The sequence below is a fragment of the Prionailurus bengalensis genome, chromosome X (assembly GCF_016509475.1).
Source record: "Prionailurus bengalensis isolate Pbe53 chromosome X, Fcat_Pben_1.1_paternal_pri, whole genome shotgun sequence".
In the NCBI taxonomy this organism is placed as follows: domain Eukaryota; kingdom Metazoa; phylum Chordata; class Mammalia; order Carnivora; family Felidae; genus Prionailurus; species Prionailurus bengalensis.
This window is the reverse complement of record NC_057361.1, coordinates 47,716,123-47,860,301: the sequence shown is the minus strand read 5'-3', so window position 1 is coordinate 47,860,301 and position 144,179 is coordinate 47,716,123. Positions and strand designations below refer to the sequence as shown.

Genomic DNA, 144,179 nt, shown 5'->3' with positions numbered 1-144,179 from the left:
AACTACAGGCCAATATCCCTGATGAATATGGATGCAAAAATTCTCAATAAGATACTAGCAAATCGAATTCAACAGCATATAAAAAGAATTATTCACCATGATCAAGTGGGATTCATTCCTGGGATGCAGGGCTGGTTCAACATTTGCAAATCAATCAATGTGATACATCACATTAATAAAAGAAAAGATAAGAACCATATGATCCTGTCAATCGATGCAGAAAAGGCCTTTGACAAAATCCAGCACCTTTTCTTAATAAAAACCCTTGAGAAAGTCGGGATAGAAGGAACATACTTAAACATCATAAAAGCCATTTATGAAAAGCCCACAGCTAACATCATCCTCAATGGGGAAAAACTGAGAGCTTTTTCCCTGAGATCAGGAACACGACAGGGATGCCCACTCTCACCGCTGTTGTTTAACATAGTGTTGGAAGTTCTAGCATCAGCAATCAGACAACAAAAGGAAATCAAAGGCATCAAAATTGGCAAAGATGAAGTCAAGCTTTCACTTTTTGCAGATGACATATTATACATGGAAAATCTGATAGACTCCACCAAAAGTCTGCTAGAACTGATACATGAATTCAGCAAAGTTGCAGGATACAAAATCAATGTACAGAAATCAGTTGCATTCTTATACACTAACAATGAAGCAACAGAAAGACAAATAAAGAAACTGATCCCATTCACAATTGCACCAAGAAGCATAAAATACCTAGGAATAAATCTAACCAAAGATGTAAAAGATCTGTATGCTGAAAACTATAGAAAGCTTATGAAGGTAATTGAAGAAGATATAAAGAAATGGAAAGACATTCCCTGCTCATGGATTGGAAGAATAAATATTGTCAAAATGTCAATACTACCCAAAGCTATCTACACATTCAATGCAATCCCAATCAAAATTGCACCAGCATTCTTCTCGAAACTAGAACAAGCAATCCTAAAATTCATATGGAACCACAAAAGGCCCCGAATAGCCAAAGGAATTTTGAAGAAGAAGACCAAAGCAGGAGGCATCACAATCCCAGACTTTAGCCTCTACTACAAAGCTGTAATCATCAAGACAGCATGGTATTGGCACTAAAACAGACACATAGACCAATGGAATAGAATAGAAACCCCAGAACTAGACCCACAAACGTATGGCCAACTCATCTTTGACAAAGCAGGAAAGAACATCCAATGGAAAAAAGACAGTCTCTTTAACAAATGGTGCTGGGAGAACTGGACAGCAACATGCAGAAGGTTGAAACTAGACCACTTTCTCACACCATTCACAAAAATAAACTCAAAATGGATAAAGGACCTGAATGTGAGACAGGAAACCATCAAAACCCTAGAGGAGAAAGCAGGAAAAGACCTCTCTGACCTCAGCCGTAGCAATCTCTTACTCGACACATCCCCAAAGGCAAGGGAATTAAAAGCAAAAGTGAATTACTGGGACCTTATGAAGATAAAAAGCTTCTGCACAGCAAAGGAAACAACCAACAAAACTAAAAGGCAACCAACAGAATGGGAAAAGATATTTGCAAATGACATATCGGACAAAGGGCTAGTATCCAAAATCTATAAAGAGCTCACCAAACTCCACACCCGAAAAACAAATAACCCAGTGAAGAAATGGGCAGAAAACATGAATAGACACTTCTCTAAAGAAGACATCTGGATGGCCAACAGGCACATGAAAAGATGCTCAACGTCGCTCCTCATCAGGGAAATACAAATCAAAACCACACTCAGGTATCACCTCACGCCAGTCAGAGTGGCCAAAATGAACAAATCAGGAGACTATAGATGCTGGAGAGGATGTGGACAAATGGGAACCCTCTTGCACTGTTGGTGGGAATGCAAATTGGTGCAGCTGCTCTGGAAAGCAGTGTGGAGGTTCCTCAGAAAATTAAAAATAGACCTACCCTATGACCCAGCAATAGCACTGCTAGGAATTTACCCAAGGGATACAGGAGTACTGATGCATAGGGGCACTTGTACCCCAATGTTTATAGCAGCACTCTCAACAATAGCCAAATTATGGAAAGAGCCTAAATGTCCACCAACTGATGAATGGATAAAGAAATTGTGGTTTATATACACAATGGAGTACTACATGGCAATGAGAAAGAACGAAATATGGCCTTTTGTAGCAACGTGGATGGAACTGGAGAGTGTGATGCTAAGTGAAATAAGCCATAGGGGCGCCTGGGTGGCGGTTAAGCATCGGTTAAGCGTCCGACTTCGGCCAGGTCACGATCTCGCGGTTTGGGAGTTCGAGCCCCGCGTCAGGCTCTGGGCTGATGGCTCACAGCCTTGAGCCTGTTTCCGATTCTGTGTCTCCCTCTCTCTCTGCCCCTCCCCCGTTCGTGCTCTGTCTCTCTCTGTCCCAAAAATAAATAAACGTTGAAAAAAAAAAAGCCATACAGAGAAAGACAGATACCATATGTTTTCACTCTTATGTGGATCCTGAGAAACTTAACAGAAACCCATAGAGGAGGGGAAGGAAAAAAAAAAGAGGTTAGAGTGGGAGAGAGCCAAAGCATAAGAGACTCTTAAAAACTGAGAACAAACTGAGGGTTGATGGGGGGTGCGAGGGAGGGGAGGGTGGGTGGTGGGTATTGAGGAGGGCACCTTTTGGGATGAGCACTGGGTGTTGTATGGAAACCAATTTCACAATAAATTTCATATATTGAAAAAAAAATAAAATAAATAAAAATAAAAATTAAAAAGAAACAATATCCATCTATATTTTTCCTATAAGAGACTCATTTTAGACCTGATGACACCTGCAGACTGAAAGTGAGTGCATGGGGGACCAAGATGGTGGAACAGCATGGAAGTTCTTGGCTTCTCTCATCTCATCCCTGAAGTGCAACTAGATCAACAACAAACCATTTTTGACAAGTAGGAAATTGATCTGAGGATTAAGACAACAATCTGCATAATGTGAGTCACAGAACTTGGCAGGTACATGTTATGGAGAAGTTACCTGGGGGATAGAGAAGCCAAAGAGGGTAGGGAGCTTTTGTGTGGAGAGAGGACAGAGTAAAGGGGGAGAGTGCAGCAATATCTGGAGAGTACAGGAAAAGCACTCACCATGAAAGTAGCTGGAGAGAAAGAGAAAGAGTGGAAACATTCACGGTGGACTAAACAAGAAATTTGTTCCCAAAAACCATTGACAGAGAGAAAGGATAGGGTTTCAATACCATTAGGACTCTATAAAGAGGGGAGTGCAGACTCGGAAATTCTGGAGCTAAATACCTGGTGGTACTTTGGTGGGGAGGAAGGGTGAATCCGAAGGAGCAGGCAGCAAAGTCCAAGGGGTCTTTGGGCCACATGGGAAGAAGCAGATCCCTTGCTTGGAGGGCATTTGGTAGAGGCTATATGGCCTCCCCACAGGCAAAGGTCTCAGCGGACCCTGGAGAACAGCCACATTTGCTGGTATTGGAACAAAGATGCCAGAGTCCAGTGAAACCTGGCACTGGCTGTGTTGTAATTTGCCATAATCTCTGAACCTTTGCCACTATGCAATTGCACAAACGTCTTCTGGGGCAAGCAGGCACCCAGCCACAATTTCTGCTGAACCTCTCTGAACCTCTGTCACAGTGTAATCACACATTCTCTAGGGGAAGCCAGCACTGGCCATTTCTCAGTGACACTTTCCCCCAGAGGGTTGGATAGTGTCCAAATTGCTGGGTTCTCAGAAGTAAGGAGTTTGGAAACAGAACCACATCTGAGATAAAATTGGGGAGAGAGGTGCCTCCTGGCAGGCTGATGGCTTGCACGTGGACAGTGTAGAAGTGGGCAGTGGACAGAAGCCCGAGACAAAGAAGGGGTGCTTGATTGCAGGTTGGTGATAGCTCAGAGTTCCTGTGCCAGAAACTAGGAAGCTCGGTGATGCCACTCTCACCTCTCCTGCACATGCACACACAACGTGCATGCATGCCACACCCATCCACCCCAGTAAGCTAAGCAGCGCTACCTAGTGGAGAACAGAGTTGTTACACCAAGGACCACCCAACTGCAACCTACAAACACATGCCCCAGAGTATCACCACAAGTCTCTCCACTTGCTTAGTGTACAGTCTATAGAGTGCTTCATAGTTTGAGATCTAGGGGAAACTGGATACTTCATTAGGATTTCATTCTCTTGCTGGTTCATCTATTCAATTTGTTTTCCTTTGTTTCAATTGTGTTTTCATTTTTGTTTTTTCTCTTTTTCTCCTTTCTTTTCTTTTTCATGGATACAGAGAAAGAATATTTTATTTCCCTTATTTTAAATTTTTTCTTTTTGTTGTATTTTTTTCTAATTTTTAAAATTCTATGTCACTTTCTTCATTTCATTTTACTCTATTTTACTGTATACTTTTTTAATTTTCAAATTTGTTCTTGTTTTTCTTTTTATTTTTCTTTCCCTTTTTCCTCTATTCCATCAAGCTTCTTTCAACAACCAGACAAAAACACACCTAGGATATAGCTTCTTTTACTTGATTTTTTGTGTTGTTTTTAATTTTTTAATATTTATTTTTTTAATTTTTATAATGTTTATTTATTTTTGAAAGAGAGAAAGATCAAGTGGTGAGGGGCAGAGAGACAGACACACACAGAATCCAAAACAGGCTCCAGGCTCTGAGCTGTCAGCACAGAGCCCATGTGGGGCCTGAACTCACAAACCGCAAGATCATGATCTGAGCCAAAGTCAGATCCTTAACCTACTGAGCCACCCAGGCACCCAATATTTGTTTTTCATTTTATTTTTTTAATTATCTTTCTTCCTCCAAAATGACAAAGCAAAGAAATTGACCCCAAAAGAAAGAACAGGAAGAAATGACAGCCAGGGGCCTAATCAACACAGTTATAAGCAAGATCTCTGAACTACAATTTGGAACCACGATAATAAACATACTAGTTGGGGTTGAAAATAGCATAAAATACCTTCCTGTGGAGATAAGAGAAATAAAATCTAGTCAGCACAAAATTAAAAATGCTCTAACCAAGATGCAATCTCCATGATGGCAATGATGGACAAAGCAGAGCAGGGAATCAGTGATATAAAAACAAAATAATGGAAAATAATGAAGCAGCAAAAAAGAGGAAAGCAAAGGCAAAAGGGCACAATACAAGACTTAGAGAACTGAGTAACTTATTAAAAAGGAATAAAGTCCGAATCATAGGAGTCCCAGAAGATAAAGAGAGAGAAAAGGGGGCAGAAGATTTATGTGAGCAAATTATAGTGGTAAACTTTCCTAATCTGAGGAAGAACACAGACATCAAAATCCATGAAGCACAGACCACTCCCATTAGATTCAACAATAACCGACCATCACCAAGGCATATCATAGACAAAGTCACAAAATACACAGACAAGGAAAGAATTATGAAAGCAGCAAGGGGAAAAAAAAAGTCCCTAACCTATAAGGGAAGACAGATCAGGTTCACAGCAGACCTATCCACAGAAACATAGCAAGCCAGAAACGAGTGGCAGGATATATTCAACATGCTGAATTGGAAAAATATGCAGCCAATAATTCTTTATCCAGCAAGGCTGTCAGTCAAAATAGTAGGAAACATAAAGAGTTTCCCAGACAAACAAAAGTTACAGAGTTTGTGACTGCTAAACCAACCCTGCAAGAAATTTTAAGAGGGACTCTCTGAGAGGAGAAAATATGAAACAAAATAAAAAAAGACCAAAAACAACAAAAGACTGAAAAGGACTAGAGAACACCACCAGAAACACCAACTCTACAGACAACACAATGTCAAAAACTTCATATCTTTCAGTACTTACTCTAAATGTCAATGGACTAACTGCTCCAATCAAAAGACATTGCATAACAGAATGGATAAGAAAACAAAATCCATCTATATGCTGTTCACAAGAGACCAATTTTAGATAAAGACACATTCAAATTGAAAGTAAAGGAATGGAATGGGGGGACGCCTGGGTGGCGCAGTCGGTTAAGCGTCCGACTTCAGCCAGGTCACGATCTCGTGGTCCGTGAGTTCGAGCCCCGCGTCAGGCTCTGGGCTGATGGCTCGGAGCCTGGGGCCTGTTTCCGATTCTGTGTCTCCCTCTCTCTCTGCCCCTCCCCCATTCATGCTCTGTCTCTCTCTGTCCCAAAAAATAAAATAAACGTTGAAAAAAAAATTTTTAATTTAAAAAAAAAAAAAAAGAAAGTAAAGGAATGGAGAACAATTGATCATGCTAATGGTCATCAAAAGAAAGCTGGAGTAGCCTTATTTATATCAGACAAACTAGGTTTTAAAATAAAGATTGCAACAAGAGATGAAGAAGGTCATTATATCATAATTAAGGTGTCCATCCACAAGCAGATCTAACAATTGTACACATTTATGCCCCCTACGTGAAACACCAAATATATAAATCAATGAATCACAAACATAAAGACACTCATTGATAATGATTCCATAAGAGTAGGGGACTTCAACACACCACTTACAACAATGGACAGATCATCTAAGCAAAAAATCAACAAGGAAACAATGTATTTGAATGACACACTGGATCAGATGGGCTAAACAGATATCTTCAGAACAGTTCTTCCTAAAGCAGCAGAATACACATTCTTCTCGAGTGCACACGGAACATTCTCCAGAATAGATCACATACTGAGACACAAATCAGCCCTCAACAAGTACAAGATGATCAAGATCATACCTTGCATATTTTCAGATGACAATGCTATGAAACCCCAAGAAAATATTTGGAAAGACCATGACTACTTGGATATGTAAGAACATTCTACTAAAGAATGAATGGTTAACCAAGAAATTAAAGAAGACATTTAAAAGTACATGGAACCAAATGAAAATGATAACACGACAGCCCAAAATCTCTGGGATGCAGCAAAGGGAGTCATAAGAGGGAAGTATATACCAATCTAGGCCTTCTTAAAGAAGGAAGAAATGTCTCAAATACACAACCTAACCTTACAACTTAAAGAGCTGGATAAAGAACAGCAAATAAAGCCTACCACCAGCAAAAGGGAAAAAATAAAGATTAGAGCAGAAATCAATGATATCAAAAAAAAAAAAAACCAGTAAGACATATCAATGAAACCAGGAGTTAGTTCGTTGAAAGAAGTAACAAAATTGATAAACCACTAGCCAGATCGATCAAAAAAAAAAAAAAAGGAAAGGACCTAAATAAATAAAATCATGAATGAAAAAGGAGACATCACAATCAATATTGCAGAAAAACAAACAATAATAAGAGAATATTATGAGCAATTATAGGCCAATAAAGTGGGAAATCTGGAAGAAATGGACAAATTACTAGAAATATATATAAACTACCAAAACTGAAATAGGAAGAAATAGAAAATTTGAACATACCCATAACCAGTAAAGAAATTGAATTAGTGGGACACCTGGGTGGCTCAGTCGGTTGAGCGTCCGACTTTGGCTCAGGTCATAATCTCGCAGTCTGTGAGTTCGAGCCCCGCGTTGGGCTCTGTGCTGACAGCTCAGGGCCCAGAGCCTGCTTCGGATTTTGTGTCTCCCTCTCTCCCTGCCCCTCCCCCACTCATGCTCTGTCTCTCTCTGTCAAAAATAAATAAACATTAAAAAATGTTTTAAAAAGAAATTGAATTAGTAATCAAAAATCTCCCAAAAAAACATGAAACTGAGGGGATGGAGAAATATCTACCATGCTAATGGACATCAAAAGAAAGCCAGAGTACCCATACTTATATCAGACAAACTACATTTTAAGTAAAAACTGTAACAAGAGATGAAGAGGGCATTATATCATAATGAAGGGATCTATCCATCAAGAAGAGTTGACCATTATAAGTATCCATGCCCCCAACGTGGAACACCAAAATATATAAATCAATTAATCACAAACTTAAGAAAACTTATTAAAAATAATACCATTATTGTAGGAGACTTTAGTACTCCACTTACAACAATGGGCAGATTATCCAAACAGAAAATCATGAGGAAATAATGGCTCTGAATGACACACTGGAACAAATGGACTTAACAGATGTATTCAGAACATTTCACCTAAAGCAGCAGAATACATATTCTTCTCAAGTGCACATGGAATATTCTCCAGAATAGATCCCACAGTGGGTCACAAATCAGCCCTCAACAGGTACAAAAAGATTGAGATCATCCCATGAACATTTTCAGATCACAACACTATGAAACTTGAAATCAACCACAACAAAAATTTTGGAAAGCCCTCAAATACATGAAGTATAAAGAAAGTCCTACTAAGGAATGAATGGGTTAACCAGGAAATTAAAGGAGAAATTTAAAAATATATGGAAACAGGGGCACCTGGGTGGCTCAGTCGGTTGAGTGTCCAACTTCGGCTCAGGTCATGATCTCGCAGTCTGTGAGTTCAAGCCCCACGTTGGGCTCTGTGCTGACAGCTCAGAGCCTGGAGCCTGTTTCAGATTCTGTGTCTCCCTCTCTCTCTGCCCCTCCCCCACTCATGCCCTGTCTCTCTCTCTCTCTCTCTCTGTCAAAAATAAATAAACATTAAAAAAAATTTAAAAAAATATATGGAAGCAAATGAAAATGAAAAAATGACAGTCCAAGCCCTTTGGGATGCAGTAAAGGCAGTCCTAAGCAGAAAGTACATTGCAATTCAGGCCAGCCTCAAGAAGCAAGAAAAGTCCCAAGTATACAACCTAACCTTACACCCAAAGAAGCTAGAAAAGGAGAAGCAAATAAAGCCCAAAGCCAGCAGCATAAGGTAAATGATAAAGATTAGAGCAGAAATAAATGATATAGAATTAAAAAAAAATAGTAGAACAGATCAATGAAACTAAGAGCTGGTTTTTTGAAAGAATAAACAAAATGGATAAAACCCTAGTCAGACTTTCCAAAAAGAAAATAGAGAAGACCCAAATAGATAAAATCACGAATGAAAGAGGAGAGATCACAACTAACACCACTGAAATACAATTATAAGAGAATACTCTGAAAAACTATATGGCAACAAACTGGACAATCTGGAATAAATGGACAAATTCGTAGATTCTCACATACTACCAAAACTCAAATGGGAAGAAATAGAAAATTTGAACAGACCCATAACCAGCAAAGAAATTGAATCAGCTATCAAAAATCTCCCAAGAAATAAGAGTCCTAGGCCAGATGGCTTCCCAGGGGAATTCTACCAGGCATTTAATAAAGAGTTAATAACTATTCTCTTCAAATTGTTCCAAAAAATATAAATGCAAGGAAAGCTTCCAAACTCATTCTATCAGCATTATGTAGATTCCCAAACCAGACAAAAACCCCCACTAAAAAGAAGACTTATAGCCCAATATCCCTGATGAACCTGGATGCAAAAATTCTCAACAAGATACTAGCAAATTGAATTCAACAGTACAGTAAAATAATTATTCACCATGATCAAGTGGCATTTATTCCTGGGCTGCAAGTGTGGTTCAGTATTCACAAATCAATCAATGTGAAACACCACATTAATAAAAGACAAGAACTGTATTATCCTCTCAATAGATGCAAAAAAAGCATCTGACAAAGTATAGCATCCATTCTTGATAAAAACCGTCAATAACCTGAATAGCCAAAGCAATTCTAAAAAAAAAAAAAAAAAAAAAAAAGATGGAGTCATCATGATTCCTGACTTCAAGCTTTATTACAAAGCTATGATCCACAAGACACTATAGTACAGGCCCAAAAGCAGACACATAAATCAATGGAACAGAATAGAAAACCCAGAAGTGGACCCATAACTATATGGTCAGCTAATAAATGTCCATCTACTGATTAATGGACAAAGAATATGTGGTGTGTATATATATCAAGACTATTACTCAGCCATCATAAAGAAGGAAATCTTTCTATTTGCAATGACATGGATGGAGCTAAAGTGTAATCAAAATAAGTCAGCCAGAGAAAGACAAATACAATAGGATTTCCCTCATATGTGGAATTTAAGAAACAAAACAGATGAACATATGGGAAGGGGAATGAAATAGAGAGGGAAACAAACCATAAGAGACTCTTAATGATAGAGAACCAACTGAGGGTTAATGGAGGGAGGAGGGTAGGGGATGAGCTACATGGGTGATGGGTATTAATGAGGGCACTTGTGGTGATGAATCACTGAATTGAACTCCTAAAACCAATATTGAACTGTATGTTAACTAACTAGAATTTAAATAAAAATTTGAAAGGAAAAAAATAAAAAAAAAACACAGAACACACTATAACCAAATTGCTCAAAAATAATAAAGAGAAAATCTAAAAATAACGAGATAAAAGCATTATGGTTAGAAGGAGGAAAATAAGGATGACATCAGATTTCTTATTGGAAACAATACACATCAGAAGGCAGTGAAACATTTTTATAGTACTGAAAGGAAAAACCTATTTATTTGAATTCTATACTGGGGAAAATTATCTTTCAAAGGCATAATAAAGAGTATTTGGACAAAGAAAAGCTGAATGAATTCACTTCCCAACAGACTTACAATACAAGAAATGTTAAAGGAAGTTCTTCAGACAGAAAGAAAATGATATCTTAAAAAAAATATGTAGCTACAGAAATGAAAAACACCGAAAATGGTAACTGCATGAGTAAGTATATAATCATATTTTATTATTTAAATTTCTTTAAAAGAGAATTTAAAACATAAAAATAACAATATGTAGGGTTTATAACATCTGTAAGAGTAAAACATATGACAATAGCATAAAAGGCAAGAGTGGTGAAATGGAAGTATGCTGATTTTACATTTTGTATTACATGTAAAATGACAAGAAATCACTTGCAGATACACTGGGATGAATTAAAGATATATACTATAAACTCTATGGCAACCACTAAAATAAAATAATTCATTACAACTAATAAACCAAGGAAGAAGAACAAATGGAATCATAGAAATAGCAATCTAAAAGGAAGAAGGGGGGGAAGTAGAACAAAGTATACATGGGACAAATAAAAAACAAATAGCTAGATGGTGGACTCAAACCTAAACATACCAACAACAATATTAAATGTAAATGGTCAAAACAATACCTAAAAGGTAGAAATCATCATATTGAATTTTAAAAACAAGAACCAACTATGTGCTGCCTATGAGAAGTGCACTTTTAATATAAACACACAAATAAGCAGAAAAGTAAAAGTATGAAAAAGATATACTATTCCAAAACTAGTCAAAAGAAGCTCAGTGGTTATATTTATATCAGACAAAATACATTTCAAGACAAAAAATATAAAGAAGTTTATTTCATAATGATAAACGGGTTAATTAGTCTAGAGGACATGACAATTTTAAATATTTATGCATTTAAAATAAGAGGTTCAACTGGGGCGCCTATATGGCTCAGTCAGTTGAGCATCCGACTTTGGCTCAGGTCATGATCTCATGGTTCATGGGTTCGAGCCCCACATCAGGCTCTGTGCTTTCAGCCTGCTTTAGATTCTGTGTCTCCTTCTCTCTCTGTCCCTCTCTTGCTCACACTGTCTGTCTCTCTCTCAAAAATAAACATTTTAAAAAAATGTAATAAAATAACAGGTTCAAAATACATGAAGCAAAAACTGATTGAACTGCAAGGAGTAACAGACAAGATCATATTTATGGCTAGAGACTTAAATACTCCCCTGTTAATAACTGACAAAACAAGCAGGCATAAAATCAGCAAGTACAGTAGACATAAGCAACACTATCAACCAACTTGACATGTTTTACATTTATAGAACACTCCATCCAACAGCAGAAAAATACATATTCTTCTTAAATACATACGAAACATTTTAGACATATAGACCATATTCTGGGCCATAAAACAACTTTTGACATGTTTTATAGTATTCAATCCATAGACTTTATGTTTCCTTATCACAATGAAATAAATTGAAATCAAGAACAGAAAGATCTCTGGAATCTGTCCAAATCTTTGGAAACTAAATAACATGCTTCTAAATAACTGAAAAATCATAAAAGAAATCAAAAGGGAAATTACAGAGTATTTTTAACTTAATGAAAATGAAAACAGAACATATAAGAATTTGTGGGATGCTGCTAAAGAAATATTTAGGAGAAAGTTTATAACACTAAATGTCTACATTAGAAAAGAATAAAGGTCTCAAATCAATAACCTCAGCTTCTTTCTTAATAAATTAGAAAATGAAGATCAAATTAAATCCAATGTAACCAAAACAAACAATATAGATTAAAGCAGAAACAAATGAACTAGAAAACAGAAAAACAATAAAGAAATCAATTAAGCCAAAATGTGGTTCTTTGAGATGATCAATAAAATTTATAAACTTCAGTCATCTGGGTGGCTCAGTCAGTTAAGCATCTAACTCTCGGTTTGGGCTCAGGTCATGATCTCAGGGTCATGAGATCAAGCCCTGCATCAGGCTCTGCACTGGGCATGGAGCCTGCTTAATATTCTCTCTCTCTACCTCTACTTATCATGCTTTCTCTCTCCCTCTCTCCCTAAAAAAAAATTGATAAACTTTTATCCAGCCTGATCCATAAAAAAAAGATACAAATTACCAATATCAGGAATGAGAAAGGTGACATATTGTTAGTCCTTTATTTTTTAGAATTGTTTTGGCAATATTCTAAGTTCGATTTCTGTATGGATTTTAGGATCAGCTTGACAATTTATACAAAAAGGATAATAAGAGACTGTTATTAACCAGGTCATGACAATAAATTTGACAAATAACATGAAATGAAGAAATGTCTTGAAAACAATTCAATCTTCATATAAGAATAAGTATAACCAGAATAGCCTTATATCTATTTTTAAAATTTTAAATTGTATTCTTAAACATTCTACAAAGAAGACTCTAAGACCAGACAGCATCACTGATCACTTCTAACAAACATTTAAAGAAGGAACGAAACCAATTGTACAAAAAATGTTCTCCAAAAATGAAGATGAGGAAACACTTTCCAATTCATTCTATGAGGCCAGCATTGTCCTGATACCAAAGACAAAGACATTAAGCAAAAGAACCCTTCAGACCAATATCTGTTATGAACATAGATACAAAAATTCTAACCAAAAATTTATCAAATTTCATTTGTGGCAGGCTGAATGATGCTCCCATCCCCCAAAGATATACAAGTACTAATTCCCAGAACCTTTGTACATGTTACTTTACATGGTGAGAGGGACTTCACATATGTCACAAAGTTAAGGATTTTGAGATGTGGAGATTATCCTAGGTTATCCTAATGCACTCAGTATAATCACAAGAGTTATTTATAAGTGGAAAACAAGAGGATCAGAGTCAGAGAGAGAAAATGTAAGGATGGAGGCAGAGGTCATAGAGGGAGAGAAGGTACTATATTTCTGCTTTGAAGATGGGGGAAGGGCAATGACCTGGGAATCAAAGAAGCCTTTAGAAGCTGGAAAGGCAAGAAAATGGATTTTCCACTAGAGTTAGGAGGGAGTATGGCCCTAATCACATTTTCATTTTGGCCCAATCAAAGCCACTTGGGACTTCCAACATTCATAGTTGTAAGTCACTAAGTCTGTAGTCATTTGTTACAAGAGAATTAGGAAACTAATAAATCACCCAGAAATATATTAAAAGGATAATACATCATGATAAAGTGGAATTTACTCACAGGAATGCAGACTTGGTTTCCCATTAGAAAATTAACCAATGTAACTCATTATAAAAGAAAAAGAAAAAATAAAAAACATGTGATTATCTCAGTAGATGTAGAAACACAGTTTGAGAAAATCCAACTTCCATTCCTGGAAAAAAAATTTGGCGCCTCATGCTGCTAAAGGGTAATTTTAAAAAGCTACAGCTAACATACATAATGGTTAAGGGCAAATGCTTCTCCTGTAATATTAGGAAAAATCCTGGGAAACCTACACTCACCCTTCTTATTCAACATAGAACTGGAAGTTCTACCCACCACAATAAGTCAAGAAAAGGAAACAGAGTTGTACAAATTAGAAATGAAGAAGTCAAATTGTCTTTATTCACAGTTGACATGATTGTTTATGTAGAAAGTCCAGGGGCACTGTGTGGCTCATTCAGTAGACTGCATGACTCTTGATTTCAGCTCAGGTCATGATCCCAGGGTGGTGGGATCAAGCCCTGTGTACAGCTCGGTCTTGAGCATGGACCTTGTGTGAGATCCTCTCTTCATCTCTCTAACTTTTATTTCTTTCTCTTTCTCTCTCTCTCCCTCTGCCCATCTCCCCTGCTCATATGTTCACTCTTTCTATCTCTACAAAAAAATATTATGGGGTGCCTGGGTGGCTGAGTAAGTTGAGTGTCCAACTCCCGATTTCAGCTCAGGTCATGATTCCAGGGTGATAGGATTGAGCCCCACACTAGACTCCATGCTCAGCACGAAGTATTCTTAAGGTTCTCTCTCCCTCTCCCCCTCTTCCACTCCCCCAATTGCTCTCTCTCTTTCTCTCTCTAAAAAATAAAAAAATAAATTGAAAAAGAAAGTCCAATAAAATCTACAAAAAGTTACTAGAACTAAGATTAGCACTGTTTCAATATATAATATCTATATACATAAATTAATTGTATTTATATATACTAGCAGTAAATGACTGAAAATTGAAATTTTTAAAATACCATTTATAATAGGCTTCAAAAATATGAAATATATTCAACAAAAAAATGTGATTAAAATCTAGGCACTTTTGTGTCTTGCATCCACGAAATACAGCCAGATCAACACTAAACCTTCCTGCACACCTAGAAAACTGATTTGAGGATTAACACAACAACCTGAACCACAGAACTGAACAAGTATGAGGCATGGAGAGGTGAACTGAGGGAGAGAAGCTGCGGAGGGCAGGGAGCTGTTTTTGTATGTGGAGAGAGATGGAGATGGGGGGAGAATACAGGAAAAGCACTCCCCCAAAAGCAGCTTGAGAGAAAGTGGAAAAGTGGAAACATCCACAGGGACTGAATGGAGAAAGGAAAAAGGAAAGGGTTTAAATTCCATTAAGACTCTATAAACAGGGGGAGCACAGAATCTGAAACTCCACAGTTCAATACCTGGTGGCACTCTGGTGGGAAGGGAGAAGCCCCAGGAGCAGAGTGAATTCCAGGGGTCTTCGGGCCACATGGGGAGAGGCAGTTTCACTGCTGTGAAGACATCTGGTAGAGGTTGCATGGCTCCACCAAAGGCAAAGGCCCCAGTGGAAAACAACCACACTTGCTGGTGCTGGAACAAGGTCACTGGGGGTGGAGCCTGCTGCCAGATGCATGTTGAGATTTGCCATTATCCCTGAAACACTGCTTCTACACAATCACATGAACATTTTCTGGGGCAGGTTGGCACCCAGCCACAGTCTCTGGGCATTGGCAGCAGCACAATCACAAACGTTCCTGGGTGTGGCCAGCACCTGGCCATTGTGCAGTGAGACCCTCCTGCAAAGGGGCAGAATGGGGAAAAGCAGCAGTCCCTCAGAAGTAAGGGATCAGAAAACACAGCCGCTTCTGAGATATCACTCAGGTGCTGCCTGGGGTTTGGTCACAGACAGTGTAAAAGCAGGTACTGGACAGAAGCCAGAGACAAAGGACAGATGCATGATTGCTGATCGGGGAGTACAGAGTTCCGATACTAGAGACTGGGTAGCTGGGTGATGCCATTTTCACCGCTCCCGCGCATGCGCATACACACCTACCAATGCCACAACAATCCACCCCAGTAACCTAAGCAGCTCCATCTAGTGGAGAACGGAGCCATTACACTAAGTCCCACCCAACTGGACCAACCTCGCTCTTCAGGAACATAAGTCTCTCCGCCTGCTTAGTTTACAGACTATAAAGCCCTTCATAGTTTGACTTCTAGGTGAAATAGAAGTAATTTCAATCATATTTCAGTCTGTTCGCTGGTCCATCAATTCAATTTTCTTTTTTTTCTCACGTTTATGTTTCTTTCATTTTTCTTGAATACAGAAAGAGAAAAAATTCACTTTTATTTTCAATTTGTATTAAAAATATTTTTAATTTTTTCTACTATATTTTTTACTTGTGTGTAAATTTTTTCAAATTCTATTTTACTTCCATCATTTCATTTTATTCTATTTCAGTGTATGCATTTTTTCAAATTTCAAATGATTCTATTTTTTTGTTCTTTCACCTTCTTTAATCTATGAAGCCCATTTCAACACCAAGAACAAAACCCACCTAGGATCTACCATCATCTATTTGATTATTTTGTGTGTGTTTGTTGTTTTTACCTTTTTAACTTATTTTTTTACTTTATTTTTTTAAATTTATTTTAACCTCATTAATCCCTTTTCTTCCTTCAAAATGATGAAACGAGGTACTCAACCCAAAAGAAAAAGCAGGAAGAAATGACAGCCAGGGACTTCAATAACACAGATACAAGCAAGATGTCTGAACCAGAATTTAGAATCATGATAATAAAAATACTAGCTGGAGTCAAAAATAGATAAGAATCCCTTTCTGCGGAGATAAAAGAAGTAAGAGCTAGCCGGGATGAAATAAAAAATGCTATAACTGAGCTGCAATCTCGAACGGATGCCACAGTGGCAAGGATGGATGAGGCATAACAGAGAATCAGCGATATAGAGGACTAAATTATGGAGAATTATGAAGCAGAAAAAATGAGGGAGACTAAGGCAAAAGAGCACAATTTAAGAATTAGAGAAATCAGTGGCTCATTAAAAAGGAACAACATCAGAATCATGGGGGTCCCAAGATGAAGAGAGAGAAAAGGGGGTAGAAGTGTTATGTGAGCAAATCATAGAAGAACTCTTTCCTAACCAGGGTAAAGACAGACATCAAAATCCAGGAAGCACAGAGGACTCCCATTAGATTCAAAAAAACCGACCAACAAGGCATATCATAGTCAAATTCACAAAATACTGAGGCAAAGCAAGAATCCTGAAAGCAGCAAGGGAAAAAAAGTCTTTAACTTACAAGGGTAGGTAGATAAGGTTTGCAGCAGACCTATCCACAGAAACTTGGCAGGCCAGAAAAGAGTGGCAGGATCTCTTCAACGTGCTTAATCGGAGAAATATGCAGCCAAGAATTCTTTACCTGGCAAGGCTATCATTTAAAATAGAAGGAGAGATTAAAAGTTTCCCAGACAAAAATTAAAGGAGTTAGTGACCACTAAACTAGCCCTGCAAGAAATTTTAAGAGGGACTCTCTGAGGGGAAAAAAGTTGAATAAATAAATAAATAAATAAATACCAAAAGCAGCAAAGACTAAAAAGGACCAGAGAATACCATCAGAAACTCCAACTCCACAAGCAATATAATGGCAATAAATTCATATCTTTCAGTACTCACTCTAAATGTCAATGGACTAATGCTAAACTCAAAAGACATAGGGTAACAGAGTGAATAAAAAAACAAGATCCATCTATATGCTGTTTACACAAGACACACTTTAGACCTAAAGACATCTTCAGACTGAAAGTATGGGGATGGAGAACCATCTATCATGCTAATGGTGAACAAAAGAAAGCTGGAGTAGCCATGCTTAGACAATCTAGACTTTAAAATAAAGACTAAGAAGACATGAAGGGAATTATATCATAATCAAGGGATCTATCCACCAAGAAGACCTAACAATTGTAAACATTTATGTTCCAAATGTGTAAGAACCCAAATATATAAATCAATTAATCACACACATAAAGAAACTCATTGATAATAATACCATAATAGTAGGGGACTTCAACACCCCACTTACAACAATGAACAGATCATCTAATCAGAAAATCAACAAGGAAACAATGGCTTTGAATGACACACTGGACCAGATGGACTTAACAGATATATTCAGAACATTTCATCCTAAAGCAGTAGAATATACATTCTTCTCCAGTTCACATGGAACATTCTCCAGAATAGACCACATACTGGTACACAAGTCAACCCTCAACAAGTACAAAAAGATCGAGGTCATACTGTGCATATTTTCAGACCACAATGCTATGAAACTCGAAACCAACCACAAGAAAAAATTTGGAAAGGTAACAAATACTTGGAGACTAACTAACATACTAAGAATGAATGGGCTAACCAAGAAGTTAAAGAGTAAATTAAATTAAAAATACATGGAAGCCAATGAAAATGATAACACCACAACCCAAAACCTCTGGGATGCAGCAAAGGTGGTCATAAGAGGGAAGTATACAGCAATCCAGGCCTTCCTAAAAAAGGAAGAAAGGTCTCAGGTACACAACCTAACCTTACACCTTAAAGATCTGGAAAAAGAACAGCAAATAAAACCCAAAACCAGCAGAAGACAGGAAATAATAAAGATTATAGCAGAAATTAATACTATTGAAACCAAAACCAGTAAAACAGATCAATGAAACCAGAAACTGGGTCTTTGAAAGAATTAACAAAATTGATAAACCACTAACCAGTTTGATCAAAAAGAAAAAGGAAAGTAAGCAAATAAAATCAAGAATGAAATAGGAGAGATCACAACCAACACAGCAGAAATACAAACAATAATAAAAGAATATTATGAGCAATTATACACCAATAAAGTGGGCAATCTGGAAGAAATGGACAAATTCCTAGAAACATATCCACTACCAAAATTGAAACAGGAAGAAATAGAAAATTTGAACAGACCCATAACCTGTAAAGAAATTGAATTAGTAATCAAAAATCTCCCAAAAAACAAGAGTCCAGGGCCAGATGGCATTCTAGGGGAATTCTACCAAACATTTAAGGAAAAGTTAATCCCTATTATCTTGAAGCTGTTCCGAAAAATAGAAATGGAACAAAACCTTCCAAACTCTTTCTATGAGGCCAGCATCACCTTGATTCCAAAACCAGAGACCCCACTAAAAAGGAGAACTATAGACCAATTTCCCTGATGAACATGGATGCAAAAATCCTCAACAAGATACTAACCAACCGGCTCCATCAATACATTAAAAAAATTATTCACCACGACCAAGTGGGATTTATACCTGTAATGCAGGCTGGTTCAGTATCCACAAAGCAATCAATGTGATTCATTACATTAATAAAATAAAGAACAAGAACCATATGATCCTCTCAATAGAAGCAAAGAAAGCACTTCACAAATACAACATCGTTTCTTGATAAAAACCCTCAAGAAAGTAGGGATAGAAGGAGCATAACTCAAGATCATAAAAGCCATACACAAAAGACCCAATGCTAATATCATCCTCAATGGGGAAAAACTTAAAGCTTTCTCCCTAAGGTCAGGAACAAGACAGGGATGTCCACTCTTGCCACTGTTATTCAACATACTATTGTAAGACTTAGCCTCAGCAATCAGACAACACAAAGAACTAAAAGGCATCCAAATCAGACAGGAGGATGTCAAACTTTTGCTCTTCGCAGATGACATGATACTCTATATGGAACACCCGAAAGATTCTACCAAAAAACTGCTAGAACTGATTCACAAATTCAGCAAAGTGGCAGGATATAAAATCAATGCACAAATTTGGTTGCATTCCTATACACCAACAATGAAGCAACAGAAAGAGAAATCAAGGAATTGATCCCATTTACAGTTGCACAAAAAACCATAAAATACCTAGGAATAAATCTAACCAGAGGTGAAAAATCTATACACTAAAAACTATAGAAAGCTAATGAAAGAAATTGAAGAAGACACACACAAAAAAAAAATGGAAAAAGATTCCATGCTCCTGGATAGGAAGAACAAATATTGTTAAAATGTCAATACCGGGGCGCCTGGGTGGCGCAGTCGGTTAAGCGTCCGACTTCAGCCAGGTCACGATCTCGCAGTCCGTGAGTTCGAGCCCCGCGTCAGGCTCTGGGCTGATGGCTCAGAGCCTGGAGCCTGTTTCCGATTCTGTGTCTCCCTCTCTCTCTGCCCCTCCCCCATTCATGCTCTGTCTCTCTCTGTCCCAAAAATAAATAAACGTTGAAAAAAAAAATTTTTTTTTAAAATGTCAATACCACCCAAAGCAATCTACATATTCAATGCAATCCCTATCAAAGTAACAATAGCATTCTTCACAGAGCTAGAAAAAACAATCCTAAAATTTGTATGGAACCAGAAAAGACCCCGAATAGCCATAGTAACCTTCAAAAAGAAAACCAAAGCAGGAGGCATCACAATCCTGGACTTCAAGCTGTATTACAAACTGTAATCACCAAGAAACTATGGTACTGGCACAAGAACAGACACTCAGATCAATGGAACAGAATAGAGAACCAGAAATGGACCCACAAACGTATGGTCAACTAATCTTTGACAAAGCAGGAAAAAATATTCAATGGAATAAAGACAAACTCTTCAGCAAATGGTGCTGGGAAAACTGGACAGTGACATGCAGAAAAATGAACCTGGACCACTTCTTATACCATACACAAAAATAAACTCAAAATTAAAGAAGACCTAAATGTAAAACAGGAAGCCATCAAAATCCTCGCAGAGAAAGCAGGCAAAAACCACTTTGACCTTGGACACAGCAACTTCTTACTCAACATATCTCCAGAGGCTAGGGAAACAAAAGCAAAAATAAACTATTGTCACCTTATCAAAATAAAAAACTTCTGCACAGTGAAGGAAACAATCAGCAAAACTAAAAGGCAACCAACGGAATGGGAGAAAATATTTGCAAACAACATATAAGATAAAGGGTTAGTATCCAAAATCTATAAAGAACTTGTCAAACTCAACACCCAAAAAACAAATAATCTAGTGAAGAAATGGGCAAACGACATGAATAGACACTTCTCCAAAGGAAGACATCCAGATGGCCTACCGACACATGAAAAAATGCTCAACATCACTCATCATCAGGGAAATACAAATCAAAACCACAATGAAATACCACCTCATATCTGACAGAATGGCTAACATTAACAACTCAGGCAACAACAGATGTTGGCGAGGATGCGGAGAAAGAGGATCCTTCCTAGAATTTATTTTCAGGAGAATTCTTCCATTTTGTCATTTTGGCTAGTTTTCTGTCCCTTATTTGTTTTAAAAGCTTGTTATGTGCCCTGAACCTGCGAGCACTCCTATATTAAAGAGGGGTCATACATTGTCCAGGGATGGCTCTTCAGGAGGTGTTTTTTGGAGACTGTTACTTGCTCTCTGTTGTTGTGACTTTGGTTATTTTATCTCCCTACTTGTAGTGATGTTTTGAACCCTCCACCAGGTATGCTTTGATTTGTTCATTGAAGTAGTCCTGGAAAGGAAAACAAACAGATAAACAAACAGAAAACAAAAACACACAAACACACAAATTAAAAACAAAAACATAAAACCAGAAACACCAACTACAAGTAAGCAACAGGGTGGAGGTGGTGCCGATGGATCAGGCCTTATCCCATACACAGGCAGAAATGACATGGGCGGGGAAAAGGAAAAAATAAACATTTACCAGGCAGAGAAACTATACAGCTCAATCTAGAGAGTGAGAAAGGAAAATAAAGAAGGGGGGGGGAATGAAAAGAAGACAAAGTTGCCCAGACAGAGAAACTGTACAGCTAAATTATCCCAGAGAGAGAGAAAGGAAAATAAATAAGGAAGTGTAGAACATGTATAAAGAGAATGGATTAAATATGTCTGCTTAAGCAGCCAACAACTAGTTGGCTAGAGTAACTAGACTAGATAAAGGAAGAGATAAGAAGGAGAAAAGGAAGGAAGAGTATATCTATATAATAAAAATTGTCTGAGAATTAAACCAGGCAATGCAACAGCACTGGTCTAAGGGAGGGCTGTTTGGTCTTCAGCATCAATCCCGCTCCAGTAGATATCAGTTACCAGGCGTGGAGGGGTGTGGTTTGGGGTAGGAGGGTCCCGCCTTCACTGTGGGCCCCGTTGTCTGATCCCTAAGGCCCCACCATGGTGGTGGTGGGGAGGAAAATGGCAACACCCCAGTCTCTCCTCTACAGACCTGGTGTCCCAAACCACACTGTTCGAGCTGTCCTCACTGTGCCGTGAGTGCAAACGAGGCAGTTTTTCCCACTCCGCTGACTCCCATGCCTTAGTACTTGGCTGGGATTCAAACTCTCACTCTGTGCACCCTGGTACTGGGTAAACACCACTCCACATAGCCCAATATGTGGTCTCTGGCTAGTGGATGCATGTAGGCTTTGTTCTGTCCCACAGAACTCCAGGGAGGGGAATGCTTTCCCCTACTGTGGACTGTGCCCCTCTCCTAGTCACCCAGCCTGGGGCTGGCTCCCCTCCTCCCCAGGTGCATGATCAGGGCAGCTGCCCCCAGTCTGGAGAAAGCCCCTCAGTTAGAGATTGATTCTTTCTCTGTCCCAGTCTGAGGTTTTTCTTTTGTCCAGATACAGTCCTATGCTTCCTCAGCCTCTCTTTCTCTTCCCTTTGTCTCTCTGTAGAAGGCAAGCCCTCCCCTCTGCAGAAGGGGATCCTTCCCCTCCATTCGTTTTATCTCTCCCAGATTGCAATCATTCACCTATGGCCCATCTGGTTGTCCTGGTGGGTCCCTGGAAGTGACTCTGTCTCTGTTCCTCCTGGACTCTTGGGGTTCAAAGTCCTTTGGCTTCAACATTTCTTTGTTTGACAGAAGAAGGAACTTTGGATTCCCTTAATTCTCTGCCATGTTTTTTGATATTTTATCAAGTTGGCCAATGCCTTGGGCAAATAGACCTCAAAATTCTCAATACATATAATGTGCCTGGGAATTTTCTGCTCTATGGTTAGAACTGGGAAGCATTGGGTGATAGTTCTATTTTTGATTTTTGTGGAACCACCTTACTGTTTTCCACAGTGGTTGCACCAATTTATAAACCTACTAACAGTGTGTGAGGATTTCCTTTTCTCTACATTCTTGGCTTTTCTCCACATTTCTCGAATAACTTTATTGTCATTTCTTGTCTTGATACTAGCCATTATGACAGATGTGAGATGTGATATCTCACAGTGTCTTTGATTTGCATTTCTCTGATGATTAGTGACATTGAGCATCTTTTCATGTGATTTATGGCCATCTGTATGTCTTCTTTGGAGAAATATCTATTGAGGTCCTCTGCCTAGAATTTATTATTATTAATTATTTAATCAATCAATTAAGTAATTAATTTTATTCTTTAAAAATTTACATCCAAGTTAGTTAGAATATAGTTGAACAATGATTTCAGGGGTAGATTCCTTCATGCCCCTTACCCATTTAGCCTATCCCCTCTCCCAAAACCCCTCTAGTAAACCTCTGTTTGTTTTCCATATTTAAGAGTCTCTTATGTTTTGTCTCCCTCCCTGTTTTTATATTATTTTTGCTTTGCTTCCCTTGTGTTCATCTGTTGTGTCTTAAAGTCCTCATGAGTGAAGTCATTTGATATTTGTCTTTCTCTGAATGACTAATTCCACTTAGCATAATACCTTCTAGTTCCATTCTTGAAGTTGCAAATGGCAAGATTTCATTCTTTTTGATTGCCGAGTAATACTCCATTGTATATATCCACCACAACTTCTTTATCCATTCATCCATCAATGGACATTGGGTCCTTTCCATACTTTGGCTATTATTGATAGTGCTGCTATTAACATTGGTATGCATATGCCCCTTCGAAACAGCATACCTGTATCCCTTGGATAAATACCTAGTAGTGCAATTGCTGGGTCATAGGGTAGTTCTATTTTTAATTTTTCGAGGAACCCCCATACTGTTTTCCAGAATGGCTTCACCAATTTGCATTCCCACCAGCAGTGCAAAAGAGATCCTCTTTCTCCGCATCCTCGCCAACATCTGTTGTTGCCTGAGTTGTTAATGTTAGCCATTCTGTCAGATATGAGGTGGTATTTCATTGTGGTTTTGATTTGTATTTCCCTGATGATGAGTGATGTTGAGCATTTTTTCATGTGTCGGTAGGCCATCTGGATGTCTTCCTTTGGAGAAGTGTCTATTCATGTCGTTTGCCCATTTCTTCACTAGATTATTTGTTTTTTGGGTGTTGAGTTTGACAAGTTCTTTATAGATTTTGGATACTAACCCTTTATCTTATATGTTGTTTGCAAATATTTTCTCCCATTCCGTTGGTTGCCTTTTAGTTTTGCTGATTGTTTCCTTCACTGTGCAGAAGTTTTTTATTTTGATAAGGTGACAATAGTTTATTTTTGCTTTTGTTTCCCTAGCCTCTGGAGATATGTTGAGTAAGAAGTTGCTGTGTCCAAGGTCAAAGTGGTTTTTGCCTGCTTTCTCTGCGAGGATTTTGATGGCTTCCTGTTTTACATTTAGGTCTTCTTTAATTTTGAGTTTATTTTTGTGTATGGTATAAGAAGTGGTCCAGGTTCATTTTTCTGCATGTCACTGTCCAGTTTTCCCAGCACCATTTGCTGAAGAGTTTGTCTTTATTCCATTGAATATTTTTTCCTGCTTTGTCAAAGATTAGTTGACCATACGTTTGTGGGTCCATTTCTGGTTCTCTATTCTGTTCCATTGATCTGAGTGTCTGTTCTTGTGCCAGTACCATAGTTTCTTGGTGATTACAGTTTGTAATACAGCTTGAAGTCCAGGATTGTGATGCCTCCTGCTTTGGTTTTCTTTTTGAAGGTTACTATGGCTATTCGGGGTCTTTTCTGGTTCCATACAAATTTTAGGATTGTTTTTTCTAGCTCTGTGAAGAATGCTATTGTTACTTTGATAGGGATTGCATTGAATATGTAGATTGCTTTGGGTGGTATTGACATTTTAACAATATTTGTTCTTCCTATCCAGGAGCATGGAATCTTTTTCCATTTTTTTGTGTGTGTGTGAATAATTCTTTTAATGTATTTTTGGATCTGGTTGGCTAGTATCTTGTTGAGGATTTTTTCATCCATGTTCATTCATCAGGGAAATTAGTCTGTAGTTCTCCTTTTTAAGTTGGGCCTTTCTCTGGTTTTGGAATCAAGATAATGCTGGCCTCATAGAATGAGTTTGGAAGTTTTCCTTTCATTTCTGTCTTTTCAACAGCTTCAAAAGAATAGGTGGTAACCCTTCTTTAAATGTTTGGTAGAATTCTCCTAGAAAACCATCCAGCCCAGGACTCTTGTTGGGACATTTTTGATTACTGATTCAATTTATTTACTGGCTATGGATCTGTTCAAATTTTCTATTTCTCCTTGTTTTGGTTTTGGTAGTTTATATGTTTCTAGGGATTTTTTCATTTCTTCCAGATTGCCCACTTTATTGGCATATAATTGTTCATAATATTCTGTCATTATTGTTTGTATTTCTGTGGTGTTGGTTGTGATCTCTCGTCTTTCATTTGTGATTTCACTTATTTGGTCCTTTCCTTTTTCTTTTTGATCAAACTGGCTAGGGGTTTATCAATTTTGTTAATTCTTTCAAAGAACCAGCTCCTGGTTTCCTTGATTTTTTTTCTACTTTTTTTTCCCTTAAATTTCAATGTCATTGATTTCTTCTCTAAACTTTATTACTTCCCTTCTTCTGCTGGCTTGGGGTTTTATTTGCTGTTCTTTTCCCAGCTCTTTAAGGTGTAAGGTTAGGTTGTGTATTTGAGACCTTTCTTCCTTTTTTAGGAAGGCCTGGATTGCTATATACTTCCCTCTTATGACTGCCTCTTTGCATCCCAGAGGTTTTGGGCTGTCGTGTTTTCATTTTAATTGGCTTCCATGTACTTTTTAATTTCCTCTTTAATTTCTTGGTTACCCATTCATTCTTTGGTAGGATGTTCTTTAATCTCCAAGATTAATGGTCTTTCCAAAATTTTTCTTGTGGTTGATATTGAGTTTCATAGCATTGTGATCTGAAAATATGCAAGGTATGATCTTGATCATTTTGTACTTGTTGAGGGCTGATTTGTGTCCCAGTATGTGATCTATTCTGGAGAATGTTCCATCTACACTTGAGAAGAATATGTATTCAGATGCTTTAGGATGAACTGTTCTGAATATTTCTGTTAAGTCCATCTAGTCAAGTTTGTCATTCAAAGCCATTGTTTCCTTATTGATTTCCTGCTTAGATAATCTGTCAGTTGCTCTACGTTGGGTGTTGAAGCCCCCTACTATTATGGTATCATTATCAATGGCTGTCTTTTGGTTTGTGATTCACTGACTTATATATTTGGTTATTTCATGTTGGGGGCATAAATATTTGTAATTGTTTGATCTTTTTGGTGGATACACCCCTTCATTGTGATATAATGCCCTTATTCATCGCTTGTTACAGTCTTTTTAAAAGGAATTACATTTATTTATGTATGTATGTATGTATTTATTTTCTTAATGTTTCTTCATTTTTGAGACAGAGCGCACAAGTGGGTGAGGGGCAGAGAGAGAGGGGGACAGAGGATCCTAAGTAGGCTCTGTGCTAATAGCATGTAGCCCAATGCAGGGCTCAAACTCACGAGTTGTAAGATCATGAACTGGGCTGATGTTGGATGCTTAACTGACTGAGTCGTCCAGGTGCCCCTCTTGTTACAGTGTTTATTTTAAAATCTTATTTGTCTGATATAAGTATGGCTACTCCAGCTTTCTTTTGATGGCCATTTGCATGATAGATGGTTCTCTACCCCCTTACTTTCAATCTGAAGGTGTCTCTAGGTCCCAAATGAGTCCTTTGTAAGTAGCATATGGATGGGTGTTGTTTTCTTACCCATTCCGATACCCTATGTCTTGTTTTTTTAATGTTTATTTGCTTTCGAGACAGAGAGATAGAGCGTGAGTGGGGGAGGGGCAGAGAGAGAGGGAGACACAGAACCTGAAACAGGCTCCAGGCTCTGAGCTGTCAGAATAGAGCCCAACGTGGGGCTCGAGCCCACAAACCGTGGGATCATGACCTGAGCCAAAGTTGGACGCTCAACTGAGTACCCCAGGCACCCCACCCTATGTCTTTTGATTGGAGCATTTAGTCCGTTGACATTTAGAGTGATTACTGAAAGATATGAATTTATTGCCATTGTGTCGTCTGTAGAATTCGTATTTCTGGTGGAGTTCTCTAGTCCTTTCTAGTCTTTGTTGTTTTTGGTCTTTTTTGTTTTGTTTTGTCTTTTCTCCACTCAAGGAGTCCCCCTTAAAATTTCTTGTAGGGCTGGTTTCGTGGTCGTGAACTCCTCTAGTTTTTGTTTATCTGGGAAACTCTTTATCCTTCCTTCTATTTTGACTGACAGCCTTGCAGGATAAAGAATTCTTGGCTGCATATTTCTCTGATTCAGCACGTTGGATATATCCTGCCACTCCTTTCTGGCCTGCCAAGTTTTTGTGGATAGGTCTACTGCAAACCTGATGTGTCTTCCCTTATAAGTTAGGGACTTTTTTTCCCTTGCTGCTTTCATAATTCTTTCCTTGTCTGTGTATTTTGTGAATTTGTCTATGATATGTTTTGGTGATGGTCAGTTTTTGTTGAATCTAATGGGAGTTGTCTGTGTTTCTTGGATTTTGATGTTTGTGTTCTTCCCCAGATTAGGAAAGTTTACCACTCTAATTTGCTCACATAAACCTTCTACTCCCTTTTCTCTCTCTTCATCTTCTGGGACTCCTATGATTCAGATGATATTTGTTTTTACTAAGTCACTGAGTTCTCATGGCATCCATTCAAGATTGTGTCTTGGTTAGAGCATTTTTAATTTTGTGCTGACTAGAATTTATTTCTTTTATCTCGAAAACAAGGGATTCTATGCTGTTTTCAACCCCACCTAGGATTCTTATCATGGTTCTAAATTTTAGTTCAGACATCTTGCTTATATCTGAGTTGATTAAGCCCTGGCTGTCATTTCTTCCTGTTATTTGGAGTGAATTTCATCATTTTGTTGTTTTGGAGGAAGAAAGTAATTAATAAAATAAAAAATAAAAAAAAAACAAATAAAGGGAGCTAGATCTTAAGTGTGTTTTGGTCTGCTTGTTGAAAGAAGCTTTATAGAATAGAGAAAAAAGGGAAAGAATAGAAAGAACAGAAAAAAAGATAAGAAGAAGTTTAAAAATTAAAAAAAAAGTATAATAAAATAGATGAATAGACCCAGTAATTATGATATAATGCCCTTCTTCATCTCTTGTTACAGGCTTTAGTTTAAAATCTAGTTTTTCTGATATAAGAATGGTTACTCCAGCTTTCTTTTGACTTCCAGTAGCATGGTAGATGATTCTCCATCCCCTCACTTTCAATCTGAAGGTGTCCTCAGGTCTAAAATGGGTCTCTTGTAGACAGCATATAGATGGGCCTTATTTTTTATCCATTCTGATACCCTATGTCTTTGATCGTAGCATTTAGACCATTTACATTCAGTGTTATTATTGAAAGATATGGATTTAGTGTCATTGTGTTATCTGTAGGTTTCATGCTTGTAATGATGTCTCTGGTCCTTTGTAATCTTTGCAACATTGCACTCACAGATTCCCCCTTAGTGTCTCTTGTAGGGCTGGTTTAGTGGTGATGAACTCCTTCAACTTTTGTTTGGGAAAACGTTTATCTCTCCTTCTATTCTGAATGACAGGCTTGCTGGATAAAGGATTCTTGGATGCATATTTTTCCTATTCAGCTCATTGAAAATTTCCTGCCAATCCTTTCTGGCCTGCCAAGTTTCAGTAGATAGGCCTGCTACCACTCTTATGTGTCTACCCTTGTAGCTTAAGACCCATTTGTCCCTAGCTGCTTTCATAATTCTCTTTGTATTTTACCAGTTTCCCAATGATATGTTGTGCAGAAGGTTGATTCCTGTTATGTCTGAAGGGTGTTCTCTGTTCCTCCTGGATTTCAATGTATGTTTCATTCCCCAGAATGGGGAAGTTCTCAGCTATGATTTGTTCAAGTACACCTTCCACCCAGTTCTCTCTCTCTTCTTCCTCAGGAATGCCTATGATATGGATATTATTACATTTTATTTAATCACTTAGTTCTCTAATTCTCCCCTCATGTTCTAGAATTTTTTTATCTTTTTCTCAACTTCATCTTTTTCCATAATTTTATCTTGTATTTCACTTATTCTCCCCTCTGCCTCTTCAATCCTTGATGTCACTGCATCTAGTTTGTTTTGCAGCTCATTTACAACATTTTTCAATTCATCATGACTACTTTTTAGTTCCTGATCTCTGTAGCAGTAGATTCTCTGCTGTCTTCTATGCTTTTTTCAAGCCCAGCGACTATTATGACTATTATTCTGAATTCTTGTTCAGTTATATTGTTTATATCTGTTTTGACCAGTGATTTATGGCCATCTGTATGTCTTCTTTGGAGAAATATCTATTGAGGTCCTCTGCCTAGAATTTATTATTATTAATTATTTAATCAATCAATTAAGTAATTAATTTTATTCTTTAAAAATTTACATCCAAGTTAGTTAGAATATAGTTGAACAATGATTTCAGGGGTAGATTCCTTCATGCCCCTTACCCATTTAGCCTATCCCCTCTCCCAAAACCCCTCTAGTAACCTCTGTTTGTTTTCCATATTTAAGAGTCTCTTATGTTTTGTCTCCCTCCCTGTTTTTATATTATTTTTGCTTTGCTTCCCTTGTGTTCATCTGTTGTGTCTTAAAGTCCTCATGAGTGAAGTCATTTGATATTTGTCTTTCTCTGAATGACTAATTCCACTTAGCATAATACCTTCTAGTTCCATTCTTGAAGTTGCAAATGGCAAGATTTCATTCTTTTTGATTGCCGAGTAATACTCCATTGTATATATCCACCACAACTTCTTTATCCATTCATCCATCAATGGACATTGGGTCCTTTCCATACTTTGGCTATTATTGATAGTGCTGCTATTAACATTGGTATGCATATGCCCCTTCGAAACAGCATACCTGTATCCCTTGGATAAATACCTAGTAGTGCAATTGCTGGGTCATAGGGTAGTTCTATTTTTAATTTTTCGAGGAACCCCCATACTGTTTTCCAGAATGGCTTCACCAATTTGCATTCCCACCAGCAGTGCAAAAGAGATCCTCTTCCTAGCATTGGGCTACATGCTATTAGCACAGAGCCTACTTAGGATCCTCTGTCCCCCTCTCTCTCTGCCCCTCACCCACTTGTGCGCTCTGTCTCAAAAATGAAGAAACATTAAATAAGAAAATAAATACATACATACATACATAAATAAATGTAATTCTTTTTAAAAAGACGTAACAAGCGATGAATAAGGGCATTATATCACAATGAAGGGGTGTATCCACCAAAAAGATCAAACAATTACAAATATTTATGCCCCCAACATGAAATAACCAAATATATAAGTCAGTGAATCACAAACCAAAAGACAGCCACTGATAATGATACCATAATAGTAGGGGACTTCAACACCCAACGTAGAGCAACTGACAGATTATCTAAGCAGGAAATCAATAAGGAAACAATGGCTTTGAATGACAAACTTGACTAGATGGACTTAACAGAAATATTCAGAACAGTTCATCCTAAAGCATCTGAATACATATTCTTCTCAAGTGTAGATGGAACATTCTCCAGAATAGATCACATACTGGGACACAAATCAGCCCTCAACAAGTACAAAATGATCAAGATCATACCTTGCATATTTTCAGATCACAATGCTATGAAACTCAATATCAACCACAAGAAAAATTTTGGAAAGACCATTAATCTTGGAGATTAAAGAACATCCTACCAAAGAATGAATGGGTAACCAAGAAATTAAAGAGGAAATTAAAAAGTACATGGAAGCCAATTAAAATGAAAACACGACAGCCCAAAACCTCTGGGATGCAAAGAGGCAGTCATAAGAGGGAAGTATATAGCAATCCAGGCCTTCCTAAAAAAGGAAGAAAGGTCTCAAATACACAACCTAACCTTACACCTTAAAGAGCTGGGAAAAGAACAGCAAATAAAACCCCAAGCCAGCAGAAGAAGGGAAGTAATAAAGTTTAGAGAAGAAATCAATGACATTGAAATTTAAGGGAAAAAAAAGTAGAAAAAAAATCAAGGAAACCAGGAGCTGGTTCTTTGAAAGAATTAACAAAATTGATAAACCCCTAGCCAGTTTGATCAAAAAGAAAAAGGAAAGGACCAAATAAGTGAAATCACAAATGAAAGACGAGAGATCACAACCAACACCACAGAAATACAAACAATAATGACAGAATATTATGAACAATTATATGCCAATAAAGTGGGCAATCTGGAAGAAATGAAAAAATCCCTAGAAACATATAAACTACCAAAACCAAAACAAGGAGAAATAGAAAATTTGAACAGATCCATAGCCAGTAAATAAATTGAATCAGTAATCAAAAATGTCCCAACAAGAGTCCTGGGCTGGATGGTTTTCTAGGAGAATTCTACCAAACATTTAAAGAAGGGTTACCACCTATTCTTTTGAAGCTGTTGAAAAGACAGAAATGAAAGGAAAACTTCCAAACTCATTCTATGAGGCCAGCATTATCTTGATTCCAAAACCAGAGAAAGGCCCAACTTAAAAAGGAGAACTACAGACTAATTTCCCTGATGAATGAACATGGATGAAAAAATCCTCAACAAGATACTAGCCAACCAGATCCAAAAATACATTAAAAGAATTATTCACCACGATCAAATGAGATTTATTCCTGGGATGCAGGGCTGGTTCGATATCCACAAACCAATCAATGAGATACATCACATTAATAAAAGAAAGAATAAGAACCACATGATCCTCTCAATAGATGCAGAAAAAGCATTTGATGATATAAAGCATTCTCCTTGATAAACACCCTCAAGAAAGTAGGGATAGAAGGATCATACCTCAAGATCTTAAAAGCCATATACAAAAGACCCACCACTAATATCATCCCCAATGCAGAAAAACTGAAAGCTTTCCCCCTAAGGTAAGGAACACGACAGGGATGTCCACTCTCACCACTGTTATTCAACATACTGTTGGAAGTCCTTGCCTCAGCAATCAGACAACACAAAGAACTAAAAGGCATCCATATCGGCAAGGGGGAAGTCAAATTTTTCTCTTCGCAGATGACATGATACTCTATGTGAGAAACCCAAAAGACTCCACCAAAAAACTGCTCCAACTGATCCATGAAGTCAGCAATGTGGCAGGATATAAAATCAATGTACAGAAATTGGTTGCATTTCTATACACCAATAATGAAGCAACAGAAAGAAAAATCAAGGAATCGATCCCATTTACAACTGCACCAAGAAAACATAAAATACCTAGGAATAAACCTAACCAAAGAGGTGAAAAATCTATACACTGACAACTATAGAAAGCTTATGAAAGAAATTGAAGAAGACACAAAAAATGGAAAAACATTCCATGTTCATAGATTGGAAGAACAAATATCATTAAAATGTCAATATTACCCAAGCAATCTACATATTCAATGCAATCCCTGTCAAAATAACACCAGAATTCTTCACAGAGCTAGAAAAATCAATCCTAAAATTTCTATGGAGTCATAAAAGACCCTGAATAGCCAAAGCAATCCTGAAAAAGTCAAAGCTAGGGCATCACAATCCTGGAATTGAAGCTGCATTACAAAGTTGTAATCAGCAAGACAGTATGGTACTGGCACAAGAACAGACACTCAGATCAATGGAACAGAACAGAAAACCCAGAATGGACCCACAAACATATGGCCAACTCATCTTTGACAAAGCAGGAAAGAGTATCTAAAGGAATAAAGACAGTCTCTTCAGCAAATGGTGCAAGGAAAACTGGACAGTGGCATGCAGAAAAATGAACCTGGACCACTTTCCTACACCATACCCAAAAATGAACTCGAAATGAATGAAAGACCTAAATATAAGGCAGGAAGCCATCAAATTCCTAGAGGAGAAAACAGGCAACAACCTCTTTGACCTTGGACACAGCAACTTCTTACCTGACATGTCTCCAGGGCAAGAGACACAAAAGCAAAAAGGAACTATTGGGACCTCATCAAAATAAAAAGCTTCTGCACAGCATAAGATACAACCAGCAAAACTAAAAGGCAACCGACAGAATGGGAGAAGATATTTGCAAATGACATGTCAAATAAAGGGTTAGTATCCAAAATCTACAAAGAACTTATCAAACTCAACACCCAAAAACAAATAATCCAGTGAAGAAATGGGCAAAAGACATGAATACACACTTCTCCAAAGAAGACATCCAGATGGCTAACAGACACATGAAAAAAGCTCAACATCACTCATCATCAGGGAAATACAAATCAAAACCACAATGAGAAACCACCTCACATTTGTCAGAATGGCTAACATTAACAACTCAGGAAACAAAAGATATTGACGAGGCTGCGGATAAAGAGAAACCCTTTTGCACTGCTGGTGGGAATGCAAATTGGTGCAGTCACTCTGGAGAACAGTATGGAGGTTCCTCAAAAAATTAAAAATAGAACTACCCTACAACCCAGCAATTGCACTATTAGGTATTTATCCAATACAAAAATGCTGATTCGAAGGGGCACATGAACCCCAATGTTTGTAGCAGCACTATCAATAATAGCCTAAGTATGAGAGAGCCCAAATGTCCATCGACTGATGAATGGATAAAGAAATGGTATATATATATATATATATATATATATATATATACACATACACAGTGGAATATTACTCGACAATCAAAAAGAATGAAATCATGCCATTTGCAACAACATGGATGGAACTAGAATGTATTATGCTAAGCGAAATAGTCAGGGAAAGACAAATATCATATGATTTCACTCATATGTGGAATTTAAGATACAAAACAATGAACATAAGGGAAGGGAAACAAAAATAAGATAAAAACAGGAAGAAAAACCAAAACAGACTCTTAAATCAGAGAACAAACTGAGGGTTGCTGAAGGGATGTTGGGTTGGGGGGATGAGCTAAGTGGGCAAGAGGCATTAAGGAGGACAATTGTTGGGATGAGCACTGGGTTCATATGTAAATGATGGATCACTAAATTCTATTCCCGAAATTATTATTACACTATATGTTAACTAGCTTGGATTTAAATTTAAAAAGAAGAAAGAAAGAAAGAAAGAAAGAAAGAAAGAAAGAAAGAAAGAAAGAAAGAAAGAAAGAAAGAAAAAGAAAGGAAGGAAGAAAGAGAGAGAGGGAGGGGAGGGAGGGGAGGGAGGGAGGGAGGGAGGGAGGGAGGGAGGAAGGAAGGAAGGGGACAACATAGAGGGTTTCTAAGGAATTGCTGTAATCATTTGTGAATGCTCAATAAATCTTTGTGGTTTTCTATATTTCTGTTGAACTCAGCTATAGTTAATGCCTGAATCTCCTCAGCAAATTTTTGGATTAAATCTAGTGAAAAAAAAATGTATGTCCTGGGGAGACTGGGAGATGGGAAGAGTGATAGATGATTCACTTAACTTATTGAAAATATGTACAGTGTTGTAAATATTAGCAAATAGTAGTTGAGGTCATTTACATGGTTTGATTATTCAGCTTAAATTTGAACTGTGGCTTATTTATACATGTTGTTGATGTACATTGTTTCATATGGCTTAAAAATTCTTCCTTTAAAAGAATTTCAGAGGGGAGTCTGAATGGCTCAGTTGGTTCAACATCTGACATTGGCTTAGGTCATGATCTCAGTTTGTGAGTTCAAGCCCCACATTAGGCTTGCTACTATCAGTGTAGAGCCCGCTTCAGATCTTCTGTTGCCCTCTCTCTGTCCCTCCCCTGCTCACACTGTCACTCTCAAAAATAAATAAAACAGTAAAAAAATTTAAAAAGAAGAAATTCAGAAAATTTGCTTGACATATATCTTGACCTCCTGAGAAATTCATATTTGTATCAGTATTGAATTTTGTGCTCCAACATAAGGAAGTTACTGTTTTTAAATAAAGCAAACTTATTTCATTGGGAAAAAGTGGCTAAGGTGGTAAATTTTATGTTACATGTATTTTACCACAATTTTTAAAAATAAAAAAAATCTGTTAAAAGAGTTTTGGGGGGCGCCTGGGTGGCTCAGTCAGTTGGGCGTCCGACTTCGGTTCAGGTCATGATCTCAGGTCCATGAGTTCAAGCCCCACGTCCCGTCAGTGCTGTCCCACTGTGCTGTCAGTTCAGAGCCTGGAGCCTGCTTCCGATTCTGTGTCTCCCTCTCTCTCTGCCCCTCTCCCACTCACACTCTGTCTCTCTCTATCAAAAAATGAACAAACGTTTAAAAAAAATTTTTTAAGAGTTTTGGAATGGAAAAAAAATTTTGGAGAATGAAAAGCAAAACCACAAGCTGGGTAAAAATGTTACAAAGCATATATGATAAAGAAATAGCACTGTGTGTATATATATATATGTGTGTGTGTGTGTGTGTGTGTGTGTGTGTATATATATATATATATATGCAAGAGGTTCGATCACTTTGCCAAAGAACATATATGGATGACAAATAAGCACATGAAAATATTCTCAACTCACTAGTCAGTAAAGAAATGCAAATCAAAATCATGAGATACCACTACATCCTACTACAATAACTAATGTCAAAAAACGGACAATGTCAAGTGCTGGAAAGGATGTAAAACAACTTAAACTTTCACACACTAATGGGAATGAAAAACGGTACAGCTACTTTGAGAAACAGCGTAGCAGTTTCTGAGAATGTTAAACACATACTTTCCACATATGCCAGTAATCCAGCTCTTAAGTATTCTCTCAAGAAATGAAAACACAAAAAATTGCATACAAATGTTTATGGCAACTTTATTTGTGATCACCCAAAACTGGAAACCCAATGTCCCTTCAACTTGGGAATAAACAAGTCGTGGTACATCCATACAATGGAGTATGGCTTGGATATAAGGAACTACTGATAAACCCCACAACATGGATGAATCTCAGGTGTATTGTGCTTATTGAAAGAAACCAGTCTCAAAAGGTTACATACTGTAGGAGCACCTGGATGACACAGTTGGCTAAGCATTGGATTCTTGGTTTCCGCTCAGGTCATGATCTCACAGCTTCGTGGTTTTGAGACCCGCCATCAGTCTCTGTGCCGACAGCATGGAGCCTACTTGAGATTCTCTCACTCTCTCTGCCCCTCCCCCACTCGTGCTGTCTCTCTCAAAACTAAACTTTAAGAAGGGCTACATATAGTATAATTCAACTTGTATGACATTCTCCAAAGGATAAAACTATAAGGATAAACAAATCAAGGTTGCCAGGAGTTAGGGTTAGAGAGGTTTTTACTATAAGTAGCAGGAATGACTTTGTTGGTGGAGGGCAGGAAATAATGGAACTGTTCTGTACCTTGATTGTGTTGTTTACACAACTCTGCATTTGTCAAAGCTTATAGAAATGTACACCAAGAGGAATTTTATTCTATGTAACTTTTTAAATACAATTTTAAAAATCTATAGGCATAAAATAAGCCTACATGTTGTAGGATTCTTTTCACATGACATTCACATGAAAGCAAAACTATAGAGACAGAAAACATTATCAGTGGTTCCCAGAATCTGAAGGTAGGAATAAAAGGGTTAACTACAAAAGGCCCTAGTGTTTCAGGGGTGATAGAACTATTCCATGTCATGATTGTATTAGTAGTTCACTACTGTATACATTTGTCCAAAGTGAAATAACTTACACTATAAAGGGTGAACTTTATTGTATATACATCAAATCTTAGTATTTTTTTAAATGAGGGAAATGACTCAAGAAAGAGCTTTTTTTTTTTTTTTTTTTAGGTTGTGATACATTGTAGAGAATCTGGAGTCCCAAATTCTTATCCCGACATGACTACTTTAGTTCTTCTGTTTGATTTAGGCCAAATCACATCCCCATGCTTTTTTTTAAATTAAGCTCTGCACCCAACATGGGGCTTGAACTCCCCAAGATTAAGTCGCATGCTTTACCAACTGAGGCAGCCAGGTGCTCCTCCCATGCTCCTTCTTACTCATTGAGATACCTCGTATGTCCAGTGCTTAGTTTCCAGTATCTCTTAGGAGTACTAGAAAACATTTTCATTTTTTGTTAATTTTAGAAAGAGACTGTGAATGGGAGAGAGGGGTGAATAGGAGAAGGGAGAGAATCTCAAGCAGGCTCCACGCTCAGGGCAGAGCCTGACACGGCTCAATCCCATGACCCGGGGATCACGACCTGAGCCAAAATCAAGAGTCAGACGCTCAACCAACTGAGCCACCCAGACACCTCTAGAAAATGTCACAAAGTTCAATGAAATGCCATATAAGTTTTAAAATGGCCTTAGCTATCCTGGGATCCAATTTTTCATTGTAACATTATTTACCTGCCAGGAGAGTTTGATAAGATACTGTGAAATAAGTTGTACTCCATGCAAAGGGACTTGGAAGTAGAATTTTAGTAAGACTCTTATTTTACTGAAAAAAGCATGTATCTAAAGCTGGCACATGAGTAGGCATTTAATCAGTGTTAAAGAGGCAGCACAATGCAGAGGAAAGAACCTACATGCGTTTTTTATCATATCTGGGTTCCAATCCTGGCACTTACTGTCTTGGGTACATCCTAACAACTTCCTTAGCCTATCTTTCATATGGGGAGACTAACCCCTTACTGGAAGAGCTGTACTGAGGATTAAAGGAGTTAAGAGGTTTCCAGGGTTTGGTGCAGTGTGTGCTCAAGTAGTACTTAATTCTCTTTTTTGGCTGCCCCAGAATGCAGGAGTGGTCTGCACTTCCCCACCAATCAGCCTGCAGCCAAGGGCTTGCCAGTCCATCATGTGATTCTGCTCTTAGGATTTGAATAGGCAAATTAGGGGGTGACAGCATGAGGCAAGACTAAGATGTGGCTGTGGATCCAAAGATGATGTGGAAGTTTGGAGTAGAGGACAAAGACTGAAGTGATGTAACAGCCAATCCCTTCAAATCTGTTCCCAGTAGATTGCTGGGACAGATGTCATGTTCACAGCCCAAACTCTGGTAAAGTAAGATTGTTTATCTGCTGCCATCTACTCCAGTCCCTTTCTGAAGGCCCCTTGACACTATCTTTGTCTGATGGGGTAGGCTTTCCCAGAGCAGGTGGCTAATTATATTTTAATGGGGTATAGTGACTTCAACCAATGAACCCCTAATACAGCAGCTAATGGCACCAGATCCCTTTGAATGACGGAATTCAGAATTCAAAGCTGGTGCCGGATGAGAAATGATCATGCAAGGGTTGGGCCCAGCCAGAGTGTCTCACTTCAGGGGATTCCTCCAACCCAATCTGCCTAGAAATGCCCGAATGTGTGACTTGCCCCCCCGCCATGTAGCCATGCTACCAACAAGCATCCTGTTTTCCCTTCATGTAAACAAGGTAGTGTTTACCACAGCCAGGCTTGTGTTCTCTTCTCTCTATCCTATCCCCAGACCCTTCCACAGACAAGGCTCATCACTTCTCCCCCTACTGTCACTGCCATACAGAAGAGGATCTGCAGACTTGGTGGGAGGAAGATGAATAGCCTACAGCCCACCACAGGAATGGCTTGCCACTGAAATATGTTGCCGACTGATAAAGAAATCATCACCCTCCTAGGGACCACCAGGTTACCAAAAGCCTCACCTATAGTTGCACATTTAGCTATTCAAGAGGGTTTTGTGAGGGTCAGTCTTCTAACCATCCTAACCTACAGGGTGGGGATAAACTGTTAGCATCAGGGATCTGCTGATAATTTTATTTCCCTTGAAAAACAGAGTAGGGGTTAAATAAAGAGTATTAGGTTTGCCAGCTCCGGCAACTTGGGACTCTTTTTTCTTGAAAAATGGAGGGAACAGTGAGAAGGGGACATGATGGGGGAGGAGTTCTTTTAATATGCAGGTGCTTCAGGGAGAAGCACACCATTTCATCTGTATTCCATCATCCCACTGGAACTGGTGCTTGGAGGGGAAAGGGGGGTGAGATTAGTCGATCAGTCACCAGCACTGTCATCAGCGTTGCCAGAGAGGTCGAGGACAGACATCATGGAATCAGACAACTTGCTGGCGAGTTTATCTGCAGAAGGGAGAAATACAAGCATTCACTTAATGGGTGGCTTGCCAGCAGGAGGGCCTGCCAGAGCTGGCCTATATCTATCTTGATCTACATCAAACTCCCAAACTGGCTCACTTACCCCCACCACTATACAAAACAACTGGGCGGTGGGGGTGGGGGGGTGTTGGCAGTCAATGCACAAGTTCACAGGTAGACTCATTTATCTACTTGTGAAATGATCACCCCAACATAGGGTCTATCTCAGAGTGTCAACTCACTGGGCTCCAGGTATTTTTTTTTCCTTTCTAGTATCAAAACAGCAATTTTCTTTTACTGTGTTGAGCTTAGCACTCTGCTACTACCGTTAAAGCTCTCACAGCAAAGGGGAAGCATAAAGTAGGGTCTTTGAGCCTGAATGCTCACCTCCCATCCTCCAGCCTCCAGCCTGTTCTTCAGGATTCCCCTCAGATAACATCTCCTCCAGGAAGCCTTCTCTGATCATCCCTACCCCACCACCATCTAGGTTAGGTTCACCAGGCTGGGTTAGGTTTCCCCACTCTTCTTTCTCTGTGACCAATGTCTGTTTTCTTATCTCTTCCTCACTCCCTTATAATAAGACCAGGAGTTCAAGGGTATTTCATCTCCGGATTCCCAGGACTCAGTGTGAAACCAGGCCAAGAGCAAAGAACTGGGCTTATGGGGTCAATAAATCCTAGGTTTACATCTTGGCTCCATCAAATCCTAGTTGTTTTACCTTGAGTATATCATTTAATGTCTCTGGGCCTGTTTCCTCACTTACCAAATCGGGATAAGGCTTGCAATGAGTTAGTGAATATTAGTACAGCATGAAGACCTAAATTGGCCAACCACACAACAGCCCACCATTAAAATGGAGGAAGTTCTTTTATGAATTTACATTACATATTAAATGGAAACATGATATGGCAAAACTGTGTGATCAGTTGACTAGCATCTGCATAGAAAAAGAGAATAAAAAATATGCAGCTATTTGCCTGTGTACCTATCTCAGGAATGAGAAGAAATTAACTGGTCACCTCTGTGAGAAGCCCTAGATGACTAGGATATTGGAAGGAGAGAAACATTTCACTGTATATCCTTTTGTACCTTTCAGATTTTGAGTACATTGCCTACTGATAAAGTAAACATTATATATAATCTGTAAATTCCGTAGAAAGCAGCTAATACATAAATGGTAGCTATTTGATACACAGACTAGGTTCTCCAAGTGTGGTTCCCAGAGGCACAACATCAGCATCCACCAGGAACCAGTTAGCAACACAAATTCTCAAGTGCTATGGCCAATATACTCAATCAGAAACTCTGGGGGTGGGTTCCAGTAATCTGTGTTTTAACAAGCCTTCCAGGTGATTCTAATAATAAGCTATAAAGTTTGACAACCACTGTGCTAATAGGTGAGCCTCCAAACCTATGCCCCCTAACCAGGGTTAGCCTTGCGCTGGACACATGTAAATGTTCGCTCAAGAGCCCCTAATCAAGGCCTAAGTGGGCATTTTTGGAGCATGGGTAAGAGGGGTATGGTCAGGTGCCCCCACCAGTACGCTTCTGCATCTTCTTCTTATTCTTCAGGGCAAATGCCAGAGCCTGGCCCTGCTGCAGGGGGTCTGTCTCCATGATCCTCTGCAGCATTGGATGGCGGTCCACAGGGCAGATGTCCACAGTGCTATTATTCCTGGGGCGGTGGTCCACATTGCGTTTAGCCCACCCCATCTGATGACGGTTTGGATTGGTGCAATACCCAGTAAGATCTCCAATCTGGAGAGAGAGAGGGCAACAGTAAGGTCTGGGTCCTCCAAAGACTTCTGCAGAGGAGGCAGGGACAGATTTGCTTAAGAATAGGAATCCTGGGGTAGGTACCTGGGTGGCTCAGAGGGTTAAACATCTGACTCTTGATTTCGGTTCAGGTCAAGATCTCACGGTTTGTGAGTTTGGGCCCCATGTTGGGTTCTGCACTGAGAGTGCAGAGCCTGCTTAGGATTCTCTCTCTCCCTCTCTCTCTGTTCCTCCCTGCTTGTGTTCTCTCTCTCAAAATACATAAACTTAAAAAAGAACAGGTAGAACTAAGCTCCAAGTCTGGCTCTATCACAAACTAGAAGGTGCTTCAGTTAATCTCTCAGCTGCAGTTTGATCATCTGTCAAATGGGATAGACAATGGGTAGCTTGCATGGCTTTTACAAGAATAAAATTTAAAAAATGAGTTACTTGATTAATGACAATTGGTATTATGATGATTCCTTTTTTTTTTTTTAACTCAAGTTAATTAACATACAGTGTAGTCGTGGTTTAAGGAGTAGAATCCAGCGGTTCATCTCTTATATATGACACCCAGTGCTCATCTCAACAAGTGCCCTCCTTAATGCCCATCACCCCTTTAACCCATCCCCCACCCACCTCCCTTCCAGCAATCCTCAGTTTGTTCTCTGTATTTGAGTCACCTGTGGTTTGCCTCCCTCTGCTTTTATCTTATTTTTTCTTCTCTTTCCCTATGTTCACCTGTTGTTTCCACATGACTGAAATCATATTTGTCTTTCTCTGATTGACTTATTTTGCTTAACATAATACCCTCTAGTTCCATCCATGTTGTTGCAAATGGCAAGATTTCATTCTTTTCCTTTGCCAAGTAGTACTCCATTGTATCGGCTTTATCTATTCATCGGTTGATGAAAATTTGGGTTCTTTCCATAATTTGGCTATTGTCAATAGTGCTGCTATAAACATTAGGGTACATGTGTCCCTTCAAATCAGCATTTTTGTATCCTTTGGATAAATACCTAGCAGTGCAATTGCTGGGTCATAGGGTAGTTCTATTTTTAATTTTTTGAGGAATCTCCATACTGTTTTCCAGAGTGGCTGCAACAGTTTGCATTCGCACCAGTAGTGCAAAAGGGTTCCCCCTTTTTCCACATCCTCGCCAACATCTGTTGTTCCCTGAGTTAATTTTAGCCACTCTGCCAAATGTGAGGTGATATCTCATTATGGTTTTTATTTTTATTTCCCTATGATGAGTGATATTGAACATCTTTTCATGTGTGTATATATATATACACACACATATACGTATTAACTCATTTAATCCTTGTAACAATGCTATGACAAACAAGGCACCTAAGGTCACACAACTAGTAAACAGTGGAATAATTTACGAACCCTAGCAGTCACACTTATATGTATGTATGACTACTCACCTCCCTATAGTGGAGAAAAGGCAAGACTACCAAACTACACAATTCTGGGGTTGCAGCCGGGGGCACCATTCACAATATAGCACATCTAAATGGTATCTCCCAGAGTTGTATAATGAAGTGGTCCTACGCAGGTTCCCTGAACCTGAGTCTGAAACCTGTAGCATAGAGTGGGGAACTACTATAGGTCCCTGAGGAAAAATGGTATGTCCTGGGGCTTATGGGCTCATTAAGAAGTATTACCAGAGGATGGCCTTAAACACACAACTTTACACTGGTTTTCCTGTAAGCACCAGGGGAATGTTTAAAATTGTGTGAGGATGAGAATGGCATGATTCCTGCCACTACCTCAGTGCAGGCCTCATCATCTCTTATAGAATACAGATGACAGTTTCCTTCCTTGAACCCCTGCCTCCACCCTGCTCCCTTTCTTTCTAACCTGATTTTTACTCTGGCCACCAGAGTGATACCTATAGTACACAAACCTAACCACGCCACTTCTTTGCTTAAGAAACCCTTCCAGATGGTATGTAGCCATCAAAAAGAAAGGACAGCTCTTTAAGTAATCATGTGAAACAATCTACAAGATGATTTTGTAAGTGACATAAGCAAAATATGGAATAATATAAATACTATGCTATTATTTGAACTAAAACAGATCTCTGTATCTCCTTACACATATATATGTGTGTGCATAAAGACGGAATAGCTATGAAAGGACATTCAAGTCTGTCACCAAGGAGGGGACAAGGTGGCTGGGAGACAGATGCCAGAGAAACTTTTCACTGCATACCCTTTAGTACCTTTTAAATTTTATGCCATGTACACATATTACCTAGTCGAAATATAAATGTAAGGAAAAGATATTTTAAATAAAATCAGAAAAAAAGGAAAATGCTTTGACAGAAAAAAATAACCAACTTTCAGTGTTTTCCTAATACCCATGGCTTAAAGTCAAACTCAAGGACTGCTGTAATCTGATTCCAGATTCATCTTTCCTTGCCTCCATTCTCATTCCAACCACTCTGCACCACAAACGATTTCCCTAAAACACCACACTATCTGCTTTTTGGGCCTCGGCATAAGCACTGGCTGAGCTCCTAGCCATCGGCTGCTGCCCCCCACCCCCTGCCACTTGCCCAGAGAATTCCTCAGCCTCCAAGAGGTGACGCAAGCATCAAGGCCTCCAGCAAGACTTCCTTGATTCACAAGTAGCATAGTTACAGCCCTCAGATCCATGCTTTCCCAACCTCTGCCCCCACCTCTAGACTGTGTCTCCCATAACAGTACAGATGTCTGTATCTAAAACTCACTAAACTGTGACCTCTCAAAGGGCAGAGATAGGAGGACTAGCAGAAGAAGCTGAAAAGAGCCTCCAGGAATCATAGCATGGCATATTGACTTGATCATGTAGGTGCTGGGGAGCCGTAACAGGGGAGGTGACATGGTCAGACTGGGCCATTAGAAACCATGGGACATATGTCCAAGTGAGAAAAGGTTAGAAGCTTAGACTAGGGTTATAGAATGGGTAGGGATCAAAAGAAGCTGATAGTTTCTCAAGAGACTTAGGAGAGAGAGGCCATAGGACTTACTGACTGTATGGGACACTGGATGCTAGTTGGAGAGAAGAGTCAAGGATAACCAGGTTTTCAACTTGAACAACTGGGTGGCCAAATGGGGATACTTATTCTCTAGGCTGGAGCCAGGCAGGCAAAGCTCCTTGAGAGAATATGCCTCTTCCTTGGACCTGCCATTGCCTGGCAAAGGATGCACACCACCTGACATCCAGGGAGCCCACAGGAAGTGAATGAATGACCTACATCTCCCCACCATTATAGGCAAACCTTGTGGGAGCCAAGCAGAAGGGACCAACCACTTCCCAGAGCCCTGGGTAGAGGAGAGGGTTGCTATGAATAAAGAGGACGGGTACCTTATACACGGTGGTTTTATTTTCCATGGCATCTGCTATTTTCATCATCGGAGAATGGAGCCACTTGATCTCCATTTCAAGCGGGTCCACATCACCCAACAGTTCATCTGATTCTCCAGTGGCCAAGCCTTTAACACAACCAAAACCACTGTCAGGGCCCTAGCTCCTTCCTGTGGCCAGCCCCCTGATCCCCACTGATTAGGCCTCAGTGGAAAGGATATGTGGACACTGCCCAAGGGAGTTGGAAAGGAAGACTCTTTCATTCCTGCTGGGAGGACACATGTCAAAGGATTAAAGGCATGTGAGGATTAAATTCACCTGCTGGGAGCTGTTCTTGGAGCCTTACCTTCCTCATCTGGAAAATGAGAATACCACAAGTCTATGACATAAGGCTGCTGTCACAGCAGAGGATGCCTGAAATGCACCGGTCTGAGACACTGCTCAGTAAATGGCAGCCACTGGGTTTCCCTCCCTAGGACCAGGCCTCTCTCCCCCTCGCTCTGGCCCCTTGCCTGGAGTTGGTCTCCACTGAAAACCATTAATGTAACCCATTGCCCTGGGCCCACATTATCCCACCTACTTCTAAACTTTGCCCCTATCCCTTTCCTCTAATCCCTACTCACTCTTCAAGATACAACACTAGGACCAACTCCTCTAGGAAACTCTCACCATTAATTTCTCCCTCTCCTCAATTTCCCAGACCTCAATATTTTGCCAAAGCACATTCTCAGTGATGGAGCCCCTTTTGCCCTCACATGCAGCCAGGGTCAAGCATCATCATAAGAACGTGAGCTCTAATTCTCCCCCAACTGCCCACTTGGTAGAAGAGGGAAGTAAAGTTCTGAAAGGGAATGGACATGCCTAAAGCCACATGGAGAATAAACTCTAGAGAAAGCAAGTCTCCTTGTCCTCATCTAAACTCCAAGGACACTAAAAGGCCCAGAGAAGGAAAGCAAGTGGCCCTCAAGAGAAACAGAGAAACCAGAAGGCAGGCCAGCTAGGGCTTTTTCCACTACCCCAGGCAGGTCCAGAGAACACTGGGCACCTTTCCTAGGTGAGATAGAGATGGGGGGGAGGAGCCATAAGCCAAGTTTGCAAATAGTAGTATCTGAAAAGAACAAACTTCCTACAGAAATTTCTGAAAGCCACACCTCTGAACCCCAGCAAATGATCATCTTAATAACACCTAATACTCACCAAGCATGTACTATAAGCCAGGCACTGCTCCAAGTGTTTTTACATATTAAGTAAGTCTTCACGAACAACTTATCAGGTGAGTGCCACTGTCCCCATTTTACAGATGATGTCATTGAGACATGGAAAAATTAAGTAACTTATGCAGCATCACACAGCTAGCAAGAAACAAAACTTGGATTTGAATCCAGGCAATCCATTTTTTAACCACTTAGCTACACTGGGCTAGGACTGTCTTAGACCACAGGGCAGAAGAGCTACTTTAAATGCCACCTCTGCCTGCCATTGACCGGGCACCATTCAGCAAGTATCACCTTTCTGTGACTCAGATGTCTCCCTGCCAATGGGGGTAAGAATGAAAATCTAGAAATGGACATGCAATGGCTGAGGCAAAGCCTAGGGCAACAAGAGAGAAGGGGTTTTGCATAGGAGTGTCTTAGTCCATTCCAGGTCCCAAGAGATAGGGAAAGGACCCTCATATTTCCTGAGCACCCCACTGTGTACATAGTACTTTGCTGACTTTTTTCCTATCTACCAAAAGACCACAACCACCCCCATGGTCCAGATTAGAACTCTCCACCTTGTGGGAGAAAACATTAAGCTTAGAGTTGGTTAAACAATTTTCTCAAAGCCAGAGTAGGGCCAGGGCAGGGGCGGGGATCAAACATGGGATTTGTTGTTGGGTCTGTGTGGCTCCCACCCAGGGCAAGACAAAGTGCTGGGCAGGCCATTCCACTTGCCCCCACTTACATTCCATGGTATCTTCATTGGCCTGCTCGGTATCCTCAATGTCAAAGACTTCAGTCATCTCCTTAATGATCTCAGCACTGAGATGAGCAGGCAAAGTGTGGGTGGCAGGTGGCAGTGTATAGAAGCTGATCTTCCCACTGCATTGGGAGGTGGGAGGAAATCGGTGATGTCATTAAGAGAACAAATGACCAAAGAGAGGATGAGTTCCCAAGTCAGAAACAATGAGGAACAACAAGAAAACCCACAGTAGCTTCAAAACAACAAGTTGAGTTTCTGGATAACCACTGGCCATAAATTCCTGGTCAGAACATGACCTGGTGCCTCAGCCTTCCCCTGCCCTAGGACCCAGGATGTCATGCTGCCCATCACTAAACACAGATGCACCCCTTTGTGGAGCATGACTCTCAGCAGGTTTCACCCTGACACCTAGCCCCCTCCTCACCTCACCCAGTCAGCCAAAACAGCTTTGGCTGCCTGTTCCTGACTGTATACACCTCCCTTCTTCTTCTTCCCCAGGCGGTGAGCCACTGCAGTCAGAAAGTGCTCAGTGGTCTGGAACCCAGAGATGCCATAATAGCTGGAAATCTGGTGAAGAAAGAAGAGAAACAATGAGGAAAATTGAGGGGCCCTTGGAGTGAGGCAGGGTATGAGCTAGAGCCTTCTGTACCTCCTCCATGTTACAGCGCTGCAGGATGGTCTCTACTGGGGTCACAGGGTCTGCCAACTTCTGTACATGGATGCAGTTGCGCAGGATGGTGCCCACCTCTGAGTTTGGTCCTGGGACAATGCCTGGGGCATCCAGCAGCCTGATGAACTTGTCCAGATAGACCTCCTGCATGAACCTAGGACAGAAAAGAGATAAGAGAGAACACAAGACACTGAAGAGCAGGGATGTGTCTGGTATCCTCTAGGCCCCAGGCACACAGCTGGGAGAGGGGTGAGGGGAAGATAGCATACAGATTAAGATGAAGAGATGTGGGGCTGGGGCTCTGCAGCCTACAAACCTGGGACTAATTCTAGTCTAGTCCCTGGCAGTGAGGACTAAGCTGTAGAACCATGGATAAGCTTCTGACTCTCTGAGTCTCTGTTGCTTCATCAAAGAAATAGAGTTGCTTATCTGTAGCCCAATCTTGCATGGCTGCTAAGAGACTTCAAGGAGCTAAGGGGGAAAGCATCCAGCTCAGTACCTGGCCCACACCAAGGGCTGTTAGTGAGACTCCCATGCCCAGAGGAAGAATCAGAGACTGGGCCAAGAAAAGGAAAGGGGCAGGGGCTGAAGTCATGAGAGATGGAGGAATGGTAGGGTCAAGGAGCTGTGGAGTCAGGGAGCAGGCAGGTGCTTACTTGGTGACCCCAGGAACAGCTCCCACACTGCATGCACGGCTGCGTTTCAGGCTATTGATCAGGCTGCTCTTCCCAACATTGGGAAGGCCTATAAAGGAACAACAGATGGCTCAGGGCAGGAAAAGCCCTCAGGAACACTTGGGCCAGCCTGTGTCCAGGCAGGAACAATGACCAAGCCATGGGGAAGCCAAAAACAGGGCCTGGCCTCCTGCCTTCCCATCCCAGGCCCTGGCCAAGCCCCAACATGGCCTTCCTAACCCTTTCCTCCATTTGTGACCATACTGGGTAAACATGTCACTCTCTAGATGTGACACTCACCTCCCACCTACAACCAGCTTGGGAAAGGTGCTCAATGCAAGGCCTCTGTAACATGATCCAACAGAAGGTAGATATCAGGACATGTCCGTGAAACAGAGAACCATCTGTCCTGGTGTAAATTCACCTGGTGGGGAATGGGAGGGCCCTCCCCAGATGTCAGTCTCTCAGTGCAACTGTCTGCCTGTGGTGCATGTTTTTCTGTTCAAGCATCTGTGAGCACCTCTAGGCCTGTGGATGTCTTTGTGTGCTACTCCCTCACCAGGTCTCTCATTCTCACCATTATCTTTCTCTGTGTGCTAGAATTTATACGCAGATCACTCTCTCATGGATGTGCCTATGTATATGTACTCCTCATACATAGAAGTCTGTACATCAATGTGTGTGTGCGCGCGCGCATGCACAGGCGTGCGTGCACACACACACACACACACACACACACACACACTCATGCATATCTCGGTTGTCCTCATTCTAAATGTTACTATTTACTTTTCCATTTTTACTTTCTCCCACTCAGTCTTTTTCTCTATCATATATGTCTTTCTTTGTGTATCTCTATCTAAACACCTATTTCTCTGCTGATTTGTCTCCTTATCTCTCATTCTAGCCATTGTCCTTTCTGGTTGTCCTTACCCCACCAATTCTGCCTCTTTTTAATTCCCTCTATGCTAACTTCTCCCAGTCTCTTTTGGTGTTCCTTCTCTCCATGGGCTTGTCTCTGTATATCCCTCTGTACGTGTTTCACTATGTCTTCTTCTGTCTCCCTGTCTACATCCCTAACCCCTCTCTCTATCTTTATTTCTCTATGAATATACATCTATCTCATCATAGACATGTTTGTATATTTGTCTCCTTCTATGACTGAATATGTGACTGTGTCTGAGGGTTAAGTGTATATGGGCACGTGTCTCTCTGTGCCTCTATTCGTTTTGCAGGGAGCAAAGTTGGGATGAGTGTGTAGGAAGAACCTGGTTTGCATATATTTTGCCTCTGGGTCTGGATATGTTTGCACAAGTATAAATCTGTACATGTATTTGTGGACCTGCATGTGTTCACAGGTGTGTGTGTGTGTGTGTGTGTGTGTGTGTTCCTCCATGTCTACTTCTTTGTTCCTGGCTCTTTCCATGTGTACCTCCCTCTCAGTCTCTATCCCTGTATCTGACTTTCTCATTCTTTCTTTGGTATGGAGGTCTGTCTCTCTAGATGCATGGAGTGTCTAGCCCTCTTATGTGTCTTTCTGCAGGTCTCTGTGCACATGTCTGTCTCTATGTTGCTTCTGGTATCTTTTTGTTTTCATTATCTCCCTCTCTCTACATGCCTCTGTCATTTAAATCCATCTTTCCTTTCTACTCCCCACCAATCCCACCATTTCCCAGTTCTTTTTCTAGGTCTATTCAGGTCTGTATATCTATACCTTTTTCTCAGTGTCCAACTCTCTCCAATGTCTTTCTCTCTTGGCTTTACTTCCTCTCCCTGACAGTCTATCTCTTTTTCTCTCAATTTCCCTATTCTCTCCCCATCATCCTTCCTTTAGTGCCCTGGGTTCCATACAGGCCCAAGTTTGAGCATCAGCCTACCTTGCCTCACACAGGGTTGATCCCCACAAGTCCCTTTCCCTTATCTGGGCCTCAGTGTTCTTATCTGTAAAAGAGATATGTTCACCCCTCCCTCCCCCAACAGTTCTGCATTCACCAATACATATCACAAATCACAAAACCCTTCCTGAACTGCTCCTCTCTTCCCCAGAAGGGTAACGTGAAGCTCCCAGAGTCCTTCACCCAGCAAACCCCCTGCCCAAGGAAGGAGCCTGAGCCCCATGACCTCCCTCTAGGCCTTACCCACAACACCCACACGAATATGGGTGCGCACTTCACCAAGGCGGCAATAATTCCCCAAAACCCTCATGAGGTTTTCAGCTCCAAAGCAGGCTTTGCTTTTCAGCAGTGACTCAGAGGCTTGATCCACTGGTACAGTGCAACGATTCTGGAAAATGAGGGGTTATTACAGAAGAGGCATCAGGTGGGAAATGTGGTCTGAGTCCAGATCTCCAGCTTTCAGTGAAACTTTCAGGGCCACCTCCCTGTGATCACCAAGATCCCCAAGGCTGAAACTGAGGGCTTCTCACACAGGTCCTGAATACCTGCCATTTGCCTGCTTGCACAAGGCCTCTTTCTCCACTGTCACTGCATCTTCAGTCTTCTCTGTCCCTCCCTCTCTCTAGACACACAGATCTCTTGCCTCCTTCAGCAGGGGAAAGATGGCATCCTGGCCTCTAGTCAAGCCAGGTTTGAATTCCAGCTCTGCCTCTCACAGGTGTGTGTGCATCAAATCCTGTTCCCCTTCTCTGGGCCTCAGTGCCCTCATCCACAAAACAGGTAAACTACCTTCCCTGCCTGTGCTGGCAAAATAGTGCCTGGCCCATAGCCTACTTTCCCTTGACCGCTCACATAGGACAAAGCCACTCCAGCCTCCAACTCCTTACTCCTGATGCCCTTCCATCTCTTCCTCTTTCCTTACTCACCCAACACAGCAATGCAAAATAGGAATTAAGCTAAATATCCATCAGTAAGAAATAGGTTAAGGAAATATATCCTTAAAGTGGAATACAAATGAAAGAGAGATGTCAGAAAAGGATGCTCACCAAGTTTTTTTGCCATAAAGAAGGCCAAAAATTATAAATGAGATATCAGGTTTCTCCCAAATGAGTAAAGATTAAAAGGTTTAATGATATCAAATGTTGGAAAGGATGTAGGGAAATAAGCCCTCACACATTCATCTACCCCAGTGGTAGGTAGATAAATTGGTATAGCCACTAGAAGAGAGGCAATTTGTCAGTGTCTGGGAAAATGTAAAATACATAAAGTATATGACCTAGCCATTCCACCTCTTAGTACCCAACCTATAAACTCACCCACCAGCCAAGATAACATGGGCAAGGGTGTGTGTTAAAGTACTGCTTAGAATGATTAAAAATTAGAAACTAACTTTATTTAGCATAAGAAAAGTACACCTCTACAAAAAATTTGCCACAAAAAAAAGCAAGCCCCAGGATGACACATATGAATGACACTTCCAAACACTTCCTTCTCTATTTCTCTCTATATATACATCTACATATATATAAAACAAAGAAAAACATCTGAAAAAACAGCCACCAAGCTAACAATGGTGGTTACCTCTGGGTATGGATAAAGGAAATTGGAATTAAGGATACTGGTGAAAAGTTACTTAACCTGTCTATAATTGCTTTTATTTTTTCTACTTTAGGAAATTCTGCACCTAGTGCAAAACTGAAAACATGTCCCGCAACACTCAGTTTCTCTCCTCAGAAGCAACCATGTTACTATAATACTTTAACATTTTACAACAAAACTGTGTTTCTGTGTTAATGATATAATTAGAAAGTAGTGTGATTTGTGTTAAACAGAAAAATGGAGACTTTTTTTAAAAGTTAACAGTTAGCTATATTTTCCAAATTTTCTAGGGACAGTATGTATTATCCTTATATATGGGGAAAAAAAGACTTTCCAAAAATCTAAAATATAGAAAGGAGTAAAGTGAAACAAATATTAAAAAGTCATCTAGTAAAGCAAAAAGCTCAAAGTTGAGGCCCAGTTCAATTACTAAAGGGCTGGAAGCCATAGTCCAAGTTATGACCCTCCAACCCTGGCCCCAGGCTACCCTGAAAGAGGCTAAATGCCCCTAGCTCCAGCTTACCAGGTTTTTGACCTGATGCTGTGTGCTGGCCTTGAAAGCCACCGTTGGCAGCTCATTCCGAAGGTAATCAAGCCACTTCTCCACAACCTCTTTGGGGACCAAGTCTGGGGAAAATAGAAAAACATAAGACTTAGTAAGGAGAACATCACTTTGATGGCTCACTCCAAATATACATCCACCCACACCAAGGCTAGGCCCACCTCCTGCCAACAGATGTCTCTCCCTCACCCTACCAGTATCTGTCCAGTTCCCAGGTTAGAATTAGAAAGGACAATTTACTCTAGGGGACCAGTTGGCCTTCCCTGAGGGGACCTCTGTCCCTTAGGGAAAAGGGGCAAATTAACTGTTTGGTCCCAGATGCCTTCCTTCCAAGCAAGGCTTCCTGAAGATTGTGTTTCCCATCCTCTCTGTGGATCATTCTAGGTTGGGCCAAATGTCAAGAATAACTCTGAAGAGAAGATGGCTACCATTTGTGGAGTACTAACCATGCATATACCAAGCATTTTATCATGAATTCTCACAACAACCCTATGAGGCTGGAACAATCACAGCCCACTATACAGCTAGAGAAATGGAAGCTCTCAGGTGACATGACTTGTCCAAGATCCTAGTGAAAATGACAGTACAACTGAGATAAGACTCAGATCTCAGTGACTCTTGAGTCCATGTGATCTTGTGCCCTAGTCTCTGGGTTCCAGCTTAGGGTAGACAGGAACTCTCCCAACTTCTGTTATACGGTGTGTGTGTGTGTGTGTGTGTGTGTGTGTGTGTGTATCTTTCAACAATTAACTTTACCTCTCGGATTCCCGGCTTTAAAAACTGGATAAGAATTCCTACTTTGCAAAACTGTTATAACTACCCTTGAGTTGCTGAGTCTCAGGGTCTGGTTGGAGCTAGTCTTTCAAGGTTTGGTCCCTGCCCTGCCTTATCCAATTCTGCCCAACACCTACCAATCTTGTTCAAGACCAGGACCAGCTTCTTGTTGCCTTCTGCCTGCAGGACAGCCTCCTCCATTTGGAAACAGCGACAGCCCAATGGGTCTCTGGCATCCAGGACTTCCAGAATCACATCAGAGTATTCCACCACCTTCAGAGCAGAGGACAGAGGATGAAGGCAAGGAAAGCATTGGGTATCAATCACAAAGGCCCAGGAAAGAAAAGTTCTCCATCTCAGTCAGGAAAAACAGAAATGGAGAAGAGATGGGACAGGATTGGTGCCCTCCCTAAAGAGCCTTAAGAAATGGGTCCCAATACCTTACGGAACTCCTTGTAATAAGCCTTCCTTGTAGCCTCATCATCCAATTGAGGAAACATATTTAATTCCTGCAAAACTTCCTCCTAAAGGGAAAAAAACAGAGAGAGAACGGTCCAGGGAAGAAAGAGGGAGTGAAAGTCAGGTCTTCGGAAACCATGACAGGCTGAGGGAGCCATGGGAATCCCAGCCCACCAAAGAGTAACTCTGACTAGCCAATAAAGCTGGGAACTGGAAGAATGGATAGAGCTACATGGTGCATGTATGTGCCTGTGTGTAAGTATGTGCTCAAGTACTAGCTAGAGACCTGAGTATGCATCTGTGTATGTAAGGAAAGAATGTGAGAGGGAGGTATAAGTGAGAAAAACCTGTGGGGGGAACATGGGATGGAAGAGGCAAAATATGCACTTTATGTTAGAAAAGGAACTTTGAATTGGAAAGTGCATATTCTGTGAGATGAGAATACGTGCCAAAAGGGCAGTAAGAAGTCCAAGAAGGAAGACGGCACCCCCCTCACACGCACTTTTCTGTTAACACTTCCTTCACACTTATACCTTCTCTCCCCCACTGTCCCCTGGTCTTAGGTCTCCCTTCTCCTACTCCCAACCCCATATTTGGGTTCCAGCTTAGGGGTTTTCCAGTCACAGATAAGGCTTGAATAGCCATCTGCCTCCCTCTCATCCCTCCCTTCTTCCCTTTCCACAGTTTCCCATCTTCACTGCACTAATTCCCTACTTCCCCTCCAACAATCTCACATCCTCCTTCTTTCCCTTTCAAGATGCTTCTGAGCAAACCCAAACCAGTCTGACCCAGAAGCAAAGGCTGCTCTCTTACCTTGTGCTCAAACTCCTCCTGGCGTTGCAGGGCATCCTGACAATAGCTCTCGATGGTCCTACGTCTGTGTCTCTCTTGCTCCCGTGCAGCCTGTTGCTTCTCCCTCATCTCTTCAACCTAACAAGTGAACACACACCAGGACTACAGCTGACTAGATCTGTAGCCTAAGGGAGGGATAGGAGACCTCGAATAACAGGGAGCAGGTGACAGAGGGAAGAAACAGTGTTGATATGGCAGAGGTAGGAGGAACAGGGATACAGGGAGAAAACAGATATAACAGCAGGGGATAAGGGGCTTGAGAGAAAGGAAACAAGAGACGAAGGAAGGGAAAGTGTGGCAGAGAACAAAGGAAAGAGGGCATGTGAAGCTGAGAACGTGTTCTGGGAAAAGGGAACCAATTAAGACCAGAGGGAGAAAAGAGGACAAGCTCCTGGGATGCTCCATCATTTAAAGAGCAAGAAAATGAAGTAGCAGCCAAGGAGACTGGAAAAGAGGAAGGAAGACATCTAGGAGAGTGAAATGACAAGAAAGTCAAAGGGAGGGTGTTTCAAAGAAAGCATGGTCTCAAATCCTGAGAATTCAGATGAGATGACAGAAGGAAACTATCCATGAGTGTGATGTCAGAGAATGAGCAGACAGTGAGGCTGACAGGATTCAGTGGAGCAGCAGGGCAACAATGGACGGGTGTGCAAATGGAGACACTTAAATCAAGTATCAAAGTGACTACCTTCTCTTCTTTATTCTGCAAACAGCCTCAACAACCCTAACAACTCTGGTCTTTGCCCTTCCCTTCACCACTTCTGTGGACCTGGCAGTCAGGACAGGCCCTCTCTCTCCCCCAAGGTCAAGGGCTTACCCTCTTCTTCTTTAATTCAGCCTCCCGACTGGCATGATCATTGGAGTGAACAAACTGGGGAGCAGAGGCTACTTTGTGGGCTGCATTCTTTCCATTCTGCTTTGTAGGCTGGTCACCGCACAAGAGGAAACAATCAAACAGAGCTAATGAATCCATGGAAATCACCCATCCTAGAGGGTTGCTCAAAAGTAAGCAAAAAGAAAGTCTCCTTTCCCACAGGTCTGCCCATCTGGCTTGAGAGAGACCCTCCCTCTCCTAGGCAGGGGTTGACTGAGGAACCCCAGGAAAGGTGGAGACAAATGGAAAAGTTTCCCAATTAAAGGCCAAGAGAAATGCTAAGTAGCTCTCAAAGTGTGGTTCTTGGACCACAGCAGTGACATAACCTGGGAACTTGTTATAAATGTAAATTATGGAAGGCCATGACAGACCTACTGAATCAGAAACTCAAGGCTGGAGGCTAGCAATCTGTGTTTTAACCAGCCCTCCAGTTAATTACCCAAAACTAAAAAAGTGTGAGAACTTTAACACACTAAAATTTAAGAACAATGCTCTGGACCATCTTACTTGTCTACACCTTTCCTAGCAGGACCAGGATCTGGAGCCAAAGATTATATTTTGGCCTCCCTCCTCAACAAGAGCAATTGGGACTTGGGAACCAGACATACTCAAGTTCTAGCTGTGCTACCTTGAACCTAGGAACTTTCTCACTAAGGCTGTTTCCTCATCTTAAAAATGGGACAATGGCAATCCCTACACCAGGGTAACTCAAGCACAAAGCAGTACATGGCTTGTGGTGGAAACTTAATAAACGCTGACTCTGTACTGCAGCCAACCAGAGAGGGGGGAAAAGCCAGATCCTCTAATTCCAATGTGGTGCTCTATCTGGAATGATCCAACATCTACTGGCATTTGTAGGCCTCTTCCAGGGCAGGCAGTCCTGAACTACCCACAACAATGGGTATAGCTTACCTGAGGGTGGAGCCAACTTACCTTCTTGCAGCCTTTGGAACCTTTACCTGGTTTTTTATTTTCTACAAAAGAAAAAAAAAAGCCATTATCCACCTACCCAACATCTGTTTATACCTTAATCAAAGTCAAGTCACACTGGGAACCTAAGGAGGACTCAGATACCATGTCTGTCCAGGCTCAGAACAAGAAAGACATGAAGATGGCAGCAACAGGGTCAGAGGAAGTAATGGATAAAATATTTGAGGCATTATTTTAATGCAAACTGAAATAATGCTTATGGGAATTCTGTGAAAAGTGACCTGAATGCATGCTTGTGACTCCTCTCTCTCCCCTAAGTTTTGGCTGGGGGCAACTCACCAATTGCCACACCAATCTGAAGTTGGGCACTGACAGCATGGGAAGGTAATCTGAGGAGTCCCAGGTGGCTAAGCCAAGGCAGATACCCTCAGCACACAGGGAGAGAACTGCTCCTTCCTGCTGATCCTGCTCTGGCCATTACCTCCAAAAGGACTTGCCCTATTTAGCCAAACTGAGGTCTCCGTTGGATATAAGGAAGCGAGAGCTCACCTTCTTCAATCACATCTAAACAAAGCCCAAAAACTTAAGAGGCCTCACCCTCTTCATGAGAAGTCCCATCTGTCATCCTCTTCACAGCTGGCCTTTTGAGAAACAATGGCTTCCTAATTCTTACCACCTGCAAAGGAGCTAAAGGAATTCCTAAAGGGGGAAGTTCTGGAAGGTCAGGATATATACAAACAAATATAGGGGCAGCTTGGGATTACCAGAGAGAGGCTCCCCAATCACATAAGGTGGTTCACACCAAAGCAGAGTTAACAAAGGAAACAGAGAATTTAATACTATTGTAAATTCTTAAGGAGATTCAAGAAGATACTTCAAAAGAACTGTAAGAAAAAAAATTCCCAAAATTTAATATTAAATAAAAATTCAATAGATGTAGTGAAAAACAGCACAGACATCATTAACAACCAAACTAACAAGCTGGAAGATCAAGGGAAGAGCTTGCTTAAAACAAAACTCTAAAGAAATGGAAATTATGGGTAAAAATACAAAATGGAGAATAGACTCAGGAGAGCTAATATCTAAATAACAGGAGTTTCAGAATGAGAAAAAGGTATAAATGAGAGGCATTTGTTTTTAAATGATAGATGAAAGTTCCTTAAATTGAAAATAGGCTTGAGGTTTCAGATTAGAAAGACTTATGAAGCACCAAGATTAACAAAAAAGACACATCATAGGCATACTCTAATGAAATTTCTCAACTCCAAGGATAAAGAGAAAATCTTATAAACTTCGAAACAGGAGTTTCCAAAGAAGTGAAGAGAAGCAGACAGCCTTCTCAAATCTACAACTCTGAACATTTAAGACAGAAAAACAATTACAAAGTTCTGAAACAAGACACAAGCTGAATTCCTATACCTAACCTTCTTTTACATGAAGGTGAAAGACATTTTCAGATGTGCAAAGATTAGTAGCACCTGAATTCGTGTAAAACTATAGCTGACCCTTGAACAACACAAGTTTGAACTCCATGGATCCACTTATACAGATTTTTTATATAAATACAGTACAGTACTGTAAATGTGTTTTCTCTTCCTTATGATTTTCTTAACATTTTCTTTCCTCTAGCTTCCTTTATTGGAAGAATACAGTTTATAACACATTCAACAAAATACATGTTAATTGACTGTTATGTTACTGGTAAGGCTTCTGGTCAACAGTAGGCTATTAGTAGTGAAGTTCTGGGGGAATCAAAAGTTATGTGTGGATTTTTGACTGCATAGAGGCTTGAGGCCACTAACCCCCAAGTTGTTCAAGGGTAAACTATACTTGAGGAAGTAAACCAGTAAAAATAAAAATTAACTCAGATAAAGATCTCAAGCTAAAGGAAACAAATAATAGTGGGCAGAAAATCTATTAAAGCTTTAAGTTGAAAAAATAACAGAAAAACCATTAAATCTTTTAAAACGCTACTAATGTAGCTAAGAACTGTAACACATATTTAGAAAAGATTTTTAAAGTCCAGGAAGCATATCATAAGGAAATAGCTCAGCATCAAAGTATCAAATCATTTCAACAAAATCCTGGAATCAAGCAATAGGGGTTGGAAAAGCAAAATCATGAAAGCATGCTTAATGTCTTACTTTGGAAGGGCAGGATAAAAATAGTTATTATTTAATTTTGGTAAAGTGACAGAGATATTCAAGTTTAATTATGTTTGACATAAACATGAATGCAATTACTACCATAACCTTAATTACTGGTGGAGGATTTTTTTGAGCTTGAAAAGTAAATAAATAAGAGACTAAGAGGAAACAAACAAAAAATATAAAATAATATGGCAGAAATTAGACCAAACATATTAGTTACCATGATGAATGTTAATGGATCAAATTTCCCTGTAATAACAACAACAACAACAACAACAGACCTCAAGTCTCCTTTTCTTTCAAAGTACTCATGTTGCAATGAAAAGAATGTGAGGTTGGGAATGAACCAGGACTGGCCATTTTACTCAACAATTTCCATCTGCCTAACTTCCCTAGAAACTGGGGCCCTGTGCTGGATACAGGCACACAATAAAAGAAAATATATCACTTAGTGACGGAGAAAACATCTGCTTCAGAAGGGAGAAGGAAGGCAGGAAGAGAGAATGCAAAGTGAAGAAGAAAGGAAGGACACAGTCATCACTCACAGCACCTCAGCACTCAAGGAGCCATGGTTAACCTGTCTTGTAACAGCTTCAGAGAGAAAACAACTATCACTTTGTAGACAGCCAGAACTAGACCTAGGTTTCCATTCTGGCTCAACAGCTACCTAGCTACATGACCCTGAAGAATTTTCTTAAGTCTCTGTAAGCCTCAACTTTTCCACCCACCACTACTTAAAGGCAGATCTCTCACCCTAATCTTTCCATCTCTCCTTGGAAACAATTCCCCAACCTTCTCCCTTAATGGAGACTCAGCTCTCCTGCTTCACCTTCCTACCTCTGGAAAGGTGGCTGTTGTTTCCTCAGGTACACGAATACTTTGTGGGCCAACAGGTGGAGGAGGTGTCCTCTGGACTCACCATTGCCAAACTAAAACTACTTCTCCTTCTTGTTAAAACAAAGAAATGAAAAAAAAGAGGGGGGAAACCCTGCTCTTTTTGAGACTGCTACTATCCCTGTCACCTATGAGTCACTTTTCCTCATTTATTGACACACCTGGCACATAGCTTTACTTTCAATCTGACTCCTGCCATCATCAACCTGGGTAACTTTGGTGACCCCAGGGCCCCTGCCAATATGGGTTCCACACTTCCTCGACATCCCCACTCCATGAAGTCACCTGCCTACCCACTGCAGTGGTGATGCCTATGATCATCATCTGTAACTGACTGGACTTCACATAGCAGTCTCAAACATCCCTCTCAGTCATCTTCAAGCTCATTTGTTCACCCCCTAGAGTCTTCCAAAGTGAAGTCTCCACTCTGTTCCTTATTCATCAGCCATACCCCTACCCTCCCTCCCTGTGCAGCACACATTTGTCTATTACAATGGATTACATACCTGTGCCACCAGCCCCAGGCAGCTATAAATCTTTTAATGCTTATTTATTTTTGAGAGAGACAGAGACATAATGCGAGTGGGTTAGGGGCAGAGAGAGGAGACACAGAATCCGAAGCAGGCTCCAGGCTCTGAGCTGTCAGCACAGAGGCCAACACGGGGCTCGAACTCACGAGCTGTGAGCTCATGACCTTAGCCAAAGTCAGACACTCAACTGACTGAGCCACCCAGGTGCCCTGGCAGCTATAAATCTTTTAAATGACAAAACACATCCTCCTTTTTAATAACCATTCAAAAATGTACAATTAAAATTGTATTTAACCACTCCTTGTAGGGCTCCTCAATAACCTCCCCAGATTTAATCATTATCATTACCATTTGGGTCCAAGGTATGACTGAGAGTGAGGGTGGCTGCACCATGAGGCACCTCCCCTATCTTCCATTGCAGTCATTCCAGTTAGTATGATCATTACTTTAGCTGCAATTTACCAAAGTCTGTGTTTTGTGAATACATGTAAAGGTTTTGTTTAATATTCACCATTTTTCCCACTCAGGTAGAACAATATGATTGTTCTGTAACAGGTAATAAGTCATATGGTTCCAAACTAAAAAGGTGTATTTTGAAAGATCTTCCACACTTGTCCCTAACCACTGCACTCTCCTCACTGCAACAAGAAACCACTTTATCAATGCAAATGCAAATATATATAATCTTATTTCCCCCCATTTGCTCCCACTGACAATAACATAGTATGTCCTCCTGTTGACAACTTGCTTTTTTCATTTAACAAATAAATATTGGAGATCTTTTCATCTAATATTTTTTCCATACAATATTCTCTATATATAATCTTTCCATATAATACTTCATTTATTTTTTATTATAATACTTCATTTCTTTTAAACTGCTAGGGTTCTTTTGTATGCATACACTCCACTTCATTTAACCAGCTAATTATTGTCTTTTCCATCAGTATCAATAATTTTATTATCATCTGGTATTTGATATTCTTTTTTTTTTAAATTTTTTTTTAATGTTTATTTATTTTTGAGACAGAGAGAGACAGAGCATGAACAGGGGAGGGGCAGAGAGAGAGGGAGACACAGAATTGGAAGCAGGCTCCAGGCACTGAGCCATCAGCCCAGAGCCCGACGCGGGGCTCAAACTCACGGACCGCGAGATCGTGACCTGAGCTGAAGTCGGACGCCCAACCGACTGAGCCACCCAGGCGCCCCTGGTATTTGATATTCTTAAAAGTATAATTAATTTTGTTCATTTTTCTTGTGTTGAAAAAAATTATTTACTTTTGGTATTCACATAACCACAGTCTGATTCTTGTTGAAATTTTTGTGTGATATATAAAGTAAATATACTGAATTTTTTTTCACCAAGCCCACATAGGCAGGGCCACCATTCACACAGAATATGGGGTCACTGGGTTGCATAATTCTTGTCCAGTCTATAATGTCATTTTCTATGTGGACTACAGCAAGATAAAGGCAGGAAGCACAGAACCAAACCTGCCTTAATGCTCTTGCCTTTCCTCTTATAAGGGAGAGTCCATGCATCACATTTGTCTTCTCTCTCTAGGCTATAAAAGAATAGTGGAAGGAGGAAGAATTGAGTTAGCACACTGAGACATTCTAGTGCCTGGCACACAGTAAGTACCAAACAGCTATGCCTGGTCATGCTGGGTCCTTGGGACACAAAGATAAACGAAATGTGGGTGAGAAGTTAACAGCACAGTGTAGGAGACAGACTCGATCATACAGTATCAATAGTTCCAGTTCCTGTGGGCGCAGATGGTAGAAACCAAGGGAGGAGCTTAATGGGAGAGCTTCCTAAAGTAAGTGATGTGTAAGTTGAAATCTGAAAAACAAGCAAGGATTATCCAGTTGAAGAATGAGGAAAAAGGGAGGAAAAGAGTCTCAAAGGCAGAAAGAACAACAATTTGTCTCCACTGTCTGGTATATACTACTATTCACCTCAGATCAAGTCACTTAACCTTGTTGAGCCTGTTTCCTCAACTGTAAAATGGGAATGGGGGATAAGGGGAACACTACCTCCAAGAAGTTGGTAAGACAACAATGATACCATACATAAAAGACAAGACTAAACAATTTGGTATATTTGACACATAATGTTACACTAGTTTCAGGTGTACAACATAGTGATTCCACAAAACAAGTCTATGTCTATGCATTATGCTATGCTCAACACAAGCATAGCCACCATCTGTCACCATACAATGGTACTACAGTACCACTGACTATATTCCATATACTGTACCTTTTAATTCCATGACTTATTTATTCCATAACTGAAAGCCCGTATCTCTCACTCCCCTCACCCATTTTGCTCATCCCCTCATGCCATACTGAGCATTTTTTAAAAACAGAACTACCCTATGATCCAATAATCACATTTCAGAGTATTTACCCAAAAAATACAAAAACACTAATTCGAAAGGATACTTGCACCCCAATGTTTATAGCAGCATTATCTACAATACACTAGCCAAATTGTGCAAACAGCCCAAGTGTCCATCAACTGATGAATGGGTAAAGATGTAATGTATATATACAATGGAATATTACTCAGCCATAAAAAAGAATGGAATCTTGCCATTTGTAAAAACATGGATGGAACTAGAGTATAATGCTAAGCAAAATAAGTCAGATAAAGACAAATACCATATGATTTCACTCCTATGCAGAATTTCAGAAACAAAACAAATAAGCAAAGTTAAAAAAAAAGAGACAAACCAAGAAATAGACTCTTGGGGCACCTGGGTGGCTCAGTTGGTTGAACGTCTGACATCAGCTCAGGTCATGATCTCACAGTTCATGAGTTTGAGCCCCGCACTGGGCTCTGCACTGACAACACAGAGCCTGCTTCAGATCCTCCGTCTCCCTCTCTCTCTGCCCCTCCCCTGCTCTGTCTCTCTCTCAAAAATAAACACTAAAAAAAAAAAAAAAGAAACAGACTCCTAACTAAGAGAATAAACTGATAGTTACCAGAGGGGAGGTGGGTTGGGGGCATGGGTGAAATAGGTGATGGGGATTAAGGAGTGTACTTGTCCTGGTAAGCACTGGGTGATATATAGAATTGTTAAATCACTGTATTGTACACCTGAAACTAATATAACCCTCAATGTTAGCTCTACTGGAATTAAAATTTTTAAAAGATAATAATTTTTTAAGTTGCCATGAAATACTACAAATATTCATTAAAGCTTAGCATTGAGAGGGGATAGTAAAAGAAACTCACTGTGTCTATGTTTCATCATGATGACTGACTTGAAAGCAGGTAGGTTCAAATCTGCAGGCTTTCGTCCTGTCCGAATGGAAGAAGAACCAATGTGAAGACAGAGAGGGGAACCACAATGCCACAAGCTCCCTTCTGAGCCCCCTGTAGGCAAAATGAAATGTTAAAGAACATGATAAGAAAGTCCTAACAACTAGAGGAACCAGAAGGGGCTATAATAGAGTTGGGGCCTGGTATAGCTGAATCTACACAGGGAAGGCAGCATCATACTACCCAAAAGGAGGCTATACCTAAACGCCTCTTCCTGGGTGGAGTCACTGCCTTGATGTATCAGATGGGGTCCTTGGCCCTCAATGCTCCATCCTGTAATATTATATACCCTAGTACTAAACTTCTCTATGCTGAGGGGAGAGGGTATACAAGGATGACCTGTTTCTGTATAGGATATTAATAGTACCTCTTTTCTCAAGTAGAGGGTTCTGATCTACCCTGGAAGTGGGGAAAAGAGAGATACCAGAAGTCTACCCTAGGGAAAAGGGACCTCAGAACAATACTTTTAATCTGTGTTTATGTTATACTGAGGCCAAGAGGTCAGTGAAAAATCTTGGGGGCGGGGAATCTATACCTGCATGTATGGGTTGGGATCAGTTCCTTAGTGAATGGGGGTGAGGAGATGCCTTCTGTTGTTCTACTATGGGGTGCAGAGCAACTGGGAAAACCAGCACAGTGGTTGTGTGCATCTCTGGTGCATGGGAGAGAAGTGAAGGGCTGTATATTTGTAAGTGGTCAGGGAGAAGTCCTGGGTCTCTTTGCCCTGCGGAGGGCTGGGGTGAGGGGAAAATGATGTGCCTGTTTCCACTACAAGGTGACATTAGTTGCCACATTAATGAAGGGGGGGGAATCATGCAGCTTTGCATGAATGGGGTCTGCACTTTGCCTGTAGTGAGCTATTCCGGACCCTTCCATGGGAGGTGGGATGGGGGACGATGTGTTTATCTTTTAAATGGGTTGAAGTCAGCATTGTGCTAACACTGAAGGGAATAGGACCTCTAGTTCTCCGTACAGGAGTGGCGGGTAGGGACACAGCTATAAGTTCAGTGGATCAGCCCTTACACTTTGGGCAGGCAGGGGTGTCTGTGTTTTTACCCTGGATGGAGAAAGAGATCTGAGCTCCTCCACCTTGGGTAAGGGGGGAGCCCATCTGGATCAAAGGTAGGATGATCGGTGATGTCATTGCCTCTCAACACTGCGGGGAGGGGGAGCTGCACCTCTCTGCTCCCTTGGGGGTCTCTCCTTGCTACATTTGGTGATTCTAAATCCTTGAGGGAAGAGTAGGAGAGGGATGATCTCTCAAATCTGAGCCCCTCTACCAGGGGACGGGGGAAGGCAGGCACCAGGGGCAGATCTGACAGCATTCCTGGGTTATGGTCTGTTTCTCTTCGCGGCAGGGCATTTGGGGAGCTGGGCCATTACAAATTCGGTAAACCAGTGCCTCCTTATGGGGTGGGGGGAGGAGTCAAGTCTTATTTTCCACAATGGGGTCTCACTCTAGCCAAGGTGAGGAAGATCTGCGTGTTCTCTAAGGGCTGAGAGGTACGCCTCAAACCACTGAGGAGGGGTGATCTAACATCTCTGCAGTAGCGGGGGCGGGGCTTCTGCAACTGGTTACAAGGGGGCTAGGCAGGGAAGTCCCCCAGCTCTTCTACCTCGGTATATTAAACGTTTCTGAGCTCCCCTGTACTGGCGGTCCAGCCAGGGTAGGCGGGAGTGGACGTGTGCAAAGGGAGTAATACACCAAAGCCTCTGTCCAAGGGGAACTGTTGCATCAAGGCGGATCTGTGTGCCTTAGCGCCGGTAAAGGCCCGAGTCGCTCAGCTTTTGGGGGAGGGAGGTATGTCTCTATAACCGTGGGATCGATGTCGCCACACGGAGACACCTGTCTACCCTGAAGGGGTGCAGAATGGAGCCTCGCTATCCTGAAGAGAGGAGGGCACTCGATGCTTCTCCACACAAGTGAGGTCTGTGACTTTCTACACAGTATGTCCAGGGCTCTACATCTGCCCAGATGGGGTGAGGCCGTGCCCCTCTACCCAGCAAGAGTGCATTTGGGCACATGCCCATGTGCGGAGTGATCCCTGTCCCTCACCTGGGCCCTTCTACCCTGGATGAGAGCTGGTTCTCTACCTCTCTATTTCAGAATGGAGGACGCCTCTAGTTTCCACCTCAAATACACGAGCCTTAACGCGCGGCTGGCTGGGAGAGCGCTCACAACGAGAAAAGAGGAGAGTCGTCTCTTACCTCCACTTCCGGCGGGGATCAAAGAGGAGAGAATGGCACCACGATACGGTTGGTCGGCAGGCTGAGCTAACGCGGATAGGCTCCGACTTCCGGATCCCAGCCTTACGGCGCCGGTCCGCCCGCCTTGCTTCGGATTGACGGCTCGCGCTCGCCCATCCCTACTCCGCAGGCGCGCTGGTCCCGCCTCCCAGCTTCCCTGTGCGGTGAGAAAAAAGCCGAGAAGGAGTAGGCGGGGGACCGAGCGGCCGGGTCGACTAGTGTGGCCATATAACCTACTTGTAAGCCAAGAGCTTGTCCGATGACCTCTGCCTGGGCCCAAATATGCGTGTTCCCGAATTTTAGTAACCAAGCAATCACCATGACCGCATCATACAAGGGTGGGGGTCAGTCCCTTTGTCTACAAAGGAAGATGGCGACGGGCTGGGTGTGAGAAAATGGCCGCCTAGGTCACATGTCTTGCCGAGTGCTCCCCACCTAAAAGTGACTTGGTTAGCCGTTCCCAACTTCTTCCTGGCTTGTAGGGTCCCAGACAAACCCTGAGACAGCCCCTCCCAGCGCTTTCTGCCGAAGTTCAAATGCATGGTCAGGCCCAGGAGCTGGACAACTGGAAGCCTCTCCCACCCGTTTGCCCTCTTCTCCTCCTCCTCCTCCCTCCTTATCTTTGGCCCCAGAGCGGCAAATGAAGAAAGGAATGAATGTATATCTCGGAAGTGGGTACAAATAAGGATTTCTTTAGAAACTATCTTGAGAAGCTCCTGACCTGGCTGGAGAATGAGGTCTCCCCTTAAAAATAGTAAATATTAGTCTGACAATGATTTCTTTGTGATAATTTAATTGCAGCCCCTTCTTTTCCTCAAACCTAAACTTTGGGTGTAGGGCCAAGCCCCCAGTACCTCGGGTGTGTATTCCTCCACCTCAAAAGTATCCAAAAAGAAACTGATTCCCTCTGTCTACTCCTACCCCTTACATATGCACTACTCATTGTGTCTTCTATCCTCTCACCCTGGAGACACACAAAACTCTGCACCCCAAACCAGCCCTCACCACCTTGACCCTTCCCCCTGCATTAGCAAATTCTTCCTGTTTAAGACCTAACTCTGGTCACTTCTGTGAACTTTCACAGCTGAATTAGAAACTCAGAACACCTTTCTGCACTTATCTCTTAATACTGTAATCATTTATATGGCTGCATCTTCACACAAATGGAAATGCAGTCTCACTTCCTGAGAGTAGGGGCCATATATCTTCAAGACCTCAACAAGACCCAGCACAAGACTGGTACAAGGCAGACTTCAGCAAATATATGTGAAATGGGTGAGTTTATAGGCCTGCACCACAGATCAATCGAAAATGGACAATTTAGTAGATAGCACTGGGAAATTTGGCTCACCATAAACAGAGAAATAAAACTGGATCCTGACTTATTTCCACATAAGATAGTGAAGAGTATCTTTGTCACCCACAACTGGGGAAACACTTTTTCAACAAAGTCCCAAATGTGCAAACTATAAGGGGAAAATGCAATGAAATCTTTGATAAGAATGAAAATTGGTGTTACTACTTCGGAAAACAATTAGCAAGTTATCCGGAATAGTTAAAGATGGGCCCTAGGACCCAGGAATTCTACTGGTAATGATGTATATAACCTCTAGACTCTTAGAGAAATTCTTTTTTTTTTAATGTTTATTTTTGAAAGAGAGAGACAGAGACAGGTGAGAGTGGGGGAGGGGCAGAGAGAGACACACACACACAGAATCCAAAGCACCCTCCAGGCACTGAGCTGTCAGCACAGAGCCCTACTCTGGGCTCAAACTCATGAACCACAAGATCATGACCTGAGCTAAAGTCGGATGCTTAACCCACTGAGCCACCCAGGTGCCCCTGTCCTAGAGAAATTCTTAAGCATATGCACAAGGAGGCATGTGCAAGAAAATTCATTGCATAACTGTTTGTAATAGAGAAGAAATATCAATCTAAAAGTTCACCAACAGAATGAATAAATTGTGGTACAGCTATACAGCAGCAAAAAAATGAAACAGATGCATATTTCAACCCAGATAAATTTCAAAAACACAGTGCTGAGATAAAATACAAATTGTAGAAGGATATGTAGATTTTTAAATAAATTTTTAAGTAATCTCTACACCCACCATGGGGCTTGAACTTTTCACCGCAAGAGATCAAGAATCAGATGCTTTCTGGGGCGCCTGGGTGGCGCAGTCGGTTAAGCATCCGACTTCAGCCAGGTCACGATCTCGCGGTCCGTGAGTTCGAGCCCTGCGTCAGGCTCTGGGCTGATGGCTCGGAGCCTGGAGCCTGGAGCCTGTAGCCTGTTTCCGATTCTGTGTCTCCCTCTCTCTCTGCCCCTCCCCCGTTCATGCTCTGTCTCTCTCTGTCCCAAAAATAAATAAAAAACGTTGAAAAAAAAATTAAAAAAACAAAGAATCAGATGCTTTCTTTACCAGCTAAGCCAGCCAGGTGACCATATATAGTTTGTTTGTTTTTTTAATCTATAAAACAATGCAGTGTGTTATTTATAGATTATATAAATATATAACCAATATTTTTAAGACAAGGGAATTAAATACCAAATGCAGAATTGTGATTAGGTCCAGAGAAGAAAACAAAGGAACAGAATGAGAGAGAGATACACAGAGGATTTCAATTGTTTATCCAATATTTTATCCAGGTAGTAAGTACATGGGTGTGTGTTATGTTATTCTCTATACCTATTTGTATGCCTGAAATATTACATAATCTTTTTAGAAAGACTACAAGTATCTATAACAAAATTAATGATGGTTAAATCTAGGAGGGCTTGTCAGAACACTGATTGCTGGGCCCTACGTCCAGGTTTTGTTTCACTAAGTCTGGTAGGGCCCAGGAATTTGAATTTCTAACAAGTTTCCAAGTGATGATGATGATGATGAAGAAGAAAGAGGGGGAGGAAGAGGAGAATCATCTGCAGCTGCTGCTTGTCCAAGTACCATATTTTGACAACTACTGACAGAGAAAATGAGATTATTGGTAAATTTTGTTGTCTTTATTGTGCTTTTCTGTGTTTTCTATGTAGTCAATGAATATGAACTACTTTACGGAGAGGTTTTTGTTGTTTTGTTTTTATTTAATTCACCTTAATCTCTACTTCAAACTCTTATTTCCCGCCTGTAGGCATCCATTCTATGGTATTTTATGCAGATTTTTTCTTTATATGTGTTCTTGCAAAAGATGTATTGCTGTTTTATGTTCATGTAATTCCCCCAAATTTTTATGTTTCACATTTTAAAAATTCAGAACACTTGAAAGAATAGTACAATGAAAACCCATATACCCTTAATATTTTTCCAGACTTGCTCTACTTCTCTTTTTATGTGTATGTATACATTTTCTTTTTTGATGATCCATTTAAAAGTTGCAGGCAATGTAACACTTCACCCCTAAATACTTTGGCAACATCTACAAGAATAAGAACATTCTCCTATTCAACTACAATACCCTTATCATACTTAAGAAAATTTAACAACAATTCAATAATACCATCAAAGGTAACTTATATTCAAATTTTCAAATTGTGGCCAAAATATTTTTAGATCTAATCATTTTTGATCCCAGGATCTAACCAAATTTTATGCATTATGTTTGGTTGTTGTATTGCTTTAACTTCTTTTAATATAGAATAGTACTCCTATATTTTGTGCGTTTTGTATTCCACTAATGTTTTTGAAGAGTCCAGGCAGTTTCTTGCAGAATGTCCCACATTCTAAATTCATCTGCTCTTTTGACATGATTAGATTCAGGTTAAATATTTCCAGCAATAATCATTTGTTTCATATGGTATCACCTCAAGAGGAACATAACATCAGGTTGTGCCACTATGGAGGAAGCTTTATGTGTGCATTTTTATTTTATATAAACGGTATCTCGTTTCTTATTTTTTTCATTTGGCTTTGTGTTTTTAAAGTCTATCCATATGACTGTGTACACATCCAATCCATTGCTCTACTTGCTCATGCTAACTACAGTGTGCCTTCCTATTTTCCTTGAATATTCCCCCAGTGATGGACAGCAAGATTGCCTCCAGCTCCCTGATAACACAAATAATACTGTGATGAACACTCTTGTGCATGTCCCCTTATTGGCCTGTATGAGAATTTCTTTTAGAACATACACTCAGAACCAGAATGATTGCATCATAAAGTGTGCATGTACTTAGTTTGACTAAGAACATCCATACTGCTAGATGGTTCTCTGAGAGAGCTACACCAGTCCACAGTTTTACCATCAATGTACAAGGATTCCTGTGTCCCTACATGCTTACTAACACTTGACATTTTCCAGATTTCTAGTTTTTGCCAGTATAACAAGTATAAAGTAATATCTTATTTTTAGTTTGCATTTCTCTGATTACTAATGAATTTTTTAGCATCTCTTTATATGTGTGCTAAATGCCTCTTCTGTAAATTGCCTGCTTGTATAGTTGGCCCATTTTTTCCATTGAGATTCCTATCTTTCCTATCTATTTGCTAGAGTTCCTTATATAGTCTAGCTATTAGTATCCTATCAGTTTCAGACACTGCAAATATTCTCTCCCTATTTTAACTTTGTCCATGTTAACCTTTTTTTTTTAAACAGAAATGGTTATATAATCAAATCCATCAAATTTTTGCTCTATGGTTTTTGGTTTGGGGGTTTGATTTAAAAAGTATTTCCCTCCTCCCAGATCACAAAGATATTCTCCTACTTCTTTTCCCATTAACTTTATGGTTTTACCTTTCACCCTTAGGTTTTAATCTATCTAGAATCCACTATCATATGAAGTGATAAGTAAGGATGCAATTTTATTTTTTCTGCACAATGAGCCATGTTTCAACAATTCTTACTTTTTCACTGATTTGCTGTGCCACCTTTGTCACATATTATGCAACATACACACACAAATCTGTTTCTGTTCTTCTAATACTACCTTATTTTTGATATTTTGTAATATATCATAACATCTAATAGGGCAAGTACCTCCATTGTAGTCTTCTTTTAGTATTGTCTTAGCTATATCTCCACATAATTTTTAGAAAGTGTTTATCAAGCTCTTCAGAAATCCACCTGGAATTTTTATTAGAATCACACTAAATTTATAGATTAAAGTGAGGGAGTTGACATCATCAAAATATTAACTCATCTTATCCAAGAACATGAAATATCTCATTTGTTCAATTCACCTATCTGGGTTCTTTATTAAGAATTTCAAGTTTTCTCTTTAGAATTTTGTGTTTTTACTAATTTAATTCCAAATTGCTTTGCAATTCTTCCTATTATTGTGAATATTTTAAATTTATTTCTTTTTGAATAAATAATAAACATAAATTTGAAAATCAAAACCATATAAAAATTATACTTTAAGAAGTGTCATTCTTGTCCATTCCACCTGGTTGCCACCATACACACCTCAGCAGTTACCAGGGTTTTTTTTTTTTCATTTGTTTTTTATTGAAGTATAATTAACATGCAGTGTTATATTAGTTTCAGGTGTACAATGTAATTATTCAACAATTCTATACATTACTCAGTGCTTATTGGGATAAGTGTACTCTTAATCCCCTTTATCTATTTCACCCTTCCTCTCAGCCACCTTCCCTCTGGCAACCTCCAGTTTGTTCTTTGTATTTAAGAGTCTGGGGTTTTTGTTTGTTTGTCTCTTTTGTTTGTTCAATTGTTTTGTTTCTTAAATTCCACAGGTGAGTGAAATATAGTATTTGTATTTCCCTGAATGACTTATTTCACTTAGCATTATACCCTCTAGGTCTATCCATGTTGTTGCAAATGACAAGATCTCATTCTTTTTATGGCTACATAGTATTCCATTATGTGTGTGTGTGTGTGTGTGTGTGTGTATAAATAAGATGTTATATGTATATATATATAAAGATATATATAAAGATGTGAGATATATGTACATATATACATGCAAATATATATATAACATGCAAATATATATACATACTGTGTATATATATATATATATTTATATACTTGTATTTATGCAGTAAAACCTTGGTTTGCAAGCATAATTTTTTCCAGAAGCATGCTTTTAATCCAAAGCACTTGTATATCAAGGTGAATTTCCCCATAAGAAATAATGGAAACTCAGATGATTTATTCCACAACCCAAAAATATTCATATAAAAATAATTACAATACTATAATATAATATAAAATAATAAAGAAAATACAAAATATAAAGAAAAATAAACAAATTAACCTGCACTTACCTTTGAAAACCTTAATTGCTGGTGTGAGAGAGACAAGAGAGAGGAGAGTTATTGCATAAGACAGCTTTCACTATCACTAATGGAATCACTGCTGTCTATTGGCTCAATGAAATCTTTTTCTGCATGGGAGCCATTGTATATGCTCACATGGATGTTGACTACAGTCCAGTATTAATAAATTCTTTTCATATACTGTATTTAATGTAACTGGCAATAAGGCAGCAGAGGAAAGAGTCTATATCTGCAGGCAGCCTGACCTAGAATAAAGCAAAACATTCCTAAGCTTACTCATGTGGAAAAGCAAAGGACTGTCCATAGGTGCTTTGAAGTGACAAAAAATACACTAGTGCCGGTTGTGGGCACCTTCCAACTTTCTGAAAAATCACTGATTTCTGCCAAACACCATGGCCTGAAACTGAGCTGAGCATCCAAGCATGGGAGATGATCACCCACAACCCCACAGTGAGCACACGCAAGAGAGACGGACCATTAGCTCAGTTGTGATCATATGACATTTTGCATCACATACTACTCATATTGCAAGACATCACTCATTTATCAAGTTAAAATTTATTAGAAATGTTTCCTCCTCTTGCAGAACACTCACAGATGTGGTATATATATAAAGAAGATGTGAGGGGAGCCTGGATAGCTCAGTCGGCTGAGCGTCCAACTTTGGCTCGGGTCATGATCTCGTGGTTCAGGAGTTGGAGCCCTATATCGGGCTCACTGTTGTTAGTACAGAACCCATTTTGGATCCTCTGCCCCCTCTCTCTCTACCCCTTCCCCTCTCATGCTCTATCTCTTTAAAAAATAAATAGAAAACATTAAAAGAAAAAAGATGTGAGCGGTGCCTGGGTGACTCAGTCAGTTAAGCATACAACTTCAACTCAGGTTATGATCCCACAGTTCATGAGTTCAGGCCCTGTGCTGACAGCGTGGAGCCTGGAGCCTTCTTCAGATTTTGTGTCTCCCTCTCTCTCTGCCCCTCCCCCACTCACACTCTGTCTCTCTCTCTCAAAAATAAACATTAAAATTTTTTAATAAAATAAAAAAGATGTGAGAATATATATCTCCATTCATCTATTGATGGACACTTGGGTTGCTTCCACATCTTGGCTATTGTAAATAATGCTGCAATAAACATAGGGGTACAGGTATTTTTTTGAATTAGTGTTTTCATTTTCTTTGGGGTAAATACCCACTAGTAGAATTACTGGATCATATAATTCTATTTTTAATTTTTTGAAGAATCTCTATACTGTTTTCCACAGTGGCTGCACCAATTTGCATTCCCACCAATAGTGCACAAGAATTCCTTTTTCTCCACATCCTCCTCTCCAACACTTGTTTTTTTCTTGTCTTTTTGATACTAGCCATTCTGACAGGTATGAGGTGATATCTCATTGAAGTTTTGATTTACATTGCCCTGATAATTAGTGATATTGAGCATCTTTTCATAGGTCTGTTGGCCACCTGTATGTCTTCTTTGGAAAATGTCTATTCAGGTCCTCTGCCCATTTTTTAATCATATTGTTTTTTTTCTTGGTGTTGAGTTGTGTAAGTTCTTTTTTAATATTTATTTATTTATTTGAGAGAGAGAGAGAGAGATCTAGAGCAGGGGAAGGGCAGAGAGAGGGGGAGAGAGAGGATCCCTAGTAGGCTCTGTGCAGAGCCCAACACAGGGCTCAATCTCACAAACCTCGAGATAATGACCTGAGCTGAAATTAAGAGTCAGACACTTAACCAACTGAGCCAAACAAGTGCTCCTATATTTCTTAAATGTTTATTTATTTATTTTGAGGGGAGTAGAGGCAGAGAGAGATGGAGAGAGAGGAATTGTGTAAGTTTTTATATATTTTGGATATTAACCCCTTATCAGATATATCATTTGCAAATATCTCCTACCATTCAATAGGTTGCCTTTTCACTTTATTGATGATTTCCTTTGCCATGCAAAAGCTTTTTATTTTGGTATAGCCCCAATAGTTTAATTTACTTTTGTTTCCCTTGCTTGAGGAAACTTATCTAGAAAAATGTTTCTATAGCTGGTGTCCAAGAAATTACTGCCTATGTTGTCTTCTAGGAGTTTTATGGTTACAGGTCTCACATTTAGGTCTTTATTCCATTTTTAATTTGTTTTGTGTATGGCATAAGAAAAATTGGTCCAATTTTATTCTTTTGCATATAGCCATCCAGTTTTCCCAGCACTATTTGTTGAAGAGACTGTCTTTTCCCCTTTATATATTCTTGCTTCTTTTGTCATAGATTAATTGACTATACAATCATGGGTTTATTTCTGGGCTCTCTATTATGTTCCATTGATCTATGTGCCTATTTTTATGACCATACTGTTTTGATTCACAGTTACCAGTTTTATTAATTAGTTTTGTATTCTTCCAGTATTTCTTTAGGCAGATACAAGCATAAATGTATCTTTTTTAATATTTTTAATGTTTATTTTTGAGAGAGAGAGTGCATGTGTGTGCACATGAGTGGGGGAGGGGCAGAGAGAGGGAGGCAGAGCATCCAAAATGGGCTCCACGCTGACAGCAGAGAGCCCAGTGTGGGACTTGAACTCACAAACTGCGAGATCCTGACTTGAGCTGAAGTGGTATGTTTAACTGACTAAACCACCCAGACACCCCAAACATAAGTGTATCTTAGTCCATCTCCCCGTTTCTTACACAAAAGGTGACATACTGTATATTCTGTTAAACATGTTGCTTATTTCTCCTAATAATACATCCTGGAGGTCTTTCTATATCAGAGCATTAGACTTTCCTGTACATAGAAAGTCACTGTATGGAAGCATATAGAGTACTTATTCAAAGTATTACATTATGTGTATATACAGTAGCTCTGTTTTGTTTTTCATTTGTACAAAAGATTTATTCACAAACATTCAGATTCAGCACTGCCAAGAAAGTAGCCATCTAATTTTCTAAGGCTTTAATAACATGAATTTCCTAAACATGAAGTAATTTATAAGAACATTGTAGAATCAAAATAAATAATATTAATTTATTCACCAATTTTGTAAGTGCTGTAACTAAAATTTTTTAAATACAAGTTTTCTATGACACATGTTCCTGAGATTGTGGGTCTTAAAATATTTAAAAATCTGTAATGGTCATTATAAAATCATTATATCAGAAAGAGAGAGAAAAGTAGAGATAGTAAGAGAGAGAGAACTTATTTATTAAAAATGTTTTCTTGATCAAAAGTCATCTTTATTGCTAGTTAAGTTGGATTTAAGAACATGACTTGACCTGTGGCTTAACAAAAGAGAATTCAAATTCTTACAATAGTTTTTTTTTTTAAATGACTGCTGTCCCCTACTGATGTATGCTTGGAATGTATTTAGTCCTTTGGTATTACAAACAGTGCCGTAATGAATAGACATTTTATACATATGCAGATAGTTATGTAGGATAAATTCCGATAATTATATTTGTAATTGGTAGATATTGCCAAAATTTCCCACCATAGGAATACCATTTTGCACTTTACCACCTAGGTATGAGTTTATCAGTTTTACTGCAGCCTCACCAACAAAGTGTATTATTAAAGACTTAGATTTTTTACAATGTGATAAGTAAGAAATGGTATCTTATGGTAGTTTTAATTTACATTTCTCTTTTTATAAGTGAGGTTGAGCATCTTTTCATATGTTTAAGTGTAAATTTTATATCTTTTTCTGTGAGGTGTCTATTTGTATCCTATATTTTTCTTTTGGATTATTGGCTTTTCCTTGATTTCTAGAATGTTATTATATATAAATAGATTAGACACTTGTGAATTATATCATTTGTCAGTGGTTTTCCCTAATATGTTATACTTTGACTTTGCTAATGGATTTTTTTCCAGGGAAGTTTTATTTAATTTTATGTAAACAACTTTATCTATGTTTTCTTTTATGGATTCTAGATTTTGAGTCGTTGTTGGTGGTAGATTGCATTAATGACCCCAATTTTTCATGGTCTCTATGTATCCACATCCTTTGATAGTGCCCTTTCATATTGACTCTGAATGTGGCCATATAATTTGCTTTAACCAACAGGATACTCGCAAACTTGATATAAGAAGAGACTTGAAAAAGTTCTTGCCTATTCTGTTTCCTCCCTTGGACCCGAGCCACTGCTACAAGAACATACCTAAGCTAGCCTTAGATGTGAGAGAAGTAGAAATGAGCCTGGTCCTCCCAGTCAAGGCATCCTATAGTAGGCAATCTCTAGACAAGCCATAAACTTTGTACAGACACATGAGCTAGCCTAGTTGAGATCAACAGAGCCTGATGCAGATTGTAGAACTTCTCAAATGACCCACAGACTCTAAATTTGATACATAAATGTTCATTTTGTCTTTTTACAGAGCATTATTGTGGCAATAGTCCCACATCATTGTTCTTCCTTTTCAGAGATATCCTGGCTATGCTTGCTTGTTATTTTTCCATTTGAACTTTAATTCAGTTGTCTAGTATCAGGAAAAGAGGAAAAATGGTATTTTAATGTTTATACTAACATCATAAATTAATTTGACATCTTAATAATTTTGAATCTTCCTGTTTAAGAACATGAATTACCTTTCCATTTGTTCCTTCATAGTGTTATAAATATTTTCTAATAAAGGTTTTGGACATTTCTTATTAAGTTTGTTTCTAGGTATTTGCTATAGACTAAATTTTTGTGTGCCTCAAAATTCAGATGTTGAAACCAAATCCTCACTGTGATGGTATTTGGAGGTAGGGCTTTTGGAAATCAGTTAGGTCATGAGGATGGAGACCTCATGAGTGGGATTAGTGCCCTTATAAAAGGGGCCCCAGTGGACACAGCTAGAACCAGGAAGCAGCTCTAAACAGACATCAAATCTGTCTGCCTCAATCTTGGGCTTTCCAGCCTCTAGAACTGTGAGAAATACATTTCTGTTGTTTGTAAGCCACCCAGTCTATGGCATTCTGTTATAGCACCCACAACGTACTAAAGCAATATTTTACCTTTTCTGTCACTATGCTATCTTCTTCTTTTTTTAATGTTTTTAATGTTTATCTATTTTTGAGAGAGGGAGAGAGAGCACATGAGAGTGGGGGAAGGGCAGAGAGAGGGAAACAGAGGATCTAAAGTGGGCTCCAGGCTGACAGCAGAGAACCCAATGTGGGGCTCAAACTCACAAACTGTGAGATCATGACCTGAGCTGAAGTCAAAGCTTAACAAACTGAGCCACCCAGATGCCCCTCTTATTTTTTTAAAAGATTTTGTTTTTAAGTAATCTCTACACCCAATGTGGACCTAAAACTTACAACCGGGCACCCCTGTTCCATATATCTTCTAACCAAATGATTTTAATATATTAATTTTATATCCTGCTACCTTATCTTGTTTGTAGTGGTTTTCTATTGATTTGTTTGGGTTTTCTGGCTATACAAATTTATCTATAAATAATGATAGCTTTACCTCCTCAATTCCAATTTTATACTTCTAGTTTCTCTTTTTAATTACAATGCTTGCTACCTCCAATACAATGTTAACTTGTAGTGGAGAAAGTATCCTTACCTGGTTTCTGATTTTAGCATATAAATGCTGCTAGTGTTTCCTGGTTAAGTGAAAGGCTGGATTGCTGGATTTGGAGGTACACACACATACACGCGCGCACACACACACAATTAAATTATATCAAGGAAGAAACCCTATATTTCTCTTACTGAATATTTTTATAAGGAATGGGTGTTGGAGCATCTGGGTGGCTCAGTCAAGCTTCCAACTTCAGCTCAGTCATGATCTCAAGGTTTGTGAGTTCAAGCCCCACGTGGGGCTCTGTGCTGACAGCTCAGAACCTGGAGCCTGCTTTGGATTCTGTGTCTGCCTCTCTCTGTCCCTCCCCCGCTGGCGCGCGCGCGCTCTCTCTCTCTCTCAAAAATAAACAAACATTAAAAAAAGAATGGGTATTGAATTCTGCTGAATGATTCTTTGGCATCTCTGTAAATGATGATATGATTTTTTCCTTAGATTTAATGTTAGATTATATTAATGGACTTTGTAATAGTGAATGATTCTTGCTTTCTTGGAATAAACCCCAAACAGTCATGGATTCTATTTGCTAATATTTTATTTAAAATTTTGCATTGCTAAAAAAAGAATTTTGCATTGCTATTCATAAGTGAATATTGGTCTATATCATTTTCTTTTTCTTGTAGAATCTTTGTCAGATCTTGGTATCAATATTATACTTACTTTATAAAAGAATTGGGAAGTGTTCCTTCTTTATCTAGACTCAGGAAAATAAAAATAGCATTCAAATTATCTGCTTTTTAGTATTAGACTTCCCCTGTGAAAGCATCATGGTCTGGTAACCTTTGGGGAAATGTAGCTCTTTTATAGCTTTCTCTATTTCTTCCATGAAAATGGACCTATATGGGTTTTTCTCTTTTAGAATCAAATTAAAGTAAATTATATTTTCCTAGGATGTTTTCCATTTCTTCCAGGTATTTAAAACAATTTGCATAGAGTTGTAAAAGGAAGTTTCTTATGTTTAAAATGTCCTCTTACTATGGTTATGTCCAACTTTTCATTTCCTAATTTGTATATTGTGCTTTCTCCTTCTTGATTAGGTTATTTAATGACATATATTTCTATTTAACAAAATCAGCCCGTCTATTTATTTATTAGTTCTACTGTTATCTCTTTTCTAACTCCTTTATTTGAACTTATCTCTTTTTTAATTTTTTCCTTCCATTTTCCTTAACTTTATTATTTTTTCTTTCTATAACTTTCTGAGTTGGATGCTTATTAATTTAATATTTTCCCTTGTTTTTAATACAAGTATTTTAAGGCTACAAAGTAGCTTTATCTGTATCCATTAATTCTGATATTTAGTGTTTTCATTATTATTTTCTAAAAATTCAGAAGTTTTGGTTTGAGTTTCCTTTCAGACCCCAGAGTTGTTTGACAAAGAGATTTTACATATTCAGATGGAAGATCCGTTTTGTGTTGATTTCCAATTTTATACAGTGTGATCAGAGAACATTGTTATTAGTTCTACTTTTTAGAATTTGTTAAGATTTTCTTCTTGGCCCAATATTGATTTTGTTATTTAGGTTTTTTATATTCTTATTGGGTTTTTGTTGTTGTTGTTGTTGATGATGATTTGATCTGTCCTGGAATGAGAAAGGTGAGTTAAATTTCTCCTGTTTTTAGTGTGTTTTAATCTATTATTTACTTTTCCTTGTATCCCTTAACATCTCAGATTTATGAAGCTGCTATGTTATTTGGTACAAAAATAGTCATAACTTTATATGTCCATTGTGAATTGTGGCCTTTTTGCCTCAATTAATGCATTTTTTGCAACAAGCTTTCTATTTTGGAATAATTTTAGATTTACAAAACAGTTGAAAAGTTAGTGCAAAGTTTCCATATACTCTTCACCTAGTTGCCCCTCATGTTAATATCTTGTATGACTACATTTGTCAAAACTAAATATTACTACATTGCTATTAACGAAAGTCCAGACTTTATTTTGATTTCACCAATTTTTTCACTGATGTCTCTTTTCTGTTCCAGACTCCCACCCAGAATCCCATATTGCATTTAGTCATCATATCTCAAATCTGTGACACTTCCTCAGTTTATCCTTGTTTTTCATGACCTTGATAATCAGTTAATGCCTTTTGTTCTGAGTTCCTGACTTTGTCTGATAACTAAGATCGCAATCTATATTTTCTTTATTTACATTTAACTGGTATACCTTTGTCTTTTCTTGTATTTTTAACCTTTCTGAATCAATTTGTTTTCATTGATTTTCTTGAATCAGCATTTAGATTTTACTCAGTGATCCAATGGAAAAATATTTCTCTGTAAACAAATAAGTTAAGGCCATTTATATTTATTGATAGAAAAGATGTTTGGTGCCAACATTGTCATATTATTTTAACTTTTATTTACTTTTTAAGCTATGTGTTTATATATTTAAAGTATTTTAGGGGCACCTGGGTGGCTTAGTCAGTTAAGCGTCTGACTCTTGATTTTGGCTCGGGTCACGGTCTCACAGTCGTGAGATCGAGCCCCACATCTGGCTCTGCACTGAGTGTAGAGCCTGCTTGGGATTCTCTCTCTTTCTCTCCACCCCTCTCCTGCTCATGTGCACGTGTGCACACATGTACTTTCTCTCTCTTTCTCTTTCTCTCTCAAAATAAATGAACATTTTTAAAAATCTATTTTACTATGTAGTCTGTTTTGTTTGGTATTTTTGTAGTTACTCTGATGTTTAGAAAAGTTTGTATTTTGGCCTAGTGACTAATTTGGGGTATCTTATTTTTAATTACTTTTTTTTCTACTTGTGTATTGCTAATGTAAAGAAACCCATTCCTAAAAGAGAACACAGGCAGTAATTTCTCTGACATCAACCTTAGCAACATTTTTCTAGATGTGTCTCCTAAGGGAAGGGAAACAAAAGCAAAATGGAACTATTGAAACTATACCAAAATAAAAGGCTTTTGTACAGCAAAGGAAACCATCAACAAAACAAAAAGAAGACCTACTGAATGGGAGAAGACATTTACAAATGATATACCCAATAAGGGGTTAATATTAAAAATATATAAAGAACTTGTATCATACCTGTGAAAAGCTGCTCAACATCACTAATCATTAGGGAAATGCAAACCAAAACCACAATGAGTTATCACCTCATACCTGTCGGAATGGCTAGTATCAAAAAGACAAGAAAAAAACAAGTGTTGGAGAGGATGTGGAGAAAAAGGAATCCTTGGGCACTATTGATAGGATGTAAATCGGTACAGCCATTGTGGAAAATTTTTTCCTGAAAAAATTAAAATACAACTACATATGATGTAGTAATTCCATTACTGGATATTTAACCAAAGAAAATGAAAACAATAATTCAAAAATATATATGCACCCCTATGTTTATCACAGCATCATATACAGTAGCCAAGATATGGAAGCACCCTAAGTGTCTATCAATAGATGAATACATAAAGAAGAAGTGGTATACACCTCACACCTGTCAGAATGGCTAAAGTGAACAACACGGGAAACAACAAATGTTGGTAGGGATGCAGGGAAAAGGGAATCTTCTTACACTGTTGGTGGGAAAGCAAACTGGTGCAGCCACCCTGGAAAACAGGATGGAGGTTCCTCAAAAAATTAAAAATAGAACTACCCTACAGTCCAGCAATTGTACTACTAGGTATTTACCCAAAGGATACAAAAATATAGATTTGAAGGAGTACATGCACCCCAATGCTTATAGCAGCATTATCAAAAATAGCCAAACTATGGAAGGAGCCCAAGTGTCCACTGATTGATGAATGGATAAAGTATATGTGGTATATGTATACAATGAAATATTACTCAGTCTTCATAAGGAATGAAATCTTGCCATTTACAACAATGTGGGTGAAGCTAGAGTGATTTATGCTAAGCAAAATAAGTCAGAGAAAGACAAACACCATATGATTTTACTCACATGTGGAATTTAGGAAGCAAAACAGATGAACATATGGGAAGGGAAAAAAGAGAGATAGAAGCAAACCATAAGAGACTCTTAACGATAAAGAACAAACTGAGTGTTGATGGAGGGAGGTGGGTGGGAGATGGGCTAAATGAGTGATGGGTATTAAGGAAGGCACTTGTTATGATGAGCACTGGGTGTTATATGAAAGTGATGAAATTCTACTCCTGAAACCAATATTACAATATATGTTAACTAAAAAAAAAAGAGAGAAGAAGTGATGATAGATAGATAGACAAATAGATATAGATATAGACATAGAGATATAAAATATTACACAGCCATAAAAAGGATGAGATTATACCATTTGAGACAACATGGATGGACCTAGAGGGTATTATGCTAAGTAAAATAAATCAGACAAAGACAAATACCATATGATTCCACTCATAAGTGGACTCTAAAAAAATGAATAAACAAAAAGCAGAATCAGGCCTAGTTGCCAGAAGGAAAGAAGATGGGTGGGGCAAAATGAGTGAAAGGGAGAGGGATATACAGGGATATATATTCTATATATAGAATGAATAAGTCACAGGAATAAAAGGCATAACATAAGGAATACAGTCAATGATATTGTTATAGCGATGTAATGGGACAGAGGTTAGCTATATATACTTGTGGTAAACATAGCATAATGTATAAACTTGTCAAATTACTAAGTTGTGTACCTGAAACTAATGTAATATTGTATGTCAACTGTATTCAAATAAGAAAATGGAAAACAAAAAAAAATACTATTGAGTTTTATGAGTTGGTTTTGTGCCTGGCCTCCTCACTGAACTCTTTTTTAATTCTAATAGTATGTCTGTTGAATCAGTTGGTTTTATTTCTTCTCTTCCAATCCTTATACATCTTATTTATTTTTCTCCCATTATAGTATTGACCAAGGCTTCCAGTTCTATGTTGAACAGTAATTGGTGAGAGTATCTAGTCTTATCCTCAATCTTCAAGGAAATGTATCTTAAGTTTCTCCATTTAGTATAAAATATGTTGTAAGGCTTTGGTATGTAACCTTCACCAAGTTAAATTTGCCTTCTGGCGTGCCTGGCTGGCTTAGTCAGTAGAGCATGCAACTCTTAACCTCAGGGTCATGAGTTCAAGCCCCATGTTGGGCATAGAGCTTATTTATGAAAAAAAAAATTTTCCTTCTATTCCTAGTTTGCTAAGAGTTTCATCATAAGTGGGAATGTAACATACTTATTCTACATTAATTGAGATAATCCTATAAGTATTCTCAGTGTGGTAAATTACATCCATAGATTTTTCTGAGGTTGAACGAATTCTCTTTGCATTCTTGGAATAAACTCCATTTGATTGTGATGTACTTTTTGACATACTACTGTTGGATGCAGTTAGCTAATATTTTATTTGGGATCTGTGCATTCGTAATTGAAATGAGCCTATAATTTTCTTTTCTTTTTTTGTCCTTACCTAGTTTTAGAATCAAGGTTTGAAGATTGTCCTAGACTAATAAAATGAGCTAGGCAGCTTTCTCTCCTTTTCTATTTTCTGGAATAACTTGTATAAAAAGGGAAGTAAGTATTCCTTGTGAGTCTGGCACAATATACCTGTAAACTTATCTGGTCCTGGATTGGGGGGGGGGCGGGGGGGGGAGAAGGGATGTCCTTGCATACCATTTCAATTTCATTAATACTTAATGGTCTATTCAAGTTCTTTACTTCTTGCTATTCCATTTTTGTCATTTTATATTTTTCTAGGAATAAAGTTTTACCTAGATTTTCCAATTATTTCTATCTAGTTCCTAATAGGTTTCAGGCTTGACTACCTAGTACCTTCATGGACAGGGGAGCACTAAAGGAGCATCATGTCTGTCATTTGGGACCAGAGGGAGATTGGCTACCTTTGCACTTCCAGCAAAGCAATGGCTATGTGTAATTCTTTGTTGCTTTGGATATTTGTGATTGTATATGAATGTGCGCACTTTTATAAATGTGTGTGTTTATACATGATGTTCTAATGTGTTTCTATTTATACGAAAATAAACTAAAAGAGAACAATTTTTCAAAGGGAAATTAGCTGGATGATCCTCTGTGTAGTTATTTTTCTGTCTATATGTGTCCCTGAGCTGTAAGAGGGTAATTCCCTGGGTCTCTCAGTGTCTCTGTGTATGTCTGCCTCTCCACCAGTGTTGATTCATTCTGTGTGTTTTTCCATGTCTCAGAGTCTCTGCAACTATAAGGGTTCATGATTCTGTGTGTATCTTTATGTCTCTGCACCCATCTGTGTTTCTAAGAGTGGGGAGAATTCTGTATGCATCTCTGTGTTTCACTGTAGAAATATATGCATGGAGTGCACATGCTACGTGGCAAGTTCAGACTCTCCAAGTCTGGAAGAAACATTACAACAGGAAATGCTCTGGATTCCAGCTTCCGGATGGAATTTCACTCAGAAAAATACCCCTTCCTGGTCCTCCCAATAACTGCAACATTCTTTGTCTTTTTTCAAGAGGCTGAGTTGAAGGGGTTTATGCTAACCTTGACCTCAGAGGCCTTGTCTTTCAGGAGGACTTGGCAGAGCCATGAAATTCCACACCCTGCCACTTGCCTCCTGCCAGGCCTACTTCTTCCTCCTAAACCCTTTTATAGCTCCACATTATCTACCAGACCAATTCTGATCCAAATTGTCCAGAGAGGCCAGGGGAAGACACAGAGAGATGAGGACAAAGAAACAGAATAAGATTTTTAAAAGTAAATAGATAAATAAAGATTAGATTTTGGAAGAGATGAACAGATACAGAAATGATAACAGGAGATAAAGACAAAGAGACAGAGACAAAGAAACAGGGGCTGAAAGCTGGGAGCAAATACTCAGAAATGGGGATAAATAAATAAGGATGGGGACAGACAGATATACAGAGAGATGGAGTGGGAAGGGTGAAGAAAGAGGGACTGACAGGAATGAGGCATGAATGTAGGGAGTGAGAGAGAGACATGAGGTTAGAGAGGCAGCTATATAAAAGATGAGGACAGATGGGGTGCCTGGGTGGCTCAGTTGGTTGAGCATCTGACTTCGGCTCAGGTCATGATCTCACAGCTCGTGAGTTCGAGTCCCCCGTCGGGCTCTGTGCTGACCGCTCAGAGCCTGGAGCCTGCTTTGGATTCTGTGTCTCCTTCTCTCTCTGCCCCTAAGCCACTCGCATTCTGTCTCTGTCTCTCTCAAAAATAAATAAACATTAAAAAAATTGTTTTAAGATGAGGACAGAGAGGGACACAGAGATGATAACAGCCAGGTATATAGGAAGGGGGTGACTGGATGAGATAAACAAAGATAGAAACAGATAGTGTTAAAGATGAGGAGACAGGCTGATGATGTAGAAGCTGAAATTTTTGAGCATTTGTTATGTCTGAAGCATGGCCCTTTGAACTGTACATGTGTTAGTTCATTTAATGCTCACAGTAATGCTGTGCATGTACTGTTATCAACCCTATTTTGCAGATGAGGACACTGAGGCACAGCAAGTCAGCAGTACAACTAAGATTTGAATTCAAACAATCTAGCACCAGTGACTGTACTCTTGGCTACTCTATCAGTGACAAAGAGAGACAGAGGAACGGGGAGCTGGGGACAAGATAGCAAACAGATGAAACCCATGTAGGGACAGAGAGATGAAGACGAGAGACAGGCACATGAGGAGAGTAACCCAATAAAAGAGATGCTAAGAGACAGAAAAGGAAAAGATTAGGAGAGAATAAAATAGGGAAACAAGGGCAAAAAGACCAACAAAGAGAGATAGAAACAAAGAGTATAAATGTTGCAGGGAAAAAATGGAACAGAAAAGTGAGAATAGAGAAAGATAGGTTGGGAAGAGAGACAGATGAATGCAGCAATATAAACAGAAAGATGACGACTGGGAAACATCCAGAGAGAAGTAGGGACAGAGCAGTGGAGACAGAAAGGCAGACAGTAAAGAGGCCAAGGAGCCAAAGGAAACTGAAAGAGAAATAGAAAAGACAGACATTCTGGAACACACAGAAATTCAGAAACAGATGAGGTATGGCAATGTGGTAGTATATGTATGAGGACAGAGACTCAGACCAAGATGAATTAGATAGGAACAGGATGGAAACAAGGCAACCCCCAACATACACAATATAGAGAGAGTGGAGCAAGGAGAGGAGAGAGATGGAGCGAGACTAGGTGAGACAGGAAAAAGAAACCACCAGAGAGATGTAACCAGAAAAACAAGAGAAAGCAAAATGTAGACAGAGATGGGGGGGTGGTGTCTGAGAGGTGGTTAACAGTGATGGTGAACTTGAGGAGGGGGAGACAGTAAAAAATAAGAAAGACAAAGACAAAATAAACTCATCTTGATCCAACAACTTGCAAGTCTCTTGGATATATCAAGGCTGGCACTGGGCTGTATGGTGCTAACTAGACTATGAGCTTAAGAAGGCAAGGCCTTGGCCTTCATTATTCACTACTGTATCCTCTATCTACAATATATTCCCAATCATGTGGAGGACTACTGTTTGTTAAATATTAGGTCCTGGGAACTGTGTATGCATTGCATGGATTTTGCCATTGAATCTTTACAACTCTGATGTGGTAGGTATTATTATCATCATTCCCAGTTTACAGATGGAGAAACTGAGACTCAGAGTGATGAGTAACTTGCCCAAGGTCACACAGAGGAACTAGGATGAAGCCCCAGCCTGTACCAATGGCAAAAGTATTTCTTGAACCAAGGATTAAGGTGAATCTTTTCCTGACCATGAACTTGAGGTGCAAACAAATTCTAGTCTGTCTGGCTCCAAGGTCTACACATTTGACCATTATACCACACTGCTTCAGTGAAGCCTTACTGACACTGATGGAAGCCTGCTGAGCCAAGGTTAGCATGTCCGACTCCTTACCCTCTCGAGCTCCCTCCATCCAGTGAAAAAGGTTGGCCTGGCTAGCTCAGAGAGACTGGAAAAAAAGTCCTATGAGTGTCACTAATAAACTGTGGCAGACCCCAGCCTGAGATAATCAGAGAATGCTTCCTGGAGGAGGGGATAGTTCAAAGAGGCCAGAGGCAGATATATACAGAAGTCAGTAAAGGTTCAGGATCCCTTATTTGCACAGGTCCCTTCTAAGGCTCTGTTTAACCATCAGTGAAAAATCAAAGAGTAATGAGGATTTGTTACTTTGCAAGAAAATTGAAATGCCCTAACATCTTACAGCTTATATATGAAAGAAACTAAACAGTTTTCCCAAGCTTGACAAGTCCTAAAAATGTACATTATTGTGAAGCTGAAACTTTTCTAAAACACAAATTTCTATCAACCACGCTATTAAGAAAGCCTAATATTTTTTATTATTTCTGTAAGAAATGACCCTACCTCATGCTTCAGTGACAAAATAGAAGCCATCAGACATCAGGAATGGTTACTGGGCCCTCATCTTCTCACCACCGAATCTCTAAACCTCCCATTAACTGTGTTCAGCTCTGTCTCATTCCTACCAGTTACAATGAGGGGCCTGAATACCCTCCTCTTCTTGGAGGCTCAGTGCCCCAGATTCCAATCCCTCCTTTCTCTTTCTCTTCTGCATCTTTGTCCTCTCCCCCTCTACTGGATCATTCCCAGCAACAAACGAGCATAGTCTAGTATCTCCCATCTTTAAAGAAATCATGCTTTCAGGGCGTCGGGGGGGCTCAGTTGTTTAAGCATCCAACTCTGGATTAAGCTCAGGCCATGATCTCATGGCTCATGGGTTCAAGCCCCACATCAGGCTCTGCTTGGGTTTCTCTCTCTCCCTCTCTCTCTGCCCTTCCCCTGCTTGTGCTCTCTCTCTCTCTCTCCCTCTCTCTCTCTCTCTGTCTTTCTCTCTCTCTCTTTCAAAATAAACTGATAAACTTAAAAAAATAATTCTTTAATCCTCCTTCTACCATCATCTTATCTCTCTGGTCTCTATTCCCCTTCACAGCCAAGCTTCTCAGTGGAATTGCCTACACACCCAGGTCCACTTCAATAGGGGTGAGAAAGGTGTTCTGTTCCCTCAGATTTCATGGAGGGTCCTGTAATAATTTACACTCTCAACAGCACTCTACACAATTATTCCTGTTTGTAAAATGAATTTTATTTATTTTTCATGATATACTTTATATACTTTAGAATATACATATATGAACTGTTTGAATAAATAATAAATATCTGTATACCCATCACCTAGCTTCAAAACCAGATCATTTACAAATGACAAAACCCCCTGGGTAACACTCCCCAGTCACATCTCTTTCCCCTCCCTGAGGTAACCACTGTGCTGAATTTTCATTTTTCATTCTTTGCTTTTTTTGTGTAGTTTTATAACATATGACTGTATCCAAATACTGTGTAATTTTTCATGTTTTTCCACTTTATATAAATATATTCTCCTATAACTTTTTTTGAATCAGCATTAGGTTTTCTGAGTTTCATCATGTTGATACATGTAGCTAGAGTTCATTCATTTTTTCTTTATACTATTACATCGTATAAATATGTCTGAATTTATTCACCCATACTCTTGTTTCCATTTCTTGCTGTTAGAAACAGTCTTCAGTGGGGCACCTGGGTGGCTCAGTCGGTTGACCGTCCGACTTCGGCTCAGGTCATGATCTCCTGATCTGTGAGTTCGAACACTGCGTCGGGCCCTGTGCAGACAGCTTGGAGCCTGGAGCCTGCTTTGGATTCTGTGTCTCCCTCTCTCTCTGCCCCTCCCTTGCTCATGCTCTGTCTCTCTCACTCTCAAAAATGAATAAATGTTAAAAAAAATTTTTAAAAAGAAACAGTCTTCGGTGAATATTCTTGTAGTGTCTCCCAGTGCACATGTACAAGGATTTCTCTAGGGGAGCAATCCTCAAACTATTTTTTTCAACTCAGAACTTCCTTTATATTCTTAAAAATCACTGTAAGACCCCAAAGAGTTTTCATAAATGTGGGTTATATCAATTGATACTTGTTGCATTAGAAATTAAAACTGCAAAAGCTTAAGTATTTACTTTTAAAATAACAATAATTACATCATATTTAAATAAATATTTTATGAAAAATAAGTATTTTCCAAAACAAAGAATAATTCAGTGAGAAGAGTGGCATTGTTTTAAATTTTTGCAAATCTCTTTACTGTATTGCTTAATAGAAGGCAGCTGGATTCTCATATCTGCTTCTGTGTTCAATCTGTTTGATATCTAGAAAACTCCATTTTACATTCTTGAGAGAATGGGGGTAAAAGAAGCAAATAACACCTTACTAGTATTATTGTTTTGGCTCCCTGCCCCCCGCTTCTGCCCCCAGTTTAATCCAGACCACACTGTGAGAACCACTGCTCTAGGATATGTACCTTAAAAGGCTGGATCATAGAGTATGTGCATCATTCAGCTTTACTAGAAAATGTCCAACTTTTTCTAGAGTAGTTGTAGCAATTTACACTCCTACCAATGGTGTATCCATTCCCTCTTCATTCATTCTGGTGTTCACCCCTACCACTGCACCAAAACTACTATCAAGGTCACTACCAGTATCCATGTTGCCATATCCAATGGGCTCTTTTCAATCCTTATCTCAGTTGACTTCTCAGTACTCTTTTTAAAAATCTCCAACACAACCCTAGTTATGTCCCTATCTCTTTTACCTCTTTCTCAGTATCTTTGCCACCTCCTGCTCCTTCACCCAATTTCTATCATTGGAGTTCCTTGGAGCTCAGTCAAGGATCCTCTTTCTTTCTCTTTGCTCTGTTTCAGACTGACCTCTTCTTTCATGACTTTTAATGCCATCTCTATACTCACAACCCTCATTTATATCTGAAACCCAGACCTCTTCCCTGGGATGTATATACCATTACCTCCTTTAACTTCTCCACTTGATTATCTTAAGGAAGTATAGAATTGAACCCTTGATCTTCCCTCTGAAAACCTGTTTTTTCTGTCTTCTTCATCACAGTGAATGACCTAGCCCATGTCAGATCCCTAGAATGCATTTTTGATGCCTCCCTCTCTCTCCCACCCCAAGCCACCACACCAACCCCTTTCAGTTCTAAATATCTCTCAAATCTGTCTACATCTCTCCATCTCCACAGCCACCACTTTAGTCTACTTACCATTATCTCTGACTGCAGTACACTTCTAATCTTGCCCACTTCCAATCCAATCCACAGAAGCCAAAGCACTTTTTTTTTTAATTATACCATGTCAATCCCAAATTAAAAACCTTTCAATGTAGTGTATTTCAGCATTTGGGAGATGTGAATTATCTACAAAAGAGATACTATTTTATCATGATCCATTTAATATGACACAAACTGAAACAAAATTTCATGAAACAAACTTACCCTCCTACACAATTCTATCATACATTGATATTTTCTATTCTTTTCTCAAATTGATTTCAGTACCTTCTGCAATTTGACATACATTTAAAAGTACTGCTTCAATACCTTTCCACTGCTCATAGAAATAAGATCCTTTCTCCTTCCCATGTCCTATAAAGCCCTACATAATTTGGCTCCTGCCTACTTCTTTGAGTACATATCCCACTCCTCTTACTCTCAGCTCACTATGCTCCAGCCACACTGGCCTTCCTGCAGTTCCTAAGTATACCATTTCCCCTTCTACCTAGGGCCTTCCCACTTGCTCTGTCCTCTGTATGAAACACTTTTGCCTCCACTCATCATCTGCTAACTCCCACCCCTTCACATCTCAGCTTAAATATCAGGTCTTGCCTGACCCCCTCAGACTAAATTGTCCCCACCCATTTTTCTCCTTCCTATCACCCTGTTCTATTTCTTTATATAAGCTTATCACAATTTGTAATTATGTGTGTGTTTATGTGTTATAATTATGTGTTTGTTTACCTCCTGTCCTTTCCAGCACCAGACCATAAACTCATGGCCTTGTTCATGTTTGTCTCATTCACTACTGCATAGCTAGTGCCTCACAAGGTGCCTGGCCCATGGTGTATGCTCCAAAAGATATTCATCAAATAAGCAGCGATCTGAAGAACAAATGAAGTGGAATTGGGGAAATGTGGAGAGTTTCACACAGAGGCAACAGCATATGCAAAGACTCAGAGGCTAGAGACACTAAGGAATGGTCTAAGCCTTTTAAACTTAGACCCAAGAATGAAGTCTGAGAGGCTGGCAGTGGCCAAACAAATCATCAAGGGCCCAGCTTAATCTTCCCTGTTGAAGAAGGTAGGTTTCCTTTTGAGCCAGTGGGGACTCATCAAAGGGTTCTAAGCATGAGAGTGATATGAGTTGATTTGCTTTTTCAAGAGATCATACTGCCTACAGTGTAGAGAAGGGATTCCAGGGAACAAAACTGAAACAGGGAGACTGTGAGAGTATTTCAGGTTAGATGTGGTGCTGGCTGACACTAGGGTCGTATCAGGAGAAGTGAAGAGACTACATAAATAAATTTGGGAGATATTCGGGAGGTAAAAATGACAAGATCTGGTGATTGCATGGGGGTGGAGGAGAGAGAAGAGTCAGGGGTGTAACTCAGTCTTCTGCTTTGACTGGGGTCATTCACAAAAGTGATGTACAAAGAAGGACAAACAGGTTGGGAGGAGGATGACTTGAGGTGATGAAAAGGTTTTAGGTATTTCTGGAGTAGTCAGGTAGAGCTGTCTAATAACCAGTTGAATGCATGGGTCAGGAGAACTCTCTGGACCTCAAGAGGTGTCACTTTGGGAGTCATCAGCAAAGAGATGATAATTGAAGCCATGGGAGTGAATGTAATAATTGAAGAAAATAACACAGATAGAGAAGACGAGAGCTCAGGCCAAATCCCTAAGGAACACCAACATTTAAGGGTTGGACAAAGAGGAGCCTGGAAAGTAAAGGAATTTAACCAAGGCAGCAGGAGAAAAATGAGAGTGTGGTATCATGGAAGTGGCTTAAGGAGGAGGGAGTGGTCACAAGTGCCAAATACTAAGAAGAAGTCAAGTAGGATAGCCTTTGAAAAAATTCTATTAGATTTTGTGACATAGGCAGACTTTGATGAGAGCAGTATTAGGCAAGTAGTGGAGGCAGATTGGAGTGGGTTGAAAGATAAGTGGGAAGTGGGAAAACTGAGACAGTTAAGTGTAGGCAACTCTTCTGAGGAGTTTATAGAGAGGAGAAGAGAGGGTGATGGTTGGAGAGGGAGACCTTTCAGTAATTGTTTACTGGTTTTCAGATGGAAGAGACCTGAGTATGGTTAGATGATGAAGGGAAGGAGCACGGACTCTGTAGGTTTGGTAGCAAGAAGTCAAGAACTTCCTTTCAGTGACCTCTGTTTATTCTGTAAAGTAGGAGGTGGAGGTCATCTGCTAAGGCTTAAGAGCAGATAGAGAAGTTGGTGGTTTGAGGAGAAGAGAGGTTTGAAAGGGCTGCTGTGGAGGTGGGAGAGAGAGCAGCCTCGGAACACAGTAGGGTTGTGGGTCAGTACTGAGGGCGTGGTAGAAGCTGAAGACCATGAGTTTATAGTGGCACAAATCTGTGAGCCTGAATACTTTTCTCCAGCAGTGTTTAGCGGCCTTTGCACAGGCATGGAAAAGGCGGACAGTTGGGCTGATCCAAGGTTGGGATGTTGCCAAGCGGATGCAATAATCCTGAGAACTGAAGCTATCGGCGGGAGAGTGGCGAAGTAAAGGACCATAAGGTCTAGTTTGAGCGGAGAGAAGTGTATCAAAGACAAGTCCTCTATGAGCCAAGCACTAGGGAGACTCTGGAACCTGTGGAAAGGTTTCTGGAAAAGAGATTGAAGGATGAGCAGAGAGAAGATGACCTGAGAGAGGGACAGAAAGGCAGATTTGGGGCTTGAGCTCAGAGACTTGCCTATGTGGGACTGAAGGTTGGGGTATAGGGAATGAAGGCTGAGGGAAATTTTTAAGGGGGAGAAGGAGGGCCTTTGAGGGCGGTCACCGAGAGAAGTGAGGCGGGTTGGAGTGAGGGGGCGTGCCCAAGAGCAAATCCCGGGCGAGGGGGCGGGGCCCGGGTAACTGGGTCCCAGCGCCGCTGTGGCTGCGGCTGCCTCAGCCACGGCTCCCGCCTCCCCACCCCCCTTCTCCGGCTCCTTCCTGCCGGCCGCCGCGGAGACCTAGGCCGAAGCTGTTACCCTGCCCCCGCGGCTGAAGCTTCGTCCGGAGGGATTGGCTGAGGGCGAGCCCCGCAGCCTAAGCGCGCGACGCACACGCGCGCCCCCCGCCACCGCCGTCCTCTCCTCCCTCCCTCCCCTGTCCTGCCCTCCCTTCCCTTCCCCTCCGCCCCCCAGCCTCCGCTGCGGCGGGAGGAAGAACCCTTTCCGACCAGTCAGAAGAGCCCAGATCGATTCCCATTCGGGGAGAAAGAGACCCCGCACTCTAAACAGACCGACCGCTCGCCCCGGGGCCACGGAAGTGGCTCGCCTCTTACAAGAGAGCCCGCGCCGAGCGCAGCCCACCGACCCTCACCCAGCTGCAGCCGCATAGACAAGCGCTCCTCAGCGGGCCCCCGGCCTCGCCGAGCCCAATCCCAGCGCGGGGCCCGGGCCGGAGATGCCTGGCACGGCAGCAGCGGTGGCTGCTGCTGCTGCTGGTACTGCCACTGCTGCCAAGGCTGCTGGCCCGGGCCGGGGCCGGGGGCTTAAGTCTCCGCAGTGGGGCTGAGCCCGCAGCCCCGCCCCCCGAGCCTGAGGCCGCCGCTTCGCCGGGCGCCCGGCCTCCTCCGCCTGCGCCTCCGCCCCAGGAGCTGGAGCCAAGCGGGGAGCCCGGGCCCCGCGCCCAGGCCCGGACCATGCATGGCCACCGAGCCCCGGGGGGTGCCGGGCCTTCGGAGCCCGAACATCCAACCACGAACCTCCCCGGCGCCGCTCCTCTGGTCACTGCCGACACGGACCCTGGAGCCTCTGAGCCCGGACTGCCGGTGCTTAGGGGCGCAGGCTCGGCTCTCGGCGGCCCCCTGGATCCCCAGTTTGCCGGACCATCGGACGCCAGCCTGGGCGCTGTTCCAGGCCCCCGGGTCTTACCCTGCGGCCCCAGTCCACAGCACCACAGGGCCCTACGCTTCTCCTACCACCTAGAGGGTTCACAGCCCCGGCCTGGTGAGTGATCGAGAGAGCATGGGAGCCCGGGCCACGGGCCTGGTACTGGAAGTGGGTTCTTGTTCTCGGGCCCTCTAAGCCCCACCTCGGGGCCGACCCGCTCACCCTGGCCCTTGAGTCTTCTCAACCCCCACCCCCTTCCCTCGCTCCTCTTCCGTCCAGTCCTTTCAACCTCTGCCCGAGGTCTTCTCTCTCTGTCCCCTTGCCCCCTCAACCCTTCCCACCCCCTTATCTTCTATCCGCTGAGACTAATGGGAGAGGGAGCACTCCCAAGAAAAACGGGCAGGATTGCAAGGGAGTAAGAGGAATTTGGTTGGGGGAACAGTGTTTGTTTGGGGGAATAGGAGAGGAGTCTCCCATTTGCCAAGCGCTTACATTGTGCCAAGCACTGGGCTGCGTGCTTTACATGGATTCTCATTTCATCTTCAGGAGACTCCTGTGAAGTAAGTATCATTTTGTAGGGTAGGAAACTGAAGCCCAGAGAAGTTGAGTAACTTGCCCAAGGTCCCACAGCTAGTATGGAGCCAGGATTCAAAACCAGATATATTTGAGTACAAAGTCTGTGGTCTTTCTCTTTCCCCAAACTGAGGTTGGAGACCATGAAAGTAAATGCCAAGCCTTCTGCTTATGTGATTTTCTCCTGTACTGTTCAGCTCAGCAGCTCTGGAGTATGAGTGGAAATAAAAAGAGGGATGGTGGATTGATCCAAGGTTGGGGTTTTGCCAAGGTGTGTGTGGTGGGAGGACAAGGGAAGGAGGGAGTAGAAGGTGCTGATGAGAGAGAGAGGTGAAAAAGGTGGGCTTTGGGGGTCAACCTGGAGGGGAGGGCTGGAAGGGCTGCTAGGTAAGGAGACAGCAGAAGGGGTGGGAGCAGAAGCCGGTTGTAGCAGAGCTGTAGAGCTGCGGGGCTTCAAGGATGGTTGTGAAGAGAAACCAGGATGCTTGAACTTGGATTTGCAGAGGTGGAGCAGCTCTAGGTGAGGCTGGGGCCATAGGCTGTTGCCTGGAGAGGCCTCTGAACTGCACAGACCTGAGTGTCCAAGGAGTCCAGCATGGCTTCCCCCATCTGGGGACATCCCCATGTGGACCTGAGCCCAGGAGCCACAGAGAAAAAGCAGTGTTATTTCTAGTCTGCCTTCCACTGGGCAACACTGACAGAGCTGCTGAGCCTCTGGGACCCCCCAGGGCTCATATCCCAGGCTCCATAGGTCTCTGGGACTATGGCCCAGCACAATTAGCAGTAGTGAAGCATAAAGCACTGGAAAGACGTGCCCCTTACTGTGTTGTGACCTTGGGCTAGTTATGGAACCTGTGAGAGTTTCCAGGGGCTTCCTCTTCGTGGGCTGGAGATATCCAACTGATAAGAGGCCTTTAACACCCTGTCCTGCATGTTGCTCCTGCTGGCTTTCCAAACACCCCTTGACAGATGCTGTATGGAGCAGGCTACTCACCCACTTTACTGTAGCACCTCCTTTCAGATCTCGAAACATGCCAGAAGGACTCCCACCTCAGGGTCTTTGCATCTTCTTTTCCCTCTGCCTGGCAGCTCTTCCCCCTGCTCTCCATCTGGCTTGTTCCTCATCTTTCAGGTCTCAGCTCAGATGTCACCTCCTCCAAGAGACCTTCCCTGACCACTTTGTGTGTGTGTGTGGGGGGGGAACACTTGTGAGTCTCCATCACAGTTGCCTGTGTGCTTCCATCCTTGCACTTAGTACAGTCTGAAATTATCTTATTGTGTCTACTTGTTTATTGCCCATCTTCCTCCACTAGAATGTGAGTTCTGTGAGGGCAAGGGGATTGTATCTGTTTTGTTCACTGTTGTATCCCCAGTGACTAGTGCAGTGCCTAACACACAGTAGGTGCTTAATAAATCCTTGTTGAACAAATGCCTGAACAGACATGAAGGGAGCGCATAATAAGCCCTCAGTAACTATAGGCTTAGAGAAGGACAACTGAATTCCTGCCCTCTAGATGCTCTTGGTCTGGGAGTCAGTAGCTGGGCAGTGTCTAGACCCTTGGTCAATAACCTCTGATTGATACATGGTGGTGATTCTGAGTTGCCTTCCCACTCCACCAATCCTTACTAATTACCAATCACAATACCCATCCTGAACTATTCCCCTCCTGCCCAAAAGAGCAAAAAAGTTTCCAGGATCCTTTTTCCCAGTGAAGTCCCTGCCTGTGTAGGTGTCTTTTTTTTATATACTACATGATAAAAAGTGTCAGGGCAAGACCTGACTTCCCATCCAACCATTCCTAGCTGACTCACTGTGTGACACTGAGTGAGTTCCCTTATCTGAGCCTCAATTTCCTCATCTAGAGAATGCCATGAGGAGTCTATGAGATACTGGTGAGAAGCTTGCAGAATAAAATAAAATTTAAAAAAAGAGAGAAAAACCTTCTGAAGAGGAGGCGGAGATATTACTCAGGCCCTGGCAAAGCAGGCGCTGGGCCATGTGATTCACAGCAGCATGGGGTGTGAGAGGCCTGCCTCCCCCACTGCCCAGCCTGCCCAGGGGTAGGCACAAGTGACTTGCTTCTCTCTCTACAGGACTCGCCTATAATTGGCCCAAGAAGCGCAGGGTTGGTGGTTGCAGTGTGTGTGTGTGTGTGTGTGTGTGTGTGTGTGTGTGTGTGTGAGAGAGAGAGAGAGAGAGAGAGAGAGAGAAAAAGAGAAAGAGAGAGAAAGAGAGAGTCCTCTCAATTAAAGGGTTGAAACATTTTAGTCCACATGTTAAGATTTCTGTGTGCCTGCCGACTTCCTCCCTCAGACTGCTGAGGCCTTTATTGAATCACTATCCTTAGGGGCCAGTGGACAATAGGGGGAGGGTAGTGCTTTTTAAAATAATACAACTGACTCTTGAACAATGTGGGGGTTAGGGGCACCAAGCCCCATACCCCTACTTGCACAGCCAAACATCTATGTATAACTTTTGACTCCCCAAAAACATAACTATTAATAGCCTACTTTTGACCAGAATCCTTACCAATAACATAAACAGTCAATTCCCACATCTTTTTGTATATGTATTATATACTGTATGCTTAAAGTAAGCTAGAGGAAAGAAAAAGTTATTAAGAAAATCATAAAGAAGAAGAAATACATTTATGGGACTGTATTGTATTTATAAAAAAAAATCCATGTGTAAGTGAACCTGTGCAGTTCATACCGTGCTGTTCAAGAGTCAACTATAGTCACGTCTTATCCATGTGAAAAACCTTCAATTACTTCAAAGTGCTTTCTCTTTTAGTTACCCTGATTATTGGTAGGGAAAGGGGCGATCGTTTTTATACCCATTTTCCAGGTTGATAAAACCTAAGGCCTAATTGGGTTACTGAGATAACCCAGTGAGATACCAGAGAGGGTTTTGAGAGAGTTTCCAGCTGTAGGTGTGCTCATAGAGATTTGGGGGAAACCCTACCCTATTCTAGATTTGAAGCCTGGAATATCCTTCCAGATGCTATGTGGGGAGTAGCTTGGGGCCTGTGTCTCAGTCAAAACAGTTGCACCTGATATAAGAGTCTTTTCATGGGTAGTAAAGAACTAAGCCAATTGAGAGGAGCAGAAAGAAGGCTGGCTTCTTCTAATTTGGAGCCTAGGGCATCATCAGAGACTCCAAGAGTTAGAATTGGAGCTGGAAAGGGCCCTAGACACCATCTGGTTCTGGGTTTCCCAAACTGGGTGAAAATCAGAATCCCTTATTGACTTTGAAAAAATACCTGATTCCCAGACTCCACCTCAGAGCCCCAGAATCTTGGGGTTGCAATCCAGGAATCTATTTAAAATTCCCCAGGTGATTCTGATGCACAGTCTAGAGTGGGAACTGATTTTTAGTAGAGGTAGTAGAGGCTCAGAGAGGCAGTTTACTCATGGTCCTACAGTGAGTCAGCCTGATTAAGGCCTGGAGAATGCATTGGCCTCCCCTCTAAGGCCCTCTCCTCAGGACCCTATGTGGGCCTACCTCCCTCTCTCCCAACCCCAAAGGAAGGCATGGGATCTAAGCTAAAGGGAGTCAGCCCCTCACTCACATACACACAAATACCGGCTGCCTCAGTTTACCATCTATGCTTAGCTCTCATGAATGGCTGCCATCTGGCACTTCAAGCTGGAAAGCAGTTGCAGTTTTGGGACTCTAGGCAGAGGAAACAGGCATCAGAAGTACCCATCACAGGGCCTGGCCCAAAGGAAGAGCTCTAGGGAGTGTCAGCAAGGTTTGTAGAGCTAAGAGGAACATGAAGGGCAGTTAAGGTAAGAATTTCAGTAGGAGCAAAGGCACTGAGACATGGGGCATCCTGGGAACTGGGACTGGTGTTGAGAGGAGTAAGGGATATGCCTGGGAAAGGGACTTTATCCTAGGTCAAAGGGGAACCATTGAAGGGTTTATTAAGCAGAGGAATGATGTGCTCAGATGTAGGTGTTTGAGAGATCCCCATAGCTACTTGTGGAGAGTGGATGGTAGGGGCACAAGAATGGGAGCAGAGATGATAGGCAGTCATCCCAGTGACAGCCAATTATAGTTTGGTTTAGAGTGGTGGCAGGTAAAGACAATAAGATCAGAGAGATATTTAGGTGCTAACATGAACAGGCCTTGGTGGTGGCTTGGATGTAGAGGCCAAGGAAGAAAGAAAAGTCCAGGATGAGTTTGTGTGTTCTTGTCTGAAACCAACTACAGTGGCCCAATGGGTGGTGGGGAGGCCATCTACATGCAAGAGAAGGAGCAGGTTTGACGGAAGATACTGAGTTTGAAAGGCTTTGGGGGACATCCAGGTGGAAGTGGCCAGCAGACATTTGGATGGAGGGTTGGAAAGCTCAGAAGAGAGAGGTCTTGGCAATATATGTTTGGGAATTCCCACCACCAATGCATACCATGGATCACAAAGCAGCTCATGGGGAAAAGTGTGTGGGGTTCTGGGGCCAGTCCCATCCCTGAAGACATAGATAGTGATCCACTATCTATGATCCACACCCAGTTGGATCATTCATTACCTGACCAAATGTTGCCTTAGAAATGCCTTGGGGAGGGGGAGCAGTTTTTAAAGCACATTTGCTAAAGCTGAGGCCCATTTCACATATACCCAGGGTATTTGCTGTTGCAAAGAACTCAGGGAATACTCCTTAAAAGCAAATGAAACATTCGTAAATTCTTGTGGCTCCCTCCATGTTCTCCATTTTGAAGGCATCCTGTGAGGCCATAGAAGGAGGTCGCTTATGGAAACAAGAGGGGGCTCACGACAGGAGGGGTGGTGGGCTCTGCTGGGGATTTTTGAAGAGCAGCAGTTTAGGATTCCAGGGGAATGTCTGGGAAAAGACCCAGATTTGGTTCAGTCAGCTGAGGCCTTCCAAACAAACACAACAAAATATAAAGACTCTGGATAGCTGGGAAAAGGACTTCCCTGACAGGACTAAAAGAATTGCAGTTCCCAGGTTGCAGATGGTTGGCATGCCCTTCCTTGGCCCTTTCAGGTGCCTCTGTCCCTGTGGGAGGGCCCGGCTGGAGCTACCTGCTTCCTCAAGGGAGAGTGGCAGCTGTGTCCCAGACAGATTCCAACCAGGACTTTCTGGGGGCCAGTTAGCTAAATGCCTTAGGCAGATGTGGAGCTGGCCAGATCCTGGCTGGGTGGGGCTAGGACCTGTCTGGAATGAGGGCAGGAAGCACTGTCTGCCATTGGCCAGCCATGCAGAGTTATGTTTCCCCCTCTGGAGAATGCAGATATGTTGGAGCAGTGAGTCCAACCTCTCTGGGCTCTAATACCCAGTTCCTTGGGCCTGGAAGGCATCACATCTCCAAAAGGTGCCTCAAAACACACACACACAGCTGGAGACAAGGATGCAGGGCAGTAGCTGAAGGAGTCTCAGCTCTCCTGGCTCTGCCATTAGTTCACTGTGCCCGTAGCCTTCCTTACCCCTCCCAGGGCCTTAGTTTCCCCATTTATAACACTGGGACCTGGTCATCACATTTGTCTGGCAAATAATATGGCATCAATAAATACGTGGTAATAAATACTTGGCAGATAAGGTAAAGTAAAAGGGGAGGAAGAAGGGCATTTCTTTATTCAACAAATGTCTATTGAGGACCTACTATGTGCTTGGCCCTGTGCAAGGTGCTTGGTGTACAACAAGATAGGCACAATCCTTGTGCTCATAGAGCTTCTTTCTAGCAGGGAAGATCTACATAACAAGTAATTCCAAGCATAGATGCAGCCGAATATATAAGGAGGGGGGTAAGCAGGGAAAAGAGGGCACTTGAGTTGAGACTCCAAGGATAAATAGGAGTCCAGAGGTAAGGCAAAGCTGAAAAGCTGGAAAAGCCGTTCAGGCCATGGGAACAACATGTGCCAAAGCCCCAGGCGGAAGAGAGCACTTTCGAGGAACAGACAAGAGGCCATTGTGGCTGGAGGGTGGGGGTAGGGAAGTGTTCTTGAGCTGGGCCTTACTTGTCCCCAAGCTCTAGAGGTTGGAGTTCATCTGGGAGGCAAAGGGAATCCTTCACAAGGCTGCAGGAATTGAAGCAGACTGTTTTCATAAGATGGTTGTGGTGTGGAGAATACCTTGTAGAGAGGGTGGAGGGAAACCAGTTAGGAAGGTAGAGAGTGGGAAAAAGCTTATGGACTCTAAAGCTAAGAAAGTTGAGTCTGCTAAGGCTTAGGGTCTGCCTGCTTGTGTGAGTTAAGGGAAAGGGAGGAGACCAGGAGAAAGCCTAGCCTCTGGCTTGGGGAACTTTGTGGATGGATGTAACACTGTTGGGATGGGGAAGGCAGGAGGAGGAACCACTAGGGCCTGGGTGTGGTTTGGGATGCACTGAGTCTGAGGAGCCTGAAGACAGGAGATGGGGCATCGAGGTGGCAGTACCCAGCAGGCATCAGCTGTGCCCACCTGGGCCCCAGAGTTAAGGTCAGGAGGGTGAAGGGCATAGGTGTGTGGCTGAGGCCCAGAGGGAATGGAAGGCTCTTCCCGGTGCTGGCAACTGTTAGCCCTCTGTGGCGCTTTCCTGTAGCCCATGCATGGAAAGGGTTAAGTCACAGAGGGAAGGCGGTGGGAAAGGCGGGACTGGCAGGGTTGGCCCCTGGGAGCTGCAGCTGGCAAAGAAACCCTTCCGTTTGGGCCTGTTAGGTGCGCAGCAGCTGCCCGCACCACTACCTTTGCCTTCACCTTCACCTTCCCTGCTCACCCACTTCCCCAGCTCCTTCCCAGTTTCCCTAGGCGGGGCCTCCCAGACTAATGCATTCCAGGTGTTGACACAGCCCCAGGGGCGGCAGGAAGTGGGGCAGGGAAGGTTTAGGTCTTTCTTACTGGGTGCATCGCCTAGGGGCTCCAGGCTCCAGGCCTTACTGACTGCTCTGTTCTCTGGAGAATTCCTTCAGGGATCTCTGTTTGGGTCCTGAATCCCTGGTACAGTCAGGCAGTGGTGAGAGCCCCCCAGACGCAGCTCTGCCACTTCCTAGCTTTGTGTGACCTTGGGTGAGTCACTTCACCTCTCTGTGCCTCAATTTTCTCATCTGTAAAATGGGGTTATTATGCCCACCTCTGAGTGTTGTCATAAGAATTAAACGCCACAGGTAAAGAAAACCCGCAGCTCTCAGTATGACACATTATAGCCATGTTCAACAAATGGCCCTGGCCCTGGCCCACCCTTTTTGTTTCTGCCCCCTTGCCTCTCTGAGCCTGCATCCCTCACTGTCTCTGTCTCCCTTCTGACTTGCTTTGGTTTTACAGTTTCCCTCTCTAGCTGTCCAGCTCTCTGTAGTTTTCCTGTCTTGTTCTTCCTTGTCTTTGTCCCAGTGTCTCTTTCTGTCTCTCTCTGCCTTTTTCTCTCATAATCTTTCTGTGTTACTAACTCTCAAATTTGACCAGGCTTCTGGTGAGAGTGGAAGGGAAATGGGTGGATGTTGGGTCCCTGGGGTCACATACACCAGGGGTCAGAGGGGCCATTCCCTAGTGGCTCTGTCCTCACAGGAAGGGAAATCCAGCCAGCGTGGCAGCCCCAGAGCTGGGTAATTACTGCCCCCAGTGCTCCCAGCTGCAGCTCCACTCCCTTCCCTTCCTGTCCTCTGAAGTCTCCAGCCCCCCCTGGGGGTGGAGCAACCATCCCCATCCTTCTCTGGCCTCAGGTCCAGAGACACTGGGAGAAGGCCAGGCCCTTACAGCAATCCAGCAACTGCAAGAGGGATGGGCTGCCTGTGCTCCCATGTGACTGTGTGTTGTGTGGTGTGTGTGTGTGTGTGTGTGTGTGTGTGTGTGCATGCCATGCATGCATGCACATGTGCCTGGCTGCCTGGCTGTCTTTATCCCCAAGGGTCTGTTTTGTGTATATCTTAATGTTCTTATTTCTGTATGTCTATGTATACGTTTGAGTGTGTCTGTATATATCTGTGTGTCTATGTGTGTCTTTGGGTCTGTATTTGTTGTATGTTCTTATTTGCTTGCTTGTGTGTCACCTTGTTTCTGTCAGCCCCTGGGAGTTTCTAGATGTTTCTGCATGTGAGTTTCTGTTTGTAGATCTCGTCTGTGTGTGTGTGTGTGTGTGTGTGTGTGTGTGTTTCTGTGCCAATGTCTGTCTCTGTATGGCCCCTATGAGTCTATATCTTGGTTGTGGTTGTGGTTGGTATGTGTCTGGCAGTGGAGGAGGGTGGTGACTGCTAGTCTTTTGGCCCTTCCTGCTGCTTGCTCCTGTTCCGGAATGTTTTTACTAACCCAGGACTGTTCATTGTGCCCTCAAACATACTCTTCACCTCCCTACCCCTAGTATTCACACCATTGCTCACTTTTCTTCCTTTGCCTGTAGGACTGTGCCCATTCCACCTAAAACCTACACCCCTTTCTGGATGGTTGAACTTGAAAACCACCTCCTTTAGAAAGTCATCCCCACTCATCCCTTCAAATGTGATTTCTTTCCCAGTTCAGCAAACAATGGCTGAGGATGTGCTCTTTGACTCTGGACGCAGACATGCTTGGGATCCAGTCCCAGTTCTCACTGTGTATCCTCAGACAAGTTATTTTGCTTCTCTGCATCTCAGTTTTTGTGCCTATAAAATGGAGCTAATAGTACACAGGGTTGTTAGAAGGATCCCTTACAGGAAAGCATCAACACAATGCCTAGCCCAGAGTAGGTGCTTAACAAACACTTGAATCCCCATACTTTATATCTTCCACTAAAAAGTGAATACCTTGAGTTCCAGAGAGTTCTGAAAGTTCTTGCAATCCCCTGCTCTCTTCTCCAGGCACCTTGCACAGGGCAAAGTGTGAACTGGACCAGGCAGAACAAAAGGCAGAATCCAGTTCAGGGTACTGCCAACAAGTATTGCATGAGCTAGCTCCCTGAGCCTGGTGAGGCCCAGAAGAGATTGGGCCCTAGCAGAGGGTGTAATAAGGGACCTTCAAGGCTGCCACCCAAGAGCCAGAGCATGTCAGGGCAGGAGGTAAACAGCAGAAGTGTAAGGGGCCTTAAGGACCATCTACTTCAGATATCAGAAAGTGGTGCCCCACAAGTTGAATTTGACTTACAAATTTTGCTTGGTCTACTCACTGTTTTCAAGACTAGGGGGTTTCACATAAAAGTTTAGATTTCTGGTTCTCTTGAAATATTGGAAGATCTGAAAGTACAGGGCCCTGTTACTGCAAAGTGACAATTAGATAGAAGGGAGGAACTACTGTCCCTACTTCAGGGGATGCATGTGCTCTCCAGTTTACTCCAGTCCTTATCATTCCATAATGTCTTATACTGTTCTATTTTACAGAAAGGCGTTCACTTTCCATGAGGGTCCACACTTTACAGAAACATCCTTCATTTTACAAAAGGGGCCTCACTTTATAAGAGACTTCCTCCATGTTACAGAAGAGTCTTCTGTTTGGCAAAGAGTCTTCATTTACAGACAGGTCATCCATTTTACAAAAAGGTCTATAGAACTCTCCTCGCATTTTAGAATATCCCTCCATTTTGAAGAAGTCTCCTCCACTATGGAGAAGTTGCTTACCTTTACAGAAGGGGCATTCTTTATATCAAAGCGACCTCCCTTTTATAGAAAGTTTCTCTACTTTGCAGGAAGAAAACTCCTTATTTGCCAGAATGGCTCCCACTTTCCAAAAGTGCCTTCACTCTGCAGAAGGTGCCTCTGTTTTTCTGCAGAGTCCTTATGTTCAGAAGACCAGTTCACTTCAGGAAAGGAACCTTCAGAACTACCCACAGGGTTCTTGTAGATAGCTCCCAGTGCCCTTCTCACACTTGATGGAACTTTGTGTTTGAACTTTCATGGAGATCATCTGCTGGACCAAGCAAGGCCTGGGTCAGTCTGGCCAAAAAGGTGTAGGGCAGCTGGACTGGACCTCACATTCAAGGCCAAGGTGGAAGGAAATGGGGCAGCTATGCCTTTATCCCCTGCTTTTTTCTCAAAGTGAGGGACTCCCCCTTCCCCACCAACAGAGCTGGCATTCCAAAAGGCACTTTCTTATTTGCTGTTGTTCTTTCTTCTCCACTCCCTCTGGTCCCTTTCTCCACCCCACCCACCCCACCCTACCCCACCCCACTGCCAGGAATTCCAACTGTCCCTGGGGCCTACCTCTTAGCCTGGAGAGGCTGAGATCTAGGGGCTGTAGGGAGAAGCATGCAGTAAAGGTCAGGAGGCCTGAGTGCTGGGGCCAGCTTCTGTCCACTCTAGCATCTCACCAGGTCCTCAAAATGAGGAACACACACATATTCTCCCCCATTTTGCAGATGGGGAAATTGGGGTCCAGAGCTGTAAAGCAACTCCCCAGGTCACCATGGAGTTAATAGCTGAGGTCCAGTCTGAGGCCCTATTAGCTGACTTGAGATTGAGCCAAGGCTACAGCTAGGAGGTGGGAAAGGGGGTGTTGCTGTCCAGGGAAGGGGCATGCTAGCAGCGGAAATTGCCAGAAAGAGGTGAGGGAGAAGCAGGGTCATTCCAGTGGAAGTGGGCAAATGGAGGAGCTCTTATCTGCAAACAGCTAGAGAGTAGACTTGTTCTGCCAGGAGCCCCAAAGCATGTGCTCAGGGCACCTGCCAAGTAGGGGCATGCAGCAACCAAAAACAATTTTTGGAATGATTTTTATTTCTTTTTTCTTTTCTTTTTTTTTTTAGCAAACAAAATTGTTTATTTAATTCAATATCTTTTTAATGCCGGCATATATGTTTTACATTATAAGTGTTTTACATTATTTATTTATTTATTTATTTATTTATTTATTTATTTATTTTTAAATTCTATTTATTTTTAATTAACATCCAAATTAGCACATAGTGCAACAATGATTTCAGGAGTAGATTCCTTAACCAATTTAGCCCCTTACCAATTTAGCCCATTCCCCCTTCCACACCCCCTCCAATAACCCTCTGTTTGTTCTCCATATTTATGAGTCTCTTATACTTTGTCCCCCCTCCCTGTTTTTATAGTATTTTTGTTCCCTTTCCTTATGTTCATCTGTTTTGTCTCTTATAGTCTTCATATGGGTGAAGTCATATGATATTTATCTTTCTCTAATTTCACTTAGCATAATACCCTCCAGTTCCATGCACGTAGTTGCAAATGGCAAGATTTCATTCTTTTTGATTGCTGAGTAATACTCCATTGTGTATATGTACCACATCTTCTTTAACCATTCATCCATCGATGGACATTTGGGCTCTTTCCATACTTTGGCTATTGTTGATAGAGCTACTATACACATTGGGGTGCATGTGTCCCTTTGAAGCAGCATACCTGTATCCCTTGGATAAATGCCTAGTAGTGCAATTGCTGGGTTGTAGGGTAGTTCTATTTTTAATTTTTTGAGGAACCTCCGTACTGTTTTCCAGAGTGTCTGCACCAGCTTGCATTCCCACCAACAATGATTTTGTTATTTCGATGACAATAAATTGTCATGGAAAAATTCAAAACTCTATTATACTTCTTAACACTTATTTTACAGTTTTGTATGATTTGTATTTTCAATTGAATTTGAATTGAATTTGAATTGGGGGATGGGGTACCATTGTCTTTTTTTTGCCATGCCACCTCTCCTAGGAATCCTGCCCTGATCTGAGGAGCTGTCAAGGAGAGCGGGGCTGGATTCTGTGTCCATCTCTGGCTGGGTTTGCTCATGTTTCTTGGTCTATCAACAGCTTTGTGTTGGGTTGCAGCCTGTGGCCTGTGGTTTTATGTATCTGTGTGCATAGTTTTGTGTCTTTGTGGATGTGTAGTTCTGTTGGCTTTCAAGTTTAACTCACATTGCTGTGTGAGTGGGGGCAATATGCTCTTTCCCTCTTTGTTTCATGGACTCCCCCAAACCAGGGGCTGTGATTACTATCCAATTATCCAGATAAGTAAACTAGGTTCAGATAGATAGAGAGGCTTGCCCATGGTCACGCAACTAGTAAGTGGGGATGTTGGGATTTAACCAGGGTCTGTCTGTATGACTTCTAAACCAGCTCTTCCTAATTAAGGTGCCACAACACCTCCACCCACACAGTCTAGTCAGTGCACGCTGTCATGCCACCCCTCTTTGGAATAGTCACATACCATGGGTTTTAAATGATTGACCTTGTTTTTTAATAAATAAGACCAGATTAAAGGTTATCCCAGAAATAATGTCGCTGTCATGAGCATTCAGGTGCCTATTGCAGGGAAATTGGGTAGAGCCCACAACCTGCCTGAGGCTTAAACGGACAAGAGACTAGGGGGCCCTGGTTGCCAGGTGCCACCTCAGAGGCCTTGCTCTGCCTCATTCACTCTAAGCCTTCCTTGACTAAGGTTGCTAAAATTTGCTCAAATAAAGTATGGGTAGATCTGAATTTCAGATATACAACAAATAAGTTTTTAGTGTAGCATAATACATTTTTAGTATAAGTATTCATGAGACATGCTTATACTAAGAAATTATTCATTGTTCATCTGAAATTCAAATTTAACTGGGCATTGTGTATTTTATCTGGTCGCCCTGTCCCTGGCCTCTCCCTCCCCTGAGCTTCCCCAGTCCTAACATGCTGACCCCCCTTGTACTTCCTAAGCTCTACCTTAGCTTTTCCTGAATGAGACTCTCTTGTCTTTGAGATTGGGAGCTCCCTGAGGGTTAAGATCAAGATTACCTTTTGGCCTGCTGAGGGCCTGTTGGGACTGCACACCCCCACAGCAGAGCTGGGACAGTGCCCTGAACTCCTGGGGTGCCCAGGGTGTGCTTCTGGTCAGTGACAAGAGATGCCAGAATGGCAGCAATGATTGTGTGTGAGCACAATGCACCAAGCACATTGCATGTGGACATGTGAACAACTCTGCAGCTCTCACTAGGTCCTCGAGGGCTGTGCATTGTCAATATGTCTACTAGGTACATTTTCACAAAGTATTATAAGGTTTGGTGGTATGACTTTCTGCAGGGGGTGGAGTGGGGAGGCTTTGTGGCCTCTGCTCTAATGGGCACTCAGGACTCTGGTAAACCCAGTGGTAGAGGAGGCAGTTCTGGTGGAGGACTTTGTCAGATGTGTAGGTGTAAGTGTGTGTGTGTGAGAGAGAGACAATGCTGTGGATTGTCAACTATAAAAAATGGGCTGGAGAAAACCAATGCAGGATCTAGGCAGGTGGGGATGGGATGGGGCAGTGGGAAGGGCTTTGGTATCCAGGAAAGGAGAAGGCATCCCTTGGGAGCTCCCCGGGGCAGAGATGGGATTTTTCATATCCCTCAGCACTGCATCTACTTGGGCTCAGAGCACGGCTCAGAAATATTCAGGGAACTGAACTAAGCCTAGAGAAGCCAGAGAGTTCAATAGGGTTGTGAAGTGCCATGGAGGCCTAGCTGAGAAGTTCCTATTTTCCCCATGGGCAGTGGGAAGTCACAGAAGGTTCTTGTGCAGGTAAGTGGCATGACCTGAGCTGGAGGTCCATCTACCCACTTGGAGGGAGCAAGATGGGACAAGGGGACCATTGAGGGAAAACATAGGAGGAGACAGGGAAATGTAGGCAGAGGGACAGGAATGAGGAGCACTGAAATGGGAGAGGGAGGGATCTTGAACCTTCTTCCTTCAGTGGAGCTTCAGCTGGTTCTTGGCTGGGCCTTGGCTCCTGAACTGGAACCCCACTGTCATCTCCCTACAGGTGGGTGTAGAGATATTGTGCTCACTAGCCACACTGCAGCTCACAACTTTCTTTTTTTTTTTTTAATTTTTTTTTCAACGTTTATTCATTTTTGCGACAGAGAGAGACAGAGCATGAACGGGGGAGGGGCAGAGAGAGAGGGAGACACAGAATCGGAAACAGGCTCCAGGCTCTGAGCCATCAGCCCAGAGCCCGACGCGGGGCTCGAACTCCCGGACCGCGAGATCGTGACCTGGCTGAAGTCGGACGCTTAACCGACTGCGCCACCCAGGTGCCCCAGCTCACAACTTTCTAAAGCACTGGGGTATACCCCTGCCCCTCCTACTTCCCCTCTTTTCCAGCTTCCCTTGGAGAGCAAGATTAAGAAAGGAGTCCAACTCAGGACCAGTCTGCTGAAACTCTGCCATTGACTTGCTATGTGACCTTGGACAAGTTGTTGCCTGTCTCTCTGCCTTCATCTACTTAGAAACTGAGCTCACAGTCCCTGTCTCTCTCTCCTAGGAATCCAGAGTGTCCCAGAATATTTGAATTTTATCCAGCCTCCCATTCTGCAGGGCTGCTTACAAGGAGGCAGAAAGAAAGGAGAGGCAGGTCCATTGGTGGGCTCCCAGGTGAGGTGGATGAGAAGGGATTAGAGAATGGGCCAGAGCATGGCCACAAAGAATGGTATAGTTACCCTACCACCAGGACAAGCAGTGGAGCAAAGAGAGAGAAGCCCAGCCAGAGGGCCCCCAGCTGCTCTGTACAGACTGGGTAGGGAGAGCTCACTTATGGAGGCCTGCCTGCTTTCAGGTGTGGAGACAGGGCCAGATGGAGCCCTGAGGAGGCAAACAAGGGGCACCTGAAACCCTGGAACCTATGTGTGTCTTTGAGGGGGGATGTCTCTGCACAATGGGGTGCCTGGCTTTGCTTGCTAGATCTCTGGCCCTTTCAGCTACCCTGTCTCTCACTTTCTCTGGCCATTTGTCTCTCGAACTGTGTTTCCTCATGTGCCGTCCTCCAAGTGATTCATCCTCTTCAACCACACGCCCAGGGGGGTTGCCAGGGCAGGACCAGGCCAGGATGTGCTGAACAAGGCAGGGTACACTGCCCAGCTGAGCTGAGAGGAGCACCTCCTCCCTCCCTGTCAGGGCCCTGCCTGTTCAAGTGAGAAAGGAAGTGAGGACACTGCACCCAAGGCAAGGTACTGGGTGGAAGAGTGGGGCTTGGCCAGGGGCCTGGGGCACCATGTTCCTTCAGGATTGTGAGGTAACAATGGCTGGAGTCCCCTGGGGCCTACCTTGCTAGCCTGTGGCCAGAGTAGGGCCCAGGGCCCAGGGAAGCTGCTGGAACACTATAGTTTGGGCTATTCCTTCCCTCCAGGACTGGGATACCCAAAATTCCTGTGGCTCCTTTTGCCCATGTAACCCTGTAGGTTGTCTCTGAATGTTATAGCTGTATGTTTTTGCAGCAGGGGGTACGTGTAACACCATGACCACTTAGACCAGTAGGCAAATTTCAGGTGTTTATATATGCCTGAGCCCCTAAGACTCAAGGACACCATGGACATGTTTGTTTCATGAGTATGACATAGTAAATTAGGGCACATGTCTGTGATTGTGTATCTGTGTTTCTGGGTACATGGTGGTGTGTGACTTTGTGATGTTATCCCATTGTGTGAGGCAGTATCTAACATGGTATAATAACCCTGCATGGCTATAGTCTTGATGACTGTGTGAACCTGTGACACCATATTATGGCATGTGTCACACTCTGTGGCCCTGCAATTGTGAGACACAGTATAAATTACACTGTATATCTTTGTGACTCAGTGTAACCATATTTGAGGAGTATATATGATGGTAAGTGGTTGGGAAATTATTGTATGAAACTGTATAAAATGAGAGGCTTGCCACTGTGTGATTTTCTTTGTGACCGTGCATGACTGTGTTTGCTGGGTGTACATGATACTGTGGCGCTGTGTGATAATATGTGAGGTTGTGACTGTGGGTCTTTGTGACTGTGTGTGACCAGGCTTTCAGACCCAACAGTTGTATGAAACAGTCTCAATAACACCGTGTGTCTCTGTAATTGAGTAGACCTTTTTGTGACTGGTGATTTGTGAGACTATATAACACAGGATAAGAGACCCTGTGGCTGTGAGAGGCTATGTCGCTGTGGCACAGCAAAACCAACACTGTGTGTGGGTGGGAGCTCTTGACTGCCACTCACTCTCTTGTCCTCACACCTGTTTGCCAGCACCCTTTCCTACACTGTGGCCTTTCATGGCTTTCTCTGTCCACAGGATGGTCACCTGGCTTCTCAGCCTGCCACAGGGGCTTGCCCTCTATGCTCTGCCCAGCCCCCCACTCCACCCCCACACTGAATTCTCTGTCATATGAGACCCTCTATAACTCCCTGACTCGCCAGGCCCACCTGAGCCCCATACTCCTTCCCTTGGGACATGTCATCCTGAACGGTCCCTCATTGTCTCCCAGGTGGAATCTTCTCTCCCAAAAGTAACCATCATCTTCCCTAGGGCCAAAGACAGAGGTGGATTTAGGGAGTCCACAGTGAGGGAAGAGGGAAAGTACAAAAAAGACCTCCCTTTTTCTGAATTTGTTGCCCACTGTTTTAAAGCTGTTCCTGTGACCTGAATGCTGGGTTCTGTGTGTGTGGTTGTTCATGTGTGTGGAAGCAGAAGAGGGTAGTACAGATTAGTGAGAGGCTGGGATTTTAAGAAGCAAAACTTTTGCTCATGAAATACAATTTTGTCATAGCATGCTCAGATGTATAAAATTGTAGACAAGGAAATCCAGATATTCTCAGGACCTTAAGAAAAAGGGTGAAGAACAGTTTAGCTCAGCATACTTACTGTGGCTATATAAACAAGGGCTGAAAACACATACACAAATTGTAGGGTGCTCGTACCCACCCCTAGCCTGGTTAAACTCCCTAGTAATAATGCCTGCTAACATACAAGGAATCAATGTACGGATCACAAAGAACTCTTGTCTATTGATGAAAACAGCCAGCCACAGCCCTGGGCCTGGATCCCCATCTGAGGGCTGTGGTAGGGGCTTCCCAGAAAGACAGTGTGCCCAGGAAAGGGGCTCAGGGAAACCCAATACCCCAATACCTGCTAAGACATACAAGTCCCCGGCTCCTTTGGGATAACATCAATCGCTTCACACCCAGGTTCTCCTTTTCTGCAGGGCTGCACCAAGGAAACCGTATCCTGGTTAAAAGTTTGTCCCTTGACCCTGGGCAGAGCCTTGAACCTCATCCAGAAGGTCCCCAGCGGCTTCGCTCAGACCCTGGCCCCCCTACTGAAACTCCCACTCAGCGTCCCTCACCACTGAAGCGGACACCAGGCCCAAAGCCGCAAGGTAAGTGGTTCCAGAGAGGGGCAGAGAAATGGCCCGGGGGAGGAGATAATGGAAGGGAAAGGTTGGCCAGTGTCAGAGGAAAGGGCTTGTTAGAAGGATAGGAAGCATCATGGTCTAGGAGCCAAGGGCTGTAGCCTGGGGCTAATGCATACATACTGGCATCTTGCCTCAGGCCTGCTCTGTACCTACCTTGGGCAAAGGTGCAGACTAGGAGTTTGTGGAGGGCCTTGTGGCCTGACTATGACAGCCACCTCCAAACTCAGCTCATTGGGATCTCCCCTCTCTCTTTTCCCTGTCAATTTCTCCAGTCCCCCCAAAGCCCAGCTACCTGCAGATGCCCCGGATGCCCCCCCCACCTGAGCCCATTCCCCCTCCACCATCACGCCCTCTGCCTGCAGACCCCCGAGTGGCAAAGGGCCTGGCCCCTAGGGTGGAGGCCAGTCCAAGTTCTGCGGCGGTATCCTCACTGATTGAAAAATTTGAAAGGTGAGTCTGATCCCTAGAGGACCCTGTGGGGGTGAGGGTGGGCCTGGGACAAGAAGGACAGCTTTAAGACAGGACTCTCAGCCAAGCTCATACCCTGCCTCCATGTGTGTCCACCACCCACCTCAGAGAGCCTGTGATTGTCGCCTCGGATAGGCCAGCCCCTGGCCCCAGCCCAGGTCCCACAGAGCCAGCCATGTTGCCACAGCCACTCCCACAGCCACCAGTGCCCCAACTTCCTGAGAGCGAGGCCTCCCGCTGCCTGTTCCTGCTGGCTCCTGGGCCCCGGGATGGCGAGAAGGTGCCCAACCGGGACAGCGGCATTGACAGCATCAGCTCACCATCCAACAGTGAGGAGACCTGCTTCGTCAGTGATGATGGGCCCCCGAGCCATAGTCTGTGTCCTGGGCCCTCTGCCCTAGCCAGTGTCCCTGTTGCTTTGGCTGACCCCCACCGGCCCGGCTCCCAGGAGGTTGATAGTGACCTGGAAGAGGAGGACGACGACGAGGAGGATGAGAAGGACAGAGAAATCCCAGTGCCCCCAATGGAGAGACAGGAGTCTGTGGAGGTACTGACCCATGCTCACCAAATGGCAGGACTGTGTGGAAAAACCAGGAGCCTGGCTTTTACACTTGGTTCTTCCCCAGCTCATTATTTCTTAAAACAGCATTGTTTCCACTTAGAATGTTCGGCTTCCCTGGTTTCCTGGTACTAAATATCAGTAGCAAACCCATATTTCACCCCCCACTCCTTCACTGTAACTACCAACATGACCATGCACAGTTCCAAATGACTACCAAGAAAATTGTTCTACCTTTATCAGAGAACTACTAGCTGGACCTCAGTTTTTCCGTCTTGAAGATGAGCATCCTGGTTGAGGATCCTTAAAGTCCTGTTCCAGCTGGAAAATCCTAAGACTCAGTAGCTATGTGACATTGGGCAAATCTCCACTCCCCTACCACAAGCCTCAGTTTCCTTATTTGTAAAATGGAAAGTCTCTCATATCCAGAGACTTCCTGGAAGCTGGCCTCCAGAGGGGCACAAGAGCTAGAGTCCCTCCTGTCCAAACGACCTGGAGCTGTGGCAATGAAGGCTCTTGGCAGCAGGAAATTGTTTCTGTGCCCCCGCAGCCTAAGGCTGCTTTCAGAGGCATCCTTGCACTTAAGTTAGGTTGTAGCCAGAACAACTTCTTCACCAGAAGCCAGCGCAAATATAGGGCCTGAGGCCAGGGACTCAGCAAATATGTGTCCAATGGATTGGAAACTGGGCCAACAGGCAATGAGTTTTATACATTCTGGTACTTTCATGTTTTCTTCACATTCCAGGGACTCAGCAAGCCTTTGCTGACAGTGAACTGAGTGAGTGAATAAATAACATGTATAGACTACTTAATTTGTGGTCTTCTATGTTTTACTTATATTAAATCATTAAATTATCTCAATTGCAAATGAACTTAAGTCCTATTACTATCAGTGTATGTAGATGAGAAGACTTAGATACTGAGCAGTTACACAACTTATGCAAGCTAATGAATGACAGAGGTAGGATCTGAACCCAGGAAGTCTGACTTCCTGGCCCACATAATTAACCACTGCACTATTCTAAATGGATAAAGAGAGCAGATGACTGGGTGCATGAGTGGCCGAGTGAGAGAGTGCATATCACCAGAATTGAGGAGTGGCCTTTATGGTACACTGGGGAGTCAGGGATGAAGTTGGGAGGCTATGGTTCTAGAGATGCAGGTTGGGATTATCCCAGGGTAGCACTGGGCTTAGAGTAGCATTTGAGCTCTTCAGAGAATTCTGAGGGTGAAGGTTAGGGCACGGGATGATAAATGAGTGGTTGCCTCTTCTCCTTTCCAGTTGACCGTGCAGCAGAAGGTGTTCCACATTGCCAATGAGCTCCTGCAAACTGAGAAGGCCTACGTTTCCAGGCTCCATCTCCTGGATCAGGTGAATGGCCCCTCAGGGATCCCAGGGCCCCAGGACCTGGTAGGTGGGTACCAAGGAGGAAGCAATAGGGCCTGAGCTCAACCCTACCATTACCAATCTAGAGTTGGTAAGACCCCTTTCTGACCTTCACCCCCACCCTGTCTCTGAAGTCAATTTTTATTATGACTCCAAACTTAATCTTTGTACCAACCCTCATTGCTAACTTTTGGTGGGTACATCAGCCCTGACTGCAACTCTGACCTAGATCCTGAATTTACCCCAGCTGTAAACCAGACCCTGAACTTCATTCTAATTCTGGCTGTATTCCTGACCCCAAATCCACTAGTATCCCTAAGGGTAGGAACTTTTGCTTGCTTTACTCACTATGTTATACCAGCCACTACAACAGTGCCTGGCACACAGTAGGAATTCACAAATATATGTTAAATGAATGGATCTGACCCTGAACCTAATTCTTGACCCTGCTCCTGACTTCTCATTGTCCCAGTGCCTACTTCCAGGTCCTAACCTTGATAACCGGAAATCCAACCCCACATATAAGCCTAGCTCCATTCCCTCTCTCCTCAGTCTCAAAACCAATGCAGATCCCAAAGCTCCACAGAGCTTCCCACAAACACTGCCCTCACCTACAAACTGCCCCTTCCCCAGCCAAGCCTCAGGCCCAGCTGCGCTGAACACTCCTGCCTGCCCCACAGGTGTTCTGTGCCCGGCTACTGGAAGAAGCTCGGAACCGCAGTTCCTTCCCTGCTGATGTTGTCCATGGCATCTTCTCTAACATCTGCTCCATCTATTGCTTCCACCAGCAGTTCCTGCTGCCTGAGCTAGAGAAGCGCATGGAGGAATGGTGAGGGGCCCCAGATCTAGGCTGTCTGCCCTCCTTTCCTCCTGCCTGTCCTCTCCTCTTACCGCCTTTCACAAAGAGAATAAGACCAAAGTTCTTCCCTCTATTCCCTCCCAATCTAATATGAAACATAGACCAGGACTCAGAAAATTGTAACAGCACAGCCCTTAAGAGTATGAGGTTAGGAGCCACATTGCCTGGGTTCAAATTGCAGCTCTGCCACTTGCTAGCTCTGTGATATTAAGCAAGTTTCTTAAATTATTGTGGTTCAGTTTCCTCATCTATGTAATGAGGATAATAATAGCCTTATAGGGTTGTTTTAAGGATTTAAATGAGTTGACACGTGTCGAGAGCTTAGAACAGAATCCTGTATATAATAAGCGCTCAACATGAGCTGTTGTTTTTTATCAGACCTAAGATAGAGCTGAGAATGGGAGGCTGTAGGAATCCAGACAAATGGACCAAACCTAGTGTGGGGTTAGAGAAGGATTCAAGGAAGAGGTGATTCCTGAGCTGAGTCCTGAGATAGAAGGGCAGAGTTTATAGGCAGTCTCCCAGCCACCAGGTTCTCCTCTTTCAATCCATCCTTTAGAGTCTACCTGCCATAATGGTCTTCTTGAACAATCAGACCATGTTACTTCCTTTTAAAAATCATCTCCATGTTCCCCACACCCACAGGATAAAGTGTGTCCCCCTCACCAGACTGTACCATGGAGGTCTGGAAGGAAGCCAGTTCCTACATCTCCCCAACTGACTTTTACCCCTGAGGGATAGACCAGACCTGGTTCTTGTGTATTCCCCAGGAGACTGTGACCAGTGAGGGCTAAGACCAGGTCCCTCAGCAGACTGTGACTCCTGAAGAGTATGACTAGGCCTGTTCACTTTGCCTCACCTATCAGACAGTGGCCCTGTCAGGGCTTGGCTAAGTATGACTCATTTGTGTCTTCAGAATCACCCAGCATAAGGCTGGGCACAGAATCAGTAATAAGTGTATGAAGTGACCCTTGCAGTGAGGTCCGGGCAGGTATTCCAGAATATATTATTCCTGGTACTTGCAAAGGGCAGAGTTGAGGTAGGTGGTAGCCCAGGCCATTGTCTCAGGTCAAGCTGAGCCTTTTGGCCTAACTGGCCTATAACATAAGCAGCAATTCCAGAGGAGCAGACTGGCTAAGAAGTAGATTTCCAGGAATGAGATGACAGTAGCTTGCCTGTGGCTAGCGACCTAGAACCCTGGGAGAATTCTGGGGGACAAGGATCAGCAGGACCATGTCAGCCCCTGCTTCCACCCCAGGGACCGCTACCCGCGCATCGGAGACATCCTACAGAAGCTGGCACCCTTCCTCAAGATGTATGGCGAGTATGTGAAGAACTTTGACCGGGCTGTGGAGCTGGTCAACACCTGGACAGAGCGCTCCACCCAGTTTAAAGTAATCATCCACGAGGTACAGGTAAGCAGTGAAGCTGGATAGGGCAGACTGGGGAGGAAAGGTCTGCAGGGACCCAGTGACAGGTCTGTTGCCAGGCCTGAGTCCCTCTGCTTCTGCCTGTCACAGAAGGAGGAAGCCTGTGGCAACCTGACATTGCAGCACCACATGCTGGAACCTGTGCAGCGCATTCCCCGCTATGAGCTGCTTCTCAAGGACTATCTGTTAAAGCTGCCCCATGGCTCCCCGGACAGCAAGGACGCCCAAAGTGAGTGCACATATCTGGGCCCTGACCCCTACCCCATCCCCCAAAACTTAACTCACAGGGTCAGCCTTCCATTGCCACATAATTGAGATCCCAGAACAGGTTCTCCGAACTGAAAGGCCCACATCGAGGCTCTGGAGTAAGACCGCAGGATGAACCTGCAGGTCAAGATCTTTCCCTAAGTACCCAGACAGAACATTCAGGAGTCCCCCAGTCTAAAGTCCCCAACTGGAGCCCCAAAGTTTGAAAAGCATGCCCAGAATGATCCTCTAGAGGAAGCCATCTGTGTTCTAGGCCAAGACCCCAAGGCTGACCCCTAGACTCATGCTGAAATGAAGTTGTGCCAAGTCGAAAATGAAACTGAGTCTGAACCCCCAGGGACTGAGCTACAAGGCCAGGAGCCCAGACTGATCCCTCAAGCCAAGCCCTCTTTACTGAATCTCCACAGCTGAGCTCCCCACGAAGAGATTTGTCTCACCAAGCCCCTGACTTTCCATCCTCTACATTTAGAGCTCTACTCTGTCACCAGCCGCTACCTAGAATGAACCTCCCAAAAGAACCTCCCAAGTCTGATCAGAGCCCTACAGAATCACCTCTTCAGAACTGAGCACCCCAGACTGAACCCTATATTTTCTACCTCCAAGATTTGGATCTCTAGGCTGAGATACTCCCTCTTCAGACTGAGTCCTCACACACTGAACTACTAGAAAAGTATTTCATTTTGATTCCTCCAGTATGAGGCCCACCCCCCCCCCAGGGTCATACCTCTAAGAGTGATCCCCAGAATCTCCCCAACTTTCTCTCCCCAGACTATTATTTCCTTTCTTTCCTTCATTAATGTAGCAGCTACTTACTGAACACCTTGGTTCTGTGCATGTCATGGGCACAGGGGATACAGAAGTGAACAAGACAGACAGCAAATAGACAATAAACAGAAGTGACATAAACAAGAGGACATTAGAAGGTGCTACATGTAATTCAGAGATTAAGAGGGTGATATGATAGGGACTTTGGGGCTTACTTTAGTTTGGGTGGCTTCTCTGAATAGAAGATATTTGAGTCATACCTGAATGACAAGAAGAAGGGAGCCATGTGTGGATTGTGGAGGAGCATATTCCAGGCAGAAGCAACAGCAGGTGCCGAGTTCCTAGGGGCAAGAGGGCAGTAGCTTGCATATGTCTGGACAAGCAAGAGGGCCAGCGTGACCTGAACATGACAAGTGAGGGTAGAATGGTAGAAGTAGGGTTGGAGACTTTACAGGCCAGGATAAGGAGGTGGATTTTATTCTGAGTGTGGTGATTAGCCATGAGAAGATTTTGATCAGTATCACTTGGGAAGCAAGAGAGGGAGCTGAGAGACCAATAGAAAGCCTTTGTAATAATCTAAGTGAGACAAGTGCTTGGATGAGGATAGTAACAGTGAAAGCAGTGAGAAATGGTTGGATTCAGGATGTTATATTTGGAAGCAGGACCAAAAGAACTAGGGTGTAATGGGTGTGAGGCTTGGGAGAAAGAGTCAAAAATTACCTGCAGATTTTTGGTTAGTGGTGATGGTTCTCGAGATGAGCTTAGGAGGTTAATTTTGGGCATGTTCAAAGTGAGCTGCCAGTTAGGCAGTTAGATGAGTCTCAAATCCCAGGAAGAGAGATTTGGATGTCACTGGCTCATAGACAGTATTCAAAGCTGTGAGGTTGGCCACAATCACCAAGAGAGTGAATGTAAATGGTGAAGAAATGGGGGCCAAGGACAAAGCTGAGGGAGGTGGAATCAGCAAAGGACTTAAGAAGGAGCAGCCCTAAAGGTAGGAGTAAAGTTAGGAAAGTGTGGGGTCCTGGAAACCCCAAGAGTCAGGAGCAGACAGTTTTGTCCACTGCTGTGCCTGCTTCCCAAACTGAGCCCCCTCCATCCCACCAGACAGGACACTTTGCTACCAAGCCTGGACCTCTAGAAACAGCTAGAACCCTAGGAATTTTGACAGCCAAATGCCACAAACATCTGCAGACTAAGTGCCTCAATCCTCTCCCCAAATGAGAGCCCCTCTGAAGTGCCAGGAATGGGATACATAACCTGAACCTCTAGAAAAAGCCTTCTAGACTGATTCCCTGGGAGTAGTTCCATGGACTGACATCTCTAACCTGAGCTCTCAGGCTGAATCCAGTATGAGGTCCCAGTTATATAACCCCACCCTGGTTTCCCCAAACTAAGTTCTGGGCCTCCAGAATGTTCTCCACACCTTGAGCTCTGAGAGCGAGTTCCCAGTCAGAGCTCTCAACCTGAGATCCCTACAGGGAGATTCCCCCTGTGGGAAGAACTTCCCAGTCTGATCTTCATGGGCCACCATTCTATAAACAGGTATTGCCAAACTTAGCACCCTATATTAATCCCCTATTTACTGTCCCTCAGACTGAGACACCCTATATTTATCCCCGATTTACTGTCCCTCTGTCCTGAGCCCAAAAGACAGACTCTTTTGTCAGAGACTGATCCATGCCACAGACTAAGACCACCAAGCCCTCAGACTGCATTTCTACAGTTCCCCAGTGTGAACTCCAGAGGGAACCCCGAGCTTAATAGCTGCCCAGTCTCAGCTCTAAACAGAAACTCCAGATTGTGTTCTCCCTAACCCAAATCCCCCAGACTGAAGACCCCTATTTTCTATCCCCTTCACTGAGCCCTTAGATTAATGCTAGATTTTCCCCCAAATTATGTGACCCATGCTCCAAGTCTGATCTTCCCCAGTCTCAATTCCCAGACTGACTCCTCCCAGACAGCCCCCCATTTTCTACATCCCAGCCTTGGATTCACAGATTGAGATTCCCACGCTGAGTCCTTCAGAATGAAGTCTCCAGACTGGGCCCCCTACTGAGACCCAAGAAGGACACCTCACTGGCACACTGAATCTCCACACTTTATAACCTTCCAGGGGGATCCCCAGAAGAAGCCTCCTGTCTCATTTCTCCACTCAGAGCCCATGAATTCTACAGAATCACATATCCACATTGAGCTTCCAGGACTGAGTTCTGAGACTTTATTTCCACACTGGATCCCTAGCATGACATTTCCAAACTGAAATTCCCCAAATGAGCTCCCTGGACTGAACCCCCAAATGAGTTGCCAGTGTAATCTTCCTAAACTGGGCACCAGATAGACCTCTTTTTACCAACTATGTGTCTCTGGGCAAGCTGCTCAGTCTCAATTTTCTCATGTGTAGAAGGAGGATGATAATGATACCTCCCTCATAGAGTTGTTTTGAGGATAAATGAGATAATCCAGGTAAAGCTGTTAGCACAGTGCCTAGCACATGGCAAAGTCTCAATAAATGTTAGCAGTTTTTATTACTGAATGCCCTGACTGATGCCTTCCATACTGAATGCCCATAAAGTCAGCCCCAGATCAAGTTCACCTAACTTAGGTTCCTGTTTTGTACCAATTTCAACCCTATATGAGCCCCCAGAATGAACCTCAGAGCTTGAGCCCAACTGAGCTCCCCAAACTGAGCCCAAAGATGAACCCACACACACTGAAAGAACTTCCCAGTCCAGTTTTCTGGAGCCACTCAAAATGAGAATCTCTGAAAGCCAGTCTAAGATATGCTCACTAAGTTACCTGGGCCAAGATCTTAAGCTAACCTCCTAACTTTTTACCCCTCAGACTAAAATCCCCAGGTAGAGCCCCAGAAAGTGCCTCAAGGTCTAAGCCCCAAGGAATCATATCTCTGGTTCCCTAGACTGACTCCCCCACTTTCTGCTTCCCAGACTGAACTCTGGAATCTGGACCCTAGACTGGGTTTCTCAAACCAGGCCAACTGAAACTGCTGGCCTGGGCTGCCTACCCTGAGCCCAAGACTGAACTCCAAACCCAGACTGCCAAAGCCCCACCATAGCTTCCAGACCAAGCCCCTACACTGAGCTCCCCAAACTGCACTCCCTAGACTTGGACCCCCCAAATGAAATCCTAGGCTGACATCCCCACACTGAACCCCCAGACAGAGCCTACACACACTGGACCCCTGGAAATGTCAGTTTGGACTCCATATAAGACATCTCCAGACCGAGTTCCTGATACCAAAGCCTCTAGTCTTAGCCCAATGGCCTGCGCAGGTCTAAGCTTGTATGCCCACAGCTTGCCAGAGTCTTATTCTCCCTTCCCTGGGTACCTCCTACTTCTTCCACCCGACATGCTCCCTGCCCTGGGGTGGGGGAGATGCAGAATGTGTGGGAGAAAGGGCAGATGGCAGAGCAGCTCCAGCTCTGATGTCAACTCAGCTGCTTCCCAGGTAGACAACCTAAGGCCACCACCTCTTCTCTCTGTTTCCTCATTTTGGACAAACAGGGCACAATCACACCTATCTTACAGAGTTGTTGTGGGGATTGAAAGGAGCTAATTTATGCAAAGCATCTGTTGGGAAGGCCTGGAGAGAGTGGAAGGACTCTGGCCCCATCCTTGGAAGCTCCTAGTCTACTAAGGGATGAAGATTTGTAAATGCATTATGAATATGCAGTGTGACTAGTAGGACAGAGGGGAGCAAAGAGGAATGTGGGAAGCCAGACAGGGTCCCAACCCAGCCTGGGAACTCAGAGCGGGTTTACTGGAGGAGGCAAGCTGAATCCAGAAGACTGAGTGGCAAGACAGGACATGTTTAGGGAGGTGCAAGTGGAGAAAGTTGGAGAGGTCAGCAGAAGTCAGATCTCCAGGGCTTTCAATGCCAGGCTAAATGGCTGGGTCTTTACCCTGCAAATATAGGGGAGCCATTGACAGATTTAAGCAGAAGAGTGACAACAAGCTGTATGTCAGAAAGACCCTCTGGCACCCAGGGTGGAAGAGGGGCTGGAGATGAGAGACTCCTGAAAGGCCTGACAAGGGCTACGGATCTTGAGCACCAAGACTTGGTCATGGAGGGAGAGCTTCCTAGAAAACCAAGACTTGGTTTGCCTCTTCAGATGCACGTGTACTCCTCCATCACAGGTATATTTTAGTGGGAAAATCCAGCACCATACAGACAAGAGTGGAGTGCAATACAGCTATAGCAGGCCCTCAAGCACTAGTAGGATTCGTTACTGTATGGGGATGTGTAGGGACTTATTCCAAGTTTTTTTTTTTCCTGATGATTCCTGGTCACTGTAGGAAATATGGAAATTATAGGAAAGACAAAAAAGGTAGGGAAAAAGATCACCTGTGATAAAAGCCCCCAGGGAATAAGCATGATGAACATTTTGAAATATATTCTTCCTGGTGTTTTTTATACACATATATTTTGCAAAATCAAGATCACACAGTATATACAAGTTGTTATCCTTTTCTTAAAATATCCTGAGCATTTGACAAATTATAAGCATTATTTGTAAAGGTTGTTTAGTATTCCACTATATGAATGCACATTAATTTATTTAACTGAACCCCTACAGTTGGACATTTTTCTTTCCGGTTGACACTGTTGTAAAAATCACTGCAATGAAAGTGTATTTGTACATAGAACATGTATTTTTTATTGAATTTTTATTTTAATTCTAGTATAGTTAACATACAGTGTTATATTAATTTCAGGTGTACAATATAGTGATTCAGCAATTTTATACATCACTCAAAACAAGTACTCATCAAAACAAGTGCACTCCTTAATCCTGATTACCTATATAACCCATCCCTCACCCTAAAGTAACCATCAGTTTGTTCTATATCATTAGAAGTCTGTTTCTTGATTTGTCTCTCTCTTATTTTTTCCCTCTGCTTATTTGTTTTGTTACTTAAATTCCACATATGAGTGAAATCATAAGATATTTGTCTTTCTCTGATTCACTTATTTCATTTAGTATTACACCCTCTACCTCCATCTATGTCATTGCAAATGGCAAGATTTCATTCTTTTTTATGGATGAATAATATTCCATTATATATAAATACCACATCTTTATCCATTCATTTATTAATGGACACTTGGGCCACCTTCATAATTTGGCTATTGTAAATAATGCTGCTATAAACATTGGCATGCATGTATCCCTTTGAATTGGTGTTTTTGTATTTTTTGGGTAAGCACCTAGTAGTGCACTTCTGGATCATAGGGTAGTTCTATTTTTAACTTTTTGAGGAACCTCCATATTGTTTTCCACAATAGCTGCACCAGTTTGCATTTCCACCAACAGTGCACAAGGGTTATTTTTTCCTACCTCCTCACCAATTTCTTGTGTTTTGATTTTAGTCATTCTGGAAAAGTGTGAGGTGGTATCTCATTGTGGTTTTAATTTGCATTTCCTTGATGACCAGTGATTTCAGCATCTTTTCATATGTTTATTGGCCATCTTTATGTCTTCTTTGGAGAAATGTCTGTTCATGTCTTCTGCCCATTTTTTAATTAGATCATTTGGTTTTGAGGTATTGAGTTGTATCAGTTCTTATATATTTTAGATACTAACCCTTTTACAAAGATGTAATTTGCAAATATCTTCTTTCATTCAGTAAATTGTATTTTAGTTTTGTTGATTGTTTCCTTTGCTGTGTAGAAGCTTTTTGTTTTGATGTAGTCCCAATAGTTTATTTTTGTTTTTGCTTCCCTTACCTCAGGAGACATATCTAGTAAGAAGTTGCTATGGCCAATGTCAGAGAAATTACTTCCTATGCTCTCTTCCAGGATTTTTATGGTTTCAGGTCTCCCATTAAGTCTTTACTCCATTTTGAACTTATTCTTGTGTATGGTGTAAGAAAATTGTCCAGTTTCATTCTTTTGCATGTGGCTGTTCAGTTTTCCCAACCCCATTTGTTGAAGAGACTGTCTTTTTCCGATTGCATATTCTTTCCTACTTTGGTCAAAGATTAACTGACCATTTAATTGTGGATTTATTTTGGGTTTTCTATTCTGTTCCATTGATCTATGTGTCTATTTTTGTGCCAGTACCATCTTGTTTTGATTACTACAGGTTGGTCATATAATTTGAAGTCTGGAATTGTGATACCTCCATTTTGTTTTTCTTTTTCAAGATTGCTTTAGCTATTTGGGGTCTTTTGTGGTGCCATACATATTTAGAATTGTTTGTTCTAACTCTGAGAAATGCTGGTGGTATTTTGATAGGGATTGCATTAAATGTACAGATTGCTTTGGGTAGTATAGCCATTTAAACAATATTTGTTCTTCCAATTCATGAGCATGGAATGTCTTTCCATTTATTTGTGTTGTGTTCACTTTCTTTCATCAGTGTATAAAATACTATAAAAGTTTTCAGAGTACAGGTCTTTAACTTCTTTGGTTAAGTTTATTCTTAGGTACTTTATTATTTTTGGTGCAATTGTAAATGGAATTGTTTTCTTAATTTCTCTTTCTGCTTCTTCATTATTAGTATATAGAAATGCAACAGATTTCTATACATTGATTTTGTATCCTGTGGCTTTATTGATTTGTCAGTTCTAGTACTTTTTTGGTGGAGTCTTTAGCATTTTCTAGATGTAGTATCATGTTATCTGCAAATGGTGAAAAGTTTATTGCTTCCTTACCAATTTGAATGCCTTTTATTTCTTTCTGTTGTATGATTGGTGTGGCTAGGACTTCAGTACTATGTTGAGTAGAAGTGAAGAGAGTGGGCATCCTTGTCTTGTTCCTGACCTTAGGGGAAACACTCTCAGTTTTTCCTTATGGAGTATGATGTTTACTGTGGGTTTTTCATAGATGGTCTTCATTATGTTGAGTAATGTTCCCTCTAAACCTACTTTTTGAGGGTTTTTATCAAGAATGAATATTGGGGGCACCTGGGTGGCTCAGTCAATTAAACGTCTAACCTCGGCTCAGGTCATGATCTAACGGTTTGTGAGTTCGAGCCCCATGTTGGGCTCTGTGCTGACAGCCCAGAGCCTGGTGCCTGCTTCAGATTCTGTATCTCCCTTTCTCTTCCCCTCCCCCACTCGAGCGTGCACACCCTCTCTCAAAAATAAACATTAAATTTTTTTTAAAAGAATGGATGTTGTACTTTGTCAAATGTTTTTCTTCTGCATCTATTGAAGTGATCAGATGTTTTTTATCCTGTTTCCTGTTACTGTAATGTACCACGTTGATTGATTTGCAAATATTGATCCACCCTTGCATCCCGGAAATAAATCCACTTGACTGTGGTGAATGATTCTTTTAATGTATTTTTGGATTCATTTTGCTAGTATTTTGTTGAGGAGTTTTGCATCTATGTTCAACAGAGACATTGGCCTGTAGTTCTGTTTTTTTGTGGTGTCTTTATCTGGTTTTGGTACCAGGGTAATGCTGGCCTCATAGAATGAATTTGTAAGTTTTCCTTCCTCTTCAATTTTTTTTGGAATAGTTTAAGAATAGATATTAGCTCTTCTTTAAATGTTTGGTAAAATTTGCCTATGAAGCCATTATGGTCCTGCACTTTTGTTTGTTGGGAGCTTTTTGATTACCAATTCAATTTCCTTGCTAATAATCAGTCTGTTCATATCTTCTATATCTTCCTCCTTCATTTTTGGTAAGTTATATGTTTCTGGGAATTTATCCATTTCTTCTAGGTTGTCCAAATTGTTGACATATAGTTTTTCATTATATCCTCTTATAATTGTTTGTATTTCTGTGGTGTTGGTTGTTATTTCTCCTCTCTCATTTGTGATTTTGTTTGAGTCCTTTCCCCCTTCTTTTTGCGGAGTCTGGCTAGGGGGTTATCAGTTTTGTTGATTAGAATGTGTATTTTCTTGGTAGAAATTCCTATAATCTGAATTATTGAGACAAAGAGTAGGCTCATCACTTTCTTTCTTTATATGACTTTTTCCTGGTTATAAAAGTAATACATGTTCTTTGTCAAAAATATGGAAAAACAGAAAAATCTAAAGAACACAATAAAACCACCCATAGTCCCACCATCCAGAGACAATTTGTTTAACATGGATATGTTTCTTTCCAGTTACATATGTAATTATTATTGTTGTTATTTTTTTTTAAATTTTTTTTCAACGTTTATTTATTTTTGGGACAGAGAGAGACAGAGCATGAACGGGGGAGGGGCAGAGAGAGAGGGAGACACAGAATCGGAAACAGGCTCCAGGCTCTGAGCCATCAGCCCAGAGCCCGACGCGGGGCTCGAACTCGCGGACCGCAAGATCGTGACCTGGCTGAAGTCGGACGCTTAACCGACTGCGCCACCCAGGCGCCCCTATTGTTGTTATTTTTAATGGCAAAAATAATCCTGTTAAGCTTTCATTTTATTCACTGCCAGTTATTCCATGCACTGTGATTCTGCTATTGTGGCATTTTCTGATTTTAAGTGATGTTGCTATAGACCTCTTTGAGGCTGGTGCTTTCTGGGATGGGAAGGATGTGGTCAGGCCAGGAGGAGGTATTCAGGGAGCAAAGAAACCCCCAAGAGCCTCTTCTCTGCTAGTCTCCCATTTGACCTCCCACTCTGCCCACAGAATCTCTGGAGCTGATAGCCACAGCAGCAGAGCACTCTAACGCTGCCATCCGCAAAATGGTGAGTGGCCCTTCTAGCCCCTGTCCTTCCTTGGCCACCCACCTGTGGTATCTCTGTCCGGGGGACTTGTGACTTGTGGACATGTAAGGGAAGGCCAGCACTCTAACCCTGCCTTTTGCTTACTGTCTCCTGCCAGGAGCGAATGCACAAGCTGCTGAAGGTATATGAGCTGCTAGGGGGTGAGGAAGACATTGTCAGCCCCACCAAAGAGCTCATAAAAGAAGGCCATATCCTTAAGCTGTCGGCAAAGAATGGGACCACTCAAGACCGATACCTCATACTAGTAAGTGCCAGGTCTGGGCTTGCACACATTGACTTGGTACTCACTCAAGTCTGTACTTCCTGGAGCCATTCTGTCCTCTATTTTTCATTGTATCTTCACTATCTACCCTTGGAATTTTTTACAGGTGATGTAACTAAGACTTAGAAGTGACTTGCCCAAGGTCACCCAACTAGGAAGTGACTCCCATGCCTAGGCTCTTTCCTTGTGACCCTTGTGCCCAATCTGGGCTGTGCTTTCTCCATCTATTGCCTTGAGTCCCCAGCAATAAAGCTTCAGGAGTCCTATAAGGGTAGGGAGCTGGGCCACACCTCTCCTGGGTCCCCCACACTTACATCCCAAAACTTTTCCTTCCTAGTTCAACGACCGCCTCCTTTACTGCGTGCCCAGGCTGCGGCTCCTTGGCCAGAAGTTTAGCGTGCGGGCACGCATTGATGTAGATGGCATGGAGGTGAGCACCAGGAGGTGGGAGATGGTGACCTGGAGTGGGGCCTTGGTGCTGGGAGGAATGAAGTCATTCTGACTTTGACCCTGAGTCTTTGTGTGCATGTGTGCAGAGGGTAAGGGCCCTGTGGAGCTTAGTACTCACAAAGCCTCTTTCTCCCTCCATTCAGCTAAAGGAAAGCTCCAACCTCAATCTGCCTCGGACCTTCCTGGTGTCAGGAAAGCAGCGCTCCCTGGAGCTCCAGGCTAGGTACTTGCCCTTACCTATACCTTCCCTCCAGCCCCCTCTTTCCCTTCAGATATGAAGCAATGTACCCTAATGCCAGGCTACCCACCTCCCAACTCCAACCAAGGAAGAGACTGTTTCAGAGGAAGGATGGGCACCTTTCCCCCAAGATGCAGGCTTGCTCTTTTGGTGGGTTTTGTTAGAGGAGAGGGAACAATGAGATATTAATCCAAATAGGAATAATAACAACACAGTTTATTATAGATTCAGATATTTAAGAGAAATAACAACCAAATGCAATGCTTGGTCCATGGTAGGAGCCTAATTTGAGAAAAACCCTAAAAGACATTTGCAAGACAATAGGGAAAATCTAAATGTAAACTGAACAATAGCTGTTGAGTAATTATTACTTTTTCAGGTGTGATAATGGTATAGTGGTTATATAGGAGAATGGCCTTGATTTTTGGTGATGCATGCTGAGGATTTAGTATCATGATATCTATAATTTATTTTTAAATGATTTATCAACCCCAAATACATACATATATGCATATACACACATATACACATACATATATAACTATATGTGAATATATATATATATGAAGTAAATATAGCAAAAGATTTTCTAAATTTGCATTTATATAGTAGGCATACATTTAGTGAACTTGTGCTATCCTTTTTTGTATGCTTGAAATTTTCTAAAATAAAACTTTTTAAAATAACATTTAAAAATAATGCCCAGCCATTTAACAAAGGGGATTTCATATCTGTCCTCTACTTGATTATAATAATAGCTCACATTTAGTGAAGACTTGCTCTTATGCTATGCAGTGTTTTAATTTTAACTTAGACAATTTATGTTTAAATTGACTAGCTGAATCCTTAAAACAACCCTTGAAGTAGCTACTGTTGCCATCAACCCCATTTCACAGATGAGCAAACCGAGGCACAGAAGAGTTATGTACCTTTCCCAAGATCTCATAGCTACAAAGGAACCGAGCTGGAAATAGAGTTCATGCTGCCTTCTGAGGGCCCAAGTGATAGACTATCGAGGTCAAGGTCAGGGCCAGAGAATGGATGCATATGGATAGAAGACCTGTTTCTGACAGGCTGCAAGGAAGTGAGAAATGAGAGTCAGAACCCTTATTGCTGGGACTGCATGGAGTCAGGAAAGAGAGATGAGTATGGCTAGAGGGCATCCTCCTGGAAGATGAGACATGGGTGTTGGCTTTGAAGCTCTGGGAGACTGAGAGAGCATCCAGAAGCCTGAGGCCAGGAAGCTGGCCAATCATTGGTAGGAACTAAGCCAATCATTGGTACAACCAGCAGAGGGCTCAGCATAGCCTGAGTGACAAGCCACATGACTCAGACATGTCTTCTGCTGGGAGGTTGGGAGGGAGGTTGCTGCAGAGATGCTGGGGCCAGAAAGGAGCACTAAGCAGTGTAGGGTTCCTAGGTGGCAAAAGGCAGGCATGGAGGGTTTGCTTTGTAATTGCTTGTACTACCCCTAAAGAATTTTTTTTTTTTTTTAAATGAGGGACGCTTGGATGGCTCAGTTAAGCGTCTGACTCTTGGTTTTAGCTGAGGTCATGAACTCAGTTTCGTTAGTTCGATCCCCACATTGGGCTCTGTGCTGGCAGTGTGGAGCCTGCTTGGGATTCTCTCTCTGCCCCTCCCCAGCTTGCATTCTCTATCTCTCTCAAAATAAAAAAAATGAACTTAAAAAAATTTTTAATGAAAATTTCAAATATCCAGAAAAGTAGAAATACAACAAACACCCATATGCCTACCATTTAGACAACTGGTGCTCAAAGATGAAAACACAGGAATCAGCTGGGGAGCTTTTAAAAAATACTGATGCCTGAGGGGTGCTTTGCTGACTTAATAAAGCATGTGACTCTTGATCTTGGGGTTATAGGTTTGATCCTCATATTGGATATAGAGATTACTTAAAAATAACATCTTAAAAAAATACTGATGTCTGAGACCCACCCTCAAGTCTGATTTAATTTGGGGGTAGCCCCTGAACATGAGAAGTTTTAAAAGCTCCCTTGGTGGTTTAATGAGTGCACCTGGGTTTGGAACCACTGACTTAAGAGTCAACAACTATTGACATTTTGCCATATAAATCCTTTGCTGAACCATTTTAAAGTAAATTACAGACATGATATACTTCACCACAGGCCTTTCCTCTATTTGCACGTATGTGTGTATGTGTATGTGTACACACACAAACACACAATGCTTTCTTTCTATATTTTATTATGAAAATATTCCAAAATACAGAAAAGTTTAAAGAATTATACAGTGAACAACTGTAAACCCACCATATAGATTCTACAAGTGTTAACATTGTGCTACATATATTTTATCACTAATCTATCCTCTTTATTTTTAATTTTTTTAAGCTTTATTTATTTTTGAGAGAGAGACAGACAGACAGAGTATGAACGGGGGAGGAATAGAGAGAGAGAGACACACACACACAGAATCCGAAGCAGGCTCCAGGCTCTGAGCTGTCAGCACAGAGCCCGACACGGGGCTCGAACCCATGAACTGCGAGATCATGACCTGAGCCAAAGTCAGATGCTTAACCCACTGAGCCACCCAGGCGCCCCACTAATCTATCCTCATCCATCCACCAATCCATCTGATTTTTTTTACATGCATTTCAAATGAAGTTACAGATATCACTACACCTCACCCCTGAAGACTTTGGTGTGCATATTATTTTTTTTTATGTTCATTTTTGAGAGAGAGACAGAGCATGAGCGGGTGGGGGGGGGAGGGTTGCAGAGAGAGGGAGAGACAGAATCCAAAGCAGGGTCCAGGCTCTGAGCTATCAGCACAGAGCCCGACATGGGGCTCGAACTCACGAACTGTGAGATCATGACCTGAGCTGAAGTCAGACACTTAACCGACTGAGCCACCCAGGCCTGCCTGGCATGCATATTATTAACTAGAGTCCAATATTTGTTTAATGTCCTTTCCTTCTCTTGAGGACAGATTTTCATACAGTGAAATGCACAGGTCTTAAGTGCATGCCATCAGTGTGTTGTGACAAATGTAAACACTCATGTCATGTTTTTAAATAAACATGGAATGCTATGTGTATTTTACATATGTTGTTTTCACTTAACATATTATAAACAGCTTTCTACACCACTTATGTTGTCTGACAGTAATGATGTACCATCATTTATTTTATCTGATCCCCTGTTGTTGGACACTTAGGCTGCTTCCAATTTTTCACAATAAATAGCATTGCAATGGACATTCTTGTAGCTAAATATTAACTCATATCCTTAATTTTTCATGAAGTGGTTTTAAAGATGTAGCCAGACTTTCATATTAGAAAAGTACTTTTGATGTCTGGAGTGTACATGTGGAAGGGGATTAGAAGACGCCAGGCAGGACACAGCCAAGAAACCAGGTCCTATGCCTAGTGAGCAGTTTATGGGACTGCACCACAGCAGCAGCCTTGGAGACTATAGGACAGACAGGAAAAGTGGGAATGGAAGGTGAAAGAAAGGGGTAACTCACACTGATTGAGCAGCTAGTGGACCAAGGATTGTGCTGGGCACTTTACATGTCACCTCAGTTACTGCTGAGAACCCAGACTGATAATTATCTCCACATAAAATGGAAAAGAAAATGGATTAAAGAAAAACAAATTGCCTTCCTTTCTCACACTTGTCATTCCAGCAACAGGGAACTATTTATGCTTTCTTACATGTTCCATACTGTTACACACACCTCACCCTTAATCCTCTGAGGCCCAGCACCTCCTTGAAGAAACCTTCCTTAACAGCCCCCACCCAAATTGCAGGCTGGGGCAGGTCTCTTCTTCTGGGCTTCTTAGCCCTATTTTCACTCTGTCACAGTACTGATCCCCCTGTACCGTCCCTATCTCCCCTCCTAGACCATGAGCTCCTTGAGGGTATGGTCCTCTCTAAGCCCCAGGTTCCTAGCACAGAGTCTGGAAAGTATTAGTTAACTGTTGAACAAATAAACTCAGGCTATATGACTCGCCTAAGGTCACACAAAAAGTTAAGGACCAGAGGTTCAAACCCAGGTCTGCCTGACGCCAAAATAACTTGCTTGTTACCACTCCAGTTGGTTTTGGTTGGCCTGCCTAACCCAACATTTTTCTTTTCTCCCCCCAAGGACTGAGGAGGAGAAGAAAGACTGGGTCCAGGTAACATCCAAGAAAGCTTTGTGGTAGGGGGCTGGAGGAATATTAATAGGTCTCCTTGGGGTTGGAGGATTCTCCCCTAAAACTCATGTCAGACCAGAATGGGCCTAGACACCTGCTTTCCAACAAATTTTACCATCCCAGTTTTACAGATAGGCAAACTGAGGTCCAAAGGTTAAATGTAAACTCACAAATTCTTCCTTTAGAAAGCTGGCTCCGCTGAGGGTATAACCCCAAGGAGTTAAGCCCTGTAAAATCTTAAGCCAAGACAGTGGCCGGGAAGACCTTCTGAGGTTTTTCAACCACTGATCGCCTCCCCCATTTCATAAATATAAGAACAGAGACTTGGATTTGGGTTGAGGCTTGCTCAAGGTCATGTGCCTAGCAAGGGGTAGAGGTAGACCTAGAAGCCAACTTTTCTGATTTCAGGCTGTCATAGGAAGGTGAGGGTGGAAATGCGTGGGTTGTGAGGTGACCTGACCTCTTATTTTTTACACCCTCCTTCACAGGCCATCAACTCCACTCTTTTGAAGCATGAACAGACGCTGGAGACCTTCAAACTGTTGAACTCAACAAACAGGGAAGATGAAGACACACCCCCTAACTCTCCAGTAAGAGTCCCCACCCCTTCCCCTGCACTGGGACCCCTTCCAGGCCTCCAAGTTCCCACTTTATCTTTAAATGATCCTTGTCCCTTCCCAGAGAGTAAAGACCAGAGAGGCAGTACATGACCTTGGAAGTACAATCTTCTGTTGGTATGGCCACAGAGAAATTGTTGGGAAAACCTAGGCCCAGAAAGTAAAAATGACTTGTCTTCAGTAGCACAGTAAGGTAGGGACAAAGCAAGGATTCATAGGCAGGTCTTCTGAATGTATCTGCTGCCTCCAATGATGATCCAAGCCTTGGGGCAGTGGGCAGGGGCTGGCTGGACTGGGCTGGGGAGTAGTCGTGTCTGACCTGGGACCTGGCCTTCTCTCCAGAACGTGGATCTTGGGAAGCGGGCACCTACACCCATCCGGGAAAAGGAAGTCACCATGTGCATGCGCTGCCAGGAGCCCTTCAATTCCATCACCAAACGCAGGCACCACTGCAAGGCCTGCGGGCATGTGAGTTTTGGCAGACAGGGGCAGAGCTAGGGAGGGGACAGGCTGACAGTCCAAAGGCCCACTTCTAAGTGGGTTACCTTCCAAGTTAGGGGAGGCTATGAGTCCACTGTGGGAGTTGGTACACTGAAGGGAAAGACCTGCGGGAACCAGGCTGTTTTTGCCCACTTGCCACCCCAGGTGGTTTGTGGGAAGTGCTCCGAGTTCCGGGCCCGTCTCATCTATGACAACAACCGCTCCAACCGTGTGTGCACTGACTGCTACGTGGCCTTGCATGGGGTTCCTGGGAGCAGCCCAGCCTGCAGCCAGCATACACCCCAGCGCCGGAGGTCCATCCTGGAGGTAAGAGCCAGGTCCCTGACTAACACCCCCACACTGGACCACATGGGCTCCAGTCACCCACCCAGTGTGACTGATGCCTAGGCATCTCTGAAATGCCAGGGTGCCTTGTGCATCCACTAAGCAAGTGACACAGGCTTGGAGTAAAATGAGTGCAAGAATGAATGAAAAACTAACTTTTATTTAAGTGCTTTAAATATTTAATCCTCACAGCAACCAATCTATCCATGCTATTACTGTCCATGTGTTGCAAATGAGGAAACCGAGGCCCAGGGAGTTATTTGCCCAAGTTACACAGCCAGTGAGTGGCAGAGCTAGGATGGTTTTTCAATGAACAAATTACCTTTTCTTATTATAAAGTAGAATATGTGCACTGAAGAAAATTAGACAATATAAACAAAATAATAAAAACACCATATTCCTTCTACCCACTGGATTACCATTGTTAATAGTTATGCTGTAGCATGCACATACACACATTTTTGGTTTTGTTTTTTAACCAAATTGAGGTATTTAACACTTAAAGAATGCTTACTCTATGCTAGGCACTATTCCAAGCACTTTGCATTAACTCAATCCTTACAACATGCCTATATGCTCTCCTTCCAAGTCGATACATTTTCATCTAGAGCTGGGATCCTGAGCCAGACTGCCTTACCCAGCTCCCCAGTCCCCTTCACCACAATGCTAAGTTGCCTCTTGTTAAATGTGAGGAATGAATGTATGATGAAAGATGAAGAAAAAAGGTGAGGTGAAAATGCGTAAATGACTTGAGAAATAAATGAACCGAGGGAAGAAGGAATGCCTGACTGGCATTTAGTGCCCCTGCTGAGAGTTGTACACCCCTCCCTCCCTCCCTCCCACCAACTGTTAAAAGGCAGCAGCCATGGTGGGAGTTCAGCAGACAAGGCCTGGCTTTCCATCTCGATTCTAACTCACTGGGGGTGGGGGGCACTGGGCAAAACACTCCTGCCATCTGAGCTTCAGCTTTATCAGTCCCCATGCTGAGGGGGTGTCAAAGCCATGAGGAGCCAGTCCAGGCCTTCTATCAACACTGATGTCCCCCATGTCTCTGGCCACAGAAACAGGCCTCAGTGGCTGCGGAGAACAGCGTCATCTGCAGCTTCCTACACTACATGGAGAAAGGTGGGAAAGGCTGGCACAAGGCATGGTTCGTGGTCCCTGAGAACGAACCCTTGGTGCTGTACATCTATGGAGCCCCTCAGGTGTGCATCCTATTCCTTCAGGTCCTTTCAGCCACCTGGCAAAACCAGGATGCTTCTCTTCCCCTTCAGTCCTTGACCTCTCCTTGGCCTTGGGGGATTGGGTGAGCCTAAGGGAAAATCAGAACCCCTACCCTTGTGAGAAAAAGACCAACTAGAGACAAGGAGCGATTGTGGGCCAACATGTGTAGGGAAAAGTGGGGTGAGTGGCGAGGCTAGCTTCCTGGAGGAAGTCAGAGTGGAGGCTAGGCACTTCTAGGTCCAGTTTGGAATGGGGAAGAACATGCAGATGGAGGCAATAGTCTAGATGAAGGCCTGCAAACATTATCTGGTATATGCTAAAGAGACTACCCCAGCTGGTTTTGGTTGTGGGAGGAAACAGGTATTTGATCCAGCCTGCATGCTAGCCTCAGTTGACATTTTTCTGTTGCTGTCATTGGAGCCATGGAAGGTTCCTGAGCAGGGGAAGGAAAAGAGGGATTCAGCAGATACAAAACTAGTGAGAAGCCCAGCCCCAAGGTGATCTCAGCTCTGTCCTGTTCCCTAGGATGTGAAAGCCCAGCGCAGCTTGCCCCTCATTGGCTTTGAGGTGGGGCCTCCTGAGGCAGGGGAGCGGCCTGACCGAAGACACGTCTTCAAGATCACCCAGAGCCACCTGAGCTGGTACTTCAGCCCCGAAACAGAGGAGCTTCAGCGGCGCTGGATGGCAGTGCTTGGTCGGGCAGGCCGTGGGGACACGTTCTGCCCAGGGCCCACACTGTCTGAGGACAAGGAGATGGAGGAGGCACCGGTGGCAGCTTCAGGAGCCACTGCTGAACCCTCTGAAGCTCCCCAGACCCGAGACAAGACCTAGAGGGTTTGGAGGGAACTGGGGCCCCCTCCCCCACACTCTAACTGCCCATGTCCAGTTGGGGGCCCCAGGCCCCCCCCTCCCAGCTCAGTCAATACTTGAACTCCCATCATGGGCACTTTCAATCCCCAGTGCTGGGTCTTGGGTTTTTTAATTCTTTTCACAAAACATGGGCTTTTAAAAAATAATTCCTACAGTGATGTTAATTTTTTTTAAATCCCTGTCCCCAGGGAGGGTGGGAGCTGTTGCTAGACCCCCTTGAATTAGGCCGTTTTTCCCTCATCCCCTCAACACCCTACAGATCCTGCCTCCACCCAATTCCCCCCAAAGCACTGGAGGCAGGAGATCTGGATTCAAGTGCCAGCTCTGCCACTGACCCCACGGCCCTGGCCCACCCGTGCCCCCTCAGCTAGTATCTTCACACATATGTTACATGGGGTGGTGACAAGACCCCTCCTGCCTTTCCCATGGCTTACAGCTTCTACCCGGCCCCAAGGCTACCCAGTATTTTATCGTCCAGACCCATGGCAGGGCCACAGGGCAGGACGGGAATGGGGGGAGAACAATGGATACTCTTTGTTTTGTTTTTTTAAAAAAATACAGTTTATTTCGGGCTTACGGAAACTTTCAGAGTGCTGCTGTGCTCCATTTGTCCAACTGTTTGTTCAAAGTAACAGGCTGCTAGGGTGGGCCCAGAAACCTCTCCCTTGCTGAGCTTTGAGGCCCAGCTCCTATAAGGCTGATTCCAAGGCTATTCACAGGTCAAGCCACAGATTAAACAATAAGGTACTATTTATTGAGGTTTTAAGCCTCATCTCTGGACTTGGAGAAGAGTATGGAAAGAGGCTGGAGGAGACAGAAAACAAAGCCCAGGTCCCCAAACTCACCACCTACCCCAAATCTTAAACTTCCTGAAGGAACCCAGGGCTGGAGGCTGGGCTGCAGGAAGGGAGTGTTCCTGGGAGGTTCCAATTTCTGGGCAGGGGTACAGAATTGTTCTGTGTTATGGGGGTGGGGAACAGAGGGAAAAGAGGGAGAAGTACCATAGCTATTTTCGTTCACGTCTTCACCTCATCTCGCTTCTGGTCTGCACATTTATCTCACCACTCCTGACCCAGCAGGAGTACTGGTCCTCTCCTTCACAAATCCACCTGGCTATTGTCAACCAGTATTTAGTTTCTCCTCCAGTAACACCCACACCCACTCATCCCTCCCTCTTCATACTGACTGTACCCAAGAATGTGCTAGCAAACCAGGCCTCATCGTGCAGCCAGTAACTTAAGGCCCAAGGGAGTGTGATGAACCAGGTCCCACTACCTCAAGAGCAAGGACCCTAAAGCTCTTCTTCCACTAGAGGAAACTGGACAGGGGAACTGGGAGAGGGTGGAGATGGGGCAACCAGTCCAGAAGTCCACAACCCTCCCCCAAACCCCTACAAACAAGTGTCAAAACAACTAGCAAGCAAGGGCCCAAACCATTTCCAGCCCTACTCATTTCTTTCTCCGGACAATGGTCCAGCCATCCTCCACTATATCCTCTTCTTTAATAGTCTGGGAGTCTGGACCAGAGGATTCAGGCTGGAGGCAAACCCCATCTGTAGCTGCCCCATCATTCATAGCTGTGACCTGGAGGAGAAATATAGGAGAGAGCTAAATACACCTCCTGGCTGTGGCCACTGGAGACCCAGGCTCTCCCAGCTTTGCCAGGATTGGCTGTGTGACCTTAGGAAAGTTCCCTGGCCTCTCTGGATAATACAACCCCACCCCCATCATTTTCCTGTGAAACTAACTGATTTCCCAGAAAACTAAAGACATCACATCTCCCAACCCAAAGGGCACCCCCTTCACCTCCATCTCCTCCACGCTGTCCGCGTCATCCTCATCCGTCTCTCTGGCTGTTGTAACTGCAGTGGCTCTGACCTTGCACTTTCTTTGGGTGATGTGGGAGGCCATCTCCTTCAGAGCAGCCCCATCACCCCTCTGGAAGTGGTGGAACATGGTCTGTAGCTGCTGGCTCACCTACCAAGAAAACATTCAATCAGCTTGGATTTTTAAAGAACCTACAATACAACCAGCCCGTGTTTGCAACAGGAGTAGGGAGGGGCTTGGAATTTTCCAGAAAAGAACAGGGCATTCTTCCCCCAGGAGTTCACTAATGAAGGAACCATATATGAAGGGCTCAGGTAAGGGCCTGAATAATGGAAGGAAGGCTTTCTAGCAAGGAAGATACTAGAACTGGGTTTGAAAGATGGGAGAGGTAAAAGGGAAGTCCATCCCAGCAGGAATTAATGGGCAGTAATGCAGGGGTGGAAATATACCTGGCCTGACTTGCCCTTGGGATGGGGGTGAAGAACAGACCTGGATGAGAATGATGTATGGAGAGAAATAAAAGAGAAGGGGCAGTGTTTGGAAAGACCTGAAAGACTAGACTTTTTCCTTTAGGCAAAAGGGAGTCACAGAAGGTTCTTCTTCAGGACTCCAGAAAGTATTGATTAGAGCCAAGAGTCTTGGCCTAAAAACAGGGAGAAGAAAGACCAGGTAGAAAAATGGTAGTTGTGTCCATGATATGCTCACCTGGGGCAGACTCCCATCCTCCACAACGGTATCAAATTCGTTCGTCATGAGCTCCCCGAGGAAGTCTTCCACCTCATCTAGCTCCAAGTCAGCTGAGTAGGAAAGGAAAGACCAGCCAACTGAATCAATCACTCCTGCCCACTACTATTCAATACCTACTTCTTAGGTCCATATCTGATTGGTGGGTAAAGGTCCAAACAGTGAGACTTTTATTCACTGAAGTGCTCTGTACTCCAAGTTTTAACATGATTTAAAACAACCACCAGGGGCGCCTGGGTGGCTCAGTTGGTCCAACTTCGGCTCAGGTCATGATATCATGGTCTGTTGAGTTTGAGCCCCTCGTTGGGCTCTGTGCTGACAGCTCAGAGCCTGGAGCCTGCTTTGGATTCTGTGTCTCCCTCTCCCTCTGCTCCTCCCCTGCTCATGCTCTATCTCTCTCTGTCTCTTAAAAATAAACACTAAAAAAATTTAAAAACAAACACTAAATATAAATACCTAATTTCCAAACTCCTGCGTCCTACCAAACAGCATCCCAACCACACTGACCCTCTTTCATCTGACCTATTTTAACAGGCCTCCTCTCTGTGATCTTAAGCAAGTTACTTGTCTCTGTACCTCTGTCTTCTCATCTACAAAGTGGGGCAGATAGTGGCCTTCTTAGAGGTGTGTTATGAGGAGTCACCTAAATAATGCCTAGCATATGGGAGACCGATAATACATGTTAATTTCCATCACTCAAGGGCTGAAGTTTTCAAAATATAGAGAGCCTTCACAACTGTGGTTCCACTGACAGTGAGGGCCACAGACCAAGGGGATAGTAAGAGGAAATGGATGGTAAGTACTTCCAATGATGAAATCATCACAGCCTTCACATCAACATCCTACTGTGTGATTTTGGCTAATCCCTCCCCTCTAGGCTTCAGTTACCTTTGGAGCCCATGTTCTTCTTTTTCGGAATTAGAGAAGTATTCAATAGTCTTCCACAAAGCTCCTCACTCTCTCTTTCCTCTGGCAGAGTTCATTCACTCCCTTGACTTTTCCTACCACTCTAATCTAATATCCCCCAAAGCTTTCTCTCTACTTGTTTTACAGATGCCTCAGGCCCTCCATATCCAAAGCCAGACTCATCACCTTACCCTCCAAACCTACTTCTCATCCTCCAAGGTTCCTCTATTCCATGAAAGGCACCTAATCCACCCAGCGACTCAAACCAGAAACCTGCCTCCTTTTCTCTCCCTCTCCACACTCAAACAATCTCCAAGGCCCTAATCCACCCCTTCTTTTCCATTACTATTGCCCCTGCCCTGGCTCAGACCTCATCATTTTCTAGACAGAAATAACCTTCTCATCAGTCTTTCCCTCTCTAGTCCATGCTCCACACTGATTATTTTCTGAACTTTCCAGCCAACAAATCCTATTACTCACCCTAGAAACTTCCCATGAATTTTTATCACCTACTTCAGTGTTTCATATCCTGCTTCTGAGAAGTGACTGTCCTGCTGGTTTTTTTTTTTTTATAAATTTTTTTTTCAACGTTTATTTATTTTTGGGACAGAGAGAGACAGAGCATGAACGGGGGAGGGGCAGAGAGAGAGGGAGTTACAGAATCGGAAACAGGCTCCAGGCTCCGAGCCATCAGCCCAGAGCCCGACGCGGGGCTCGAACTCACGGACCGCGAGATCGTGACCTGGCTGAAGTCGGACGCTTAACCGACTGCGCCACCCAGGCGCCCCTGTCCTGCTGGTTTTTAAAGAAAGCTACCCATAGAAAGCTAAAGGGGAAATAAGGTAAACAAGCTTTTTTTTGTGGTTCTTATCTTTATCCAAGCCTTTATTACGTTAATGATTATTGTAACTCCTAAAGAGGAGCTGAAGAAAAGAGCTTTTCTCACATAATTTGACTAGAAAAGCTTTTTCTTCACTGAACATGTAATGGAACTATTCTTCCATAGCATGCATTCTGGCAAACACTGGCCTAACACACAAAACCAAAGGAATGTAGGGTCTTCCATGTCTTATCCTTTCCCTGGGGCCGCCCAACCCCCTTGCTTCATTCTCTACCACTCCTCCCCTTCTTATACCCACAAGTGCACACACACTCTTACTCTAATACTGAGCTCCCTGCCACTTCCCAAATATATAATCTTCTCATACCACAGACTTATTTGTGTGTTGCTCTCTTTGCCTCCCCCACCTAGTTAACTCCGGTTCATCCCTTTAAGACTCAGCCCAATCACTACCTCCCCTAACAATCTCCAAAAAAAGCCTCCTCCTCAGTCTCATGCTACCCAAGCACCCTGAGCTCCTCTTTATTAGAACATCACCCTGTGTATAAATGCCTGTTTACTTAAATGGATCCATTACTAGATGGTAAACTTTCTTGAGAGGACTCTGCCTGATGTCATCTCCAAGATGAAAAACCTGAATAAAGAATTTTGTAAAAATCCTAATGTGCAAAAGGCCCTCTACAGAGTCCCTTATTTTTACATGACCTTCAATTCAAGACCCATCAAAGGTAGATATTTGCTGTCCAAATAACCAAATATACCTACTGAGCACTTGAAATGTGGGTAGGCCAAGTTGAGATGTGCTAAAAGTGTAAAATACCTACCAGATTTTGAAAACTTAATACTAAAAGGGGATGTAAAATACCTCATTAATAATGTTTTATACTGATGACACGTTGAAATATTTCGGATATATAGAATTCAGTAACATTAACTTCATCTGCTTCTTTTCACTTTGTTACAGTGGCTGCCGGAAAATCTTAAATGACATGTGATTCACACTGTATTTTTATTGGATAGCGCTGGGGTGGATACTTTTATACCCATTTTAGGAATTAGGAAACTGAGTCTCAAGTAAAACAACTTGTCCAGAGTGATACCACGGGTCAACGGCACAGCCCGTAAGGCATCTCAAGTCAAGATTCTGTCTCCAAAGCCTGTATTCAATCCACCTCGACCTTTGGTACCATCCACCACTGTTCAAGAGGAAGTGTTGCGGCCTCTCCAGGACCCGCCTCCTCCTCCCCACGCCCCCCACAAACAGGTCGCAGCGGCTCACATTCACTCACCGTTGCGGAAGAAGTACTCCTCCACTGCACCCCCCAGCCACTCGGCCTTCTCCTGGCTGTGCACGCCCCCGAAGCCATTCTCCACGGCGATCTGCGAACACAGGCCCAAGCTCACTATGTCAACCTGGAAGCCGGCCTAGGGTGGCGTAGGGCTGGCCGCTTATGCGGCCCAGTGGAGCCTCAGGCGCACTGTCCAGCCAACTCTTGTTCTGCCCCAGACCCTAAACTTTATCCCAGCCACGGCCCCACATACCTGCAAAGCCGGCCAGGCCTCCAGCGCCGCGCGGACGCCAGCCCCGAAAAGTGCTCGAGAATCTTCCCCCGCTCCGGCCATCATCAGGCTTCAGACCACGTGATACCCAGAAGGCCCAATCGCTGCGCAGTAGGGCCCAGGCCGAAGGAGCTGAAAGCCGAGACGGAGAACGCAGATTTGCCTTTCGCTGACTTGGCAGCAAGACCAGAGCAATAGAAAAGGCTTTCAGAACAATGGATGACACCACTGCAGTTACTCATGTGTAATAAATCATAGGAAGCCAGGAGTGGAGGACGAGAAGGGCCATGGGTTCTTGAAAGACGTGGGGAACTTTTTAAAGATACGGATTGCAGGCCTTGGTACAGAGGAATCAACCTCAGAGAGCATAGCCTTGAAATCTGTGTAAAACAAAATAAAACAAAAAAACACTCAACAACAGCAGAATATGCATTTTTCAGAAGTGCACATGGAAGATTCTCGAGGACACACCATATGCTAAGTCATAAAGCAGGCCTCAATAGACTTAAAAGGATTGAAATCATGCAAAGTTTGTCCTCCCACCACAATGGAGTGAAATTAGAAACAAGTAATGAAGAAATTGTGAAATACACAAATAGGTGGAGATTAACACACTTCTAAATAACAAATGGGTCAAAGAAAAAAATTATGAGGGAAATTAGAAAACATCTTGAAATGAATGAAAACAAGAACACAGCACACCAAAATTTATTAAATGCACCTAAAGCAATGCTTAAAGGGAATTTTATAGCTATAGACACCAATATTATAAAAGAAGGATCTAGGGGCCTGGGTGACTCAGTCAGTTAAGCAAGCAGCTCTTGATTTTGATTCAGGTCATGATCTCAAGGTTCATGAGTTCAAGAGCCCCACATCAGGCTCTGCACTGAAAGCATGGAGACTGCTTGGGATTCTCTCCCTCCCTCTCTCTCTGCCTCCCCTGTGCTCACTTTCTCTCTCTCTCTCTCTCTCTCTCTCTCTCTCTCTCTCTCTCTCAAAATCAATAAGTAAACTTTATTTTTTTTATGAAATTTATTGACAAATTGGTTTCCATACAACACCCAGTGCTCATCCCAAAAGGTGCCCTCCTCAATACCCATCACCCACCCTCTCCTCCCTCCCACCCCCCATCAACCCTCAGTTTGTTCTCAGTTTTTAAGAGTCTCTTATGCTTTGGCTCTCTCCCAATCTAACCTCTTTTTTTTTTTTCCCTTCCCCTCCCCCATGGGTTTCTGTTAAGTTTCTCAGGATCCACATAAGAGTGAAACCATATGGTATCTGTCTTTCTCTGTATGGCTTATTTCACTTAGCATCACACTCTCCAGTTCCATCCACGTTGCTACAAAAGGCCATATTTCATTTTTTCTCATTGCCACGTAGTATTCCATTGTGTATATAAACCACAATTTCTTTATCCATTCATCAGTTGATGGACATTTAGGCTCTTTCCATAATTTGGCTATTGTTGAGAGTGCTGCTATGAACATTGGGGTACAAGTGGCCCTATGCATCAGTACTCCTGTATCCCTTGGATAAATTCCTAGCAGTGCTATTGCTGGGTCATAGGGTAGGTCTATTTTTAATTTTCTGAGGAACCTCCACACTGCTTTCCAGAGTGGCTGCACCAATTTGCATTCCCACCAACAGTGCAAGAGGGTTCCCGTTTCTCCACATCCTCTCCAGCATCTATAGTCTCCTGATTTGTTCATTTTGGCCACTCTGACTGGCGTGAGGTGATACCTGAGTGTGGTTTTGATTTGTATTTCCCTGATAAGGAGCGACGCTGCACATCTTTTCATGTGCCTGTTGGCCATCCGGATGTCTTCTTTAGAGAAGTGTCTATTCATGTTTTCTGCCCATTTCTTCACTGGGTTATTTGTTTTTCGGGTGTGGAGTTTGGTGAGCTCTTGATAGATTTTGGATACTAGCCCTTTGTCCGATATGTCATTTGCGAATATCTTTTCCCATTCCGTTGGTTGCCTTTTAGTTTTGTTGGTTGTTTCCTTTGCTGTGCAGAAGCTTTTTATCTTCATAAGGTCCCAGTAATTCACTTTTGCTTTTAATTCCCTTGCCTTTGGGGATGTGTCGAGTAAGAGATTGCTACGGCTGAGGTCAGAGAGGTCTTTTCCTGCTTTCTCCTCTAAGGTTTGGATGGTTTCCTGTCTCACATTTAGGTCCTTTATCCATTTTGAGTTTATTTTTGTGAATGGTGTGAGAAAGTGGTCTAGTTTCAACCTTCTGCATGTTGCTGTCCAGTTCTCCCAGCACCATTTGTTAAAGAGGCTGTCTTTTTTCCATTGGATGTTCTTTCCTGCTTTGTCAAAGATGAGTTGGCCATACGTTTGTGGGTCTAATTCTGGGGTTTCTATTCTATTCCATTGGTCTATGTGTCTGTTTTTGTGCCAATTAAGTAAACTTTAAAAAAAAGATCTCAATGGGGCACCTGGGTGGCTCAGTTGGTTAAGTGTCCAACTCCTGATTTCAGCTGAGATAATGATCTACAGTTAGTGGGATCCAGCCGCACATCGGGCTCTGTGCTGCTGGCGCGGAGACTGCTTGAGATTCTCTCTCTCTCCCCCCCCCTCTGGCTGCCCATCCCCTGCTCATGCTCTCTCTCTCTCTCTCAAAATAAATAAATAAAACTTAAAAAAAATTCAAGTTAATAACCTAACTTTTCATCTTAGGAAACTGGAAAAAGAAGTAATCCCAAAGCAAGCAGAAGGAAGGAAATAACAAAGACTGGATGGAAGACACATGGAATCGAAAATAGAAAAACAATAGAGAAAATCAGTGAAACAGAAGTCAGTCATTTGAAAAGATCAACAAAATTGACAAATGTTTAGGTAGATTGACTAAAGAGAGACAGCTGACAGCTAACAGCTGACAGCTTGGAGCCTGGAGCCTGCTTTGGATTCTGTGTCTCCCTCTCTCTCTGCTCCTCCTCCACTTGCACTCTGTCTCTCTCTGTCTCTCAAAAATAAATAAACATCTAAAATTTTTTTAAAAAGAAGAGTAAATTAGGGCAAAGAGGGAGACAAAGATGCACAGAGAGATGACTGTGTGAACACAGAAGGTAGATATCTGCAAGCCAAAGACAAAGGCCTCAGAAGAAACCAAATCTGCTGACATCTTGAACTAGAATTTTGAGAAAATAAATTTTTGTTGTTAAAGCCATCAGTCTCTGGTATTTCATTATGGCGGCCCAAGCAAACTAATACAGTTGCACAATGCTGTAAATATACTAAAAAGCCATTGAATTTTACACTTTAAATGGGTGAAACTTATGATATATAAATAATATCTCAATAAAGCTGTTTTTAGAGAAGTAGTATAGGGGCACCTGGGTGGCTCAATCAGTTGAGCATCCAATTCTTGGTTTCAGCTCATGTCATGCTCTCACAGTTTCATGAGTTCGAGCCCCACATCAGGCTCTGCGCTGACAGCGTGGAGCCTTCTTGGGATTCTCTCTCTCCCTCTCTCTCTCTCTCTGCCCCTCCTCCACTCACACTATCTCTGTCTCTCTCAAAATAAATAAACTTAAAAAAATAAAGTAGTATAGATGATTCCCTCTCACAGTAAGGGTTGCAAACTTTGGACTAGACCATGTAAACAAACAGCAATGACACTTCTGTGCCTGGCCCTGTGCTGACTGCTACTGAGTCATGGGGTTTGATCAGATGCCTAAGGAGTTTACAGTCTGTCGTGCAAGATTGACCAAGGACCCCAGATAATGATCAGTACTCTGGGTTAATCTAGGTTTTGAAGGGCCTGTAGCAGATAGAATTTCACAAACTCTTTAAGAGAAATAGTACAAATTAGGTATGAAAGCATTGCTTTGTATTATAAAAGAAACCACAAATTTTGCAAATTACACTATTTTTTAGAGAGATGAGGGAGGAGAGAGAGAGAAAGAGATAGAGAAAGAAAGAAAGAGAGAGAGAGAATCCCAAGCAGGCTCCACACTCCCACAACCCTGGGATCATGACCTGAGCCAAAATCAAGAGCTGGATGCTCAACTGATTGAATCATCCAGGTGCTCCCAAATCGCAAAAAAAACTTTAAAACTGACAAATACCATAAACACCCTCAAATCCAAAAAGATAAAAAAAAGTTTAATAATTGTCTGATTCACCTCTACACTAATTGTCTTTCACTACAGGCTCCTTGATATCCTCTTCTAAATAAATATGATTTATTTTATAATAACATTTTCTAGAGAAAAAACAAAAAATTCAGTTGAATTCAATGTCATTCAGTTGATGAAAAAATTTGTTATTGGTAGTTTGGAAAAGTTTCAACTTCGCAACTTATTAGTAATGTAAATTTTCAGATTGTTGTCAGATAGAAACCTCTATCTAGTTTCTTTTACATGTGAGCTGTAAAATTTCAGGATATTTTAACTGTTCTTGTGTAGTGATAAATCTTCAAATCTCCTCAAATTGACAATGCTCATTAACCAGAGACTCAGAAGTGACCTGTCAAAGTATGGGATGCTGAGGCTTAAGTTTTGTTAGTTCTATGATAAATCCATCTCTGCAATGTTAGAGAAGGGAGCACAGAGGCTCATGAGAGTCCAGCAGAGGGGGCCCCTGATCCAGCTTCAGGGATCAAGCTGTCAGAGATGATGCTTGAGCTAATTCTTAAGAGTTTAAATGGAATTTTGTCAGGTGGTGCGGTATTTGTGTGCATGAGATTGTGGAATGTGTTACCAAAGGAGGAGGAGGAGGAGGAGAAGGAGGAGGAGGAGGAGGAAGAAGAAGAAGAAGAAGAAGAAGAAGAAGAAAGAGGAGGAGGAGGAGGGGGAGGAGGAGAAGAAGAAGGAGACTTTCATGCTGAGGAAAGAATGTATATACAAAGACACAGAGGCAGGAAACAACATGGTGTGTAATGATAACCACGAGCATTCCCAAACTGATAACTTCAGGAGGTGAAAGCTCCTATGGAGCTACAGAAACTCAGTCCAACAGACTCAACAACTTAAACTGAGTTCAAAGAAGCCCAAATGAAGATACTGAGATTAAGCACCTCTGCATGAGTTTCCAGGGTCTAAGGCCTCAACTGTACATGGAGAGAGTAGTTAAGATTCTGGTCATCACTTCCTGTGTGTTGTGGGGTTTTTTCCCACACCACCAAGCAATTCTCTGACATCAGCTGTGTGTCCTCCAATTCAACTCACTTCTTATACTACCTACCTGGAAATACCCTCTGATCCCACAGGTTAAGGGTTCAGTCTTACAAAACTGCCCCCGCCATGTCCTATGCCAATCACAAGTCCAGATTGTCACCAGTACTTCTGACCAAATGGCTTTATACAGGAGGGTACAACCCCCTCCTCAGGTTCAATTACTTTGCTAGAGCAGCTCACAGAACTCAGAGGAACATTTTACTTACTAGATTATCAGTTTAGGGACACCTGGCTGTCTCAGTCCAAAGAGCATGCAACTCTTGATCTCGGGGTCATGAGTTGGAGCCCCACACTGGGTGTAAATATTACTTAAAAGTAAATAAATAAATAACCTTTACAAAAAATTTAGATTTGGGCACCTGGGTGGCTCAGCCGGTTAAAGGTCCAATTTCAGCTCAGGTCATGGTCCCACAGTTCGTGAGTTTGAGCCCCACATCAGG

At 42.4% G+C, this 144,179-nt stretch overlaps 3 protein-coding genes and 1 long non-coding RNA gene across 10 annotated transcripts; 2 read left to right on the top strand and 2 right to left on the bottom strand.

Moving 5' to 3' along the window:
- Positions 1-35,511: 35,511 nt before the first annotated feature.
- Positions 35,512-64,404, bottom strand: GNL3L (G protein nucleolar 3 like). 6 transcript variants are annotated; one of them, XM_043571127.1, is made up of 16 exons: positions 64,274-64,404; positions 61,979-62,044; positions 55,164-55,204; positions 54,174-54,281; positions 53,318-53,434; positions 52,486-52,569; positions 52,183-52,318; positions 51,233-51,336; positions 49,354-49,498; positions 47,198-47,285; positions 46,521-46,695; positions 46,296-46,438; positions 45,854-45,990; positions 43,910-44,037; positions 40,333-40,552; positions 35,512-38,779 (listed from the first exon to the last, which is right to left on the bottom strand). In XM_043571127.1, the coding sequence occupies exons 2-16, from the start codon at positions 61,995-61,997 to the stop codon at positions 38,697-38,699; spliced, it is 1,728 nt and encodes a 575-aa protein (XP_043427062.1). In that variant the 5' UTR covers positions 61,998-62,044; positions 64,274-64,404; the 3' UTR covers positions 35,512-38,696. The 6 variants fall into 6 exon arrangements, with proteins under 6 accessions (XP_043427062.1, XP_043427061.1, XP_043427064.1 ...); XM_043571126.1 differs by having other exon boundaries at positions 61,979-62,119; positions 64,274-64,401; XM_043571129.1 differs by lacking the exon at positions 54,174-54,281 and having other exon boundaries at positions 61,979-62,119; positions 64,274-64,401.
- Positions 63,814-65,088, top strand: LOC122477770. Its single transcript, XR_006295759.1, has 2 exons — positions 63,814-63,993; positions 64,173-65,088. It is a non-coding gene; the product is annotated as an uncharacterized LOC122477770 (long non-coding RNA).
- Positions 65,089-91,057: 25,969 nt separating this feature from the next.
- On the top strand, positions 91,058-133,259 carry FGD1 (FYVE, RhoGEF and PH domain containing 1). Of its 2 annotated transcripts, XM_043571166.1 has the most exons (18): positions 91,058-92,107; positions 109,377-109,550; positions 109,859-110,036; positions 110,163-110,601; positions 111,896-111,985; positions 112,681-112,829; positions 114,118-114,274; positions 114,380-114,518; positions 123,914-123,972; positions 124,109-124,255; positions 124,611-124,703; positions 124,867-124,946; positions 129,093-129,123; positions 129,630-129,731; positions 130,101-130,226; positions 130,404-130,565; positions 131,645-131,788; positions 132,333-133,259. In XM_043571166.1, the coding sequence occupies exons 1-18, from the start codon at positions 91,801-91,803 to the stop codon at positions 132,636-132,638; spliced, it is 2,883 nt and encodes a 960-aa protein (XP_043427101.1). In that variant the 5' UTR covers positions 91,058-91,800; the 3' UTR covers positions 132,639-133,259. The 2 variants fall into 2 exon arrangements, with proteins under 2 accessions (XP_043427101.1, XP_043427102.1); XM_043571167.1 differs by lacking the exon at positions 131,645-131,788.
- Positions 133,260-133,409: 150 nt separating this feature from the next.
- On the bottom strand, positions 133,410-138,671 carry TSR2 (TSR2 ribosome maturation factor). The gene is made up of 5 exons (XM_043571168.1): positions 138,537-138,671; positions 138,284-138,374; positions 135,209-135,300; positions 134,483-134,653; positions 133,410-134,260 (listed from the first exon to the last, which is right to left on the bottom strand). Exons 1-5 carry the CDS (start codon positions 138,618-138,620, stop codon positions 134,126-134,128), a joined length of 573 nt encoding a protein of 190 aa, XP_043427103.1. The 5' UTR covers positions 138,621-138,671; the 3' UTR covers positions 133,410-134,125.
- Between the last annotated feature and the right edge of the window lie 5,508 nt (positions 138,672-144,179).

Excerpts from the sequence above, each read along its gene's own strand:
- GNL3L (XM_043571127.1), bottom strand. Across the intron at positions 51,337-52,182 it reads CCTGGTCTTGAACAAGATTG|ACTTGGTCCCCAAAGAGGTT; the intron begins GTAGGTGTTGGG and ends TATTTTCCCCAG. Across the intron at positions 49,499-51,232 it reads AGCATCAGGTCAAAAACCTG|AATCGTTGCACTGTACCAGT; the intron begins GTAAGCTGGAGC and ends CTCATTTTCCAG.
- FGD1 (XM_043571166.1), top strand. The coding sequence starts at position 91,801 with ATGCATGGCCACCGAGCCCCGGGGGGTGCCGGGCCTTCGGAGCCCGAA. Across the intron at positions 112,830-114,117 it reads GAGAAGCGCATGGAGGAATG|GGACCGCTACCCGCGCATCG; the intron begins GTGAGGGGCCCC and ends CTTCCACCCCAG. Across the intron at positions 124,256-124,610 it reads AAGACCGATACCTCATACTA|TTCAACGACCGCCTCCTTTA; the intron begins GTAAGTGCCAGG and ends TTTCCTTCCTAG.
- TSR2 (XM_043571168.1), bottom strand. The coding sequence starts at position 138,620 with ATGATGGCCGGAGCGGGGGAAGATTCTCGAGCACTTTTCGGGGCTGGC. Across the intron at positions 135,301-138,283 it reads GGAGTACTTCTTCCGCAACG|CTGACTTGGAGCTAGATGAG; the intron begins GTGAGTGAATGT and ends TTTCCTACTCAG. Across the intron at positions 134,654-135,208 it reads AGGATGGGAGTCTGCCCCAG|GTGAGCCAGCAGCTACAGAC; the intron begins GTGAGCATATCA and ends TTTTCTTGGTAG.